At 33.6% G+C, this 141,871-nt stretch overlaps 17 protein-coding genes and 1 long non-coding RNA gene across 29 annotated transcripts; 10 read left to right on the top strand and 8 right to left on the bottom strand.

Moving 5' to 3' along the window:
• The first annotated feature begins 1,740 nt into the window (after positions 1-1,740).
• On the top strand, positions 1,741-2,426 carry LOC144572539 (uncharacterized). Its single transcript, XM_078322145.1, has one exon. The coding sequence runs from the start codon at positions 1,749-1,751 to the stop codon at positions 2,358-2,360; it is 612 nt and encodes a 203-aa protein (XP_078178271.1). The 5' UTR covers positions 1,741-1,748; the 3' UTR covers positions 2,361-2,426.
• Positions 2,427-5,768: 3,342 nt separating this feature from the next.
• On the bottom strand, positions 5,769-6,619 carry LOC144572713 (putative calcium-binding protein CML27). The gene has a single exon (XM_078322383.1). It carries the CDS (start codon positions 6,575-6,577, stop codon positions 6,029-6,031), a length of 549 nt encoding a protein of 182 aa, XP_078178509.1. The 5' UTR covers positions 6,578-6,619; the 3' UTR covers positions 5,769-6,028.
• A 17,201-nt stretch (positions 6,620-23,820) lies between these two features.
• Positions 23,821-28,640, top strand: LOC144572307 (acetolactate synthase small subunit 1, chloroplastic-like). Its single transcript, XM_078321828.1, has 12 exons — positions 23,821-24,115; positions 24,744-24,957; positions 25,665-25,748; positions 26,012-26,080; positions 26,168-26,251; positions 26,355-26,507; positions 26,614-26,700; positions 26,963-27,067; positions 27,212-27,334; positions 27,423-27,575; positions 27,665-27,730; positions 28,375-28,640. The coding sequence occupies exons 1-12, from the start codon at positions 23,877-23,879 to the stop codon at positions 28,456-28,458; spliced, it is 1,461 nt and encodes a 486-aa protein (XP_078177954.1). The 5' UTR covers positions 23,821-23,876; the 3' UTR covers positions 28,459-28,640.
• A 1,430-nt stretch (positions 28,641-30,070) lies between these two features.
• Positions 30,071-33,219, top strand: LOC144572451 (GroES-like zinc-binding alcohol dehydrogenase family protein). Its single transcript, XM_078322042.1, has 6 exons — positions 30,071-30,480; positions 30,945-31,053; positions 31,185-31,276; positions 31,524-31,782; positions 32,190-32,333; positions 33,009-33,219. Exons 1-6 carry the CDS (start codon positions 30,131-30,133, stop codon positions 33,096-33,098), a joined length of 1,044 nt encoding a protein of 347 aa, XP_078178168.1. The 5' UTR covers positions 30,071-30,130; the 3' UTR covers positions 33,099-33,219.
• Positions 33,220-34,701: 1,482 nt separating this feature from the next.
• LOC144572251 (uncharacterized) lies at positions 34,702-38,446 on the top strand. The gene is made up of 6 exons (XM_078321732.1): positions 34,702-35,111; positions 35,573-35,746; positions 36,015-36,131; positions 36,328-36,519; positions 37,445-37,609; positions 37,879-38,446. The coding sequence occupies exons 1-6, from the start codon at positions 34,860-34,862 to the stop codon at positions 38,173-38,175; spliced, it is 1,197 nt and encodes a 398-aa protein (XP_078177858.1). The 5' UTR covers positions 34,702-34,859; the 3' UTR covers positions 38,176-38,446.
• Positions 38,447-39,020: 574 nt separating this feature from the next.
• LOC144572250 (uncharacterized) lies at positions 39,021-43,247 on the bottom strand. The gene is made up of 8 exons (XM_078321731.1): positions 42,411-43,247; positions 41,908-41,984; positions 41,600-41,768; positions 41,382-41,470; positions 41,112-41,276; positions 40,421-40,498; positions 40,201-40,304; positions 39,021-39,500 (listed from the first exon to the last, which is right to left on the bottom strand). Exons 1-8 carry the CDS (start codon positions 42,955-42,957, stop codon positions 39,395-39,397), a joined length of 1,335 nt encoding a protein of 444 aa, XP_078177857.1. The 5' UTR covers positions 42,958-43,247; the 3' UTR covers positions 39,021-39,394.
• Positions 43,248-45,542: 2,295 nt separating this feature from the next.
• LOC144572249 (ZIP metal ion transporter family) lies at positions 45,543-50,548 on the bottom strand. 2 transcript variants are annotated; one of them, XM_078321729.1, is made up of 7 exons: positions 50,366-50,548; positions 50,142-50,259; positions 49,336-49,959; positions 48,539-48,823; positions 47,725-47,853; positions 47,188-47,285; positions 45,543-46,688 (listed from the first exon to the last, which is right to left on the bottom strand). In XM_078321729.1, exons 3-7 carry the CDS (start codon positions 49,783-49,785, stop codon positions 45,872-45,874), a joined length of 1,779 nt encoding a protein of 592 aa, XP_078177855.1. In that variant the 5' UTR covers positions 49,786-49,959; positions 50,142-50,259; positions 50,366-50,548; the 3' UTR covers positions 45,543-45,871. The 2 variants fall into 2 exon arrangements, with proteins under 2 accessions (XP_078177855.1, XP_078177856.1); XM_078321730.1 differs by having other exon boundaries at positions 50,142-50,254; positions 50,366-50,491.
• Positions 50,549-56,466: 5,918 nt separating this feature from the next.
• LOC144572896 (uncharacterized) lies at positions 56,467-59,443 on the top strand. 3 transcript variants are annotated; one of them, XM_078322580.1, is made up of 5 exons: positions 56,467-56,940; positions 57,190-57,277; positions 57,390-57,516; positions 58,048-58,845; positions 58,959-59,443. In XM_078322580.1, exons 1-5 carry the CDS (start codon positions 56,766-56,768, stop codon positions 59,289-59,291), a joined length of 1,521 nt encoding a protein of 506 aa, XP_078178706.1. In that variant the 5' UTR covers positions 56,467-56,765; the 3' UTR covers positions 59,292-59,443. The 3 variants fall into 3 exon arrangements, with proteins under 3 accessions (XP_078178706.1, XP_078178705.1, XP_078178707.1); XM_078322579.1 differs by having other exon boundaries at positions 57,184-57,277; XM_078322581.1 differs by having other exon boundaries at positions 56,478-56,940; positions 57,195-57,277.
• A 793-nt stretch (positions 59,444-60,236) lies between these two features.
• On the bottom strand, positions 60,237-66,014 carry MKP1 (mitogen-activated protein kinase phosphatase 1). 5 transcript variants are annotated; one of them, XM_078321711.1, is made up of 6 exons: positions 65,380-66,014; positions 65,152-65,195; positions 64,963-65,044; positions 62,730-64,863; positions 62,479-62,626; positions 60,237-60,574 (listed from the first exon to the last, which is right to left on the bottom strand). In XM_078321711.1, exons 4-5 carry the CDS (start codon positions 64,794-64,796, stop codon positions 62,567-62,569), a joined length of 2,127 nt encoding a protein of 708 aa, XP_078177837.1. In that variant the 5' UTR covers positions 64,797-64,863; positions 64,963-65,044; positions 65,152-65,195; positions 65,380-66,014; the 3' UTR covers positions 60,237-60,574; positions 62,479-62,566. The 5 variants fall into 5 exon arrangements, with proteins under 5 accessions (XP_078177837.1, XP_078177840.1, XP_078177838.1 ...); XM_078321714.1 differs by having other exon boundaries at positions 62,459-62,626; positions 65,380-65,515; XM_078321712.1 differs by having other exon boundaries at positions 62,730-64,807; positions 65,380-65,515.
• Positions 66,015-73,299: 7,285 nt separating this feature from the next.
• Positions 73,300-80,183, bottom strand: HEXO1 (beta-hexosaminidase 1). Its single transcript, XM_078321716.1, has 15 exons — positions 79,784-80,183; positions 79,550-79,633; positions 79,151-79,186; positions 78,939-79,050; positions 78,505-78,575; positions 78,298-78,428; positions 78,167-78,183; positions 77,915-77,963; positions 77,395-77,495; positions 77,218-77,277; positions 76,755-76,788; positions 76,530-76,628; positions 76,371-76,430; positions 74,716-74,966; positions 73,300-73,639 (listed from the first exon to the last, which is right to left on the bottom strand). The coding sequence occupies exons 1-15, from the start codon at positions 80,138-80,140 to the stop codon at positions 73,464-73,466; spliced, it is 1,638 nt and encodes a 545-aa protein (XP_078177842.1). The 5' UTR covers positions 80,141-80,183; the 3' UTR covers positions 73,300-73,463.
• A 3,657-nt stretch (positions 80,184-83,840) lies between these two features.
• Positions 83,841-90,575, top strand: LOC144572847 (uncharacterized). Of its 4 annotated transcripts, none has more exons than XM_078322522.1 (10): positions 83,841-83,945; positions 84,767-84,899; positions 85,066-85,329; positions 85,422-85,556; positions 85,656-85,790; positions 85,886-85,932; positions 88,313-88,449; positions 88,749-88,861; positions 88,941-89,109; positions 90,076-90,575. In XM_078322522.1, the coding sequence occupies exons 2-9, from the start codon at positions 84,806-84,808 to the stop codon at positions 89,075-89,077; spliced, it is 1,062 nt and encodes a 353-aa protein (XP_078178648.1). In that variant the 5' UTR covers positions 83,841-83,945; positions 84,767-84,805; the 3' UTR covers positions 89,078-89,109; positions 90,076-90,575. The 4 variants fall into 4 exon arrangements, with proteins under 4 accessions (XP_078178648.1, XP_078178649.1, XP_078178650.1 ...); XM_078322523.1 differs by lacking the exon at positions 83,841-83,945 and adding an exon at positions 83,956-84,048; XM_078322524.1 differs by lacking the exon at positions 83,841-83,945 and having other exon boundaries at positions 85,078-85,329.
• A 5,441-nt stretch (positions 90,576-96,016) lies between these two features.
• Positions 96,017-99,853, bottom strand: LOC144572791 (putative glutathione S-transferase DHAR1, cytosolic). Its single transcript, XM_078322463.1, has 6 exons — positions 99,705-99,853; positions 99,508-99,598; positions 98,053-98,199; positions 97,556-97,673; positions 97,210-97,350; positions 96,017-96,312 (listed from the first exon to the last, which is right to left on the bottom strand). Exons 1-6 carry the CDS (start codon positions 99,760-99,762, stop codon positions 96,226-96,228), a joined length of 642 nt encoding a protein of 213 aa, XP_078178589.1. The 5' UTR covers positions 99,763-99,853; the 3' UTR covers positions 96,017-96,225.
• An 8,708-nt stretch (positions 99,854-108,561) lies between these two features.
• LOC144572247 (uncharacterized) lies at positions 108,562-110,099 on the top strand. The gene is made up of 3 exons (XM_078321726.1): positions 108,562-109,067; positions 109,156-109,231; positions 109,632-110,099. The coding sequence occupies exons 1-3, from the start codon at positions 108,639-108,641 to the stop codon at positions 109,778-109,780; spliced, it is 654 nt and encodes a 217-aa protein (XP_078177852.1). The 5' UTR covers positions 108,562-108,638; the 3' UTR covers positions 109,781-110,099.
• Positions 110,100-114,983: 4,884 nt separating this feature from the next.
• Positions 114,984-131,009, bottom strand: LOC144572498 (F-box/LRR-repeat protein At4g14096-like). 2 transcript variants are annotated; one of them, XM_078322093.1, is made up of 4 exons: positions 130,138-131,009; positions 129,699-129,863; positions 128,587-128,913; positions 114,984-115,047 (listed from the first exon to the last, which is right to left on the bottom strand). In XM_078322093.1, the coding sequence occupies exons 1-2, from the start codon at positions 130,993-130,995 to the stop codon at positions 129,750-129,752; spliced, it is 972 nt and encodes a 323-aa protein (XP_078178219.1). In that variant the 5' UTR covers positions 130,996-131,009; the 3' UTR covers positions 114,984-115,047; positions 128,587-128,913; positions 129,699-129,749. The 2 variants fall into 2 exon arrangements, with proteins under 2 accessions (XP_078178219.1, XP_078178218.1); XM_078322092.1 differs by lacking the exon at positions 114,984-115,047 and having other exon boundaries at positions 128,478-128,913.
• LOC144572809 (uncharacterized) lies at positions 115,746-118,702 on the top strand. The gene is made up of 3 exons (XR_013517810.1): positions 115,746-115,911; positions 117,238-117,328; positions 118,460-118,702. It is a non-coding gene; the product is annotated as an uncharacterized LOC144572809 (long non-coding RNA).
• Positions 118,734-120,495, top strand: LOC144572808 (uncharacterized). The gene is made up of 2 exons (XM_078322482.1): positions 118,734-119,418; positions 119,922-120,495. Exons 1-2 carry the CDS (start codon positions 118,756-118,758, stop codon positions 120,291-120,293), a joined length of 1,035 nt encoding a protein of 344 aa, XP_078178608.1. The 5' UTR covers positions 118,734-118,755; the 3' UTR covers positions 120,294-120,495.
• Positions 123,306-124,398, top strand: LOC144572515 (uncharacterized). The gene has a single exon (XM_078322109.1). The coding sequence runs from the start codon at positions 123,871-123,873 to the stop codon at positions 124,384-124,386; it is 516 nt and encodes a 171-aa protein (XP_078178235.1). The 5' UTR covers positions 123,306-123,870; the 3' UTR covers positions 124,387-124,398.
• A 640-nt stretch (positions 131,010-131,649) lies between the features above and the next one.
• LOC144572761 (serine/threonine-protein phosphatase 7 long form homolog) lies at positions 131,650-138,202 on the bottom strand. The gene is made up of 6 exons (XM_078322435.1): positions 138,128-138,202; positions 137,840-138,041; positions 137,483-137,738; positions 136,908-137,397; positions 136,807-136,825; positions 131,650-131,741 (listed from the first exon to the last, which is right to left on the bottom strand). The coding sequence occupies exons 1-6, from the start codon at positions 138,200-138,202 to the stop codon at positions 131,650-131,652; spliced, it is 1,134 nt and encodes a 377-aa protein (XP_078178561.1).
• Positions 138,203-141,871: the final 3,669 nt, after the last annotated feature.

Genomic DNA, 141,871 nt, shown 5'->3' with positions numbered 1-141,871 from the left:
TTTTCCCTAATAGGAATATATAATTTGATGAAATTTTACTTTTTACGAGTGCTAACTGTAAAGAATTGAAATTAAATTTTACATTTTTTAGAATTTACAACTAATTTTTAAAATAGTTAGAAAATTACAACTTTCGGTTTAGAATTTTTAGATCAAGTGATTTTTTTTTATCTATTAAAAATAACAAAAAAATTTAAAAATGTAAAATATATCTTCAAGTACATTTAATAATAACACTAAGTTTAGACGTTCAAATCAACTATTTAAATTATTAAAATGAAAATATGTACATAAATATTACCGTAGCCTTATACTCCGGAGAAGTGGAGAAGTTTACGCTAACACACAATATATAGTTAAGTTTTCATCTTTAATTGTTCTTCGTCAATGAATTATTTTCATCATATGTTATATTCTGATAAAAATATTCAATTTTAATTCAACTATATTCTATTTATTCTATTAAATTGTAAATGACTAATATAAATCTCCATTCCAATCAGTGGGCTAATATCAAACATTTTATAAATTGAATTAACTTGTACAACTATTTGCCAGTGCTTGACTCGCATACATTCAATACTAAGATTTTAAAAAATAAAAAAAATACTCACTAACCCGGGCAAAGAATAATCACTAATTTGGATTAGCACTATTTCGAATTACAATTTTCCGTTTGAGTCTTTAAAGCATTAATTCGAATTGTTTGAATGTATATTAGATTAAATTCCATATTGTCTTGCTTTATATCGTTTCAAGTTATAACCGAACTAGTTTAATTTTTTATATAAAAGAAGTAGCTTTTGACACAGTGACAAAAATATATGTTATCTAACGTATATAAAAAAAATGTCATGGGTTCACGGCCCGATGAAAAAATATGTTGTTGCAATAACATGAGTATGTAATATGAAGACTTGATTTTCATCTTTTTTTTAAATAATAATAATTAAAAAATTGAACTCTGATTAAATTTAAATTTGAGTCGAATTAGTCAGACAGATTTTTCATATTAAATCCGATTTTACCAACATTTTTTTTTTTAAAAAAGGGCTATAATAAGCCGTTTCATATATGAAACTGTTAAGTTACTAGTAGGTTCAGTAAGTAAGTCCATCGTAACAGATGGTACCCTAATATATATCTTGTTGCTTAGCAACAGAGACTAACTAGCTTTGGTTGGAGCAAGATCAAAGATTTTACCATTTTTATTTATATCCGTATACTCCCAGGTACCTCACTTAACACAATTGAAAAGAACGATGGCTGAGGGCGCAGTATGCTTTGAGATTCGTGCCAAGTTAAAAAGAATAATTTTGGACCATCCAATTCAATTGTATTCAGTCCGGTAACCTGAGAGGATCTGAGGATGTGAATTGGAAAGACATTCTCTGCGTCGGATACCAACTTCCCTTTCTTTTTCTCTGTCCTGAGAGGAGGAGGGCAAGTACGTAAGGAAGCAATGCAGCTCAACAAACTTCCAACGGATACAGAGCGACTTCTGATTTCCTGACAACGACCCTACTAGACTGTTCCTCCCGGTACTACGACCGTTTATCCTACTCCTGCAACTGGCAACTGACAAGTGGCAAATGCAGAACATAGCAAACACACCTAAAATGTTCCGCATGGACAACTCACAGCAGAACCCTCCAATCATCCCTTCCGAGTTTTCTTCCTTCCCCAGTTCACTTCTTCTTTGCTTGTCCCTGATTCACAGTTCACACCAACTTCCCCTTCCAAAACACATGGATCCCACATGCAAACCCTACTCCCATTGCCACTCCGTCGCATCTCCGCTCCGGCGATGCCTCCTTGTCTCCCTCTCCCTCCTCCTCCTCCTCGCTCTACTCCTCGTCATCCTCGGCTTCACCGTCCTTCGTCCCCGCCATGCCTCTACTATCGTCAACTCAGTTCGTCTCTCCAGCCTTGACGCTTCCATTGAATCCCCCTCCCTCTCTCTGTCCCTCAACCTCACCCTCACCCTCGACATCACCGCAAACAACCCCAACCACGCCAGCTTTCGCTACGGCCAAGGCAGTGCTCAGATGTACTACCAAGGCAACCTCGTCGGCCTGGCCGTGATACCGCCTGGGGAAGTCGAAGCAGAGGGGTCGGTGAATTGTGTCGTGGATTTGACTGTGATGGCCGGGAGATTGGCCAGTAAGTACTCTGCGGCGTATGCGGATGTGGTTGCTGGGTCAATGGATTTCACGACTGAGACGGAGATACCGGGCCGGGTTACGGTGCTCGGGGTTTTCAAGCACCATATGGTTTCTTACACCAGCTGTGAGGTGGTCATCGGAGTGAAAAGTCGAACTCTGGAGAGCTCCGACTGTCGGTATAGAACCAAATTTTGAGGGGTTTTAGAGCGATTTAGAAATTAGAAGAGGGCTTTTTTGACTTAATTTTTGCTGGGATTGCTTTTGCATGCTTATATTCAAAATGTATTATCCTTACTGATATATTATGTTTATATTGTTATCTTGGTTTTAAAAATTGTTTAATCGGTTTAATCAGAAGTTTAATTGCGTTTTTTTTTCAAAAAAAAACTACAAAAAAGAATGTAAGACAAAATAACTTTTTGTTGCCCCTTAGAAACATTTGTTATTTAAGAGAAAATTTTGGTAATTTACAGATAACCAAATTAAAACATCGTTATCAAATATCAGATGATTAGCAAAAATTATAAGCATTCATCTAGTTCTTTTGAACGAATTCCACCGTCTGATCGGCAAAAGTTTTGATATCATTATAAAAATTGCAATCATTATTGTATTCATAATAATTATGATTAATTATCTACAAATAAACACTCATGAAAACGGTCATTGTATGAAATTTGTTCCTCAAAATTAGAATATTTCATTTTCTTAGTTTAATAATGTTCATATTAATTAAAAAATATTACAATAATGAATAAGTTTTTATCAGAACAATCAAAATTAGGGTAGCAATATTGGCTATATATTTTATTTTCTGTTTTGATTTTATATAATTTGTGTCATAATTTTTTTTAAAATGGTCAATCTTCGTTTCTTCTTTTCACAAAAGCCTTCAGAAGGTTCGCGAAAACTTTGGCAGAAAATTGAGATTTAGATTATTAGATTTCTATATGATATTCTTACATATTCTCCCTTCTTTTTGTAATTCAAACAATAACAAAAAAAAATCCTTACTCATAACATAATAAAAGCTATAACTACAGCCCCTTGAATGCAAAACTGCATGCTACTGAGTATCCTTCAAAAATTTTGAAATGTACATATTTTTGGCATCTCTTCGTTATGAGAGATCCAAGGACTATTACATCTTTATTTTATTTTTTGGAACATGTACAGATAAGAAATATAAATTTCGCAATTAAACTTGTTGAAAAATATTAAAGAAATTCGAAATTTAGGAGGGGTGAAATTTTCATACACATTTTAATTTAGAATTTTATTTAAAAAAAAAAAAAATCAAGAGCCGTTATTCAAAATTATAACCCATGCAAGTGGCCCAATTAAAAATTCAAAACCCGGCCTGTTAAGGAAGGCTATTTTAAATTCCGGCCCCTTCCTTTTCAGCGCGGATAAGGGAATGCCATGTATTGATATTTGCATCTAGATTTGTGTTTCTAGCCCTAAAAAAAGTAACAATTAGTGTCAGAGCACGTTGTAAATTTTATAACAGCATGAAGCATCACGATATACCAGTCAAGTCAACCAAAATCATGCGTGCTTACCAGAATCAAAGAACCAATAAATCATGTGATATTTTAGCATAGAAAATTTGTTTTTTCCAAGTTACTGGCTCATTTAAAATCTTTACAATAAATGCTTGTTGGTTCTCTCATTAAATTAAAATGGCTCTTCACCTAGGGGTGTCAATGGTACCTTTTTAGCCGTTTACCCGACCCGTATCGTATTCGATAAGGCGGGTATGGGTAAGATTTTTTTTTCGTTAGCTTATTGGGTATGGGTATGGGTAAGAATTTTTTTTCGTTAAATATATGGGTAAAGGTATGGGTAATGACTATTTCGTACCCGTTACCCTATAGGGTAATTATAAAATCCAAATATATATTCAATTCAATTTCCAACCCACTGAAATGTATATTCATGTTTTTGAATTTTTATTCTTTATAAAAATTAATTTAGTTGGAATTGATTGCACATCTATTTTATTTTTTATTAGAAATGCACTTATATATGTGTTAAAATGAATGAGTTTTTGATGTTTAATTTGTAAAATATAATAAAACTAATTATTATACTAGTATTATCCGTTATTCACCCGCTACCGTTTCGTTACCCGATAATATTAACGGGTAAGGGTAGGGTAGGGTAAGATCAATTTTTAATGGGTATGGGTAGGGTATGGGTAAGGTCAGTTTTAATGGGTATGGGTATGAAAATGTCTCCACCCGACCCGTACCGTACCCATTGACACCCCTATCTTCACCAACTAGTTGACCTTCCAATTCAAATTTTCTAGCTTCGTGGTTGTATGTGTTGGTGTTAAATAAGAAGACTGCGAATCTGCTGCGATTCTAAAGGATCGCAGGTCCTGCGATTCCAACAGTAACAATTGATATGTTTTGAAATTGGCGAACAAAAACTAATTTCTTTTGAGATTCGTGCATTTCAATAAATAAACAATTGAGATTAGAATCGCAGGAACCTGCCATCCTTTATAATCGCAGCAGATTCGCACTCTTCTTATTTAACACCAACACATACAACCACGAAGCTAGAAAATTTGAATTGGAAGGTGAACTAGTTGGTGCAGAGCCATTTTAATTTAATGAAAGAACCAACAAGCATTTATTGTAAAGATTTTAAATGAGCCAGAGGAAAACAATTTTTCTATGCTAAAATATCACATGATTTATTGGTTCTTTGATTCTGGTAAGCACGCATGATTTATTTCCAAATAAGAAAGGTCGTCATATACATCTTGACCTACACTAAAATCCATCGCTGAATGAAAAATTAATTACCACTAGCATATTTTGATATTTATCTGACCTTTTTTAAATATAAGATATTGTCAATAACTATTAATAAAAATCTCCATTTGAATTCTGAATTTACAATATTCTATACTGAAAAATATCACCCAAATGCATCCTATCATTTTTCTCTGTTTTCAAAGTTCGAATAGTCAATCTGAACTGTTAGATGCGAACTACATATTAAGATGTGCTTGGAGACCATATTTTACATTCTTTGGAATTTTTTTACTATTTATTAAGCCACTTTGAAAACCGCTGATCCAATGGTTCGGAAAATGTAAAATCAGCGATTTTCAAAGTGGCTTAATAAATAGTAAAAAAATTTCAAAAAATGTAAAATTTGGTCTCCAAGTACATCTTAATATATAGATCGCATCTAACGGTTCGGATTGACTATTCGGACTTTGAAAACGGAAAAAAAAAATTGAAAGATAGGGTGCATTTGGGTGCACAAAAATTTGGGTGCATTTGAACCCTCTAATATATATTACTTTCACTATGCACATGTAAAAGATATAACATTTCAATTTTATTTTAATTAGTATCAAGAGCTTGCAAAGTTACACAGACACAAATAATTTACGGAAGTTTGATGTTTTAACTTATTATTTCATAAAAATAATATAAATCATATCTATGGCATTTTTATTTTGACATATAATTAAGTTTTATAATTTTGTATTAAAAATAAATAAAAATTAGGCATAACGAAGAAAAAGGTTGAAAGCAAGGACCTTCTTTATTTTCATTTTTTTTTAGAAAAGTATGCTAAAAAGAAAAAGAAAAGCAATTACATTATAACAGCGGTGAGCTAATAATTTTACAACCAGTCAAGAAAAAAGTTGGCAAAGAAAGAAAAAAAATTCCCCTCCTAAATTAAGAAATCAAAGTATCAAACACATACCTAGCTATAACCCAACCACAGATGCTCTGTGGCATCATCCCTGCTGCAATCCATGTCATGATCAACAAAAGACGAACAAACTTCACAAATATACAAATTGAAGTCTAATTACTTAACATTTCATTTTACATTTGAACAGCAATGCCCTGCATCATGACTTTGAACTCACTAAAATCAACCCGGCCGTCGGCATTCTGGTCGACCGAGGAGATCATCTCCTTTATCCGGGCCATGCTCTTCGCCTCGGCAATCCCCAATTTGGAAAGCACCGACTGCAACTCGGCCGCTGAAATGAAGCCATCGCCATCTTCATCAAACACCTTGAACGCCTCCTTCATATCCTCCTGATCGGTTTCTTCACTGGATGCCTCCACATCTGCACCTCCGAAAAGAGAATCGCCGAAAGAGCGGTGGAGCCGTTCAAAATCCTCGAACAGGAGACCAGTACGGCCCTCTGGAACAAAGGATGAAACAGCCGACACAATTTCAGATTGCTCGCCACCGAGGCCGAGGCGATCGAGTGCTGAGGCGATCTCTTCAGCTGTCAGCTCACCATCGCCATTGCGGTCAAAGAGGTCGAAGACACGTCTCAGGCGCACTGCGTTCAGGCTGTCGTTTCGGAGGCGGAAGGAGGAGGATGGCTTGGCACTTAGGTTTATCTCGTCAGACACCATTTTTGTAACTATACCGTTGGAATAGAAATGGATTGTGTGTTTAATAAATTGGGAGGAGCTTGGGATGGTTTTTATAGGAAATGGGAGAGAGGAGGGAAGGCGTTGGAGTGCGTATCCTCTGAGATGCGTGACCGACGTGTCCGGTGTCTATTCGGGGATAGTGCAGGGGCCAGTATTATTTTAGCTTTGAGATTCGTGTATAACGTGTTTCAACGGTTGATATTTTCCAAAAAGTCACGCAAAATATAAGATATGTCAGTGGATGAGAATTCAAGGCGTTGAATGGACTTTTCTAATGGAATTTGGTTTCATCCAAAGGTTTTGTACAAATTTTATCCATAATCATAATATAACGGTTCCATTTGCATTACGATTAGTGCGGAGGGGGGCTTCGTGAAAATCTAAAAGCCTTGGCATGAATTTTGTTACTGATCGGATGGTTTAGATTCTACTTTTGATAAAACTTCGTCCAAAACTATTTGGACAAAAAAAAATCCTTTCTAGAATGATATAAGAGATGAACACGGGGACAAGTTTCTCTAGAAAGTAGAATAGTCATTTGTTGTAAAAGTAGACTTCAGCATTCAGGTCACTGTAATTAATTTGTAATTATTTACAGCGAATAGGTAGGCCATCGCAATGAAACCCTTCCAACTCCGCGTAAATCGAACCAGATACACCACATGCATCCTACGGTGTTGCAATAATTGCAAATAATTACGATTTGTTCCTTTTTATTTATAATTAAAGTCGGCTTACTTGTAAAAATTACAATTTGGTTGCGTGCACCCATGTGAAAAAACGTGAAATAAAGTGAAAGAAGGCAAAAACAGCGTTGAAAGAAGAAATACAAAGGAAATTAAGCCAAAGCATAAATTAAAGATTTTTGTCAATTTGATATTTTTAGTGTGCATAGACAATTTCATTTAAGCTTCATTTTATCATGTTGAGCACATAAAGTGATAGTAAAAGTTCCAAAAAATTAATTTCATCTTCTTATTATAACAAGTTGATATATGACCTGAGCTCGATCAAGTTTGAACTCTCTAATGATGAATTGATATCAGAATTGACCAATCCAATTACAAGTATTTCGGGATGATTTCAAACGAACTATACTAGCTACGAATTTCTTTGCTAGCCCTATCAATAACAAACTAAATCATGTTTTCATTGCTAAAACGGCGCAATTGTTTGAAGCATTATATTGATTTGACTAACAGAATATTTATTTGGTTGCAATTCCTTACAGAAATGAAAAGCAGAGCATTCTTTGTTTACTTTGATAATTTGCCAATCAAACTTTACCTAACAGTCCTAGATTCCAGCAAACATTTGCGGATTAATTCATTTGAGAACGGTCAACATTCTTTCCGACTTTCAGGAATTAAAGAGAATCGATCCTAAAATCAACATAAAAGCGAGGTTTTAAAACTTAGCTTTGAAATAAGTGGCAGCTAGCTGCATGCGGAAGTGGCTCCTGGGAATTAAAGTTCAGCATTGACTGCATTGTTTGTTTCTAGAATTAGTACCGTAATATTTTTTTTTTGTTCTTGTAAAAAAATTGAGGAAGAGTACGTTGCATTTTTATTTTGATAATATAAAGCAATGAAAATCTCGATCATTTTTCTTCTTAATCTACAACTTTTTAGAAATAGAAAAGTTGATGCATAAATAAATTCAATACATAACAGCCCTTATTCATATTTATAGGGATAAATTAAAAATGTTTCGAAAATATTATGAAGGAGGTTACAAATATTTTTCTATTGTATTGTTTTGTTTGTAAAGGTTAGTGGTACCTTTGAATAAAAAAAATTAAATTGGAAATTTCTTTTCAAAAATAAGAACATTCGAAGGTCCTCCAAGCAAAATGAAATAACAAGTGAAAAGCGAACAAGAGCTGTGTTCAAAATTTAATTTTCAAGGGGACTATCGAATTATTTCTATCTTTTTTCAATTCAATGCCAATGCAGCAACTGTGCGCACATTCGTGAAACAAAAGTGAATAACTGTTATACCTATTAATATCATATCAACTATCAAGCAATCCATAGTTCCATACTCCACCCAATGCACACTAGCCATTAGAGTCGTTACCACAGAAAATCCAGTGAAGAACATCATCAGTGAGGATCAGTGTAAACAACGGCATGTAGTCGTCGGACGAACAGGGTACCGCCAAGCGATTAATTGAAAATAATCGGAAATAATCGGACGATTAGTCGGGAAAATTCATGACGGTTTGGTCACCGCCAACGACTAATCGGCCTAAACGGACGTTTTTTACAACACTGGTAAGGATTAAGGACCTAAAGACACCGGATGCCCCTAACACCTTGTTTGGATGGAGAGTAGAGGGAGGGAGGGAATGGAAAGGAACAAAAAATTTCCGTTGAATCGTATTTGGCTGATAAAATTATGTCAGAGGCCAAGAGTACAAGAGGTGAAAGGTAGAATCAGTTTTCCTTTCAAATTTAAGTGTAACTGATGAAAATAAATGTTATTACAAATATTTTTTTTTAAAATGACACAAATGCTTAACCCTATATCTTACATATATAATTCTCATACAATATTTTTTTCTCAAACCTACAACAGTCACCGAATTTCTCATTAACTCCTAAATTTTAATCAACTAAGCAAGAAATAAAACAAAAATAAAAGTTAAATTTATTTTCTCTTATTAATTATCCAAACACGAACAGATTAAATATGTTAATCTTACTTTCTATTATATTTCATTCCCTTCTATTATATACCTTTTATTCCTTTCCTTACTCTCCATCCAAACAGGATGTAAAATGTCCAAATTAATACATAATGGGACAGCAACAAATTGAACAAATTAACAGTTAGTGGTCAACATCAAAGCAATTTCCAAACAATTCTCCATTTGTAGTTAAGTTCCATACACAATCTAGAAGTTAATAATAAAGAACACATTCGTAATTTATTTATTTTAATTTTGGCAAATCATGATGTCATGTTTTTGAGTAAAGCTAATATACACTTAAGTGTACTGTACTCTTAAGTTTAGGCCGTTCGATTTCTTTAAAAGTCGTGCTTTCACGACTTTTAAAGAATCTGCACGACTTTTAAAGAAATTGAATGGCCTAAACTTAAGAGTACAGTACACTTAAGTGACTCCATGTTTTTACTGCAACTATAAAAATTGATATGTGACATACTATATTGTGTTATATGCAGTGACAGCATCATTAGATTGCAAACCAGATCACCTGTCCTATGTGGATAGGAAATTTCTGTCTCTAAAGTCACTGACATGTAGATCCAAAGTGAGTTATGTCTTACGATCCACTTTGAATCCACATGTTAGTGACTTTAGAAACAAGAATTTAGATTTCATTTCATTAAATTGTGGATTTCTTCACAAATATATTAAATTATTTTGAGGTATAAATCAGATCTAATAACCTTTATAATTTCTACAATTGATTTTCAAACTCCGCTTTAATATTTTGAATTTATCAAAAGCTTCATTTTATAACATAAGAAGATAAAAGCAGCAATATTTCCTATAATCGTCAATAATTGTTACAAGGCAATCGCTATTTTATAACAATTAAATGTCAAAGCAGATTAGTCCGGGAAAGAAAAATTCCATTCATGTAAAAAAAAAAAAACAAAAACAAAAAAATTCATGGCATATGATGGACGGAAGCACATGGTTTGGTTCCAAAGTCCAAACCAAACTCAATCAAAGAAAGCGAATTAAATTTTTCTTAACCATAGAAAGACAACAATTGACTTTTTTACTCTATTTTACTTCTAGACAGGTCAATGGTGAGCGACAGCTGCTGGTACATCTGTCCAGCCGCGGAGTAGACGCGGGATAGAAAAAACTTCTTAATATTGACTATACGAGAAAAATGTAACGATACTGTAAGATGGGTCCAGTCCCAGTTGCTGGAAGCTGCTTCGAGGTGGAGGTAACTATGTCATAGACTCGTTATACGCTTTTAAGACAGTATCTGCCACAGAAGATTTTGTTTCCATGACTTATTGACACGCGAATAGAATCGGACACGGGACAATTAGTATTGTCCGTGTGGAGTACGATGTACGATATATACTGTCCAATCCAGTTCAATGAAAGAAATGGACCCCACGACGTTTCATAGACAGAGAAATTCGCAAAAAGGAAACAATATATTTTTTTTGGGGCTCTTGGCTCTTACATAGTCCGCCTACTTATTTTATTCATGCCAAGTCAGCATTATCCATCTTCTATTATCTTTTTCATTTATATTCAGCAGATAATTGGATGGAAGTTTTCATATTTGTATCCATTTAAAATTTCTAATATATATATTTTATTCTCATTTATTAAGAACTTAGATTATTTTTACTCTTAAGATTAGTGTCTTAACAATACCGAGTAATTTATTAATTAAATAGTAAAATATATGATCTAGTCCAAATTAATAAAAATAATGAAATTTACTACTTTGAGCACAACATATACATAATTTTGTAAAATAAAATAAAAATATTCATTGGTCTCATTATTTACAAAATATAAATTACTAATTGAACAAAATCATATCATGTCTTATTGATCAATATCACTATAATTATAAACATCATGATATTAAATAATTGATATAAAATTATCGTATGATATTGTGCTTATCAACTGCTATATCTATTATATTACGTGGAAGGATTATCCAATTACATCGATTACTACTATTATCTCACTAAAATAATCGATTAATTAATTAATTAATGTGATGAATGAACAAACAACTTTTTTACTTATAGAAATTCAAAAAAAGTAATATACAGACATAGATAAATTGTCTAGAAGTTTTTCTTCCATAGAAGAAATCAAATTATTTATTTTTATTTATTTAAAATAAAATAAGAGCACAATGGAATGGGCATCCACAACATCCACTTGTGTGGCGCAATAAAATTGACATAAGTTTTTGTTGAAGTTACAATACTAACTTTGAAGGTAGATTCCAATTACTATTCGGACAGCCCAACCTCAAATCATCATCTAGATTATTAGCCTATAAAAGTCAAAAGTATATGAATGTACTAGAAATGTATAGAGATGTGTATCATGTATAATCTAGAGTACAATCTAGAAGAAGCAAAAACTGACTTTAGCAAAGTCGGTTGAAATAAACTTGTAAGATCTAGAAAACTCTATAACCGACTTTAATTAGACTTATATAAATACATAGACAGGGGCGGACCTACTATAGCGCAAGGTGGGACAGTTGCTCTACCCTGAAAATCCAAAACTAATTTACAATGATTGAATTTTGGGCATTTGCCCTACCTTGAAAATTGATACTGCCCTACCTTGAATAGCTCAATTAACATAGTTGGTCCGTTGTATATTAAATTTTGAAAATTATATAAGAATGGTCCAATTAAAATCCAATTTGCATCCTCTGAGATATCTTATATCTTGTGTAGTTTTTTGGAAAAACTCAACCGACTAGCCCATTGATTGATTAAAAAACGCTCAATAAAAAAAGGAAAAATGTGATACATCTGTAGCTCTCTCTCCGTCTCTATTTGTCGAACGAAATGCCAAAAAATAAAAAAATACCAATTCTCCGCGCACCAAAACTTGCCCCTTTGTCTCTGGCTCGAGACAAAAAAAAACACACAGATAAAAGAAAAAAAAACACAAAAATCTCCTGACTACTCTTGCTCTGCTGACCAGAAAGAATAATCAAATACCTTGCCTCTCTTTTTATGTGGTAATTTAAACTTCTCTTTTTTCTTTAGATTTTTGAATCCTATGAAATTGCAAATTAGGATTTTAACTTTTAGATTAAATTTAGGTCTTTAAATTCTAATTGATTGATAGATTTAATTATCTAATGGGTTTAGATCCGATTATCTATTTAAATCTGATTCAATAATTTATTGTCCTACTATGGTCGAAATCCTGCATCCTCTCATGTACATAGTAGAAGCTACTAGGTTGCAATTATTGAATTGAAAACCCAATACAGATCCATGCACGTACTCCACCTACTCATGCAAAGCTATATACGTACAACAAACCCTAGAAATTCAAACTATCACATTATACTCATATACAAACTGCAGTACTATTTTTTTCATCCGTTGCAGAAACATAATCACAAGTCACAAATTGTTTTTTTTTTTTGTCAACATCGCAGTATTAAGTATTGTCCCTTATTTATCTCCTTTATGCTTTATTATCAGAAAAAAAAAATATATGAGAACTGAAGCGATACATTAAATTAATAATTTAGTTATTTGTCTAAAGAAACATCAATGATCAAATTCTTTCTATGACATTGAAATATCGCTACTATCTATCCATTTTTCTATATTTTTGAATTGATTTCTATAAATAAAAAGCCTTATCAAGAGACGTTGGTACCGCGTAATAGAAGGAACAGCAAACCGCGTGCCACGATTGGAACAAAGAGAGATGTCGATGTATAAAAGAATAAAAAATAAAAATCTAAACTACGCGGTTTTCTGTAATGGAGACCCACCAGGCCACCAGCAAACATATCAAAGTCATCAACCATGAACTACCATGAGGTTATCTGTGGCAGAATACATGTAAATACCGTATCAAAATCAGTGTAAATCTTTTATGAAGGAACATTCACGGTATCAATGCAATCAAAACAAAGAGCAAATTCAAGTATGACATCTCTAATGGAGAATAAGGTAAAAGCTGTTTTACAACAAATCTGAACATACAACATTTCAAATTTACATTATAAAAAAGGAGCATTTGGTACGTGTAAATATGTTTGATATTTTTGACATTTTTCACATTTATTGCCAATTTTTCAAATTAAGAGATATTTAAACTAGTTCAAATTTGATATCACATTATATTTAAATAACAGAACTCATGTTTATACTTTAAAAATGTAAGTTTTAATGATTGATGTTGCCAAACGCATCAAGTGAATATATATCACAAGTTCTACGCATAAATCCATCCTTGATATACACATAATGCTGATGTGCATGATTCATACTATAATCATTATTGCCTTTTTAAAAATTATGTATTCTTATTAATGCTCTATCGATTGCACATTAACAATAAATTTGGTATTATTGAATTTGTAGAAAATAACATCTAAGAAGAGCGAATAAATTATGTTAGATGGTATTTTTGAAATTTATTATTAATAAATACACAACATGAAGTGATAGGGTTAACAGCCACAGAAAATCAAGATTCTTTTATCACGATTCCATTTGGCCAAGTAGCTAGTGATGGAATCTTCCAGCTTATGGATTTAATCTCCTGAGTCCTGATAATATACTTTTCCGTTTTGATGAAAATTTTGGGCAAGATTTCTCCAATCAAATTCAACTTTTACAGGGGAAGATTTCGCCAATCAAATAAAACTTTTATATTCCACATCGACGAATATCTTTAGAGAATGCAAATAATTCAGGGATAATGATTTTTGGTGGGCCATACTGTCGTTTATCTACCGAAGAGGTCACATCTCTCATCCTTATTAAGGAACTTAATGAATTTTTCAAATTATGAGCTTCAACACTTAAGTATGCATTGGTCGCGCCGCATATGATTCCAGTGCCCGTAGACCGCACGCCGCACCCGTGGAACGCGCCTCTGAACCACGCACGGCACCTGCGGACCGAGCCTGTGCACCGCACGTCCTTTTTTTTTTCTACTGAAGACGGGATTCGAACCCAATTGAGTTCTGTTGATGCCAAAATTCTTACCACTACACTAGAGTTCACATGTGTTATCTTGTAGATAAATATAGTATTTAACTATTTTTCTCTACAAATTTGATTTAAATTATTTCTCCTCTTTATTAAGGAACTTAATGTTTTCTACTAAATAATTTACTCCTGTTGCTGTGTACGGGCACGATTACTAGTATAAGTATATAACCGAATAATAAACATCAGCACATATAGAGCAACTTTCTTTTGCGTATAATAAATAATTTGCTTTGTGAAATATCAAATATGTATTACAAAGTGAAGCCACGGTGGTCTTATGCATAGCGCACGATCCGTACTCTTTTTATATTTTTATTTTTGGAGTTGAAATAGTTGATTTGAACGGTTTAATATGATATTTATATGAAATTGTATTTGAATGTCAACTTTTGTATTTTTTTTTACTATTTTTTTAGTTAGATGGAAAATCGCTTGATGTAAAGATTCTGGACTAACTTTTTTATCTATTATAAAAAATAAGAAGAAAAAGATTGTAAAAGATAAAATAATATAAAAATAGATTTCTAACTTCTAAGTATTTTTTTTCATATAAAGATAGTTGGATCTACTATTTGAACCCACAATACTTTTTTTGTGATTTCTATCGAATTATACATTTAAGGGAATGTACCAAGTAAAGAGAAGGGACATCTGACAGCCCATCGTCAAGTCAGAGCTTATTAAAAATATAATACAAAACTATAGATATATTTGATATTTATCAAGGTTATAAATAGCGTTTATCGCGTTATAGCGGGGAGCTTCCAAAAAAAGCTACAGCGAAAGCTATGTCACATAGCGTTTTTTTTTTATATTTATAAAAATTATATTATATATTTGTACTGAATATCAACATTATTTAGTCCCATAGAACAATAAATAATACCAAATTGATTAAAAAATTATAATATTCATATTGAATCAATACAAAGTCCAAATTGAGACTCAAAAGATCCATAGTAATACTAATATCATAAACTATCGATCTTTTTCTATTCAAAATATCTTCAACATCATAATATAATTTATCTTTTTTCTATTTAAATTTCAAAATAACCTATAAATTGAAAAGAAAAAAAATTTATACTTCTAGTAAAATAAACAGATGATCCTTGAAGAAATTCTTGTTAGTCCCTAAAATTTCCATAATTTAGCAATTATTTATTTGATTTATCATCAGTTAAAAAAAAACCAAGAGCAAAATGAAAAAATTATTATAGCGGACCTGAATTTGATATAATGTAATATTCATCAAAATTAAACAATATCTTCACCATTTATTTATTTTAAAGCCCATATAAATTGAAAAAAAAAAACAGCTCATGTTGCATAGTGCGCGCCATTTGCGCTATACGCTATGCGCTATAGCGGACCGCTATTACCGCTATAGCGTCCGTAGCTCAAATAGCGTGTGTTAATGCTATAGCTTAGCGTTTAGAGTCCAAAAACGCTATAGCGTGCTATTTAGAACACTGATATTTATAAAGATTCAACAGCTTGATGCATGGCAAATTGAATTTCAAATTTTCTAAACCATAGTATTTACTATTTACAATTATTTTCTTTAAAATAAGATTTGTGGCGATCTTCACGTGTTTTATTATAACCTATTTTGTAATTTTTTTTTAAAAAGAAAGAAAGAAAGAATGTGTATTGTACTATTGTGTACATTAGGCACATTACTGTATACTTTTCCAAATCATTTAACACTAATTAGTTAATTCTACAATTTAATTCTCATTATATGAAATGCAATTATGTTTAATGTTATGCCGTGCAAAATTACTTAATCATGAATTCATTACTTAAATTTGATGACACCAAAAATTTCATCCTATTGTAGAAATCAATGATCACAATAACTTAATTATGATTTGTTAACTAAAAGGAGCAATTTCTCTGATGTATTTAAGTAATTCAGTAATGAAATAGGATACATGCCTTGGTTCTTAAAACAAAGTAAAAGGAGCAAATTGAACTAACTAATACCAAAACTTCAAAAGAGGCATAATTGAAAACATATATTATTTTAGAGACTTTATTATTCGTTGACAGATTGATCCAAGTCATATTTCTTCAACATAATGATGCATCCAATGTGACCCTTTAACAATTTAATGCTTGGCTTCATAATGAGGTGCAAAATCTGTGAGCATGCAACATTACAACCTGGTTTCATGCGACTTGGCTTCAAAATGACTCAACAAAAATGAAAAAAAAAGATTTAAATATTTAGTGTTTCAAAATTGAAAATAGGAGTCCCATAATAAAGATGATAACAAATTATTTTATAATGGAATGTTAAAAATTGCAGATGTAACCGAAAAAAAAAATAGGAGGGATCCACTCACAACATTTGAAAGTTACAACATCTTACAACAATTTGATTTTGTGATTTTTGAAGTCCAAATAGTTGATCCAAACAGTTAGCGTGATCTCTATATTAAAATGTGCTTTGAAATCAAATTTACATATTTTTTAAATATATTTTTACTATTTATTAAGTATTTTACAAAACTGCTATTTTTAGATTATTTTGGACTACTGCAAAACAACAATTTTGTAAAATACTTAATAAATAGTAAAAATATATTTAAAAAATATGTAAATTTGATCTCAAAGCACATTTTAATATAGAGATCACGCTAACTGTTTGGATCAACTATTTGGACTTCAAAAATCACAAAATCAAATTGTTGTAAGATGTTGTAACTGAATCCTTCCTCAAAAGAAAATATCATCATTTACAACTATAGATATGTAGACATTCTAATAAAGTAACAATTCTCTGCGTGACGAGTTATCTGAACATGCTAATTATTTATTTTGTGTTAAATCTTTGATATGTTATCAATGTATGGGTAACGTGCCAACATAACTTCAGCATGCAATAATCAATAAATAAGAGAAAGTATCCATCAGATTGCCCTATGAGCGAGCAATTCATCAGAAAGAAAGAAAGAAAAAAAAAAATTTACATTTCTTGCAAATGAAATGCGGAACTGGGGGATTAGACAAAAACTTATGTGAACTTTCAATATAGCAGCCCATAAAAGGAATTTACATCTTTTTTGGGAAGAACATCTGTTACAGGTTCAAGTGCCATAACATTAAATTCAGTCTGATTTCAGATCAGATTCATTTGGTTGCATCAAGATTAGTGCATATAACTTTACAATCGGTGAGGTTCAAGTGCGTACGAATCTTGATATGAGTCAGACCGTTTCGATCGGGCATCAGTCTAATGTCATGTTGAAGTCGTTTGATCCACATCAAGATTAACGCCTACAACTTCAATATTGGTGAGGATTAAGTGCACACGAATTAGAAAGCCAGAGTCGTCCAACCCCATTAAAATTTGTGCATACAAATTAAGAATTAGTGATGATAAAATGTGCACGGCTCTTGATGCAGATTTGCATCGGACCGCCCCACTCCGGCATCTTAATATAGAAACTTTTGAAGCTTGTCAGCATGTGGTACACAACAGATATTGTACCCGGATCTGTATCCTCCCAGGTATTTGACTCAACACAATTGAAATGGACGGCCCAGATTTAATTTCAGCCGGTGCCTACTGGCTACTTGGGATGGCGTAGGGGGCAGACGGGCAGTATTATTTTTGCTTTGAAATTCGTGCAAATTTAAACGTTCCAATTTCACACCGTCCGATTTAATTTTACTCAGTCAGGTAACATGAGGGGATGTGAATTCTATTGTACCCCTCGTGTAAATAAATTATTTTATATTAGGAAATCCAAGAGGTCAATAAATTATGGCCCAATAATCCTAAGAAAATATTTGAACGATGGGATTAATTCCTACTTCACGCGGTTCCGGATTTGCATTGTAGAAATCGGGCCTAAATGGATTTGCATTCTGTCAATTGGGCCTAAATGGAGCTATGAATTGGATCCATGGGCAATATGGGTTGGTTCTCATTTGTCTGTTAAATCTGTCTTTGTTTATTGGGAAAAAGAAAGTTTTGATTGCTGAATTCTCAGTATCTGTTCATCAAAAGTTACAATATGGAGTTCAATTATTACAAAATTAGAAGTCGAAGACATTAAATGACACGGCTGAAGATATTTGGAGTTGTTTTTCTTTACTTGTTGTCTTCGTTTGTTTGCGCTGGAGGGAGGAGGATCGGCTAAGAACAATATAACAGGGAACTAACACATGCAGAGGTTTTTTAATTAGGTGGTCAACTAAACAACAAAGTTATACGTGGCATCAACCAACTTATTCAACACCTGGATACTTAATTTTGAGATTGATTATTCCTAGAACCTAGTTCCACAATGGCAAATGTGGCATTCCCAGAAAGATTTTTGGAAGTAATGTTAACATATTAACATGATGGATTGATGAATCATAAGAGCTATGAGCACTGAAATAACCAAGCGAGACTAATAAGTTTTACATCACTTTGGCATTGATTGTTTATGAATAACAGTGATACTACTGATCCTGGAATTTAAATCCTCTGGTGTATCTTAAAGTTTTGAGTTTGAATCTTGACCGTCGGATAAGAATATGAACATATATCAAATAAAGGACCTCATGAATTCTATCTGAAATCAAATTGATCTGAATTCTAATCGGACGGTCTGAATCCAAACTCAAATTTTGAGTTACTTTATGGGATCTAGAGAATTCACATCCTCTCCATTACCTGAAAACAGAAATCTCAAAGTCCAATGATACTGTCCTGCGCTAGCTCGAATTCCAAATCAGTTGGGATTTAATCTCAAACCGTAAAGTAAGAAAAATCGTCTACGGGTATATGAGAGAATACGAATCCAGATCTGAACCCCCTAATCATGTAGGAGCATAGTGGTCTGATATCCATATGATCAATTTTGGAGATACCTGTAGTACTAGTATCTCGAACCCCAGATCCAACCAAATTCATATCACACAAGGTACCTCGGACAGTGAATTTGAATTTTTTTTTGTTCGTCATGTATTATAAATCTCATGCATTATAGATTTGGACCTGATTGGTCCCAAATTCTAACTGGACGGTCCATATTTGATCTTAATGAAGAGAATAAGAATAAAATATTTAAAAACTTATGGACTAATATAATTTATCCATATATCCGAAACTTACAATATTTACACTGAATTTTTTTATTAATACTCTAAAAAATAAAAGATATCAAATCTACCCTCTGAATTCTTCTTCTTTTTTTAAATGTTTTGACTGCTCTAAAGTGAGGCGGTCAGTTTTTTCTACCAAACTCCCCCGCGTTGGGGCGTTCAACCTCCCTTTCCTTTTTATTTTTTATCAAACTGCCCAGGAGTGGGGTGGTCAGCTACAGTAATATATATATATAGGGATGGGCTACGGTGAGCCATGGAGTAAAACGTATTTGTACTCCACGCCGTATTTTCATTTTGAAAATCCAAATGACCGATCCGAACCGTTAGATGTGATCTTTATATTGAAATGTGCTTGGAGACTAAATTTTACATTTTTTGGAATTTTTTTACTATTTATTAAGCATTTTTGAAAATTGTTGTTTTGTTGTGAACAGTAAAATTTTCTGGACCATCAGATCAGCAATTTTAAAAAATGCTTAATAAATAGTAAACAAATTCCAAACAATGTAAAATTTGGTCTCCACTCTCCAAGCACATTTCAATATGGAGATCATGTTGAGCGGTTCGGATCGGTTGTTTAGATTTTCAAAATAAAAATATAGTGCCATGGAGCACAAACGCGTTTTACTCCATGGCTCACTGTAGCCCATCCCTATATATATATATATATATATATATATATATATAACACACACACACACACACACATATATAGAGATCTTAATATTTTCATCTAAATAATTTTATGGAGTTTAAGTTTTCTTGTTTATGGTGTATGTCAAAAAAATAAGGCAACCTAATTATCTTTTTGACATACACCATAAACAAGAAAACTAAAAAAAAAAATTCAGAGGACAGATTTGATATTTTCTATATTTTTTAGGGCATTAATAAAAAAATTGGAAATATATAGCTCGTATATTTCAACTGTTATAATTACATATGTCGTGATGAAAAAAAGATAATTTCTTTCTTATATTCATTTTGTATATTGTCAATGTTTGAATTTCTTCATTCGGTCTTAATTTTACCAAAAAGAAATATATATCCGAGTTTGTACCATGTTAGTTGCTTTAATTTTTAATTTAAATTTTAACTGTTTATAACTATCAAGTCATTGAGGAAACTAGATGAAATCTCACAAAAATTAATCAAGTTGTTGTGTAAAGCTGTATTGGAAGTAAATTAATTAAGTGATGATCTTTGAGTGGTAAAGTTACGGCCATAATAATCATATTTTAGGTCGTAGTAGAATATTCAAAATAAATGAAATTTATGTATGTTTAATTTGTTTACCCTACTTTGAGTAGCTATCTTTTAATCATCTTATTTGAAATATAATAAATCTTAATTTTGTGCATTAATATTTTGTAGACTGTATATATAGGTTTCATGCAACGTTCTTTAAATTAAATACTTTGATATTTAATTTTACATAATTAGGAAGGTACTTGTGATATTTCTGTATAAGAGCTCATTTGGCAATCATTGGGATAGCAAAAAAAAAATGAAATAGCGAGTTATTTGAACTGAAAATGTTTGTCAAATGTAAATTAGATGGTAAACAAATTATCAATCAATCCAAATATTTCTTAAATGACACTTAAAAATGGAAAGAAATTAGGACCAATAAAAAAAACTTAGTATTTGACAATCAAATCAAGGGGTTTAGAAAAGTTTGCCAATGTTAACAATCTTTTTGACATACACTATAAATAAGAAAACTAAAACTCCACATGTTACTTTTTCTTTTTTCTTTTGTTGTGTAAACTCTTTTTGGTTGTAGGGTTTGTTTTCTCTTTCTTCCCTTTTCTTTTTGTTGTGTGAACTCTGTATGGCAGTGCGGAAAAACTAATGGGAATTTACTCGATTCCATATCTTATTGTTTGCTTGCTAAAAGTTATCACCATAGTTTATTCTCTTTAATCATGGAGGCCTTACTGATGACTATACAACAGAGAAAAGAGGCCTCTGCTTATGTTCATCTCCTTTATATTGTATACCTCATTACTTAAAAACTGAATAATGTTGAATGAACCATGAGATGAATACAATACAAACCTTTACACCATATTTTTTTGACCCAAAATTATGTTGTCCAATTTCACTACAGAACATCAGGATTCCAAATAAGAGAGATAAGAACTTGAGCACCATGGAATAAAATAATATGACTTGATTGTTTTTTTAAAGCTTCATCGCCATGCAAAAGCAACAAAACATCTAATTTTTTGCAAAAAAAATATGGGTCATGACTCATGACCAAATTTCATTAATACTTGCGGTTACAGAGATTGTTCCCACAGGATTGAAAAAGTTAAATAAGAAAAAGGTGCTCAAACAGTTGAGCTATAAAGTAAATAAGAAAAACCAAAACAATAAAAATAAAGACAAAATAAAACAATTTATTTTGCAGAAAATAAATTAAAGCTGAATTAAGTCTATTGTTGCCAGAAGTGGGTGATTTGCGATTTTACTGCCAAATAGCCACTACTTCCTGTCTCGTCTCTTGTTTGTACCAGTATGGTACCAGACTACCCTTTCTTGTGTAAATACCGATCGGACCCATTTTTTTTTACCAGTGAAGTTATTTTCTTGTCTGACCTCCCTTTCATGTGTAAATAACGATTGGACTCCAATTATTTTTTTACCAGTATAGTTATTTTCTTGTCTGAAAAATGCTTATCGGGTTCGCGGATTACTCCTGGTTCGGATGTTGCTCCATTTTCTCGTAGAATTGCAGTTGCCACTTAATTTCTTGCAAGAGATTTTCGGCAGTTTTAGCAGACTCTGTGAAGCAACGTGCATATCGTTCTCTCCATATTGTGAATTGCATAATTAACAGTGCTGTTTTCTGATCTCGGCTCATGCTGTTTGCTGTTTCCTAAACTTGTTAATCTGACCAGACAAAAGCCAATCGCTTGAAATGGCACAAATTTCTAATTTTAAGCCACCAACTAACAATCATTATAATTTAAACATAGCATTTTTAATAAAAAAAAGAGAGAATTAAAGCTAAAATAGTAAGATGCAAAAGGTGTAGCACAGAAGTCACCACGCTATGGGTTTGAAATGAGAATATGAGATGAATATGAACCATAAATGGAATTCTTCAACCCAGAAGCATGGCACCATGACCTAAACAAAATTACTGGAATAAAAAGAAATTAGAGCCACAATAGACTAAACACACTGTAGCACCAGAACAGATGTACTATAGACTTGAAATAACATGAACATAGTTCCTAATTGAAGAAGAATAGTCAAAGATTATTATACTAAATGGGCCTCGAAGAAAAAAAAAGCTACTCATTTTGTCACAGGAGCTGCAGGGCGAGATACCTGGTGTGATTCCAGGATCCATATCCGCTGCTTTTCTTGTTAGAAAAGCAGGTTTTTGCTATTCTTTACTCTCTATCTCTCTCTTCAAAGAAGAGTAGAGAGAGAAAGGGAATCACGTGGGAGAGAGATAGAGAGAATAACAGAGATTTGAAGAGCACCGAATCTCATTCCGTGATTCCACATCATTTGTGTCGACCTTGCTTGCATTTTTTACTTCTATTGCTGGTTTGTGTGGCCATCCTCGGCACAGTCTATTTGCAGTCAGAATGTTGTACAACTGAAGTGTGAAGGGGCATTCCTGGAACAAATGATGTGTTGTTTCCAAGCTTGATCTACACATAATACACATGCTCGCGATCATCCATCCTCGCTTCTGAAGATTCTCATGTGTCAGGATTTTGTTTTTAATTGCCAACCAACTAAAATTATAATCCTTGGTGGGGCTCTGATTTTCCACACCTTCTATAAAAATAGAAATGCTCTAACAAAATTGCTAAAATAGCAAGTATTTTACATCCTTACAATTGAATTTCAATTGACACAAGTATTTACAATTCTTTTGCAGGTATGATGAAGATGCTCTTACAAAATCCATATACGAGAAGTTAACAGAAAATTAACGATGAGAGGAAGAGAGAACGGAAAATGAGAGGAAGAGTTAACAGAAAATTAACAATGAGAGGAAGAGATAACGGAAAATGAGAGGAAGAGAGAACATAAAATTTGCGGTATATGAGAGGAAGAGATAACAGAAAATTAACGATGAGAAGTTAATAGAAAATCATCTCCTCTCTTCTATTTTTGGGATGAGATCGAGGAAGAGATTAACGGTGTTGTGGAAAAGAGATAACGGAGACGGAAAAAAAAGACAGTTTTACCCTAAACAACTTAAAAAGTTGGAAACAGAGACTAAAGGTCAGATTTCAATTAAAACTAATTACTGTATTATAGCCAAACTAATTTTCCTGTACTATAGACAAAACCCTACGCACAAAACCCTCTACTGCGTGCGATTACTTGAATCCTCTCCAGTAATTAATTTCTCGTACCACAAAACCCTACGCACTGACCCCTACCTCGACCTTCTTCTCGAGCCATGGTTACCACTCCTGCCACCACTATTTCATCAACCTTCTTCTCTCGTCCAAACCTTTTCTCCAGTTCTCAAATTCCGGCTCTCTCCAGCACTGTATGCCTTCCTAGAACCGTTTCGTCTGCCTCATGGCCCCGCCGTGGCGGAGCCGTCGCCGGTTGGATAGTGTGTAAAGCTTCAGATGAGTCCGCCGGTGCGGCCGCTTCGGTGACAGTCGCTTCTCCTTCCCAAACCAGAGATCCGTACTGAATTTCCTTTATTTCCTGTCTCTGTGTTTTTTTTTTTTTTTTTTAATTCCCTTTTTCTTTTCGAAATGCCAGAACAATGCTTAGCTTTATGAACATCTACATTTTGTATTTCTCTTTCGATATAGGTTTTATCTACCTTTTTCTAGCAAAGTTTTGTTGGCCCCAACAGTTCTTTGCAGTAAATGATGTTTCTATGTTAGTTTTGCAAATTTGAGTCCGGGATTCTGTTTCAATGTAATACACATATCCTTGTTCAATAACTATTTTGGAACCAATGCTATCTATATTCATGCAGTCGAGAATTGGATTTCCTAATTAATTGGCGAAGCAAGCAAGGCGACGGATGCATACAATTAGGGGTTTTAGAATTTTGTTTGGTTTTAATGGGATGAAGTGTGCTCGTATCTGTTTTATTTTTTGTTGGATTTTCTTCCTCCAATTTTTCCTGTAGACATTTTTAATTTGATTTAACAAAATTTTAGTTTGCCTACTACTTTTAAAAAAAAAAAATCCACTACAACTTCAATAAATCTTTCTTAAGGGAAATTTTGATAAATCACAGTGTGGTTGTTGACAATTTGACATTGCTTATTTCCTTTTCGTTTTTAAATTGGTCATGTAGTATAAGGAGGCACACAATTTCAGTATTTGTTGGAGACGAGAGTGGCATGATAAACCGAATTGCAGGGGTATTTGCAAGGAGAGGATACAATATAGAATCACTTGCTGTTGGTTTGAACAAAGACAAGGCACTCTTCACCATTGTTGTTTCCGGTACTGCCCGAGTGCTTAAACAAGTCATTGAACAACTTCATAAGCTTGTGAATGTCATCAAGGTTGTTTCTTTAATTTTTATTATGAATATTGAACTGTAAACTGGCTTTTTGTGCACCCCAACATTTCATTGTGATTGAAACTAACAGCCGACACTTTGAAGTTATTTGCAAATTACACCGATGGTGAAAACCAATGTCTAGTCAAGCAAAAAACACTAACTCCCTTAGCTTTCTGCATCAAATCAACAAAGTCTATTTAACAAGATCATGGTATCTTTTAACCCAAAATTTAAATGCATTTCGCTCAATGGTTTGCCAACTTGCATTTGGAATAAGAACGTGTCAGAGGTAATCTCCTCAAAGTTTAATGGAATATACGAATAGCACTGGACTCATGGATGGTACTGGTCATATAGCAGCTGATCTATATGAGCTCCTTAAAACATGTGAAGTTTTAGGTGTTTTTGCTAATTTGATAGCATATTGGCCTGTGGTGGAGCCACATGCAGACCAAGAGAAGGACACTTGCCCCCCCCCCCCCCACACACACACACACAACCCCGATGAAAGTTTTTTTGCAAAATACGCTCTGGAAACTATACTTCTCAACACAAAAAAAAATCAAAAGTATGCTTGAACTTGAAAATAAATATTGTATTATGCCCCAACCTATTCTGCATTCAGGCTGCACCCCTGATATTTCCTGTTTTTGTGCCCAAGAGCTCTGCAAATAAAGAAGAACTAAAATAAAACTTGTTTGATGATAGGTTGAGGATTTATCAAGAGAGCCTCAGGTGGAAAGGGAGCTAATGCTCATTAAGCTTAATGTAAATCCCGATATGCGTGCTGAGGTAAGTTCAAGTCATAAGTAATCTCTTTTGTACAAAATGGCATGGTCCCAACATAAAAAAAAAGTTAAAGATTTATAAAATGTACTCTGAAGCAAAACCGAATGAGAATAATTAAATGCAGTAAGGTAAGATTTCTAACAAGAATGAAATGAAGTAAGGTATCATTTTTATCTTCAGGGATATGTCCATTATTTTTCTCTTTTATTTCAGACAATTAATATTTATGTGACCTGTTTTCCAACATTTCTTTTTATTCATTTTAGGTTATGGTTCTCATTGACATTTTCAGAGCAAAAGTAGTTGACACCTCAGAGCAAACACTAACCGTAGAGGTAATAATTGAATGAATTCCTTTTTTTCATTTCTATTTTCTGTTTCCTGTTTTCTACTGAATGTGTCTGATGACTGTCATTTTACAGGTAACAGGAGATCCTGGGAAAATTGAAGCACTGCACAGGAATTTGAGCAAATTTGGAATTAAAGAGGTTGCCAGAACTGGCAAGGTAATTAGTTAACTTTTTTTTTTTTCTTTTACTTATTGATCTTTCATGCAATTAATATGATTTGTCAACTATTTTCTGTTTATCTATCTTTGTTTGCATTAAGATTGCTCTGAGACGGGAGAGAATAGGTGAAAGTGCACCCTTTTGGAGGTTTTCTGCAGCCTCTTACCCGGATCTTGGGACACCTAACCTGGAAAAGCCAATTCTTGGTTCTGTTGATAATACATTCAATGGAACCATTGAATCGTCATCTGGAGTAAGTGCTTATGGTCTCAATTTTGAACAGCGGAACTGAAAATACCAGAAAGGTTTTGAAGTAAGCTTATAATATTATTAATTTGCTTGTCTGCTTAATTTTTAAGGGAGATGTATATCCAGTCGAGCCATATGAAAGCTTCTCCATGAACCAAGTGCTCGATGCTAACTGGGGTGTTCTTAATGACGAAGATGTGAGTTTAATAATTTTCTCAAAGAGTGATGGCATTCACTGGCCCACCAAAGAGCTACTCAAAATCATTCCTACCAACTTAATACATAATGCTACCATTTTCATATGGAATTACTGCCATTTTGCCTATGACAATGCGATTTATTGTATAATGTGGACTTTCTTTATTTAGTATATTGTTTTGCAAAAGTTGATGCTACCTTTTCAAATGAATGCAAGGTGCATTCTTTTGATGATTAAGTTCTATTGGTTGGTTTTTGTAGCCAACTGGCCTATGCTCGCACACTCTGTCAATCCTTGTCAACGACTCACCAGGTGTGCTGAACATTGTTACTGGTGTATTTTCTCGTAGGGGGTACAACATTCAGGTTTCTTTTCTAAAGCTTGATGTTTCATATTTGCTCTTGTGATGAACGTCCTTATTTCATCACCTCTTTAATTTTGTTTGAGGCTCTTCACGAGCTTAGTATGTATCCTATGAAAGGCAACATCTTACTTGTTAATCCTGTCAGAGTCTTGCTGTTGGCCCTGCCGAGAAAGAAGGAATATCTCGTATAACTACAGTTGTACCAGGAACTGAGGAATCAGTGGGGAAGTTGGTGCAACAGCTTTACAAACTTGTTGATGTTTACGAGGTATGCTACATGTTTGTCACTTGTGATCCAGCACCACGGCTTAATAATGTTGAATTGAAGTTAATTACTTTACATGCCTGGTCATCAGGTTCAGGACCTAACACACTTGCCATTTGCTGAGCGAGAACTAATGCTAATAAAGGTGGCAGTAAACACGTCTGCAAGGAGAGATATCTTAGACATTGCTGACATTTTTCGAGCCAAGGCAATCGATGTCTCTGACCACACTGTCACTCTTCAGGTTCCCCACTCCCAGACTGAAAAAAGAGAGCCCTCTCTTTACCTGGTATTTTGAAGTATGCAAATTGTAATATTTTTTATTGTATGCAGCTTACTGGTGATTTTGATAAGATGGTAGCATTACAGAGGTTATTGGAGCCATATGGTATCTGTGAGGTTAGTTTTCTGGATTTATATTCTTGGCTGTTAGGGGTGTTCAAACGGTCGGTTCGGTTGAAACCGAACTAAAATAATCAAACCAAACTTTTCTTCGGTTTTCAAAAATAGAACCGAACCAAACCGATTAAGAACCGAACCGAACAAACCGAAGTAAATTTCAGTTTGTTCGATTCAAACCAAAGTAAACCTATTGGTGTCATTATTAATGAAAATTACACATGTTCATACGCAAATTGTTCAATTCCATACAAAATATGTAGATGTTCTAAAATATTTAAACTAAAATGAAAGAAAGGAAGCAATGATTGAACCAAACAAAATATAATCCATACTTGAACCAATATAATTTGGCCGGTTGGGTTTAGTTGGTTTTGAAAAGTCTAAACCGAACCGATTTATTTAAACCGAAATAATTCAAAAGGTCAACCGAACCGACCCATTAAAACCGAAAAACCAAACCATTTAAACCGAAATTTTTCGGTTCGGTTGAAAACCAAATAAACCAAACTGTTTGAACACCCCTATTGGCTGTCCTCCAAAGGAAAATTATGTCCTTTGTTGCTCTTTAAAACTTATGCAGTTTAATTATTATTATTATTATTTTTTTTAAGTCTTGAATGTGATATGTTTTATTTTTGCAGGTGGCAAGAACGGGTCGGGTTGCTCTTGTTCGCGAGTCTGGTGTTGACTCTAGGTATCTTAGGGGTTATTCGCTCCCGTTGTAGTGTTGTTTGCACCAGATAATTTAGGTTTACTTGTAGCATTTTTATTTAATTAATACTTTGTTGGACATCCCAGCCGGTTTCTTCTCTCGTTCTTTTTGTGCTTTCTTTGTTGACTTGATAAATAAATAAGTACTGTAAACTGCCTAGCACTCAAATTTACCTAAACCTCTGTTTTCTGAACAATTCTTGTGCATTTTTGGAGTATAGCATTTCGTTGCTCATGATCTGGATATTCCAGTGAAGTTTTTAAATTATCGGACTGAAGGAAATAATATACGGATTGTGTTACTTGGTAAAAATATAGATGGATTCTAAGAACAGCTTGTGAAAGGCTTACAGAACTGAGGTCTAGATTAGATTGTGATTTTTCGAGCTCTTACAGCATTTTATTTTCAACTCTTTGTGAAGAAAACCAGGTGCCCCTGGATTCTTGTAAATAGTTTGCTTTTTTAATACAATTGTTAGATGCCAATTTGCCACTAGCCTTATAAAAAAGAAGAACAGCTTGTGCTGGTCTACAAAGCTCAGCAGACCTCATAAGTATGAGACTACATAAACTCGCAAAAAATTACAAATTACATCAAGGTGAATATTATTAATTAGAATTTGTATTTTAAAGTTCGTATAACTCAATTATCCATCTAATATTCGTTTCGTATTTGTATTTGAATCTGTATTCATGGATTATCCGCTTCATATTCGTATCCGTTTAAGATGAATTTAATTTTGAATTTTAACATCCGTTTATTATCCGTATTTGTACCCGCTTATTGAAAGGTGGATATGAACTAGGTGCTTCATGTTGCGGTTACGCCGCAACCGTTATGGAGCTGCTGTGCGTGGATGTTAGCTTGATGTTGAAAGTGGCTGTCAAATTATGTCGCACAGAAAATCACGAAATAAAATTGTTCATATTTTGTTTTGAAAGATTTGACAGTGACTGTCGAATTACATTACATCTACAGTTCTGCCTTCACTCAGCACCAGACAAACATCAAAACCACAACAAACGTTCCATTAAAAATTAAGGTATTATAATTGAGTATGACTAATATAACATCATAACATCAGTGTCATTTCAGTCTATATAACACCAACTGCAAAACCTATCGAATCGACTTCAAACAGTAAATTCAAATCGTTCAAACCGATCTACTTTATTAGTTGTGCGTTTACATGTAAAATTTATAATTTTTTGAATTTATTTGATATCAAGTCAAGCGGTCAAATGTGTGAGTTTTTAAGTTAATTTTAATACATTTATTTTTCAATTTTTTTACCTCTTGATTTGATATTAAAATAACTCGAAAATATAAAAAGTTTGCATGTAAGCGGTCAAATGTGTGAGTCAAACGGTTTGGATTAGTTGTTTGAAGTCTATTAAATCAATTTTGAAGTTAGTGTTATGTGACGCCGATGTCATACTAATCGGACTCATTATAATTACATTATATGATATAATAATTTAAAATTAATTAATAAATAATTGTTAAAGTTATTGACGTCAAGAATATTTTATGCAATTATATTTTGCAATTGCATGAACAGTTAAACAGTAAAACAGTAAAACTGTAAAAGTAAATCAGAACAGTTGGCCCTGTTCATTGTCCTTCTTCTTTATTCAATCCTTTGCACTCGTAGATCCCAATCCTTGGTATCTTCGCCTGTATCTATGACTATGGAGGCAGTTGTATGCACGAAGCTAGGCGATCCGACTCTTCCCTTGACTCATGAAGACGCGCCAATCATCGTCTCTTCTTCCCACCCCATCCCGCCTCTGACCTCCGCTACCTCAGTTAGGGTTCGCGTTGTTGCGACTAGCCTAAATTTCGCGAATTACTTGCAAATTCTAGGGAAATACCAAGAGAAGGTACCTCTTCCATTTGTTCCAGGCTCGGATTACTCGGGTATAGTTGATGCTGTTGGGGATTCAGTGAATTCTTTTCAGGTTGGGGACAGAGTTTGCTCTCTTGCAGATGTCGGTTCGTTTGCTGAATTTGTTGTTACTGATCAGAAGAACCTGTGAGCATTTCCCCACTTTTTTTTTTCATTTTATTTTTCTATTCCCAAAACAATTTCCCATGTTTAGTTTCAATACATGTTCCTATTTTGTTCAAACATGAAATCAAAATATCGTATAAGTAAGCATATCTTTGGCTTTGCTAAAAATTACGATGCTTACAATAAAATTGTAATTGGTGCAATTCATGAAGTAAATCCTATTACTGTAGTAATTTAATCTTTCTTCAAGTTGCCCCTTGAACTTAACAATAGCACTTTTCTGTAGTAGATGAAAATATAAATTGTCAATAAGATTCATTTTTTTAATCAAGGATAGCATTTAAAAAACATTTCATCAAGAATTCTTAGCATGATATCCTCGAATACCAATTTCAAGAAGAAATAAAAAAACTTGCATGCTGACACCTCCCTAATAAGCCCTAATAAAAATGGCTGTTTAATTTTTTTTTTTTTTCTTGAACAAGGTTTTTGGTGCCTGACGGCTGTGATCTAGTTGCTGCTGGAGCCTTACCAGTGGCATTTGGCACTTCACATGTGGCTCTGGTTCATAGAGCCCAGCTCAAGGCTGGTCAAGTGCGTCACCTCTCCATTCTCCGCTGCCATTTTTAATTAATTTTAAACATCTCGATTTTGCAACATCATGGCTTGATTAAATTGGACCCTGGTTGCTTCAATTGATTTATATTTAAAAACCATATATGCAGGTTTTACTAGTTCTTGGTGCAGCTGGTGGTGTTGGTCTCTCGGCCATACAAATTGGAAAAGTATGTGGAGCTGTGGTTATTGCTGTTGCAAGGTAATGCACTTAAGTTTGAAATTTTTCTGATTTGCGAGGCAGTAGCTGTACCAGGTCAGGTAAATATTTTTACCAGACAAGAAAAGCCAAAGGTAAGCAATAGAAAGCGCAATTGCTATGAAATTATGTATGTAATGGGTTTTGCTCCGGCCAGTACTTTTCAAAAACTCTGACTTCATTAATTTTTATTTCTATTTTTATAAAAATGGAGTAAGGCTGTGAAATTTAATTATATTTTACCATCTAGGGGAACGGAAAAGCTACAATTTCTCAAGTCAATGGGGGTTGACCATATTGTTGACTCAAGCAAAGAGAGTGTTATAGATAGTGTAAAGAGCTTTCTTAAAACAAGAAAACTTGCGGGGGTTGATGTATTGTACGATCCTGTCGGAGGCAAGTTGACCAAGGAAAGCATGAAGGTCTTAAATTGGGGTGCTCATATACTAATCATTGGATTTGCTAGTGGTGAAGTGCCTGTTATACCAGCAAATATTGCTCTTGTCAAGGTACTGTTTAAATAATTCAAAGCTTTTATGCGTTGTTTCAGAAAGAAAAACACAATCTCAATGGTCTAGTAGTACCAATAAGCAGTTTAGCATCCTTTATACTTTTATAATATATGCCAGTAATGGCTAAAATATCCTTGTTGAATTAGAATATTCATTAAAAGCAATTAATGTTTCTAATCATATACTGAATTAATAAATAATGAGGTGAACAGAAACTTCAAATGAATAAAAATGTAATGTCAGGGTAGCATTGCTTACAAAAAGTAGATAGATGGTTTTGAAGTGGTATGAGCGGATTATTAATCAATGCCATCATTACCAACTTTTGGTAGTTGAGGGATGTGTGATGTTGCCTCTTTTATTAATTTAGCATTCATCATATGTTCTTGTTTTATGCACCGTAGAACTGGACGGTCCATGGGCTTTATTGGGGTAGCCATAGAATTCATCAGCCTCATGTTCTTATTGACTCACTCAATGAACTGCTTCAATGGCTGTCAAAGGGAGTGATTTCTGTTAATATTTCTCACTCCTATCCTTTATCCAAGGTAAACTTCAAATTCTTTTCATTAAATGTAATTGTAGTCAAATGCAGTTTACCAATAAATTTAGTGTTGTTCAAACATGATCGGAATATTTTTCAAGTCATTGCATATTCTATTAAAACAGATACACTCCATTTGCTTTATTATAGAAAAAAGATCAAATGCCTCCTTAATTAGTGCTGCCATCATGCGTTTATATCAATTGTATATCAAAAATTGACTATGTGAAATGTGTATGTCTCTTGTTTCTTTTGACCTTACATTACCACTTAAAAAAAAAGAGAGAGTCAAAGAACTATTTTTTTTGGGTCAAGCGCATGTAATGGCTGTTTATGTAAGTTGAGCTTATATTTTTTTTAATTAGGTGTGAGAAATGTGAGTTGTCAGTCTTGAAAGAAATACAATGCGTTCCCATTCTCTTTTTTAAACACTACTCTTTTATTTATTTATTTATTTTGATCATAAAGAATTATAGACCTATGATTACCTTGCAATTTTACGAATAAAGTTTGGATTTGCACAAAACCTTATTTTGTTTGATTTACATGTTAATGGCAAGCTAATATGTATATTAGTATGATAAGTAACATCTCTGAATTTAAACTGCTATATTTTTCTTTTCTTTTTGCCAATAGCTACTAAATGCTGACATGTATATTACCTTCGTTTTTTGTGTAGGCAAATCTTGCTTTTGCTACATTGAAAGATAGGAAGGTGCTAGGAAAGGTCATGCTTGTCATGGGTACACCCCCAAAAGCGAAACTTTAGGTTCAATTAATTTTACCTGGCAACTGCGTTAATCTAATAAGACACTGAGTTGTCCTAGGTGCCAGTAAAATGTGCTAAAAAAAAAAAATACTATTATTATATAAATAACAGATTTTAAGCACTGATACTGGTTTATTGGTTGAATAAGTCATTTATGTGTTGTACTTGTAGGACTTTTTTTTTTGTAGAGTGAGGCAATGGAGCTATGCATAGTGTACGTTGGTCCATGAGAAATTGATTCAGAGAGTCAATCTGAACCGTTGCAGACTAAATTTTATTTTTTTAAAAATATTTGTACAGTTTTTTAGATAGATAGAAAATTATTATTTTTGAATGACATACAAGCTTTAGACCAAGTGATTTTCATCTAAGAATTCCAAAAAAATATAAAATTTGGTCTGCAAGTACATTTTCATATGGAGATCATGTTGAACAGTTCAGATTGACTGTTTGTATGTAATATGTTTGCTTGTTTAGGATCTTTCAAATATCCAGATATGATAATGTATGTCCAATAAACGTGAAGTTAATTGGTCATACAAATGTTAAGCAACACGCAAGTACTGCACACTGATTAACTAATAGCCTATTGTTTTGTGGTGAGGTCATGACTCATGACGGATTATAAATTCCATATAAAAGTGTGAGTTTAGGTCTTCTCCATTTCATGTAAACAAACGAAGGTACTCTTACCCATTTCTCTTGTTCCAAATACTTGGTAAAATAAAATTATAGAAGGGTCGGAGGGGTTAAATCGCAATTAAGAAACTTGCAAAGACTGCGAACTTCCTGACTTCGGCTAATTTCCTTAAAATAAAACTTGTTTTCCTCATTTCGGGCCATGTTCGCCGAGTTATAACATTTTCTGCGGCGCTGTATGTGTGGTAGATGTTGTGGCATGTTGAGCAGTCAAAATAACATAGTCATAGAAAAATTATAATATACGAAAGTGATGATAGTCATATTGATAATTTCTATCATATTTTTATATTAGATAACAAAATTATCTAGCTTTAAGCAATTGCAAATAATAATTATTCCGATTTTCATTAGCATTGAAGGTATATATATCATCATTGTATTGCTGCTCTTATAGTTTCAATAATATAATAAGAACATGGTTTTTAACAAGTTCTGATATTTTACTTTTACAACTGCGAGTTAGCTCAGCCTTGGCTCTACTTTAGAGATTTGTAAATTATGTTATTTATTCATTTGACTAGAGGTTCATAAATACTAAATACAGATATTATTTCGTATCTTTCTCTCAAAACAGAAAACGGATAAACTAACTGTATAGCCACTGAGCAGTTAGATGGTTTGGCGCCACAAAGGACCAGACTGGATTGTTACTCGCAATATAAACAGTTTGTGCAATAAGACCCCGCCGGCCGCCGTTCCTCGAGTTCGTTCCTCTGAAGTAACTCAAATTTTCAATTTTAATATGGACCGTTCAATCAGAATTTAGGACAATCCGACCCTAGATGAAATGCATGAAATCCTTCAATATTCGTGCCTAAAAAGATCGGACGGTTAATATCTACACTCAAAATTTGAGTTAACTAAGGGGATTTAAATTCCCGTTCCTCTCTCCTTTCCAAGTCTGAATTTAACCCCATTCCCAGATCGTTTCTCCACTCTGTCGACCAACTCCGCTGATACATTTCACATTTCGCAAGCAATTATTTGCAAACAAAAGCACCTCACCAGATCAGACCAAACTCTTGTGCAGCCGTTGAGGCGCCAATCCGCGCGTGCCACATGGCATATCGGAGGAAACAGGTCCCGACGACCGGACCTTCTTCCTTCGAGTCTCCTTTTTCCTTAGCCTCACCTCCTCCTCCGGCGGTGGGGACGGCGCCGGAGGAGGGTGAAGCACCGTCTCTGGCAGCTCAGGCGATCCGAGCCTCCGCTGCGCACCGCGATTCCTCTCTCTCCTCCGCATATGGCGACTCCGTCGTTTTTCACCATGATTCTGGTCGCGCCACTGTCTCTTCCTCTCGTCGCTCTCGGGTTAGTTGCTTTTATCTGTTTTAACCTGTTTCTTATTTTCTGTGGAATCGGTGAGATTTGATACCGGGTGGGGGCTTGTGGGGGAGGAGGGGGATCTGAGAGTCGAAGAGTTTGTTTGTTTGTTCTTTTTTTCTTTGGGTTGAGTTAATTTTTGTTGGATCCAAGGTTGAACTATTGTGAAAAATAGATCTTCACTTGTTGGTAGAATTTATCCTTAGTTGTCCTAAATCTCAGTTTATGAAATTGGAGGTGATTTCAGGCATTTCATAGCAAAGTTAAGTGTAATTTGCCATTTCAAAGCAGACTATATACAAATTAAGGCACTTAAACTTTGGAGAGAAGACCAGTTAATATGAAGGGAGAGAGGAACAGAGTCAGTAAACTGGGTCAATAATAATCCTTTATTTATCATAAGAACTTATAAATACAAACATGAATATTTTTCAATTTTTGAACTGTAGGAGTTAAATAATTCTCATGAGTATACATCAATGAAGAACCTTAATGAGTCAAAATACGGGTTCTTTGGAAATCTGGCTAGAAAAGCAAAGGCTTTTCTTGATGAAGAAAATTTACCGAAGCCATTTGAACCGATAGATTCACGCACTGAAAGCACTTCGACCGGCAATAACAAGGTGAGATTATATTGAGTTATCAAATGAACAGATTTTCATATAAATCATGTCCAAACCCACATCACAGTGAGAAACAAGGTTCTGTAGGACATTCAATGCATGTGGTGTTCCATATGTTTTGTATCTTATACATGATATTCTTTTAGAAAGGATGCATATGAGATATTTACATTTTTCAGCGTACTTATTACTTTATAATGTAACAAAGTTAGATCAATTTCCAAGTAGCTTTGTCTCTTGATATTATTTCTTGTTTCTGAAAATGTAGTTCAATCATACATATCAACTACCAAAAAGTGAGACACCACCAGTTCAGAAGAAGAGCACAGAAGCAATTGCTTCATCCCTCAGTTACATCGGTGGCACATTGAAGAATGCTTTTGAGGTATAGATTTCTTTCATCGATCCTAACATTTTTTTTGTAACAATTTGTAACATTTAACTTCCAGGTGCCTTCCAAAACTGATGGGATCCTAAAATTATACTGTACATGCTACCAAATTTGTGAATATTTGCAGAGGAATTCTTTTCCATATCATTGTTGCAAGCATTATGCAAATTATAATGATTTATTTGTACAGGAGGGAAAAACAATTGTGGGGAGCACAACACAAGATATTATCCAAGAAACAAGGAAGTTGAATATTAGGAGAAAAGGAAGCGGGTCAAATTCAAATTCAAATCAGCAAAATGAGGCCACAGGAAAATGGGGCCAACCATATATTCCCCGCACCCAAACCGACTATGAGACTCAACTCAAGGCATCTCGCGACGTAAGGTGCCCTCTTAGCATGTCCTTTCTTTCTTTTGAGTTACCAAAACACCGAACAGTTTTGTGTTTCTGTGTGATTAAGAGCATCTTTGTTCCACCTGCAAAGCAATATGAAATGCTGATGTGGCAATTACAATTTCAATTGCAGAAATGTGGAGCGATTGCTAATTTAGAAATATTGCTAAAAGTGTTGTTACATCATCTTGCAATTAGTTTCAAGAGTGAAGCTATGTAACTATGCATAGTGCAGATTGGTCTGTACTACGGATCAATATTTTTGTTTTTAAAGTCCAAATAGTTGATCAAAACCGTTCAACATGATTTCCATACAAAAATATACTTGTAGACTTATTTTCATATTTTTTAGAATCTGTTTACTATTTTTTTACATAGGTAAAAAAATCAATACTTTTGAATGGCCTAGAATTTTCAGATCAAGTGATTTTCTACCTATCTAAAAAAATAGTAAAAACAATCTGAAAAATGTAAAATTTGTTCTACAAGTACATTTTCATACGGAGATAATGTTGGACAGTTCAGATTGATTTCTTGGACTTTAAAAATGGAGATATTAATCCATAGTACCATAGCCTCACTCTAAGTTTCAATTAACATTTGCAGGAATGTACAACTTAAAATTGCATAATTACTAACACAGAGATATTAGAACTAATTGCATGAATGGAGATAACATGAAATTTGTTGAGCAATGCTAAAATTGCTGATGTGGCAAAAAGGTTATTTTTACAATTTGAAAGATGTAGATACTCCCAAGGGGAAAAAAAATGTAGCTCTTTTGCAAGGGCCTTCCATTAATTTTATCTGTCAAGTTAGTACAGTTCTTCAGGTCTATTTGTTGAAGCAACTGCAGCTCATATTGTTTTTCAATTCTGTTAGATAATCATGCGTGATTGTGAAAACACTAGGTTGCTAATGCAATGGCTGCCAAAGCAAAGCTTCTGTTGAGGGAGCTCAAGACGGTGAAGGCCGACTTGGCATTTGCGAAGGAAAGGTGTGCTCAACTTGAAGACGAAAATAAAATATTGCGTGAATCACATGACAAAGGAGGTGGTCCTGAAGATGATGATCTGGTAAATAATACCTTAAAACCTCATGCATACCCTGCAAGCTGATAAATAATTCATATTCCTTGACAAAGTTCAGAAATTCAGCTATGCTCCTTTCGATATGCTCTTGGTAGTTAAGCTATACTTATGGAGAGATACAATGAAAGCTAGATGATAGTTCTAAATAATGACCTATGGCGCATTGAGATATTGTGGGTGCACCGTCAGATTGTGTTTGTTTTTTGTTATTAAATTTTACTTTCAGATTTAGTAAAAAGTTCATCTCATTGCAGATACGGCTTCAACTGGAGACTTTACTAGCCGAAAAATCGAGACTTGCTCACGAAAACTCGGTATATGCACGAGAGAACCGATTCCTTAGAGAAATAGTGGAATACCACCAACTCACGATGCAAGATGTTATCTATGTTGATGAAGGTATAGAAGAGGTCACTGAGGTTTATCCCACTCAAGTGTTACCCCCTGTTACCCCAAATGCATCTAAAAGGGGTCAAAAGGGCCAACCCACACCCTTGGTTGTATCAGATGATTGCCCCGTTGTACCTACCTCACCGAAAGATGCATTGTAGTTTGTGTTTGGGAAATCTGAATGTCATGTATAATGTGCTTGTGCATCTCTCATGCTACAGTATATCCTGTAATTTGTAAGAATGCATGTCATCGCCGTGCTTATTGTTGTTGTATTGTTACTTGGTGGTTTAATTATCATAGCTTTCCGGGGACGAGAGCTATTTTGTTTGTTTATCGTCTGCTGACTGCCCCCCATATGTAGTTGTAGACAACAACTGCAGCTCAACTTTTATCAAGGAGAAATAAAAATAGTTTGAAATGTTTTTCTTTAGTATCATAATTTCTTTATGCTATATAATTAGTGCAAATACATTGTTTTTTCAAATGATTCATGCCTAGTAGTATAAACATAGGCATTATGTACGTGTGTATCGGTGTGTGTTGCAGGGGTGACCGGCGATTGGGCTTCTCTGCTGAGCTGTCATTCCTCTTTTTGTTCAAGGAGGGTGATGGAGAATAGAGGGAACAGGAGGAGAGATCTGTTTATTCTGAGTATAGGAGGATGGAATAGTGGGTTTAAATCTGGAATAGAGAGGAACAGACCTGGAATGGAGAGTTTTATTCGGGAATAAAAAAAGGTTTGGGTAATAACTAATAAGAAAATAATAGATGTTGATTTCTGAAATAGAGAATTTTTTTTTTCATTTTTTAACAAGTTGGAATAGAATGGGATTGGAGGCATAATTCTTAGAATAGGCATGTCTTATTTCAGTATTATTCCTGTTCTGACACATCTTTGCTGGCGCCTCTTCGTTTGATTTAAAGTTACGGAATTCGAGTAATTATTAAACTTGGTTTTTTAGAGCAAAATAAAAAAAAGGGTCCTGAGTTAAAGCTGTTTTCATTTTACAGTATCTTCATTCATGAATTGCAAAAGCTTTCTACAACAGAAGCTCAAGACTGTATTTTCACATCTGTACAAATTCGGGCAAATCCTCTTTTAAAAAACTAACTATATATTGCTGGACCTATTAAATTATGGTCCTCATATAGTGCAAGTAACAGATTCTGTATAAACAATTCCAAACTTGTACCAATTTCTTTTCAACTGATGGATCCTGCGTGCGCACAAGTAGCACCAATTCATTTGCTCCAGGGAAGATAGAAGAGAAGAGAAAAATGATCCGTAATGCATTTCCTAATTGATTGAAGGCAATATGTTAACCAACGCATTTAACCTTGGCTAAATCTAACAAGCTTTTTTTTCTCTTGTATATTCTAAAATAGCTGGAAGAATACACTAGTTGAGCCATCACCAAATGATCGAATATCTGCTGGTTTTACAAGAGCTCGGCACAATGGACACGTCCGCTCTCTTTCAAACCTGTAATACAAACACGTACCTTGATAAACACGATAAATTCAATATAAAAGGCCAAATCTGATGTGTGGTCCCTGACTAAAGGCAAGGCACTGAAAACCTGACCTATCCCTTGCTACATATATATTGTTATTTCAGAATCACAATACTCATGGACAAAGATGGTAGAAATTCTATTCTTACCTTTTCAGAATTTATAAAAGGGTTGGGATTCACTACATATTAACTTGACAACCTTGGCAACATTCTCACATCAAACCAAAATTATTTTAATAAATAGAAAAAAAAAAGTGTAGACATTATAAATTTGCATCAATTTGACTGTCATTTGATATTTCATCAAAAGCTGTTAGATATGTACTGATGGGCTTCATGAAAACAATATAATTTTTTTTATGGCTGTCAAGATTGTCAAAATAACCATTGTTTAAATCAATAGGAAGTTACAGTAAATAAATTCTATTAAAGTCAATGGAAATGGAGTATCCATAGATTCCACACAGACTTGACTGAACCCAACCTAGTAACGATCTGAACTAAAGGTGTGTGGTTTATGGTGGGTCTCAGCATGAAAACCCTATCTTGACCCATTGACATCTCTAGTTTGTGAATAAAAAAAATTCAGCAATGCCTAACTTAGCTCATTGATCTGCATAACCCACAAAATAAAGGGAACCATAAGAGTGGGTTGGGGAGGGGTTACCATTCGGAGACGCAATCTTCACAGAATATGTGTTTACACCGAAGAAGAACGGGTGTGTGCATCTTTTCCTGACATATCGCACACATATCTCCAACCGATAGTACCTGCAAAATTCACAAAATAATGTCAAAATAATATGCTGGAAAATTGAAAGTAAATGGGACAAAATGAATTGTATGCATGACTTCTGAAATTGGTACACTTCCAGTAAGTTACATACCTGCTCTGCTGTTGCATAAGAGCCATAATGCACTTCTTTACGTGACAATGCCTTAAACGCGGCTAAAAATGACTGGACCTGAATGTCACCACAAAAGTTCAATCAAGATTAGGATACTATATATATACTAGTTATTTCAGCATTTCATCCAACCACTCAGAACAAAGCAATTTTCACTGATAGAGTAAACAATATATTTGTAGAAGAGTGAGGCAACGGTACTTTGCAAAGCGCGGATCGTGCTATGGATCAATATCTCCGTTTTAAAAGTTCAAACATTCCATCTGAACCATTCAAATGATCTTCGTATAAAAATGTACTTGAAGACCAAATTTAACATTTTTGGAACTTCTTTTACTATTTTGTTAGATACATAAAAAATCACCTGATCTAAAGATTTTGAATCATCCGAAAGTAGTGGTTTTCAACCTATTTAAAAAAATAGTAAAATAATTCTAAAAAATGTATGATTTGGTCTCCAAGTACATATTGATATGGAAATCACGTTGAGCAGTTCGTATCGACCGATATGGAGACATGAAGATATGGATTCATAGCATGGACTGATCCGCACTGTGCAAAGTACCATAGCCTCACTTTTTAGAGATATTCCTAACATTTTGACTTCGATTTGTACATACAACTAACTGTCCTTTAGTTAACTTGTAGTGTGTCTTTTTAATGAATGTACCTTTTCTACAACTGACGTCAACTTGAAAGTAAGGTACAGCCCAGTAGTGAGAGAAGAAAAGAGGCTTCCGTATTCTTTGTTGAGAAAGAAGCGATACCAAACCGGCGCTGGCAACAGAGCCCGGTAAAGAAGTAAAAGATACTCTATTAGAGTTAACATTTGACCCTATCAAGACATAAAGAGAATTAACAATTTATTCGTAGTGGTAACAATTTACAATCCCTTGAATAAATCAGACTAAAAATCATTTAAAAAAAAAAAACAATATACCTGCCTACGGTAGTTACGGCCACGGCTATTTTTGTAGTATATTAGGAGGAGGCACTTAGCAGCCATAGCTGCTTGCCGCACCATAATATCTGCAAGGCATTACTAATAAAATTAGAAATATCATCAAAAGAAAAATAAATTTGAAAATTTTGGGTAATGTATCTTCAACAGAAATTTTAAAATGAATGTTTTAAGAGAAAAAAAAAAAAGGTTATTACCGTTGACCATAATAATAAAAATTGCATGCCAGAAGGGGGGTATTTGTTCGGGAGGTATCATGATCAACGGTTTACTAAGGTCTTCCTTTCGGTACCACCAATATATACCAAAAACATGCAATGTGAATAGAATTGTAATGCCCGTTAGCACCGAGACTTTTCTTTCACCCTGCAGTCACCAAAAAACAAAAAGTAAAAACTAGCATTAAATATTCTCTTCATTTGCTTTTTATTTGACTACAAAGAAAAAGCACTTGTAAAAATTGCATGTATTAGTTCTACATAAAAGGAGAAGATAAATATGGCACCTTCAGAGCAGTTTGCTTCTTTAAAATATCATTGGACTTGAACATAATAGCTGCAACCCATATAGTGACGAAAAAACCTATATCAAAGTATCATTACATGTTGTAATTTGTTAAGAATAACAATAATGCATTAGGGTATTCTACAAATTTTGTATTTTGGCTCATGTTTAAACAGTCGATTCAAATTGCTCAATGCATTCTGCACTTCAAAATCTTGTAGAGTACCAAAATTTTACTATTTCTAGCAATAGTAATAATACCAACAACACAAATTGAGCAAAGCAGATCATCCGACTTAATAGTTTTAGTTCAAGAATAAATATAATTTCAAAAGAAACAATAATTAAATATTATTACAGCTTAGGTTCAAGACACACCAAAATTACCTAAAAATAATAGTAAACCATGATCCACAATCCTAAGTGATCTACATTTCACAAAACAGGCACAATAATCACAAGATTAAAGGCTGAAAGAATTGCTAAACAGCACCAGTACTATACCTTGCAAGTGCTGGCGGATAAAGACCACCAAAAGTAGCAACGAAAAAGGCAATATCTGTTCGATCCACCTGGCGACATGGTGTATATCGTACCGCTGGTACGTCCTGTCACCGGTAGCATTGGCCGTTCCACTCCCCTCCACATCCGACCCGATAGATGAGGAACCTGACGAACCCACAGGGGAATTCAAACCTGGCGAACTCAAACCCGTTAAGGCCTCCCCGCCCGCTTCGCTGACTTCTCCTCCTCCATGTCTCGTATCAGTAACCTCTATTGAATCTCCACTGGCATGATCTCTCAAAAGGGCATCCTGATCGCCGCTTCCCACAATTCTGATCGAAACCTCCGGACTAGACGAATCGCTTCCGATCCGAACCGGGTTGTTGGATTGTGGGTCGGGTTCCTGGCGCTGGATCGGACGAACCCGTAAGATCCCGGAGTATTCCAACAAGGCGACGAGTGGCGCTTGAATGATATTCGAGGCGGAGAAGGGAAACCCATAACGCCTATTGGTACCGCCTGCACCGGACCGATCCAAAGGTTCCATCTTTAGGAGAAAGCTTCTCCGATGGGGTAGGGAAGAGGAAGGGAAACCCTAATTGAGGCCTTGAGGATCCAGCGCAGTAGGTTTGAAAGAAATGGGAGAGGCAAATCAGCAAATGTGGGGAACTGGAACTGGAAATTTTGGCTTTGTTTTTAAGATTAAATCTTGATTCTGGTTTAAATTATCTTTTGGTGGTTAATGGAGGTAATTAAACGAACGGGGGAGGTTGAGGAATGAGGAGAAAGGGTAGCTATTGCCTATTGCTATTTGCTATCTCTTTGCAATTTATTTTTGTCATGGACTCGTTGTATACAGAGTAGTTTTAGTTTTATGCAGCGCCAAAACCATATGAAGCGTTGCTTTAGTTTTATAGTTCGTGCGCTGTATGAAGCCAAATTTGATCTGTTAAAATATTTGCCCGTATAATGGTGCACTGGTGTCTGGTGCATAGACTGATTCAGAAAAACTGAAATAGACAGAGAAATAATTGACTACACTGCATAGACCTAATCTACGCGACTTTGTAATAATTAAAGGAATATTTTTTAAAATTTTATTTTTTTATCAAAATAAAATAAATCATCAACGTCTAATCTTTTAGAGTAATTATTTGGAAAGGATGTCTTAAAAGTAACAATCTCATGTATTTTAAATAAAGGGGAAATTCTGTTTGCTGAGCAAGATGTATTCTTACTGGTGTCGTTAAAATTTAGATACAGCGAAATCGAGATTGCTTTTGCTTAATCGGCACCCCATTTTTTCCACAACTACAGCAAGCGTATAACATAAAACAAACCTCAACTATAGCAAGTGTACTTGAATACATACTAGTTGATGTTCTCTACTTGTGAAATTTTGTTGCAATTGTATTATGATGTCTGCCAAATGGAATCGGGGACAGCCTGATGGGTATCGGTCTATCGGACCAAATTCGGTTCGATGTCTGGTAGCAACCGTCTAATCTACACTAAGATTCGTGCATACAACTTTAAGGTTTGTTCGGATCAAATGCATACAGATCTTGATGCTGATCGTATGAATCCGACACAACATTAATTTAGCAAAACAAATAACTTTTTTTTTTTTTTTTTGCAAACTTTCATGCCCGTAGGCCTTTATTACTTTACTCAAAATCACTTACATCAGGTTACAAACAAATAACTACAGCAACAGTGTAAAACCATTGCACGCAATGAATAATGAACATGTGAAATCATTGCTGTTACAAGTGCACGACATGAACATGCTCTAGTTCTTACAAGTGCATGTCAGCAACAGTATACCGTTTTTGTTTATGTGGAGTTGATAATTTTATATATATCAATGCTTTTGTACGCACTGGAGTATTTTAATATTTGACGGAGTTTTTTTTTTTTGGTATCTATTTGACGGAGTTAAATTGCTAAAAGCAAGAGAAGAACGGAAGAGTAAAATTTGTCAGTTTTTATTTATTACGTGATTTATGTTATTATTGTACATCAATTTTAATTATACAATTAATAAAAAAATATCTGAATTTTTTATGAAAAAATTTAGATTGCTATATATATAAAATATACGGGTTCCAAAGGTTGCCTCAGAGCTACTAAATATTTCTTCTCTTATTCGGACGCACACGTCTTGAAAAACTTCGTGCACTAATTTTACTAAAAGAGTTCTAAAAGAAAAACACCTAAAGTTTTCATCATCACGTCAGAAAAAAAAAATTGATAATCAGTATTTACACTTCCACCTAACGATGTCGTTATTTCAGAACTATAAGATTTAAATTTGTTTGTTATTTTAATATTTTATTTTGAAATTACGAATTATGGATTGTTTGTGTTCTAATTGCAAAAAAAGTTATGATTTTATTATATCTATCAAAATTATCTTATAAATTGTTTGCCTTTTTCATTTTATTAATTTCTTGTGTTTCTTTATTGAACAACGTAAATCAAATTGAATCTCAAGGACGATGTCCTAATAATAAATTAATTGTCAAATTAAATACGGAGACTATATCATGATTTGCATTATTTATAACCAATGTGGACAGCATCCAAATTTTAGAAGAAACAAATTATTAATTATTGATGCACACTGTTCTCAGCGCTGACTTACAAGGCAAGTGATAACGACATTCTCATGTTTAGATGATGGTCTTCTTTCCATCAGGTCCTTCAAACTTGGGAATATTACAATTATGATAGCTTCTTGATGGTACGAACTTAAAAATTGAATTTTATAAGGAAAATTTAAAACAATACCGAGCATTTTCAACGAATGTTACTAGAAAGTAGAAAAGCAACAGCATTTAAACGCATCATAAGAAATCTCTTGTTACCTCTTTCAAGTATATTCCCCTACTAAAAGCTGTCAATAATTTAAACACGCACAATTCCAAAAGTACACACAAGGTCCCACAACTATAACCGGAAAACGCTGCGTTTTCTTTTTTCTTCTTCCAAGATTAAGAAAATTGGAAGAAAAAGAGAGCGATATAACCAAGATCATGACCCCCTTCTCGAGTTGTTATCATCATTACCATTTAATCAATCATTTTCTGGGGTTGTTGAACGTCAAATGCTGCGTGCCACGCCCATAAATAAAGCATGAATTCATGGATTTAGCTGATGCAACGTTAATGATCGAATGCATTAACTATAAATGCAATTGAATGTCATCGAACATTAAATTAAAAAGAATTGACCTGACACATCTTGACATCTATGATCTAAATTAATCAAACCTGATAGTTCTGTTTTGAAAAAACATACCTACATACACGATTTGTATATTATAATATGTAATAGCATATTAAAAAGGCTAAACATGCTTTCTTATTTCATCATGCCCCCCTATTCCTTTGCAAATACGCATGTATTAGTGGTACAACAAATAAACCAACCGACACCTTTGAAATTTTTCTTCTTTTTTATGTCACGGCCTCAGGTGCCGAATTGCAGTAAGAAGTATGCAAGCAAACCAGCCGGGTTGACATTAAGCAAACTGAAGCAAACCCGAAACCCATCAACAAACCATAAATACCCTTCTTCATATCCAATCTCAGTGCCCGCCTAAACACCCGGACAAAACCTGGCAGCAACAACCCACACGCAAAAACCATCCAATAATCCAACCCATTGTACCCAATTCCCGTAAAAATTGCCCCAATTGCTGCCATGGGACCCGCAAACCCGGTAAGAGTTGCAGCAGCAAGGGCCCACCGCCAGCTGTCAGTTGCACCCAGTACACAACTTGCTACAGCTGCACCACGTGGCAGTCCGTGGAGTGACACGGGAAGCACCATGTGACGGCCGAGGCCGTAGGCTTTTGGGGCTGCAACCCCTAGTGCAAGGCCTTCGGCAAAGCCGTGTAAAAACACTCCTCCACAGGCCAAGAAAGACTGGAGAGTCAAGTTGCTTACAGAGAGAGTAGATGGTGAGCTGAGGTGGCTATGGGCGGATCCCCTTTTGCGCTGAACCAGGTTTAGGAAGCTGGTGATGATGACATGGTAGGTTGCTGAGCCAAGAAGAAGGATGAATAAAAGGGGAAATAGACCGATTTTGGAGGAAATGAGTAGTTGGGTAGGCCGCCATACGGCGAGTTTCAAAGCAATGCCAGATGCTATTCCTGTTAGAAGAGGTTGCGGCAAGGAGAAGGTGGTGTAAAAGAGAACTAAGATGGAACCACCGAGAAGTGGGCCCAGGCCGAATAAGAGAGAGACCACAAACCCTGATGCGCCCTCTGAGCTGTACATTCATGGAATATTTAAAAATTACTTCATTTTTTGTCTTTTTAAGAACTGGTATAATGAGGATGAGATGATGGGCTAATGTACATTGCGAATTAAAGCAGTTGTTTTAGTTCACGCCCATATTTTGCCATTTCTAGGTCCAAACATCTGATCTGAACCACTCATCGTGCTCTCCATATTAAATTGTGATTGGAGACCAAATTTTACATTATTTAGAAATTTTTTACTATTTTTTTAGATAGGTACAAAATCACTACTTTTTATGGTTAAATTTTCTAAAAAAAATAGTAAAAAGTTTCCAAAAAATGTAAAATTTAGTCTCTAAACACATTTCAAAATGAAGATCATGTTGAACGGTTCGGATCAATTGTTTGAACATTGAAATCAGAATTATTAACGCAAAGTAAAACATGGGCTTTAATTCGCGATGTACATTAGCCCATCTCTAATGAGGATAGATTAAAAAAAAGTCAATATAAGAATTTGGAGTTTACGTGAATCCGTTACTAAATCCGAGAAGTACAGTACTCAACAATTCCATGAATGCAACCGCAATCGTACCAGCAGAAGCAACTTGAGATGGATTTGCTTCCTGTAAATTAACAAGCACAACAAAAATTTGAATGAACTCTTGAGACATTATACAGGACGATGGCATCAAAATATAAAAATGCAGGGAGGCTATGGTACTATGCAAAGCACATATTGGTCCATACTACGGATAGGTATCTCCCTTTTCAAAGTTGAAACAAACAACCCTGAATCGTTAAACATGATCTCCATATGAAAATGCACTTGTAGATCAAATTTTACATTTTTTAGAATTTTTTTACTATCTTTTTGGGTGGGTAGAAAATAGAAAAAAAATTCTAAAAAATATACAATTTAATCTGCAAGTACATTTTAATCTGAAATCATGTTGAAATGTTCAGATCAATTATTTGGCCTTTGAAAACAAAAATATTGATCCATAGTACAGACCAATCTGCGCTATGCATAGTACCATAGCCTCACTCAAATAAAGTAGTTACCTTGAAGGCATCAGGAAGAACCTCAGCAATAACCATCCAAATCATACATCCAGCAGCAAAGCCAGTACAAAAGGGAAGTACCTTATTGAATGCATCCGCACAGAGAAAAGCTGGAACAGCCACAATTGGCTACATTTCACAAAGGACCAAATTCACCATTATATATTTAAATAAATAAGAGTATGCATGTCCTTGAAGTTGGAATTATCATACCTACCCAAATAAAAAAAAAAAATTCAAACATCCGTCCTCTCAGAACTTCAGATATAATCCCTCTTTAGCAGTGTTTCCTCATTATTTGTTGAAGCCATAACAGGAAAAATGGAGGGGCAATTCAGAATATTTTTAAAAGTAAAAGAGGACAGTATCCATACCAAGGACACTTTTTATGCTCTTTAATCAGTTATGAGAGATATTTTCCCGATTTTTTTATTGGTAGCATAAAAAAATAATTAAATTAAACTCATACCATCAATCCAACAAATTTCGTTTACTACCAGGCCTGCTGAATAATTTAGCAGTTGAAATCTTAGTTATGGAGAGCTGGTTTTTTCGAAAATGATAGCACAATTTTCAACCGCTGATTATTCAGCAAATCAGCGGCCCTGGTATTAAACGACATTTGCTGAATAAGATGTTATGGGTTTAATTTTCTTTTTCTTTTATGCCACCGATAAAAAAATTGGGATATTTTCCCTTGTCCCTATTGGTACCCATGATGTTTTACTGCCATTTGCAACATTGCAGGGAAAACATGGTAATAACTTAGAAGTACCATGTGGGAAGTAAAACAAGAGATAAAGTGTGGAGATACCTGGGGCAGAGATGTAATAAAACTCCAAAGCATGGCGTTTTGTGGTGAAACCCCTCTAGATGCGAGAACCATGCTAACAGCCAGACCTTCCGGTATGTTGTGCACGGCAATTGCAAGGGTGATTAAAATACCTTGCGATAGCCCCTTTGTGCCAGCAAATGACACTCCTACCCCTGACCCCTCTCCAAAGGAATGAAGTGTCATTATGCCCACAACAAGTATTGCTTTACTGGCTTCAGCGCCTTTTATGTCCAGCATGCTCATTTCCCCGTATTGCTCAAGAAACTACAAGTGAAGACTATTAATTAGAATCTGCAGAAGATTATTATTTCGATAATAAATACTTACAGTACTGTTCAATTATTCTATGGATATGAAAGCATCCCTAGGAAAAGCTGTCTCTAGTCTGTTGCAAATTTGAACTGTATCAGGGTAATTTGCTTATTTTACTGAATTGATTACAAACCAACTATACAAAAATGTAAAAGAAGCAACGGGCAATAAATGTCTACAATATTTTATTTACCCTGATAAGCTCTCTCTTTTCTAAGCTAAACTTGCACTAAAGTCAACACAAGTTGAATAAGCCAACAAACTCCGACTTTGGATAATTTGTAAAATAAAATTAACCTTGTGGTTCAGTATTAATTGCAATTAAACACTGGTATTGGTATTTTGCTTGCAATTTTGTGTTAACTTTCATACATTACGTGCAAGTACTACAAGTACATTGAATGCAATTCCCAGACAAAAAATAATGAAACAGTAAAATGACGCAAGATTCCAGCAATAGGTACCTTCTTACACAGCAAGATGAAAATCCCGCCACATAAAATCCCAATCACAACCCAACTGCCACTGCCATGCTCCTGCCCCTCTTGTATCAGATCAAAACTTGCGGCCAACATAACACCGGACGCAAGTCCATTACAAACCCCAGCCCACTGGGCCTCCAATTCTACAAAAAAGAAAGGAATTGCACCAAGTCCAGTTGCGGCCGCCATTGCAAGTGTAAGCCATGCAACTGTAATTACGGACACCCTGCCGGTGGTCCCACCTACTCCTATAGTATCAGCATAATCTTTGAGCTCGGTTGTAACAGTGCCATCCCTAATTCTGTTTTCTAGGTCTCTGTGAGGGGCAGTTTGGGTAATTTGTGGGTTTTTGATGTCTGACTTTGAAAGAGCAGTGTCAGTTAGTAATAGTAGGTATGTGCAAAGAAGAATTGATCCGATTCTTAGAGCCATTTATCTCTGTGTGATCTCATTAGTTGTGTGATCTCAGCATTATCTTAGCATATAGAAGAAAAATTCACGTATTTTTCTGATTATGGTCTAAGACCTCGGATTGGTTGCAGTGTCAGAGCACAGGATCAGGCGCATAACAAGATCTCAGCAATTGTACTTCTTCCAGTTAAAGAGCTGAAAGATAAGGTACTAGAGCATTAGCGACTCATCGTGTATTTATCATTTATTGAATCTTACAAAAAATTAGCGCAAGATTGAAAGCAGAACTTAAAAAAAAAGAGGCTAATTCGCACAATTTCAAGTCATATTCTCAAATCAAATCACGAAATAAAAGAAAACGCGTCATAAATAATTACCCGAATCTCAGCTCCCAAACGCTCAGCACCCGAAATTGAATCGAATAACAGCAGCTTCCCCCTATCAAAATCCTTCGAAAGGAGACAAATCGAGAGATTCGATGGAATAAACCCTACCCTGATTTTAATTATCCAATATTAATTAAATGCGGTCCCTGTATTAATTAAATGCGTCAGGAAAATAAAATGCGACAGAGAGAGAAAGAGAGAGATATTTAGCTCACAGAAGAGAAGGGGAACGCGGTATTTTGGCGCCTGTAGTTAGGCGGAGGCCACGCACGCCTCCGTCAGAAGAGCCCCTGGTTTTTCTTTTTCTTTTCTTTTCGTTTCTGCTTTCTTTGCATTATTTTTTTTCCTCGTAATTAAGAGGAACCTGGTTTTGAGAAACCGCTTTCAAGCAGCGACGAGCCGACGAGTCGACGACCAGCTAGTTCGAGTCTTTAAAGAGTAAACACCGGGTTTGGTCGGATGAATCAACGCACAAACGAGTAGTACAAATGGGAAGTACGATTTTGGGGGTAAAAGATATTGGTAGAATTTATTTGAGTTTATACAAGTATACAACAAATCAGCAATATAATTAAAATAAGAGTGAGCTTATGACTAATGATACTATGCACAATGCATATTGGCTTGCATTATGGATTTAAATTTTCAGTTTAAAAGTTGTTACTATTAATTTGAACCGTTCAAAATGATCTCTATATAAATATATATTTATAAAAAAAAAAAAATTCAGAATTTCTTTTACTATTTTTTTTAAATTGGTAGAAAACCACTTGAACTGAAAATTCAGGATCATCCAAAACCATTGAATTTCTATTCATTTAAAGAGTTTCTAAAAAAATGTAAATTTTAGTTTACTATTATATATTCATATGAATATTATATAAAACGGTTCAAATCGACAATTAGAATTTTGAAAAAAATAAACAATTATAGTATAGACCAATCCATACTATGCACACAGTACTATAGCCTCACTCCTAAGATAACTAAATACATAAGTGATATGTTGTGTGAAGTCAAATTGAATCCGTTAATATTTTTACTTGATATCAAGAGAGGGCTCCAATAAGAAATCTAACATGCATGTCTTGCTTAGAAGTTTTCTTTTCTTTTTCCTTATTTTATTGTGTCATATAACATTAAAAAAGTTTAAATATACTGTTTAGTTAGTAATAGGTCGGAAAAGATTCATTTGTTTAACAGTATAATTTTGACCTAAAAAAAACAGTATAATTTATATAAAATTGAGTATAATTATATAAATTATTATGATAAGTGTAAAATTTACAGAAACTATAATTATTGTTGGAACTTCGTCTCCAAATAAAATAAAATATATATTGGAAATAATTAAATTTAGACAAGTATTGTCAAATAAAACACAACGTCAAAAAATATATAAACATTTTGATAGATGATTACATAATAAAGTAATTAATTTCATACATTGGATATTTGGTATATTCTATGTGCTGGTGAATATTTGTTAGTAGAAAGTTAAATATTATACGATTAAATTTGACGATAATTAATGATTGATCCAATAATCGGAAATACTTATGATTTGACATATCGGGGGTTTTAAAGCTCAACCATTTTCACGGATATCAATTGATGAATAATTATGAGCAAATAAAATAGATAATTCTCAACTACTCGATTTTTTTTTTTTAACGAATTGATATGCCTTACAAGTAGGGACGGGTCTACTGTAGTGCAGGGTAGAGCTCTACTCTACTATCGAAATTCAAAACTAATTTACAAAGACTGAATTTTGGATTTTTACTCTATCCTAGAAATTGATATTGTCATATTCTGAATAACCCAAATTTGTTTGAACAACCCAATTAGAAGAGATAGCTCATTGTATATCAAAATTTGTATATTATATAACAGATAACCCAATTAAAATCCAATTCGCATCCTGTGTGATATCTCATAGTTGTGTGACTTTTTGAAAAATCTCAATTGTTATAGACTTTTGGCTCATTAATTGATTAAAGAACGCAAAAAAAAGTAGGAGAAATATACTGTCGACATCTGACAACTTGTAGCTCTTTCTCTCTCTTTAGACAGTCTAATCTAGTATCCGATTATCTAATAGCTTTAGCCTCAATTATCTATTGAAACCTGATTAAAACACTTTTCGACCTAATACACACTGGAATCGCTTATTTCTAGCCAGCAAGGAAAAAATTCCCCGGACGAACCCAATCATTTATTGTGTTAATATACGGACCATTTATTATAAGAGGTCAAGTAATTAATTTCATGCATTGAATATTTGGTATATTCTATGTGCTGGTGAATATTTGCTAGTAGAAAGTTAAATATTATGCTGTTAAATTTGACGATAATTAATGGTTGATCCAATCATTTATTGTGTTAATATACGGACCATTTATTATAAGAGGTCAAGTAATTAATTTCATGCATTGAATATTTGGTATATTCTATGTGCTGGTGAATATTTGCTAGTAGAAAGTTAAATATTATGCTGTTAAATTTGACGATAATTAATGGTTGATCCAATCATTTATTGTGTTAATATACGGACCATTTATTATAAGAGGTCAAATTTCCCTAATTAAATGTCTCAAAAACAACATGATGAAAAACATGTACATAGTCATTGCATGACTATTGACTATTCATCAATTTTAAATTAATTTGGAGGAACAAGCAATTTGACAAGTTCCTTATTATTATTTGAGGAGGGTTCAAATGCACCCAAATTTTTGTGCACCCAAATGTACTCTATTTTTTTCTCTGTTTTCAAAGTCCGAATAGTCAATCCGAACCGTTAGATGCAATCTATATATTAAGATGTGTTTGGAGACCAAATTTTATATTTTTTGGAATTTTTTTACTATTTATTAAGCCACTTTGAAAATTGCTGATCCAATGGTCCAGAAAATGCAAAATCAGCGATTTTCAAAGTGGCTTAATAAATAGTAAAAAAATTTCAAAAAATATAAAATTTGCCCTCCAAGCACATCTTAATATATAGATCGCATCTAACGGTTCGGATTGACTATTCGGACTTTGAAAACGGAAAAAAATGATTTGAAAAATAGAGTGCATTTGGATGCACAATAATTTATTTCAATCTTTGCCATTTCTTTATCTCCTTTCTCTTTCTCTAATTGAAAAAGGCTAGTCGGAAGAAAAATGCTAGTACATAGTTTCTCCATCTTTTTTTTTTTCATTTTGATTTGTTTAATCCATGTAAAATTATGGAATCTCATTTCAGCATGTAAAATTCAATACGAACGAACGTTCCAGTTATTGACTAATCTCAACTAGGATGCAAAACGAATCGGATATGAATTGAATATTAAACGAATACGGATATGAATATTCACTTTTTATTATAGTGAATAACATAATTTTTTTCATAATATATATTAAACTATATAGTATATCAGGTGATATTTTGAAAAAGTGTTTACAAGTTGATTATTAGATGTAATACGGGGTAAGACGAAGAGTTCATCGAACGAGAAAGTTCAAAACAGATGATCTACTTTCTCCAGAGGCTGGAAAGAATGAGTTCAATTGATAACTGATTCCTTTGATTTTTAGTTTCAAGTTTCAATTTTTGCAATTATTATGTTGTTTATAGTTAGCAAATTAGCTATATTGATTAAAATGTTTTTACAATTTTATATGATTTATAAAATATGGCAAAAAATAGCTTAAAAATAAAAGAAAATTATCAATATTTTAGGTCATTTTTTGTCATATTTCATAAATCATAGAATATAGTAAAATGTTCAAAAAATAGTAAAAAATAGTATTCTATAAGTTCATTATATAACCAATTTAATGAGCTACTTAGATCGAAATTTAAAGTTTATACGATAGATTTTTAAGACAATAGCATGGAAAGCCTTATGCTATCCATAGCAGCTAACATAGTGACAAACGAAAAGTTCGGGTTCCGTTCGGCGAGTTCAAAAATGTGTGATTCAAGTATAATTCGGGAATGATTCAGTACAATAAGTAAGCAAAAAAAAAACCCAATGAAACTCCAGCAAAAAAAAATTGACATTTTTTTCACGTTTTTCTCGCGAATAATACGTGACTCGCGTTTTATACGTGTATAAAACGTATTATATGTTTTTTTTGCATTTATTCGGAGTTCGATTCGAAAACGTCAAAAAAACGAATGAAACGCAAATAAATCACGAGTCTTGTTACTATGACAGCTAAGCCTTACTCGTTTATAATATACACTTATGGCCACGAAAAATCTGATGGGCCCCACAAAAAGTCATAGCAAGTCTGGAACATTTTCCCTTCCAAAGGAATAGGTGCATCAGTGCATGTTTTTTCTTTTTTCTTTTTCTTTTTTCGATTCAAATTTGTAGGTGTATTTCATTGAAATTACAAAGTCACATTACAGCATAGAAATTGAAAACAAGTACTCTTACCCTACTACACCTTAAGCGATATCAGCAACAAGTGATTACCCACATATTTCAGTCATTACAAATCTTAAAAACCGAAGATATATAGCGTTTTCAAGAAAATAAATAAATTTCGGCCCATGAAATAAATCGTTTTAGCGGTTTCGATGATCGTCCAAAATTTCACAGACTAAGAAAAGAGGAAAATGAGAAGGAAACTAATTGAGGCCGGAATTTTGATTATTTCTACTCTCCTTTTAAGCTTCCTTTAATAGGCCCATAATTCTAAAGAAAATGGGCCGTGATTTTTAGGCCCAGGATGAATCAAAGGTAAGATCCTATTGGGTTACTATCATGTAGCAAGAATTAAATTTGTTACATGGGCCCCACTACTTACCAACATTTTTAATTTGACAATTTCCAATTTTTAACCTCCTTTTCCTCTGGTGTATTTTGGGTAAAGATATTGGTAGACCTGGTTTGACTTTGTACAGTACATCAATCATATATTTGTTTCATTTTGACTCTATTGTTAGTGCCTGTAAAAATCAAAACTAGTTCTGTCAGTATCTGAAATTAAAGGAGAATTTAGTAATAATTTAAGAATAGCCAAATGGAAAGACAAGTCTATGAGATATTTTTAATTACATCATTTTCATAACTAAGGGAAATAATCAAATAATCGTACCTTGCGAAGGTCATGGTTGCCACGTCGAAAATTCTATTGCACTTGTCTTTTGTTTTGCGGGCCTGAATGTTTTACTTTTTATATATTTAATTAGTATTTTTTTGGCATATCCAAATTTAAAAGGCGATGTAATCTGAATTTTTTTTCCTTTTTGAAAGGAAATGGGATTCAGTCTCTGCACGTTACATTTAATATTCGTACGAGCTTATTCCTCTAATGCAAAAGCATGGCTAAGAAGAAAAGAGCAAAAAGGGGGAATTTTTTTTAATGAAGGTAATATTTACAAAATTACCCCTGTTCAATGTCATAAATTTCTGGCAAATATTTTACATCCCTCTTTAATTTTGTAAATTCCTAGCAAATTTTACATTTGTATGACCATGTTGTTTTATGTCCTAGTCAATACAATATTGAAGATATTTCTTAAGAGTTAGGATAAAAATAGTGACAACGCACTTTTGATTTCATGCAGCGCACATACAATAGAGTTGAAAACATTGTAACTTGTGTGCTACATAAAATAAAAATTGGATTGTCAATATGTGATTTGTACAAAATAAGGCAGGAATTTACAACATTGAAGACTGATGCTTCAGTGCCTTAAATAATATATATATATATATATATATATATATATATATAGAGTACGGCTAACGCGCTTCTTCTAGCATATGGGCCGAAATACTTCCGGTGGAAATTTGAAATTTCAAAATCTAAAAAGTCGATCTGAACCGTTCATCTCCTTCTCCATATTAATATCTGCTTGGAGACCAAATTTTACATTTTTCTGAAATTTTTTACTATTTATTAAGCCACTTTGAAAATCGCTGATCCAACAGTGGCTTAACAAAACAGTAAAACCATTGGATCAGCGATTTTCAAAGTGGCTTAATAAATAGTAAAAAATTTCAGAAAAATGTAAAATTTGGTCTCCAATCAGATATTAATATGGAGAAGAAGATGAACGGTTCAGATCGACTTTTTGGATTTTGAAATTTCAAATTTCCACCGGAAGCATTTCGGCCCATATGCTAGAGGAAGCGCATTAGCCGTACTCTATATATATATATATATATATATATATATATATATATATATTTATTTTAAATAATCAGATTCGGTCCTCATGTTATAAGTGGATGTTGTGGATTGGGTAAGGACAGACTTGTGCATTGTCAAAGAGTTGCAGCGGATCCGGATATAAATGGAACAGTAGAAATTAAAAAGAGAGATATAAAAAGAGAAAGAAAACATGAAGCCTGAAGGTATCATAAATTTAACTGTGAAAGCAGAGAGGCAGTAACGGTTGAAGTCTTCTTTTCTTTTCAACTCATACCATTGTTTCATTTAATACATCTCTTTTTCTCTCTCTCTTTCTCTATCTTTTTATCTATCTCATCCCAAAGGAAGACCCTCAATTCTTGTTCTCCAACGCCAACATAGTCAAGATCAAAATAAGACATTTTCAATTATAACAAAGAGGATATATAATTTCTGTTGATATATTCAGAAGAAATGAGTCGAAATCGGGGTTCGAGACAATCACCGATGCGTGAAAGAAAGCCGTCATTTGCTTCTCGGATTCTACAAGGAAAAGGAATTAATGATGAGAGCTTGGATCTCTTCTCTTGGCTCCGAAAAAGTCCCAACCCGGTACAACCCTCAAATGACAATGTAACAAGTCAAAAAGGTGAGATATAAAATTTTGCATCTCTTTTTCATTTTATAGATTATCTTGTGTTTGATTGCAATATAGTTTTTGCAATTTAACGACAGTTTTTGAGTTTGTGTAAGTTGATTAACGTGATTAATGAGGCACAAGTCACGCAAGAAAATTGCACTTGCATGTCGAACTTTCTGGTACCAATCATGACGAGAAACGGTACAAAAATCAGGTGATGTTTTGAGAAAGTGCTTACAAGTTGGTTATTAGGTGTAGTACAGGGTAAGACGAAGCGTGCATCGAATGGAAAGTTCGAAACAGATGATCTACTTTCTCCAGAGGTTGGAAAGAATGAGTTCAATTGGTAACTGATTCCTTTGATTTTTTTAGTTTCAAGTTTCAATTTTTTTCAAATATTATGTTGTCTATAGTTTGCAAATTAGCTACATTTGGTTAAAATTTTGAAATTGGAGCAGGCTAATGACACCACCAGCATCTCCTCTCCATCCAATTTACCAACTACCTTCTTCAACTGTTAAGAAAGAAAAAGAAAGTACTACGAAAATCAAACCTCGATCCGTCTCTGCTTCTAGACCATCACGAGTATGTTAATGTCACATTTTCAAATTTGATACTTTAATTATACAGCTGAGTATTATTATCATTACCTATTCATAATTAGTACGATTGAAACATTGCACCATACGCATTAATTACCTGATTATTGATTGGTGGTAAAGATTTTAACAGAGCGATTTGAGCTTCATGCAGCGCATAAACCATATGCATAGCTGTTTTGATTATATAGTCCAAGCACTGCATGTAGCCAAAAATACTCTGTTAAATTCTTTACCCATGATTTGCATTTAACTCTAAAACATGAAAGCAAATTAACAATTGCCTGGTATACTGGTAAAGCATATATAGGCCAGTATTCCAATTGACCAAACTGGTCTATTAATCTCATAAATACTGATTATAACTGCTATTTTTTATGGACATGGTCTTAATTTATATTATCTCAATGTATATTAAGTTCACTATAAACCTCAGCCCTCAATTAGTGGCTGTTAGGTTGTACCTTTCAACAAACAACCATATATTCTCTGGTACTCCTGACTAAAATTCTCACAGCTATCTCAAGAAACCAGCAACTCAACTGGTACCACAAAAATGTCAAGAAGCAGCTCGGTTACTCGCTCTGCAGTATCCACCAATTCAATGTTGAACAATGTAAGGCGCTCCTCGCTACCCAACACCATCATGATTCGCTCGTCCAGCTCAGGTACACTCTCCACCAACCGATCTTCTCTAAATGCCGCAAAGTCCTCTCTTACTTCCAGCTCAACTGCATCCAATTCCAAGCTTCCGTCTCGACCCGGGGCTTCCCGCCTCCCTAGTCCAGCAAAAACTAGAAACCCAAGAACCAACCAGACCCCATTTCCGGAAAGACCGAATTCATCATCAAATGCTACTACTGTCCCCACACCAAGGACCACAAGTAGCCCCAGGCCACTGACGCCGCCACGTCGTGCCATGTCATCAGCAGCTAAACAGCCTCCTATACATCGTTCCAGCTCTCTTAACCGGCTTCCATCACACGAAACAAAAAGTACGAAAACTACTAAACCACCTGAAAGGCCAGTGTCAACCGCCAAGCAACGGCTAGTGGGTGCAAGACCAAGTGCGAGCATGAATCAAAGACCGGCTACTTCACCAGTGACAACTCCAAGAAAAAATATGGCTAAAAGTCAATTCGGTGAGAATTTGGGAAAGAGCCGGCTTGGCGGTACGTCTCAGGGCAGGAAAACAGGTTTACCGACAGATAATAGAACACTAAAGCCATCCATGAAACATGTACCGGCGATTGATCAGAGAGCCATCAGTAAGACAAGGTCAAATAAATCACTTGAAGCCAATACAAAACAAACAGTAAGTTTTTTTTTTTTTTTTTTCTCAAAAGAAATACAACTTGAATAAAATTCAGGTGAATATATGATTTAGCTGATTTTGTGTGCTCAGAAAAAGATGTCTCACTATTACAGGATACTCAACAAGGAGGTGGGGACCATCGAAGAACAACAATATATCCTCGAAGCAACAGCAGTCGGTTGCCAGCAACAAGAAACCGAACCGAAATCACATCTCGGTCTAGTGGAAAAATAGTTCCTACTGACGACAGTACATCGTCAGAGCGAGCCATTTCAGAGGAAGGATCAGTGAGGCCTCTTTCAGATATTTTCGAGAGCACTCGCTATGATTTCTTGATGAAAGAAGATGCAAGAAATTTGAGCTGGTTACGTGGTGATGATGAAATGTCACTGCGATGTCCTTCGTTTCATCGGTTTGATCTGCCGCCGGAACCCTTTGGAGAATGAACTATTTTTGTGATCACAACTACTATTGTAGGTTGTTCGTTCATAAACAAAGAAATTCCTTTTGCATACTTTTATGAGTGCGACTAGTTTGATGTAAATTTATTTGCTAAAGAATACAATCCACAATTGTCAAAAGCATGCCAGTTTGTTGAGAATTGTTTTTAAATTCCAAAAGCATCGACTTGCCTGTCCCTTTTTGTTATCCAGCCCTGCTTTCGTTCATTTGATCTTATTTTTTGAGATTTACTACTGAGTGCGCTAGCTATTGAGTTCAGATCTAGTGCTGTACCCTACCGTGTAAAATGAGATCTACACTGTCAGTTTTATCCTTGCTCGAATCTCAAAGCAGACTCCTATAATTCAAATAGACACTGAAATTATATAGACGGGGCTGAAAGTTATTCACTTATTTTACACGGATACTCACCCCTAGCTATTTATATATAACGATTTTTTTACCGAACTATTTTTCTAAATACATATTACGATGTCAGCATAATGAACATTTGTTTGACCTAAAAAATAAATTTGTATTAAACTGCAAAAAATGTAGCCTATTTTCTCTCTCAGAAATAGCACCGTATATACAAGTGCCAACAATTCAATGGCATCAACCTAGGTCAAAAATCAAAACTATCCAATTCACATCAAGATGCGCACAACCAACTTTAAGATTTGTACCGATCAATTACAAGCAAATTTTGATACAAACCAGAGCTTGACCGTCATCTGTCTCTGTTTTCTGACGACCTACAAAAGAATCAACATGCTGGTTCCATTTTAATTTTGTGTGTGTGTTACATTAACTACATTTATACTTCAACGTGAAAAAAATAGAAGAAACAATAGACCGTTATACACCCTTTATAATTGCAAGTCACCACTTGTACGTTACATAAACTACATTTGTATTTTAACCTATAAAAATAATAGACCAGTGTATACCCTTTATAATTGCAAGAATCAGCTAGGCACACGTACAGCACAAACATGTAGTACGAAGCACTTAATAATAAACCCTCAGAAATATACTGAAACCAGAACTACAAACAAATTTCCCATAAACCCCACTTATCTAGCATAACTAAATATCGTCTAAATCAGTTTCTGATCATTTACAAAGGGTTTAATGGAAAAAGAAAAGAAAAAACACCAAGAAACATAAAATTTCTACTTGTCCAATAAGATGCCATAAACAGGGGAGCAGATAAGATGTCTTATATCCTATCCAGCCGTTCCTAAGACTATCGGTTCATCAACAATCAAATGTTTCCGGCAATCTCCTAAAAAAATAAAACAAAAAATGAGTAATTATAAGAATAATTTCATGCATGCAAACATCAGAATATATGCAAAAGAACCTCTACATTTATATGCTAAAAGCATGCACTATTTTACAGAAAATTGCAAAAAGATTCATATTTCCTTCAGGAGATTCAAAGGATAGGTCTATTAATCCTTCAACAGAGATTAATCTACTTGTTCTTGAAAAGGATAAGTGATGCTATTATAAATCCTTCAACAGATATTAATCTACTTATTCTTGAAAGGGATAAGCCCTGTCTGTTCTTATCAGTACCCCTTCCGTCACCCTCAAATTCCCACCTAACTCTTTTAACTTATCCACTATATGTTCTACTCTCTTCCCCCTTTTTTGCCTCGTTTACCAACCACACCCACCCCTCCCCCACCATCCCCATCTGGACCCCACTAGAGAAGAACCCTCTCCAGTCACCTCTTCGATTTGCTGGGCCCACCACCACAAACTAGATCAGTCTGATTGGGTAAGCACAATTCCTACATCACCATACTGTGGAGTGAATATCCCCTCCTGTGGTACCGCAGAGGATAGAATACTCAACATTCTGGCGAAAATCAATTCGGAGTCCAATTAGAATAAAGGGGTCCGTTTTGAGATTCGTGCCAGATTAAAATGTACATTTCAGATCTCATTCTACACAGTCAGGTTATTGCACTGGATCTGAATTCCATGCTGTGCCCATAGGGACTTGAACTCAAGACCGCTAGAAAGTCATCCTATAGCTTACCACTTCAACAGTTCAACTACTAGCTGGGTTTTGATTGAAATGTAAACTCTATACACAGTTTTAACTTTTAACAGCTGTTAGTATATCGGCTTAAAGGAGACGAGTGCTAATCTGAATTCGTACTACAATTTTACTCTTTATGTCATATCAGTGACTTATCAAACTCTGTTGAAGGACGGAGAAGGGTGGGACTATCTTGAATTTTTTAGAAAAAAATCATTGGCTTCTTCCTTTAATGAAGCCTCTATAATTAAACAGATGACAAGGTTTTTTTTTGCAAACTCCTCAAACAACAATATCCAACTCGTTGACATAGGGAATGAAAAATTAAAAGTTTCTGAGTATAATAGAACGGGACTCCAGAGGCATTTTTTTTACATGCATGAATTATATTTCTCAATTTAATGCGGCTACCTAATATTGTGGGAGATGCTTCAACTGAATAAATGTAGTAAAATAAAATGGAAATGAAAATATCAACAAACATAAATTTCAATATTGCCCTGAAAATTTGGTGAACAGCTACAAAATGTGGGAGATGCTTCATCTTTGGTGCCTTATTCATGTCTCAACTTCCGAAAAAGTAAATTGTAATTTAAAAGTATACAACTCAGAAGTAACAAAATAGAACTCCTAGATATGATCTATACCACTTTATGTGCATGCAAAAAGTTGTATATTGGCTTAATTTGATGAGCAACAGTAGCATGAAAAACAATGCATAGAAACCAACCACATCAGTTGATTTCTACAAACCTCTTCATACCCATCAAGACAGCCAAAATACCATTGTCTTTTAATCACATGCAGATAAAATGACATTAGGTCAGATCTAATAGTTTAATATGTTACTTTTCAGTTTTATAATTTTATTCTCAAGTTCTATTAAATAAAAACGAAGGCTTAATGAAAGCACACAAAATGAAGGCACTTGAACCCTACTCAAGAAAGAAATATTATTTTTCCCCGTGTTTAAATAAAATTACACTTGAGTTTGGCTGTAAACAGGAATTAGGTTGATTATGTCATCTCTCTGCAAAGGTATGTGTGATATTTACACGGGATATGCATTACCTCATTACAAGATAAAAATAATATAAGGAAAACAATAAAATATACATTGGGTTTGATGGTCATACCTCACTGATTCCAACTGAGTTAGAACACTAGCTGATTTTATATCCTTGCTTCAAAACAAAAAATTAGATAGACACAACAATGGTACCACTATAAAACTTTAGCATTCAAAATTTCAAGAAGATTTGGCATCTCCACATCCTTCACAACCTGTTACAAACATTCAAAAGGAAACATACACAAAAGCATTAGAATATAAATTCAAATGCCCCAAAAGGAAAAAAAAAATATGCAAGAGACTTTTACTATGTACCTCGATTTGAAGGTCAGAAGAGAGACCTTTAGAATCAAGAAAATCACGAGCAATCTTATACCAGTCAAAAACACCTGCTGAGTCAGTCTCCTTTCTAGTACGTGCAAACTCTCTTCCTATACACAAATATACTTTCCTCTCAACCACATCTCCTTTACTACCATTACTAACTAAAATTATATAAACTGATTTCAGGTCAAGATCATCCCTTGAATGTTCCACTACTTCCTCCATATCAGGCCACCGGTAGATTACAGTTTCTACATTATTATTCACTGAGCCATTAGTGTTTATTCCGGATTGACTAGAATTGACCGAAATACCCTTGGTAGATTCTTTACCCAGTGCTGCCAATTTCATCAGTGAAAAGCCACCTCTCCTCTCAGCAATTGAACTAGAAGATAAGATCTTCAAAGGAGAAAAACTGCCCTCTTTGCAACTACTAGATTTTTGCAAAGGGGATCTAGAGGAAGGTACCACCAGTAATGGGTCTAGTACTGAACCCAGAACAGGTGACGGTATTAATGAAGGAGGCGAACTGGTACAAGGCGAGTCAGTTGGTGAGTCAGAACTGTACTTTGAACTAGCGCTGGAATCAGAAGAGATAGAACTAGGAGATAAAAAGGGAGGGGAGATTGCTATTGGTTGTCTGCGTTTGCATATGTCTGTTCTAAGCGCAGACTCAGAATAAGCCCAGAGTAACGAATCGGGTATGAACTTGCGGCGTAGAGCACTCCATTCACTCTCTCTGGTAGGTAACCGAGTCTCATTCTGACCTGTGGAATCTGATGAACAGAATGGTGGGACCACACCACCAGAAACTGCCTTGTAAAAAACTTCAAAATCAGAGTTGTATGCGTCCACTATCCTTTTACCGACAGCATCAGGGTTAATGGGTTCTGGGCTGGAAAAGGCCTCCCAAAACTCCCCTGGCTCCTCCCCTTCTATCATCACAACAAACGGTCCCTGTACCTTTTCATACCGCACCACTTGAATTGCTGCAGTCTTGGCATCATTAGCCATAGTCGGGTTACAGTTTCTTCCAATCCAGACGTAAATAGAAGAGAGAAAGTGCACAATAAAAGCGCCCCTTGAATCCAGAGCTTCTGCTAGAGGCTCGTTCAGCATTTTTGGCACAAGATGTAGTGGGTTGTATGGAGAGTGTGGCGCCATCCGATACATCCTCAACACCGAGTTGGGGCTAAGTGGGATTGCATGAACCCGCTTCTGACACTGGAGGAGTTGGCAAGCGAAACCCATATTAGGGTTTGCAATGCCTCTCGCAGCCTTGACATACTCGAATGCATCATCAAAGCTCTGTGCTTTTCTCCACATCAAATATGCAATAACCAATGAAGTGGACCTGGATACCCCTTGGCAACAATGCACGAAAACCCTACCTCCTTGTTCCCTCACATCCTCAAAATAATCAAAAACATCATACAGAATACTCGTTATATCTTCACTTGGGCTATCTTGCAACCAAAGGGTTCTGTAAACAAAGTCAGATTTGAAATACTCAGAACACACAAAACCTACACAATTTAAGATATGAGTGATGCCATTTTGTTTGAGAACTTCTCGGTTTTTGGCAACCCAGTCACCACCCAAGTATATGTGGTCAGCCACTTTGGAACACTCTTTGTCGAAGAATGCAATTTGCTCCTTTTTGCCCCCATGAGAGGGGCGGGGAATAGAGGACAGATCAAGTTTCAGGCCATCACCTCCACGTGGAGCACCACCATTGGTCGCACTGGGTGTTGGTGGGTTGGGCCACTCACCAAGGTCATCAGAACCAGCTCTTGGCCATTCATCAAGGCTACGGGGAGCAATTGAGAGCGGTTGTAAAGGGGGCAGGGGCCTTACTTTGGCACTAAGAGAACGGGGCGTCAGAGGCGGGCCGGGACATCGACGCGAGTTGCCAGGTCCAACAGGTAGACACCTGTTGTCCTCTGACTGGTTGTGTGGATCAGAGGTGCGGGATGAAGACCATGATGCTGATCTCCAGTAGGTTTTACGGGAACTAACAGGGGGAGTCGCAGAAGCGCTGTTCTCTTCACCCACCATTAGTTACAGAACTATTAGATTTAGCAAGGAAATTCAAGGATCGTCAATTCATTTCTCAGATGTTTACCTATATAGCAAAGTGGCACAAAGAGATGACAGATGAACTTAAGGTGCTTCAAAATAATAAATAGATCAATGAAAAAATACCGTGCTAAGAGGACAATACCGTGCTAAGCTCACTGGAGAGGATCAATGAAAAAATAGATCACAACAAATTATCTGCTTTGGGAGCGAGGTATGAGTAGAACCTAACAAATCAACAAAAAGTTTAACATAAAAAGAAAATGAAATTTAGCTACTCCTAAAGAAGATTAAGTAACAGAACTGGAATAAGCAGCAAAACAAGTAATCCTACCTCGAGTGCTCACTCGATCAAACCCTAGATCGGACAACCTAAACCTGCATCGAAGCAACAAAAATCCAATGAAGTAAAGCACAACAGTAAGCAAGGCTAAAAGAAGCAATCTTAGGTCGTTACTAAAGCAGAAAAAAAAAACCTTATTTCATTAAGTAAAAAGGCTATAAAACACAAAAAATATAAAAATATAAAAGGCCGCAAAGGGGAAAGGAATCGAATTCTCACCTTTTACTATGAGCACGTCGAATTTAATTCCCCTCTTGTTGGCATAAAGAAAGCTGAAAAATAAGAGGCTAGCTAAGAGTAAGGTTAGACTTGCGCAGATCAGAGAGAGAGAGAGGGAGAGTTTATTGACGAAGATAAAGAGCGGAGATTTCATTTTATCTTATTTCTTTAACTGTGGTTCGGTGGGTTACACGAATTCGTCACACCGAAAGTAACTTAAATTTTGAGTTTAGTTCGAAACCGTCAGATCTATTTTGGCAAGAATATTAAAGGGCCCGGTACATTCCACCTCGGTCCGGATTGGTCCAGATTCTTATCGGACGGTCCTGATCTAAATTCAAAATTTGAGTTACTTTAGGAAATCCAGAGTCATACTCACACACCGTAACTCCAACTGTATGAGAATCTCATGAGGTCAAATCGTAACCGTCCGTAATGAATCCCTACTTCACAGTGGGTTGAAAAGGCGTGATCTGACGGTTAATCGTGGGGAAAAAGATTGGATGGCTGAGACAGCTAAAGAAGGGGAGAGGAGCGGGCAACTTGCTTTGACTGGTAAGTGGGTCCCTTCTTTGACCGGAACCGGATGTTGACTGGTCTTCGTTTTGGACGGGAAGAGCGGTACTGTGGTCCCCAGTAGAGGATTGGCATAGTGAAGTGAACTAGTAAATGCACTGGGTGTACTAACCAACCCTGCACCTTCACTCACTCCTCGTGTGTTTAGTTTAGGGAACAGAAATCTTTTTCAAGTGACTTTTATAACTAAAAGAAAAAGGCTGTAATATAAAGGATTAATTTTTATTAAGTCCAGTAAACATAACACAATTAATTTTTAAATTTAACGTTTAATGTAATTTATAATTTTCGAATTTATATTTAATATGAAATTAAACGGTAAAAAAAAAATTAGTTAATTTTAAAGTGTTCATTTTTTTTATTTTTTAAACACTTGAGGTAAAGAATAGTACTAATCCAAAATAGCGATTATTCCAAACTACTATTTTTTAATCGCTTGATATGTTTAAATTAGCAGAAATTGACTATTATTTGTTTATCTTTTGTGAGTTAGTATGCTATTTTACTCGCTATCTCAAATTTGAATTAGCTCACTATTCTCACTAATTTAAGCCTTCATTCAAACGCACATGAATTTGAAAATTTATAATTTTTTCATGTAAACACATTACTTGTGAAATGGATTGATTTGAATAGTTTAGAATTGTTGTTTGGAGCATGTCTCATATGTTTTGAAAGTAATGGTATTTAGACTAAAATCAGAGTTCTAAATAGCACGCTACAACACTATTATTGTGCTGATATAGCGCACTATAATGTACTATGGCACATCATATCAATGCAATATGGATATATCATCGTTCTTTTAACCGTTCTGCTAAATTACAACCCGACTCTTATATTCATAACAATTTTTATTCGATACTTTTACCGCTTTGAACAAACTTTTTTTTTTTTTATTTGCATTTTCGAATATTGGAAGCAACGTGTCAAGAGCAAAACTAGAGGTAAAATCAGAATTCTAGTCTAATACACATAATGATGATTTTTTAAGAAAAAGACAAAAAGTAAATGTTTAATTTCCGTAAATTTTACAGAAACATATTTTAAAATAGAGTTGGTTCAAATGCATTTATTTTTTAGTGTGTCCATCATATTTTATTTTTAAAAACTTTAATAACTCAAAATTTAAAATTTAAAAGTCAAAATAAAATCGTTAGATGTGATCTATGCTATTTTATCTATATACGTATAAAAAAAATTTGACATTTCAACTTTATTTTGGTTGTCATCAAGAGTTTGTAAAAACGTACTAATGTGGATAATTTCTAAATATTGATTTTTAACTTATTGATTCACATAAAAAGAAAATTGAAATGTGATAATTTTCTTTAAGCGCATAGATCAAATCTAATGGTTTTATTTTGACTATTAAATTTTAAATTTTGAGTTATTAAATTTTTTTAAAATAGAGATACAACGAAGGCACCAAAAATGAAGGTATTTGAACCCTCCTCTGTATAATAAGAAGAAAATAACTACGAGCCATCAATAAATAATATAGGTGTCATTTATTTATAAATACTGTGATTCCATCGCCTACTTTAAGAAAAAAGTTGGGATTTCAGATCATTATCTCAAATCTAAAAAATATTCTTATCATCTCAATCTAAGATGCAAAATATAAGTCATTTCAAAAATAACATACAACTAATTTCAGGATCTATATATCGAGAAAAAAAAGTAGCTTTTAAACATTTTTTTTTTTCGTTTCCTTGGATCAGTATTGAAGATCAAATATAAAAAAAAAATCGTTTAAAATCTGCAAATTTATAAAATAGAAAAAACACATGATATTTTCGTTACTATTTTAGGATCTGCAAGCTAGAATAAAGCATTTTTTTTCAAGTACATATAATCAACATTAAATTGCAAGCAAATTTTTTTTTTTTTAGAATTAAACGAGTACAAATTTTAAAACTAGACTTAATTATATTTTTATTTTATTTTATTTTATTGTTTTAGTTATTCATTATTCCAACATCTCTACAAAAGGATATCTAAAAATTGTGCATCTCTATTGACTAATAATTTCTTCGAGTTGAATACGTACCATTATTAAAACACAACCACAATGAATAACATGCATCTCTATCTACTTATCTAGAAATAAAATTTACCCTTCTAATTTACGGAAATTTTTATTAATACCATTTAAAAAAATCAAAATACCTCTAAAATTGGGGAATTCAAAAAATACCAAGACCTACAATACAATATGCGGCTCCATTCTTAGGGGGCCACGGATTAAATTGGAGGCCCCCTAAAAACCTATATCAGTATATTATAGTGGATTTTTTGGATTTTTTGGAGGCTTTTAATTCAATCTGCGACCCCAAGAATGGAATCGTAGATTGAATTGGCAACCCTGATATTTTTGAAATTATCCAGAAAACGTAGTTTTTTTCTTTTTTTAGTATGGTACAAAAAAAAAATTCGGTCTAATTTATGTTGTCAAGAGAAAAATAGTTAACCCACTCTGCTAGTTATTTTTACCTCCAATTTTTTTTATAAAAGAAATACATGGAGAAAAACTTATAATCTCCTCCCCTTTCCTTTTATTCATAACAGAGCACACAATTAATTGGGTTTCTAAAGAAACTCGCAATCCATGAAATACCAATTCCAAGCCTTTCTCCATCTCCAGCGAGGAAAATTGCGTTGGAATTTTCAATAATTTCTTATGTTTGTTTTTTTCGGACTGCTTGTATTAGAAGAGTCAAGTAAATTGATTAGATTGGATTTTTAACAAAGTTGCAATGTTAGACCGAGACAGTGACAAAGACAGCGAGGACAAAACAAACCCTGTTATTATTAAAAGGGATAATGCATCTACACCCACAAAAAATTCTGAATTGCAATTCATGATGTCCTTATCATTGATAATTCCAAGGTGAAAACTGAAAACAGATCGGATATTATATGTCTGTATTTAAATTTTTACGAATTATGATATTTAGATACAGATAATTAACGAATATGGATACAGATCAGGATTCTAAATAGCTAGCTATAGCTTTTCCGGACCATAAATGCTAAGCTATGAGATAAAATTGCGCTAACTCAGCTACGACCGCTATAGCTATAATAGCTAACCGCTATTACCGCTATATGAGACCCGCTATAGCTACCGTTATGCTACATGGTTTTTTTGTTTGCAATTTATATGGACTTCTGTACTTCTATTCTTATTTCTAATGCTACATGGTCTTCTACGATAAGTAACTAAACCAAACTATATGCTTCTATTTTTATTTGTAATTTATTCTATCATTCTATATCGAGAAATATTCAAATACTAATTCTTCATTTTGATTACTCTTTTTATAGTATTCATTTGTAAAATTATTATCGTTCGTTCGTTTCAATTGAAAGCTGATTTTGATTATTATTATAATTATAAAATATTTAAATATGTATATTGACTTCATTTACCTTATAAAATTAATTGCTCTTTGTCTATTACAATATGTAATACCATGAAGTATAAACTATTAAATAATGTTACTTTTTAGATTTTTTTCCTTCTTATTTGCATAATTGATAAAAAGTATAGACTTAGATTAGTTGTCATTTAGTTGTTACATCAATTCTCTAATATTGATTATGTTGATAATTAGTAGAAATATAGAATATAAAGTTTGAAAAGGGAAAATCGCTATATGTGATAGCTTCTGCTATAGCTAGGCTATTCGCAATAGCTTTTTTTTTGGTCTCCCCGCTATGCCGCTATAATCGCTATTTAGAACCTTGATACAGATAATTATCTATATCTGTATTATTTTATATCCGTTGATACAGATATAATTTTATCACTATTCAATATGTATTTAAATTGTTTGCATCCATAATCACTCTACTTAATATTGTAGGCTTTTTTTTGTTTCTAGTAATATATGCATGAAATGCAGCACTTGAATGTTTCTTATATTATTATTTATAGCAGATATGGTGCCTTTTATTAGGATGCAATTTAGTGTTTCACAACAGAAATTTTAACCAATCAAATTTATTATTCTCCTATTAAATTGATAATGAAAAACATAAGTTATTAAAGTTTATGAGAATTTTTAAAACAATTAACATTATAAGAGGCATTATGGTGATTTATAATTTCAATACCGGTGATTTTTAAGAATCAGCCTTTATGTAGTGGTAAAGAACAACACTCTCTGTGTGGAATTCGAATGGAGGGTGTTTTATAAACATTAAATAAAAATTAAATAAAAATTGTTAGACGAGATCTCCACCTTTTTATATAAAAAAATACTTATGATTTTCAAGTACAAAGGTTAAGAGGGATAATTTTTTCAAACGTGGAAGTAATTGTCAAATTTTAAGCGAGGAAAATAATTTGTCAGAATTGAATATTTTGATAGTTGGAAGGAACCGGCCTTCATTAGATTTTAAAAAATAAATAAACATTGTACTTGTTCATGTTTCTCTATTATTTCCATATCCCAACTGTAGGAATTTAAAAAATAATAACTGTACTTGTTCATGTTTTCCTATTATTTCTTATAAAAAATGTAGGAATTAAATTTTTTGAGCAGTTTAGATATACTGCCCCAAAATACAATTCTTTGTGCTTGTTTATACCTCTGCATTAGTTTCCGTACCAAAATTTGTGTGCATGTTTCATCAGTTCAGCATAATCTCGAGAGGTTTTTTTTTATTGCAAAATATTTAAACAAATTAACATGTTTTTTAAATTTGTTCCGAAATGGAAGAGTGAATTCAGATTCAGTGAGATATTGCACCTTATAAATGAGATTTGAATCGTTTTTTGAAAAAAAAAGGAGGGAGGGGGTGAAGACAACGAGTTCATCTTATCTAGATCTCAAATTGGAATTACAAAATTGTTAAAGTTGTATTTAAATTTTACGCAACGCTCGCTTTTTTTCTCCTTCTTTTCCCTCATGTCTTCTCCGAAATGTATATATTTGTAACACATAATTGATTTTAACAATTTGATCTCTCATTTTAACCTGTAATATTATAATTACGTAAAGACATTGACAATGTTATTTTGACTTTATACAATGCACGACTCATATATTTTTTTATTTTGAATTTATTACTTGTATATTGTATAAAATCAAAACAACACTGTCAATATTTTTACTACTCATAATTTTCAACTTTTGAAGATTTCAATGTCTATCTAAAACTACTGGCTCGATAACTTCAAAGCCGTGCAATTTGTGATTTTCAAATCCACAAAACCTATTTAGGGACAATTTTTGTAATTTATCTTTTTTTTTTGCCGTAAAAATTAAGAATTAAATTCCAGCGAAAACTAGATTGAATTTTAATTTTAAAGATCGTGTGCCAACAGACTTCCGTCTAGAACAACTTTTGCATTTCACCTTAAATAGTTTTTAATTTCATAAAAACTTAATTCTTTTTTCTAGATACATTATCCTAATAAAAATGCTACAAGTTTGTCATTATTTACAAACAGAGATAAACTAATAAAAAAAATTAGTCTTTTTAGCATCTTACTGGATTTTTTTTATTTTATAAATTCATAAACTTAAGAAACTTTTTATTTGTTTTGCAAGTCCCAAACTCAAATAAGGTAATTCAAAATTTTGAGTTTGATCCGGACTGTCCAATCTACTTTGGCATGAATATTAAAAGAATCATATGCATATCATCTCGTATCAAATTGATCTGGATTTTGATCGGTCAGATCCAAACTCAAATTTTGAGTTACCTCAAACTCTCAATTTTTTTTTTAATCTAAATAACGAATTATATTCTATTCAAATGATATTAATATTATATTCAAATTACGAATTTTAAACCTGATTAAAATTCTTATAGAATTAGGAGTTTATGCTAAAGCTTGGGTACCACAAGAACAACCAAATCTACCAAAATAAATAAATAAATAAATAAAGAAAGAAAGACTTGGGTTACAAAACGATGCACGTCTTATGAAGTACCGATTTTAGACCAAACCCATTGACTGCGTGCTTTCTTTTGTTGTATATCACGTCATATTCAACCTTACTACATCAGCCGTAGGAGTTGGTACAACTGCCCCGTGAGAATAAAACTACTGTACCGATATAGCATATTCCCATAACAACCGCAGTTACCAAATCAAGGAGATACCCTAGCCTATGGGCTATATGCCTATATGTAAATCAAGCAAATTAATTTGAAAATGCTCCTTTGCTCGAATTTTTTTTTATAAACCATATTAAAAAAAAAATTATGAAACCAAAAAAAAATTATGAAACCAACATGATTAATTTTTTTTTTATAAAAACCATAATAACTGAAATGCCATTTCGGTTTGAATTTTTTTTTTCCGGGGACTGAAATGACAATTCGGTCCAAGATATTTTCATAATTTTTCAGCGTATTTTTTTCTCGAAATCTGTGAAAAAGGCTAGGACTGAAATGACAATTCGGTCAAAAAAAAAAATGAGAGACATAAATGACATCTCTGTTCTTATGGTTTTTGTAAAAAAAAAAAAAAATCAAGTTGGTTTGGTTAAAATCTATTTTTTTTATTTATGATTTCTAAAAAAAAACTTTCCCTTTGCTCCGCTCAAATTTTCATCTAACGTTTTTGTCGAAATGCCTCCAGTTTGAATTTTCCTTTTCCCCTTGTCACTTTCTTGGAAAGCCTTTACCAGCATTTAAAAAATATGACCCAAATCTGAAGTCACCACAGCCTGATCTAGTTAGATTCAGCAATTTGCCACCTGTACAGCTCAAGATTTGTTCCGTGCATCTGCCGAAGTTGATGCCACTTGATGGTGCTTCATCTAATGTTGTTTGCACAGAACAATAAATTGGCTTCATCAGCCTGTCCTCGCACTATACTGGCACTACGTACTAGCATAGTAACAAGTTTGTGATTCGAAAATTTATTCGGCAAAGTAAAATTTGTAATTTGGGTATACTGAGTGTAATAAAAAAGTAACTTGATGTTTTATAAAGAAAATAACTTATTCTTTGAAACCTTATTAGTACAAGTGACAAAAAATAAAAACTTTTGAAAAATAATGAACTAACTCAAGTCAAACAGGGGAGCAACCAGCATGGTATCAACACTGGAGTGAAGGGTGGTCCGATGCACGTGGGATCCATCCGATCTGCATCAAGATTTGTGTGCATTTCATCCACACAAATCTTGATGCGGATCGGACGGATCCCACGTGCTCCAACCTGGCATTGGACCACCTCCAATTCCTCAGCTGGTGCAAACTGCTGCTGACCTGGCACTAGACCTAAGCAATGATACCCAATCAGTTGCCTACCTTCACAACTAGAACAGTAATTACTAATTAGAGCAAGGCATCACTTAAAAAGGACAAGTATAAATTAGAGCAAAGCACTATATAAATTATAAATAACAGACCATTTATTGTTTCAATTAATTACATGGAACTTACTAATGGGAATTGCAATTGCTTTGAAATGGAACAAACTGAAAAAACCTCTCATCTCAGACCTCATGAAAACCAAATTTTGACAAACACTTGGCACTACTGCTCGAAACATGAACCAGGCCCAATTGGTGGCCTCCTTGCATAGAAGTTGGTGACAGGTGCTGCAGCAATGCCGCGATTGTTGAGGAGACATCTGAAATACTGAAACCTTGGCAATACGGTTTGGTTCAGGTCATATACTGCAGTGGCCTCCAATGGACTCCATAATTTCTCTACAAAAACAGTAAATAATAAATAAGGTTCTCAGATTCTTCTTCTTCAAAGAAAAAGGGTCCCCAGTAAATGTACAATGGCCTTTTCATTTGATTGTACTTGTGTGTGACTGTGTGCGCTTATTTGGAACCAATGGATGGATTGGACACTGATTAAGCAAGGAACTAGCACTGTAGTAAATTCATAACAAACTGCAAAGGATTGCCCTAGTGAAATAATTATGATGTGAGCCTTAGTAACGGATAGCCCAAAGACGATTTGAGTTGGTCTAAAAACAGACTGGATATAGTGAAACTTGTCATTCAAAAGCAAAATTCATTAATGCTCTTCCAAAGGGGTCGGCTGAAAAACAAATTAAATATAATGAAACTTCTTGATCAAAAGAAATTTTCACTAATGCCCTTGGTAAGGTTTACCACTTGTATGCGCCCTTCATAAAATTGTCCTTTTACCTCCGTTACTTCTCTCTAGTAGAATGTGGGAGAAGTGAGGGGCAGTCTCAAACCTCTGGGAATTTATTAAAAACTAGGATGGATATAGTTGTAATTATTATGTTACTGACTGACTCTTTTTTTCTCGTCTTTCAAGGGTCTAGTGTCATTCTTGAGGTTTTCTAACAGTATACAAGAAACTTTTTTGCCATTAATAACAGGAGGATATGGTACTATGCGTAGCGCATATGGTGCCTAGTACATATCGATATTTTTGTTTTCAAAGTCCAAGTAGTCAATCTAAAATCTAAGAACCGTTCAGCATGATTTTCATATGAAATGTACACTAAATATTACATTTTTTAGTTTTTTCTTTAGTTTTTTTTTTACATAGGTAGAAAATCACTACTTTTGAATAGTCAAGAATCTTTAAATAAAGTGATTTTCTACCTTTAAAAAAAATTCTAAAAAATATAAAATTTGACTGACCTACAAGTATTTTCCTAAAAAGATCATGTTGAATTGTTCACATTGATTGTTTGAACTTTGAAAACGAAAATATCGACCCATGGTACGGACCAATCCGCACTATGCAAAGTACCGTAGTTTCACTCAAATAATAGAATTAAAATGTGTGACCATACCAGCAGCGGCAGCAGCACGAGGCCAAATAGTTTGTTGAACATCAGAGGTATCAGCTGTTTCACTCCACATGCAAACCTCCCCACCGAGCACCAGTTTGTGATGTTCTGTGTTGTTTATTCCTTCTAATGGTTCACTCGTGTAGAACTTTTCCCATGGTATGTCGAGATGGTCGAGGTACCACACGCCTTGGTTACTCACAATGCACTTAAATCCTTTCTCTACTGCTTTTGGACAGACTCCGGGACCCAACCTGTAATTTACCGGCATGACAAACATATAACTATTTGTTGGGTTATTTATTTGCTTAACTATATGCATACTTCCATAGAGTAAGCATTTCGATAAGGGAGCAGGGGCGGATCTACACTATGCCAAGGGGGTGCTAAGCCACTTCATGATTTTGAAAATTTTAATCACGTATGTTGAAATTTAATTGATTTTTTATTCCTTTTAAGTTTTTATGTAGTTTAGCCCCCCTCATAAAATGTTAGATGTGTATTTGTAGTCTAGTGGTTAAGACTCTATTTTGTTTTTGGGAGGTCTTGGGTTCAACACTAACCACAAATTAATATTTATGCATTTTAAGTTTCAACCCCCCTAACTAAATTTTCTATTTCCACCCCTGTAAGGAAGTCCAGCTACTATGCCATCTGTGGAATTTCAGCCTAAGTGTCACAGAACTCCAAAAATCTATCAAATAGGTTTCGAACTACGAATCCAAACTGTTATACTTCACGATTGATGCATTTACATGCAAAATTTATACATTTTGATGGTATTTAGTAGCAAGTCAAGCAATAAAAAACAATGAAAAATGAGTGCATTAAAATTAACTCATAAACCACCTTTTTCTCTTTGACCGCTTGACTTGATACTAAATGAATTCAAAAATTTATAAATTTCGCATGTAAACATATAACTTGTTAAGGAGATCGGTTTGAACGATTTAGATTTGTCATTTGAACCCTATCCGATAGATTTTGGAGCCGGTGGCACCTAGGCTTAAATGCTGCCGATAACATAGTAGCCGGACTCTTCACTAAGGTATATGATACTTGACACTCATATTTTTATAGGTCTGGAGTTTTGGTAGAACTAACTCATGCATGTACAAGACTATACCAAAGGGGTAAGAGATGAGATCCCAAGGAAAAGTGCAAGTACAGGATTGAGAACAAAATATTTTTATAGGTCTGGAGTTTTGATACAGATTGAGAACTAGTTGAATGTGCAAGTACAGGACCTGGACAGCACAGCAGCAAGATTCCGTAAAGCATTTCTCAGGTTAAATCTGAGTAGTGGGTATAGAAAAATGCACTTATGCCATTAATTAGTATAACAGTAAAATATTTTGTTTATTCTATAAGCTATTTTGTGCTCATTTGGAACTATCTTCTGAACTAGTTAGTTTTTTTTATTTCTCTTCATTCTCTTCTATATGATACTTTCCCTAGATTTTATATTTAATTTTATGGTCGGTGTGTCTTAAATGATTTTCTTTTGAACGGTTCGTTTAACATTCAAGGATCTCTTCTTTGTTGCAAAAAGGTAAGAAAAGTAAATCAATGGTTCACCAAAACATCAGTAGAAGTCTCAATTTTACATAAATGAGTCATGTACTACAATTAGTTGCTCATTTCCATAGAAAACATACCAGTTATGTACCACTGTTTGAGGATTGAGGTTCTCTCCAAAGTTGTCAAAGGTTTCTTCCCTGCAATGCCAGAGATGAATAAACATTAAGTCTCTCAAATGTATTTAATCAACTTTTAATTCGGCCGCCATTGGTAAAGATAACAGTATAATACTTTACCAATTGACAGGGGTCCAGTTAAGGTCGATAGCAATTTGTTGAGCCTTCAGCACAAAGTACTGATAAGCACCTTCTGTAGTCAGGTCATGTTCAGTAAGCCTGTTTCAAGAAAAGAAAAAAAAGTCATTAGCTTATGTCTGATATTAAATATTCATTCTAACAAAATATGTGAATTGATTTTACAATAGTTTCATAATAATTATGATTAGAAAAAAGAAAGCATACCACTCCTTCACATGTGCTGTATTCTGCCAGCAATCTAAAAGGCGTTCCCAAAAAAAAAAAAAACTATAAATTGATGGACATATGAATGTAAACAGACAAATGGCACTTCTTAATATGGGAAAATTGCACACATTAAACAAGCCTGATTTAAGTTCTTTAATTATGGTTCAGGTGTACTCTACAACTGTCAGGTTGCTCAAATTACCCTTTTGCACTAAACTGCTATTGTTTTCCTCTTCATTATATATCATTTAGGTCGCTCAAATTTCCCTTTTGCACTTCCTTTTGATTAAAAATGCTTATCAAAGGCTTTATCAAGGCTCAAGTTTAACCAAATTGAGGCTTAAACCTCAAGATACAGTCTTCTATAACAAAGCAAATATTCAAGCCCAATAACACACGATAATCCTACGATGACCACAAGTGCATTACATAAGTAGAGGAAAAGAAGATATAATCTGACCTGTGTTGACTTCGTCACCACCCAAGTGAAACATCTCAAAAGGGAATATTTTTCTCATATCTGAAATTTCACAAGGATATTCACATTACGTTAAACAGTCTAAGAAAAATGTGCATGAAATTTGTTTTGTGCATGTGTGTGTGTGAGAGAGAGAGAGAGAGAGAGATAGAGAGAGACCAGAAAGAATGGAAGAGATAACTTCAAAAGTGAAGTCTTTCGAAACATCTAGCGGCATTGTGCAATTCTCAGAAGTCCATAGATCAGGGTATCCAACTCCCCTGTGAAAATAATACAGAAAGCTTTATTTCAATCATCTCAGTAATTGTAAGGTTTTCTAACTCCCAGTATCTTAGTTTTCATTCTTTCTTTTACTATTTCTGACAAAGAGTGGTCACATTTTGTAATTAACATCCTCAGCCACTAGTGATATAATTGGACCAGGTGTATATTACTTGATATTTTACAGTTTTCTCTTTTATTTCTGAATGAGAAATTCTGGTAATGTTGTAGTAAGCCCGGATTTAACACAATCAAGCAAATAGTTGATTTGGTCATAAGCTTTTTAATTTTATTGCATTTCAACTGTTGGGTTTCTAGAGATCAAGACATTAAGCTGATAATTGCAAGAGAGAGATTGCTTCTCATTGCAACACAAGTATAATATAAGGTGTAATTGGTAGATAAATAATTTATATACCATGACTCTGCATGACCAGGCACATCAGTCTCCGCCATAACGTGTATACCTATACAACCAAAAAGGCAACATGATTATATATGCACCTGATAAATGGGCACAAAGTATGGTTACAGAACTTATGGATATGAGATTCGTGAGCTTCTCCATTAATCATATAATGGAAGTGATATATAAAATATGTCAGTGCTTGTACAACAACATAATTTAAAAATTAATAACAAGAAATATGACAATAGTTGACAAGTGTACCTCGTTTCTTGGCAAAGCTTTTCACCATAAGAATTCAATGCAATAAAACACCAGTTAGAGAAAACAAAGCGTTAATGCATGACAAAAAGATTTGGCAAAAGAAAGAATTTTTTTTTAATAAATGCACTTACTCAACAATGTCGTATGCATCCTCTACTGCATATCTCTCCTGCTTAGTGTATGAGGCTTTCCACAATTTGGGATATGATGGCACTTCCAAAGGGAATGACTGTTCGTCTATTATATGCCAGTGAAGAACATTCTACTGGACACACGTCACCATATCAGATTCAAGACCAAAATCTGAAAATCAATACTTGGTATAAACAGTTTTTTACCAGTTTGGTGTACGACATGGCTTCGATCACTTCCTTAATCACATGTATTGGAAGATAGTGCCGTGAGGTATCTGAAAATGAAATCAATATATTGCAAACTGCTATGTCATGTTCTGATAAGAGTTTCTTATAAAAGTGAGTGGTTCATTTTTAAGTACACTGCTACAAAATTTGGAATTATCACGTATAATTTGAAAAGTGAGAAACATCATGCACACCAAGAAGCACAAATATGATGTTAAACTTCGTGGGTAACATTAAAATTATGTTGCATTAGAAAGCATAACGGGTGAAGATTGTATATCTACTACTCTACATAAACCAGGATAGGGCAAATGAGATTATTTTTTTTTTGTAAGGGATGTACATTGTATTTCTATGTTTGTAAGTGCATAATTAAAATTATTCAAAAGAAAAGTTGAAACCTCACATACCAAGCATTAATCCACGAAAAGCAAAGCGTGGTTCATCTTGTATGTACCATGGAGCATTATATACTTCGACAGCTTTAGTGTCATAATTAAAAACACACAATTGACTGAATGTCTGGTACGATTAAATTATAAAATTAGACCAAAAAATGAAAACATATAGGATAAATGAAAGAACAACGACAAGTTTAACAAATAGAGGGTCACATGCATACCTCCAGTCCCCGAAGTGCTCCATAAACAGTATTTGCCTGAAAATTACAGAAATATAAGAATTCAAGTACGAAAATAAAAGCTACAAAAGTTTACTATATTGAATAATTCTTTAGAAACTGCGTGAAGAAGAGCAATATTGTTTAAAATTGGAAAAAAAGTAGAATAAAGTATTTTTTTCTTCTTATTATTTTTTTGTGAAGAGAAGTTGTATTTTGTTAAAAACAACAAAAAAAGTTTTTACAAAGAACATAACATAAGATTATTAATGCAACATACTGTGACCGAGATAAGAAACCCAGAAAAAAATTAATTGACAAATTCCAGGTACTATAATTTTAAATGATCTTTTAAGAGAGGCAATAAATAGAAAAATAAGCAGAAGCAACAGAGAATAATACCTCAATTGTAGCTCCATCAACAATAGATCCACTCTGCTTTCTACCCAAATAAAGTGTATAGCTCTCATCCACTCCCAATTGTAGCTAATAAAAGTAAATTCAAGTAAGAAGCAAGTTGAAGTATCAGAAAACAAGACATACTGATTTGATTTCAATTTTCAAATCCAATAGCCTAGACAATTGCCAATGCAAAATTCTCCAAAATCGAACTAGCACATTGGCCATTGCACATACCGTCTCATTATCGGAAGAAACGAGCACATTCAACGTGCTGACGTCATAGTCTGAAGTGGACCCCGCATGGGCCCAGGACTTGAAGATTAGATCTCGATATCTCTCAAATGCCTCTTGTACTATACTGGAATTATGGGCTACTCCCTGTAAGTTGAGAGTGAGATCAGGGGAAACTGAAAGGGTCTGCTCACCGTGGGTGAAATGCTTGGGCAGCGGCCAGAGGTACACAGCACTTGAGGTGTTACTGTTAGAGCGCGTAACTGAGATTCGGCGACCATGCGAGGTGGACGCGAGGAGGCAGAGCAGGAAGAGGAAGAGGAGGGCATGGATGGAAATTGGCAATTTGTGCGGGGGCATATTTGGGAAGGTCGAAGGAGAAGAGAGGAAGAGGGAGACAGGAGCAGACAGCAGTGGCTTCTAAATTATAACGGCCAGTTATATAAACAAACAATTATCACCTGCCTGCATCTACATCATGATGCCAGATCCAACGGTTACGGGCACAGGACCGAACTTGGTTCCTATCCCCAGCATTCGTATCCTCTGAGATATCTCAAAATTTGCGTGACTCTATGGAAAATTCCAACCGTTTAAATACGTTCTGCACGAATCTCAAAGCACACATAATACTGACCCTACATCACCCCCGAATAGGCACCGGACACGTCGGTCACGCAAATGTTGAGATATCTCAGAGGATACGCACTCCTATCCCCATCGGAGCGCTCCCTCCTGGGAATCCCCCACATTCCACTCATTGACACGTCGTTGCTCACGGTGTATCGTGGACCGCCTCTTCCAAAGATCTGAGCATTGATCCGATTGCTACAGATTTTGTTACTGTAGAGATCATTATAGTATCAGAATTAGCATCAATGAAAATTCTAAATTCTAAAATGCATAAAAAAATTCAAAATTAATTTTAAACCTGAGATGTATTATATCATTACTCATAAGCATGCCTGGATCATTTCAACAAAAAATAACTAATTTCAATAATATATTGAAAAATCACATGCATACAATTGTTTTGTAATATCAATAACAAGTTTTAACCCTTTACATCTTAAATTATTTTATTCTAAAAATAATAGAAACAATCGTAAAAAAAAAAATGTATTAACTAAATAGTTGGATTATTTATTGCAAGTGAATCAAAGCAATCATTTTTTTAATTCTTTAAAGTTACAGATGATCCATTTGCCAATTCATAACTCTATCACGCATTCAATTTTTTATCCTTTATAAAATATTTTAAAATATATAATCTATATTAAATTTTTTTCACATAAGTATAAAAAATTATAATATTTCGATTTAATACAATGGGAACCATTAATTTAAATAATTAATAAGTTCACATCGATGTATTCTTTAGAGCTCTTGTTGCTAAATTAAACAGAAGTTTTGACATAATTATGTATGCGTCAGTGTTGTAAAAAACTGTCGTTTAGATCGATTAATCGGCCAATTAGTCATTGGCGGCAACTAAACTATTAAAAAAAATTCCGACTAATTGACCGATTATTTCTCATTATGGCCGATTATTTCCGATTAATCGCTTAGCGGTACCTTATCCGTCCGACGAGCGCATACCGTTATTTACAACACTTGTATGCATACGTAAAAACAAAATGTGGATAATATTTGTATGCAAATTTGAGAGTTTCTAATTCTGATACACTAATGCTCACTTTCGTGTTACAATACCCTAATCATCAAGACTGGTAAGAAAATGATACTCAAATTTTATCTTAACCAATTACAAGGAGTAAATATAATTGGCGCAATTACTAAAACTATAAGGCCATGTTTGGTTGTGGAGCAAGAGGTGGAGTAAACCCCTTACTCCACGCTTAAGGAGTTAAACGAGGGGTAACATAGGCGGTTTAAGATGGAGTAAGATTTGAGCTAAACCGGATTAACTTACACCACCTAGAGAGGTGATTTAGCTTACTCCACCAAACATGATTAACTTACTCCGGTTTAGCTTGGAATAAGAAATTTAATCCGGTTTAACTTTACTCTACAACCAAACATGACCTTAAGGTTATAAGTTCACAGTTACGTACTTTCTTTTTACTCCCATATTTGGGATAATTAAAGTGTCTCTATTAGTAAAGCATGAGAATATTCATTACTCCTAAGTTTTCAAAATTTGTTTCAACAAAGAGTTTCTTCCCTTCAGCCTATCAACTCTAGGTCTAGATTCATGTATCCTAACCCTAATTTGGTCAACCCTAAATGTCTAAGTACATGGTGTGACTACCACCAACGTGGACAAGGTTAGAACACTCCAAATTAAACAATAATACAAAGTAAAATACAGAAAAAAAAACAAATTAAGCACAAAAGATAATATAAAAAGTGTTTTTGACTAATTAAACTATAATAAGAATTCTGGTTTACAAGCCATAATTCTGAGGACGAGTTGTTTAGTTTTTCACAAGTAAATTAATAGTGAAAACGAATAAAAAAGACAATACAACTTAATAGAAGATACAAAGATGGAAGGAATACACCTAGAGAGTCTGTCTTGATCTTCAATGAGTTTTTTGTGTCTTTTGCAGATATCTACCCCCAAATTGCTCTTAAATTAATCCTAATTTTGTTAAATTAAAAGATATATAGAAACCCTTTATCTAAGATATATTTATAGACTTCTTAGGCGCAATAGAAATTAGTGATAAAATTTGAAGGAATCACTTTTATGCAAATATCTTAAACAATATGTTATTGAATATATATGTCATTATCCAGAATAGTTTCCAAATTTTCTGTTGACCCCATCATTTAATAAGACAAGAACAGTGGTTGTGTAATACATCTATAGTATTAATTAGTATATAAAAAGAGTAAGTATATTAATAGAAAAGTTTGACAAAGGAGTGTGTTATTAGAAAACAGAAAGATGGATAGTTGGTGACTGTTCTACAGCTGTCCAATCTACTTGGATTAGTAATCTAAACACATATGTCAAAAGTATGCATAATACCTTTTGTTGTTATAGAAAGCAAATCTGATAACAACATGATGAAAATATATATGTTGCATATGTAGAATTATTGCACATCAAAATTGAAGACTAAAAATAGCAAATCTTGAAATGGTGAAATTTACTTGATTTGTATGTTGTCTACTAGTTGGATTCTTTATTGCAAGTGAATCGTGCATTTTATGTTTAGTTCTTATAAAATATTTTAAAATTCACATAATAAAAGAGAAATTAGATGTAATCTATATTATTTGAGGAGGGTTCCAATGCCTCATTTTTTTCATACCTCATCATACCTCATATTTCATATTTTCGTTTTCAAAGTCCAAATTGTCGATCCAAACCGTTCAATAAAATATTTATACTAAAATATGCATAGATATGAAATTTTTTTTTCTATTTTTTAAGATAGGTACAAAATCACTGTTTTTGAACCGTTAAAAAAACAGTGATTTTCTACCCATCTTAGAAAATAGTAAATTTTTTCCAAAAATTATAAAATTTCATCCCTAACCATATTTTAGTATGAATATCATGTTGAACGGCACATAAAGAAATATATTAATTTTTCTTACAGCCGTGAAAAATCCGATCTGAAAAATATTGATCCGGGTTATTTGTTGCGGTCTTTCTAATAAATCAAATTATATTATATTTCATCTATTTTTAAAGAAATATATTCAATATTTATAATATTTTAATATAAAAAATAAAAAAATTTAAAAAATTTTTGTTTTAAAAAAAAAAATGGTAAGACCGTATGGTCTAAAAAAAAAAAATACAATTTTGGAGATCGTATGGACCATACGGTCCTTATGGTTTTTGAAAAAAAAAACCAATCATATTGGTTCCGTAAAATTCGTTTTATTAATTATGGTTTATGAAAAAATTCAGCTTTTTGTCGAGTGTATATACTCTGAGGTAATAGAATATTTCCTTTTATATATAAACCATGTGATTCGTGCAGAACGTATTTGAACGATTGAGATTTTCCATTAAGTCACGCAAAATATGAGATATCTCAGAGGATATCTTTTCCACCCACGGAAGCCACATCAGATGAAGAATAAAAGAAAGAATCTTCGTCAGAGACGAGAGAAAAACCCATTCGACTCAGACAGAATCGCGTCGCCCGCTCTCGCGTAGAAACGCACCAGATAAGCAGAGGTGAAATTTCTAACATGCCCTTTATTAGACGATAAAGGTAAAATTGAGAAATGTAGAAAGGGGCAGGGGCGATGCCCTCTAGAAATTGAGAATAAAAACAAAGGTGAAATTGAGAAATTACAGTATCAGGCTGATGCTTTTTATTAATCATGACATGTAGAAATCCATTGACTTCTCAATTTCACACCTTTCTTGCACAGCCCATGCATGCAGAACATCCATTATTCTTGAACTGTGAATTGTTCGCTTAGTTCGAAATGTCGCTTAAGTTGGTTGTTCGCTTAGTTTGAATTGCTTGATTTGTTTGAGGGGTTGCTTGAATTGCTTATTAACTGATTGCTTGTTATCTTATAAAAATATGGGTTGCTCTTGATGTTTTACGTGATTAGTAGCTTTAGCAATTATAAATCTTCAAGAAAGATGAGATGCATATACATTAATATACTGCCTATCTGTGAACTGAAATCTTAGGCTTAACAATGTCACATCTGAGTTGGTTGATGTTATAATAATTTTGGGAGGGGATGTAAAGTAGCAAGCGTTCTTATTGTTACAATTTGTTTAGTTTAACTTACAATTTCGTATATGTGCCTTCAAGACTTGAATCTAAAAAGCAGTAGTAAGGCAGCAAGCGGTCTTATTTTTTTGTAAAACAAGAACTGTACAATGCCTAAAATCAGTACTGGTACTGTCTGTTTAGTCTTGCGTTGTAAGTTGAACTAGTACCGGTACTGTCCGTTTAGTCTTGTTAGCATTTTGTACTCTTGACTCATGAGATTCTATAGTAAGAAAATCAATTATTTTGAACTCTTTGTTACCAGTTTGTGCCTACCCCAGAGCAAATACAAACTTCCGAAACCATGTTAAATCTAGGTGAAAATGCAAAGCTGAATGTAAAACAGACCGAGGATGCGATGCTGCGGCTTGGCTTAGATCCAAAGCTGTCTGAACAAGGTACTGCATGAACTCCAGAGTCTCTTTTACAATTATAGCAATGAACACTATTAGCTTTGTCTGTTATTGTCGACTTTGTCAAGTAGTTCAAAATACACAGAAATGGTACATTGTTCGGTCCTTTTGATTAAGTACTATTACCTCTGTTGGTAATTTCAAGAATTAGCTTTTATTGCAGAGAGGACACCAGTGGACAAGCGCACAAAGCGTTTGACTAGAAAAACTCAAAAGGCACTGGAGGCTGCCGAGGTCGAGCAACTTTTGTCACCCGTGAAGAAGTCTAAGAAGAGGAAGGCGCTCCCTCTCCCTCTTTCTGTCAAGCCGACTCATTTAATTGTGAGGATCCCTCTCCTTGAAAAGCACGGGGCTGAGATGGCCACAGACGGTGTTGATGGGAAAGAAAACAATGCACCGGCCAATTGCAAAAAAGGTGAGCACTTAACTTTCCACTTTCCAAATTTCTTATTTACTATTTGATTTTACTGATGCACCGAGTTCTTTTGAAATGAGTGAAATGTGCAGAATCTTGGATGGCTCTGAGAAAAGAGGCGAGGGAAAGGGAGGAGAGAGGAAAAGAGGGAGAGGAAATGAAGAGATCCAAATTAACTGTGCGAATGCCTCTCCTTGAAAACAAGGAACCGGACAATTCCCAACAAGGTGAGACCTGAACTCTCCACTTTCCACTTTCCAAATTTCTTATTTACTATTTGATTTTATTGATGCACCGAGTTCTTTTGAAATGGGTGAAATGTGCAGAATCTTGGATGGCTGTGAGAAAAGAGGTCAGGGAAAGGGAGGAGAGAGGAAAAGAGGGAGAGAAAATGAAGAGATCCAAGTTAATTGTGAGAATTCCTTTCCTTCAAAACAAGGAACCGGACAATTCCCAACAAGGTGAGCCCTGAACTCTCCACTTTCCACTTTCCAAATTTTTTTATGTATTCTTTGATTTTATTGATGTACTGAGTTTTTGAAATGGGCGAAACCAGTGCATGATGCTTATCTCACGCCTAGTTACTGCACTCTGCCTGTCGAGGTCAGTTATTGTATCTAATCTCTCCAGTTTTATGATTACTGTTGTGTGAATGATTGCTCTTAGATAAGTATTACTTATCTCAATTTCATGATTGTGGGGAAAGTGAATGCTGGGATTTTACCAGTAATACAATTATAATTGGGTTTATTACTATTTAATAATATTGGGTTTCATGATTATCAACTACATGTGTTACTAAAAGTCATATAAGAAAAGTACTGATTACACTCGAATTGATGCAATTTGAAATGTGACATATGTTTGGTCTAGTCAAGTCTATCAGTTTAAATTTGGTCGGTAGGATGTTTCTTATCTGGATGTGATTATGTTTCAATTCAGGCAAGTTTAAGTCTTACGGGTACACTTCTTGTGTACTATGGCATTGAAAAGAACAGGTACACTTGTTGATTTGGATCGCTAGTTGTTAATATACTGATGAACTCTTGAGTATATTGTTTCCAAAAGAACAGGTACACTTCTTGTGTGCCATGCTATAAAAAATTTTGTGCGTTGTGTGTACTGCCACTGGAGGTGAAAAGCTCTAATCTGACCTTGAAGGACGACTCGACCATTGACACCTGACTTGTGTGTCTTACCTGACCTGAATCAGATGTACCAATGTACACTTCTCGTGTACTCATGACATATATAGTGACGGCAGATTTTGACCTGAATCAGATGTACTGATGTACACTTCTCGTGTACTCATGACATATATAGTGACGGCAGATTTTGAGACAACTGTCTCCAATAGAATAGGTACACTTCTCGTGTACTCATGACATATATAGTGACGGCAGATTCATAAACTCTTACCCATGAACTGGACCCTACCTACACTATATATAGTGACGGCAGATTTTGAGACAACTGTTTCCAATAGAATAGGTACACTTCTCGTATACTCATGACATATATAGTGACGGCAGATTCATAAACTCTTATCCATGAACTGGACCCTACCTACACTAAACCAGATCAATCCGCAACTTTAATCCAACCATGAGCCTGCCTTTTCCCAGCAGTGCATGATTTTGAGACAACTGTCTCCAAAAGAACTGGTACACTTCTGGTGTACTCATGACATATATAGTGATGGCAGATTCATAAACTCTTACCCAACTGCAGTTCTCAAACTCTTACCCAACCTTGATGGATCACCCGACCCATACACTTTCTTGAACTCAATCAGAACTGATCTACCTACATCCTGAACACATTACCCAACCTGGAATCCTGGATCATCCGAACTGACCTATTTTTAACTAGACCTTGACCTGTACACATTACACAACCTGGATAGAGCAGGACGAATGAGACCCAACCATACCTGCGTGAAGACCTCACCTAGCCAGTTCCCAATAGTCCAGAACCATATATCACATGACCTTGCTGACATGGCAGTTCGATCCACTACTCCAAAATAAACTTGAGAGACCGATAACCCAAATCTTCCACCTGATTGATTTGATATGAATCCCAATCATGCACCACGTGAAACTATAATGACTTGATGCCCTTACCAAATTTATTGGTTTCCTTTTCTTTTTTTTTGGTGCTTTTAATGTGCTTATTTTTTGTATTAGATCTGCTGCAGCAGGGGTGAAAACGGGTCGGATATTATCCGACGAATTCGGATTCGTATTCGAATTTTTCGGATTCGGATAGTCGGATACGGATAATTTGCGGATATGAATACGGAATACGGATATGATTTATCCGGATACGAATTATCCGGATATGAATTCGGTTTAATTTCGGAAGCGAATACGGATACGGATTCGGATAATTATCCGAATCCGGATACGTTGATTTTTCGAATATCCGAATTTTTCATTTTTCGGATATATTTTTCGGATAATCGGATAATTTTTCGGATATCTGGATTTTTGAATTTTTCGGATATATTTTTATTAAATAACACATTAGTTAATTAGTTTTGTTCTGATTTCAAATGTGGATACTTGTTGTTTTACAATTAAAAATTTTAATTCACTCCACTGATGTTACAATCTTGTTGTAATATATATATATCCGAATTAGAAATTCGATTTATATCCGTATTCGTATTTGTATTCGACTAATATTCGATTCGTATTCGTATCCGATTAATATCCGATCCGTATTCGTATCCGATTAATATCCGATTCGTATCCGTATCCGGAAAATAAAAACGGATACGAATATGGTTTTATCATTATCTGATCCGTATTCTATCCGTTTTCACCCCTACTGCTGCTACACTTGTATGAATGGGCTCCTCAGTGCACTTAATTATTACATGTAGAACAACAAATAGTAAACTGTCTCCACAGAAATTAAGTGTATCTGTATGCTAATATATTTTTACATTGACTTTTATTTTTTTTGTAAAATTAAGGAGCCTCCTTCAACAAACCGAACTGACCTGGAACGGTCTGTGTTAAATGACAAAGTTAGGTTGGTACGCCGACCTATTACTTACCACAGAAAACTCAGTAACCACGAAAAAGATCTCCTCCACAATGAAGACATGAGGTAGGCCCTTTTATTTTGCTCTCATTTTGGGGCTGATGTAAGTTATGTGAATGGGCATCAATTGACCCCCATTTTTTTTGGATTTTTTTGTATTTATGTATAATTTTCTATATAATTTAGAGTAAAATATCATGGTACTGTAAATTGACCCCCATTCTTAGCATGAAAATTTTATATGATTGCCCCCCATTATGTGTTTGACCCCTATAGTTAGGAAGCTTGGCTCTGCCCCTGCTTTCATATCATCCACACTTCCATATTTTACCTAAATTAATGTGTAATTTCTTTCCCTGAAATAGGTTTGAACTTGACATGTATTTAGAGATTGTCCGAGCCACGATAAAGAAGGTGGAGGTATGGATAAACGACATGAACTGTGGCTCGGGCAAGCTTATGGAGAACTATTTTTCAGGCATGTTTATCACTTTATATTTGTTACAAATTTTGTCGACTTTTTGACTAATTAATATTTTTTGCCTCTTCTTAAATAGCGCAAAACAGAAGGTGCATTGAAATTCTTTATGGCGAGCAGGGCCTAGAGATGGTGGAGATGCTCCAAAAAAAGCCTGATGTAGCATTACCCATCATTCTCGCAAGACTCTGTCAGAAGTTGGAAGAGGTCGACTAACTTTAATCAGGCTTCAAAGTTTAAACAATCAGGTACGGCTGTTGTCTGTTAGGGTTTTGGAGAACTACAATTCTAATGTCAAACTATAGAAATACACAAAATTTCTTCGATTTAACGGTTGCACCCTATCTAAAATAGGCCTTAACATAAGTAAAAGTTATATAATACACTGCTTTTGTAAATTTCAAAATCAAAACAAATAATTTTTCTAACATGAAATAAATAACATTCATTTCATTTCATGTGTATTTTTCATTTTTGGACATGAAAGTTTTAACTAGACAATTCAAAAGCATATATATACACTTTTTTTTTTTGTTGGATTTTAGATATACAAATCTGAAGCTGTTTATCAAACTCACATTGGAAATTATTACTATAAAGGCCTTAAAAAAGTACTAAACATTAAAAAAAAACTAATTAAGTGTTATAAATATAATATTTTTTTATTAAAGTAACTACTTTAGTATTAAAAATGTACAGTCATAACGACTATATATTTTAACTATCTTAAAGTTAAAAATAAAACTAGTATTTCTTTATAGATAAAATATATTAATAAAAAATAACTAATAGATTAAAACATTTTAGAAACAAAAAGTCCAAAATAGAGTTGACACTAGGTTAAACAATGCACGAGACACTAAGAGACCATATTATGATAATGGGTTTCATAGTTGGTTTGGTCTTCACTGTTCTTCGAGAAATCTGAAGATTTTCCAGGTAACTTGGTAAAATAAGATTCTAGCTTAATCAAAGATTACAGGTGAAGAACTATATATATTAAATTTTGTTTTAAGGCAATCTACGAACCAGCCTTGTTTTGACTGTCATAAACTTGTAATCCGGGTTTTGTTACTTGCTAATGGTTAGTAGTGATCTGGCATGATCCCGACCATGCAAGGTGTTTGATGAAAGTGTAGGAACTATGTTGCATTTATTAAAATTCTCTCTTAATTATTTGTGGTATGATGTTTTTTCTTCCCTTGAACTGGCAGATTGAATGCGACATGAAAGAACACGAAGAAAGAAGCAACTCGATCAAGAAGCAAGATGAAATTGAGGTTGAGTTAAAAGTGCATAAATTTCAGAACAAAGCAATTGGTGAATACACTGGTGGAGAAGAGTCTAGCTGAGCTAAAGACAACACATCTTATATTATCCTTCCACTGTGTTTCATTAATTCTGTCTTTCCATGGTTCAAAAAAAACATATCCTCTCCTTACTTGGTGGCAACAAATTTATTGTTTGGTCCAGTTGAGTTACTTGAATAGTCTATTAATGTCAGGTTAGTTAGGTGTTATTGTATGAATTTTTTATCTCTGATTTTCTTTAGTAATTTGTGGGCTTATTTTATGCTGCTTGCATCTTTTGCTTTGCAGTAGAACCATTTTATGACTCATTTTCGTGACTTGCTCTGCTACTAAATTTATTGGATGTTTCATGATAAAGCTATTTTTTCAAATTTTATCAGTGATTTAATTGGTAGCTATGGACATCATATGGTGTTGAATAATCTCTTTATTTCGAACCATATTCTTGAATTGTTTCTTCAAGTTTTATCAATGTTTGATATCAATCAGTTGGTGATTTACACTAGTACGGTTATGGGATAAATGTTTGATATCAATGAGTTGCTGGGATGTAGATGCTCTAACACAAGTATAAGATTTTTTTTATTCGATCAATATATGGATAAGGTAGTACTCAAAATAAAATTATACTATATCAAACTCTGGTTTTTATATCCCGGTGACTATAACAGGTTTATATACTTTCGATTTTGATGTTTATATCTCAATTTCTGGTGTCTATAGTACACTACAAATGCTAGAATGAAACCTCATCTCCAATGAAGTTAGTGTAACAGAGATTTATATTTTCAACTTAATTTCTAGTGTTTATAGTATCAGTCAGGATCGGGAATTAATGGTAATAACCTACCAGCAAAATATAAACACTCCTTCTCCTGGTCTTCTTGATATTAACCAACCAACAAAATATAAACAATATATAATTAATCAATGACTTTAATGACTAGATCAATCATAGATCAAGAAAACATATCAGAGAAAGAATAATTAAGAGTTTACACAAATCGATCAATAAATAAAGAAGTAATTAATAATAATAACTTACCAGTAAGCACAGAAAATATACTATAATTATAAGAATATAAATATTTAATAGAAGAGGTAAATCCATGTTATTTATACTAATTTATGATAAGATCCAGCACATATTTAGAATTATTAGAATTAAAGATGGAATATTTTATTAATCGATCATACATTCTTACAAGGGCTTATCAGCCTACATATAGTGATACGAGCAAAGCAAGGTGTGATGTGCTTACCAACAAGGTTTGGTGAGCATAACTCCAAAACTATATCGGATTGTCTTCATACGGCGAATCCAAACAGTTGAAGTTTGTGTACTTCATGAGTGATGCATGTACATGCAAAATTTTGAAAGTTTCGAATCAATTTGATACAATGTCAAGCGGTCAAAAAATGATGAAAAATGAATATATAAAACAACTCATAAAATAATTTATAAAAAAAATCATTTCTTTGACCGCTTGACCTTGTAGCAAATGAATTCCAAACTTTCAAAATTTTACATGTACATGCATCACTTATGAAGTACATAGATTTCAACGGTTTAGATTTGTTGTTTGAAGTCAATCCGATATACTTTTGGAGTTGTGCTCACCAAACTCTCTTGATGAGCATCACGCTCTAGTTTTACTCATAGTGATACAGAGGTTTATAGTCGTTAGAGAGGAAATAAAAATATAAAGTATAGTGTACAGTAGTATTGTTGGAAAAATATTCATAAATGATAAATTCGGTAAAAATAGAAAAAAAGTTAGAAGGTATTTTGTAAAATTTCACCTTTAAATTTTATTTGGTTTATCTAAGATATTATCTCTAATTTTTGTAATTTTTGTATTTTGTTTGTTAATCTTCAACAATAATACATATTAGAGAAAGTACAATGTTATGCTTACGAAATACAAGTACAAATCAAATTAATTTCTATAATAAAGCTAAACAGAGATCGATCAACGCCTTGCTAGTAAGCATATGACAAAAAACTAAGAAAAAAAATGTAAATGCTAGATCAGAAAATAAATATCAAACATAAGAGGAATTAATGAAGCTGATTTAGAACACCATGAATCAGTGTTGTAAAAAATGTCTGTTTAGACCGATTAGTCGTTGGCAATAATTAAAATGTTACGGATTTTCCAATTAATTGACCAATTATTTCTGATTACGGCCAATTATTTCCGATTAATCACTTGACGATATCTTGTCTGTCCGATAACCACATACCATTATTTACAACATTGCATTGCTACGAAGATCAAAAGAGCTCGCTGGGTTCTGACTTATTTAGACTTGAACAAGCTTACCTCAAGTCAATTCGAGCTGGCTCAGTCCATTCCTCATTGCAAGAATAATATTAAGCACTTTTTTTTTTTTAATCTTTTTACTATCCATTTTCGTGGTCATTATGAGATGATGAAACTTGTAGCAAAAAAGAAAGATAAAATTTGTTCCCAGTTCATTTTCGAGGGAAGAACGAGATTTATCTATTAAATATTATAACAGATATTAATATCCATATATCCTGCGTATTTATCTATTAAATATTCTTATATATCCATTAAGATTTAACGGATAACGTTCAAATGATGTGTAGTTATCGAATAAATTGACGACTTATATAGTTAGCCTAAAATATATAACAAACAAATAAATATATATATTAAATACATCATAAAACATAAAATTTAATCATTGATCTCATTATTTTGAAAAATATAAGTTATAATTAAATAAACGATATAAAATTTTATATAAATCAATTTTGTCATAAATTTTCAATTTAAAAACTATATACTAATAAATGATATAAAACTTTCCTAAATAAAAAATGAAATATTATATAAATCAATTTAATCATAATAATAAACATTGTATAGTTATACGTACGGACAAAAATGTTGATATATATATATAATTTATATTTATCAATTACTCTATAAAATAACAGATACAAAATCAATTTAATTACCTTTACATTTATCAATTACTCAAAATACTTTACATACTAAATTAAATGATTTCTTTTTTTATTCATACCCTTATATGTTAGGTTAATGAAGAAAGAAATATTTTTCATATTTATCTTATCGGATACGATACAAGTAGAATAAACGAGTAAAAAGATTTTGTTAACAGTACTCCTAGAACGAAAATTCCGGGGACAATAAAATTTCCTCTTTTGAATAATTATGGTTATTTGACAGTTAAATGATTTCCGAAAACAAATGGAAATAGTTATGGATAACTATCAGTATTTACACGCACAAAAAAAATGACGGTTAATTAATTTGAAATGGATCATATTTTGGAATTTTTTTTTTAAAATGAACGTTCAAGGATACACAATTGGACCAAATCTATTCAAGATATATCTAAATTTTAAATGTATAAAATTTCACTCAAAAAAAATCTTTTCAAAAGATAACAACAAAGATTGTATTATCAATGAACGCAATATTAATAATTTTGCATGTAACATATCTTGATAATTAACAAAAAATTCTCTGACAGCTCATCTTTTGTTTAGCACCCTTCCCTTTCCTATAAATAAGCGTTTGCTTGCGAATACTCTGTATAATCTTCCCTTTAAAAAAAAAAATAGAGCTAAAATACCCAAAAAAAAAAAAATCTCCTTTGAAGAAAAGAAACAAAAAATGGCGTTACTGGTTTCTCTCAATAATTGTAATTTTTTTTGTGGTGATTGCAATATTACTGATGTTGTGTTCTCTTTCTGTCTCGGCACGGCGAAACATACTTACCGCAAAGCCTACCACTTCTTTTGTCACTGGTCATGATAGTGAACCGACATTTGTGCATGAGAAAGAACATGTTAGATTCCCCATGCTGTCAAGAGGCCGCGTTCCACCATCAGGTCCGTCTAACCCATCGAAATTAACACTGCATGAGACATAATATGTTAGATTTCCCATGTTGTCAAGAGGTGCTCGTGTACCACCATCAGGCCCGTCTAACCCACTGGAATCAGCATTGTATGAGAAAGAACATGTTAGATTCCCCATGCTGCCAAGAGGTCACGTTCCACCATCAGGTCCGTCTAACCCACCGAAATTAACACTGCATGAGACAGAACATGTTAAATTTCCCATGTTGCCAAGAGGTGCTCGTGTACCACCATCAGGCCCGTCTAACCCACCGAAATCAGCACTGTATGAGAAAGAACATGTTAGATTCTCTATGTTGCCAAAAGGTGATCGTGTTCCACCATCAGGTCCGTCTAACCCATCAAAATCAACGCTGCATGAGAAAGAACATGTTAGATTTCCCATGTTGCCAAGAGATCGCGTTCCACCATCGGGTCCATCTAATCCACTAAAATCAACACTGCATGAGAAAGAACATATTAGATTTCCCATGCTACCAAGAGGTCGTGTTCCACCACCGGGACCGTCGACACCACCACAGAAATCAACCCTGCATTAAAAATTGAAGCATACCTCAATTATTTTGCTTCTTATAACTAATAAAAAATGCCCTTTAATAGTTGATGATTGGGAGTATGAGGAACTTTGATTGATGGAATTAAACTAGGCTTCTGAACTTCTGGCATGGTCAGATTTATGTAAACAAATAAAAAATATTGGTGCAAAATTGATAAGAAATTTGTGTTATATATAAATTTGAGTAGGTGTTTTGTGTCATATTGTTTGCCTTTTCATCAACTGTTGTCTTGTCATAATTTGTGTTTTCTTACCAGAATCTTGAATGCCAGCTATTGAGATATCAAACGAGCTAATTAAAAAAGACAAAAAGATAATTCGTAAAGGTGGAAAAAAAAAGATGAAACAGAATAAAAATTGACATTGGCTGAAAATAGTACCAAATATAACGTATTTATATTCTGGAATATTATCGATTTATGAACTGCATTTAACTGAATTAAGGTTATTATACACTGAAGCAAACAACATTTAACAATTATTAAAATTTTCTAACCATCTCCAATTATCTTGCACCAAATTAAGGTTTTGTATTATATTTTCTTCCGGTTATATTAAGTGAATCTCGTGACGCCATGAGCATATCTACACTATATGAATATATATATGGTAACATTCATTTTTTCAAACTTGAAGAACTAATTTATGTTATAATTAAATTTACTTACCGTGACCCTCATATTTCTAAATTTAAGAGACCTATACAATTAATCTACGGGTATATATATATTCTGTTTATCTTAAAATTTTCTGCCTCCACTATAAATTGAAATTTTTATTTTTTTTCTTTAAAATTGGTTTTTACAAAATATATTAATATTAACCTTCCTTATAAAATAAAATTACATGACACATATTTATCCAAATTATAATTTTAATTTTCTGATTTCACGCTTGCCAGTATGGCGCCCCTTTCATGTACCATACAAAATTCAATTAAGCTTATTTGGCCAATGAGAATGGTTCTAATGCCTCGTGTCTTTCATATCTCATATTTTATATCTTCGTTTTCAAAGTTCAAATTGTCGATCCGAGCCGTTCAACATGATATATATATACTAAAATATGGTTTGAGATGAAATTTTATAATTTTTGAAATTTTTTTACTAATTTTTAAGATGGGTAGAAAATCATTGTTTTTTGAATGGTTCAAAAAAGTGATTTTGTACCCATCTTAAAAAATAGTAAAAAAAATTCCAAAAAATATATTCATATTCATGCATATTTTAGTATAAATATTATGTTGAACGGTTCGGATCGACAATTTAAACTTTGAAAACGGAGATATAAAATATGAGGTATGAAAAAAATGAGGCATTGGAACCCAGGCCAATATTGCAATATAAGTGAAAGAGATGAAGCAATTTATCACAAGCACTTCATGTATTAGAAATTTAGTGACAATAACGGTACATCATGATTGAAAAACCACACTAATTCATGTTGATATTATTACATACACACAAAAGAAAATGCAGATATATAATGTATTCATGACAAATTGGAACGATAATAACAATGGAGAAGAGCTAATTATTTCCATATACCATCAATTGAATAATTGATATTATAATCAAGAACTTAGCTTTGTAGCCCATCCGGCGATCATATACTCCTCAGCTGCCTTTGTCTTTGTGAAAGATTCTCTACTGAAAATAAGCTGAAATTACAATATAAATACTATCAGCATGAAACAAAAAGCAACACTTCATATGTATATAGATAAAAAAATACACATCATATTGTTATATAGAGTATGGCTAGTATAATATCAGTGTCATTTCAGCCTATATAACACCAACTCCAAAACCTATCGAATCGACTTCAAATGGTGAATCTAAACCGATCTACTTTATTAGTTGTACGTTTACATCAAAATTTATAATTTTTTGAATTTATTTAGCATCAAGTCAAGCGGTCAAATGTGTGAGTTTTTAAGTTAATTTTAATACATTCATTTTCCAACATTTTTACCGCTTGATTTGATACTAAAATAACTCGAAAATATAAAAAAAATTGTATGTAAACGCATCACTCATAAAGTAAATTGGTTTGAACGGTTTGGATTAGTCGTTTGAAGTCTATTTAATTGATTTTGAAGTTAGTGTCATATGACACCGATGTTATACTAGCCGGACTCTGTTATATAAAGAGAATACTTCTATATATAAAGAGGCTACAGCGTGCTATGCACAGCCAGATCGGTTCACACTTCATACTATGAATCTATATTTTCATTTTTGAAGTTCAAACGGTCCATCTAAACTGCTCAATATGATCGAAAATGTATTTAGAGCTCAAATTTTATTAAAATTTAGAATTTCTTACTATTTTATTAGATAGGTAGAAAATCACAACCTTTTATGGTCAGTATCTATTTAAAATATAAAATTTGATCTCTAAATACATTTCATATGAAGATCATGTAGAGCAATTCATATCGACTGTTTAACTTTGAGAAAAGATACGAGTCAATAATACGGATCGATACTCTGTAGTGTATACAGTACACTAGCCTGAATTTCTATTTATATACATGTCAGATAAGGTATAATACCTTTGTATAGGTATGATAATTTGCAAAGCTCTCTGGTACCTTCCAGCCTTTGAAATGGCCCAATGCAACCTCCATATGGTAAAGCTTTGGTGCAATGTTTAGGTCTACTGCAGAAATCTTGTCCCCATTTACATATGGCCCCTGGAAAAGTGTAATAATTTCAATAACCTGTAAGAATTTCTTTTGTGCCTCATAATTTAATTTGTGGTTTGGAATTGAAACAGGAAAAATGATTAAACCTCTCTTCCTTTCAAAAGAAAAATAACCTTGAATTAGAAAGGGAAAAAAAAAAATCTTAAATTACAGTAAAATAAATTAGGATGGAAGAAAAAATATAAATGTGCACATGTTCTTTCAGATGTTCATCAAACGAGCGCAACTCATCCAGTAATGCCTGCTCTGATCCATCAGTAGAATCCTTGCTTTTAAAGAAATTGATGAAGCCAGAAAATATCTTTGAGCCCCTGATACCAAATAAAGTTCAATTTTTTAAATTTGCTCATTGAATTCCCTTTTATGTGCTCATTTAAAGAAATAAATAACTTATAATTGAAACAAAGGAGAATTAATATACAATCATCAATGTATGATATGATATCTACCAAAACAAATAAACTGATTTAATGAGGAAAAAGTATGTTGTCTGGCCTTCAACACATATCATGCCTCACATTGCTAATACACATATATAGTCATATTATTGAAACTCTAAAATCACTCAGAACACCTAATATAATACCAATTATTGTTGTCGGAAAAGAAAAAAATGATTTTTACTTCTTTTGAAATCCCAAAAAAAAATATTATTACAATTGAAAAAAAAAGGAAAAGGGAGCATCATACACAGTGGAGTACTCAGGAGAAGTAACAAGGGACGGCTCGGGGTATTTTTCTTCAATTATTTGTGCAATCACGTCTGAATCTGGGACCCACTTTCCATTGGCATCCTTGTACATTGGCACTTTTCCCTCCGGGTTTATCTCCAGAAACCTGAGTTTTCATTAGATACTTTTCCATAATGATTATGACAAAAAATAGAAATGAAGATAGCCAAGGGCCAAATTACTTGAAGGCTATTTAAATAAACTTGCAATATTCTCAAATGAGAGCAGAAATTAGCATACTGTTGAAATACACAAATTGGAGATGCTATCTTAGGCAGAGGCAGAACCAGACTTTCGAACTATGGGGTCAATCATATAAATTTTTTCTATAGAGAACGGGTGTTAATTTTACAATATCATACTACTTTACTCTAAATTATATAGAAATTTTAAAAAATGAGTATCAGATCAATTAGGATTTGTGTAATTAGGAAAGCCTACAACGGCTAGTAGCAGGGGTGGACCCAGGATTTTTGTCGGGAGTATCGAATCGGATTTAAACCCATTAACTAATTAGGTACTCGATAAAAAACAATGGTTTAACTTATATTTTTCAATACTCTGATTTGTAATTGAGGAGGGATCAAGTTACAACACTTGAAAGTTACAACAAAGTTACAACATCATTTTTTTTTATTTTCAAAGTCCAAATCGTCGATCCAAACCGTTATATATTCAATCTATATTAAAATGTGCTTACAGACCAAATTTTACATTTTTTGAAATTTTTTTGCTATTTATTAAGATGGGTACAAAATTGCTGTTTTTAATGGTGCAGAATTTTAATAAAAACAGCGATTTTGTACCCATCTTAATAAATAGCAAAAAAATTTCAAAAAATGTAAAATTTGGTCTGCAAGCACATTTTAATATAGATTGAATATCTAACGGTTTGGATCGACGATTTGGACTTTGAAAATGAAAAAAAATGATGTTGTAACTTTGTTGTAACTTGATCCCTCCTCTTTGTAATTTATGATTCTCTAACTATAATTCTAATTACCAATCATAATCTAAGAAATTTATTTTTATATTAACCCTAAATTTAACCAGAATTACAAATTAAACATCCAGAAGGGGGCAAAAAAATTTCAGGAGGACAAAGTCAATCGAAACGTCCCGATCTCCACTAAAACTCGCCCCCCCCCCCCCCCCCACCCCCCCCCCCCCCCCCCCCCCCCCCCAAACCCCCCCCCCCCCCCCCCCCCCCCCGAAACCACATGGGTCCGCCCCTGGCTAGTAGCAAATTAAACAAACATAATATATAGCTAATTAGCATATAAAAATCCTTCCTATCAATGAAATATTTCCTCTTCAAATTCCATCTCAAATTGTATTTCATATTCTAACACATACTTGTCTTTATAAAAAAAATAGTCTTTAAACATTGCTAATTGAAACAATTATATCGTACCAGTCAGGCTTGTCGCTGAGATTTACCAGTTTCATCTGGTACGGCACATTCTTCTCCTCAAGCATCAAAAGAATTTTGTGACAAAATGGACCTAGACCATATTTTACAAATAAATTCATAATTTAAAAAATATGACTAGCAAAAAAATTGATCAATAATCAAAGAAATGATATAAAGCAGTAAAGAAGAGAGCATACAGTCCCCGAGTTTGTCAGGAGCGCCATGAGCTGCCTTAACCAAAACTTCCACCACCATTGTTGTTTCCTTTGAGAAGATGAAGGACTGTTTCGTAATTTTTTTTACGTTGTGTTTAATTAATTTTGAGAGGTTTAAAGCAGTAACGGGGGAGAATAGAATAGTTGTGTATTTATAGCTTTGGTTTGGGTGAATCAACTTGCATCTGGAGCATCATTTAATTTTGTAAACTCTGGAAAGTGAGTCTTCAATTTCTCAGCTTGTGCGAAAATTTGACACGGCTCGTTTATTAAATAATGAACCTAGATCATGTATTTGCTGAAGGGTCTGTTTCGGAAAGGGAATCAGAAGACCTTTTCTAAGGTCTCTAGGAAATCGGAAGAGTTGAGTAGATCCGGTCTTGTAAACCATTGAAATTTTAATCCCACTGTCAGGGAATCATTGTTGTATGGACAATGTGTAAATATTATATTTTGTTAGTTCCGGACTACCGGTCAGTAAAGTGAATCGTGACTCCAGATCTATTACGGCTCTATTCTTTGTCGCCTATTCTGGATCTATTAAATTATGAAATAAGAACCGAAATATGGATACAAATTTTCTCTTTCTTTAGGAGGGAGAAGTTATAAATTCAAATTTTAATATAGTAGTTTGTTAGTTAATGATATAAAATAAAATCATTATCTTCCAGTACCCGATATTTCTCTTTCCTTTTAAGTTCTCCATAAATATTTGTATTTGTGCATCAAAAATCAAATTAGAGAAAGAAGTAGTGAATTACATTTTTTCTCCAGATTACTCGTCAACAAATTCAGTTGACTAGAAATTTTAATCAAATGCCTTATCATTAGGGGTGAAAACGGAGCGGATAGTGGTAAAATCATATTTATATCATTTTTTATTTTCTGGATACAGATAATGAGTGAATATGAGACATATCAGACCGATATAGATAGGGATCCAGATCGGATCGGATATTTATTAAAATAATATTAAATAATATAAAAAAATATTAAAATTCATAATATTTTTCTAATTATAATGGTGAATAACATAAAATTTTTCATAATATATATTAAAATATATGGTATATATTTACTATTCAGATATAGATAATTGAAACGTAAATCATATCAGTATCCTTATTCACACGGATATTCGGATATCAGATATCCACCTCTAAGTTTTTTTAATACGAATCGGATACAAATCGGATATTATCCATACTGTTTTCACCCCTACTTACCACTTTACCAGCTCATAACTTCAGCAACGCAATTGGCACCATAGGATAGTTTCGCACAAGAACATGGAATTGTGATCATCCGTGACGCACAAATCCAGCATTTAATTGCACGCATTACCCATTTAATGGGTCAGTTAAGATCATGGCTCAGCATTAAAACAGGGGCTAATAATTATTGATTAAGCCTGCATTTTTTATTTTAATTGACTATTTTATTTTTTAAAACTAAAGGAAGAACTCCTTGAATAATTAATTCACTATTTTATTCTGTTTCTTCATAAATTTTTTATTGTTTGATTGAGACTTCCCATTCAATAAATATCAATTGGCCCAATAAAAACAATATAGAGCCCAATATTTCTGCCCACTTGATTATTACGAAGGGATCGATTTTTTTTTTAAAATAGAATTACTCTAAAATAATTAAACAGAACCAGCCTTGTAGAACTTGATTTTCGAAAAATAGCCTCCACCGATCCTTAGGATCGGTGTAGAAAAAAAAAATCCATTCTACACCGGTCCTAGGGACCAATGGAGCATCTTTTTACCTTTTTTGCACCCGGTAGAATATTGCCGCAGAAAATCTGAATTTTTTCTACACCGATCCTACGGATCGGTGGAGGGTTGTTTTGCAAAAATGGTACCGACAGGGTCCTTCCTTCTCCTTCCTCTTCTTCCTCTTCTTCCTTCTCCTCCGTAGGATTTGAAGTAATTGATCAGATAAAATCTGCAGTTGAGAAGGCGTGCCCTGGTGTCGTTTCATGTGCTGATATTCTGGCAATTACCGCAAGAGATAGTGTTGTCACTAAGTTTAATCTACAAATTAAGCTCCGTCAACAATTCCAAAATTAATTTTATGATTATGTGATAAAAAAAAATGACTGGTCATCATTTCCATCTAAAGAAAAATGTAGGAGAGAATGTTATAATAGTTTTGCTGATTATTATTAATTTGTAGTAAAAAACTGAAATTACAAAATTATAGCAGGGCCTCAATAATAATTCAAATTCAAATTTTGATTTAATTTCTTTCAATTTTGTAGTTGGGAGGTCCAAATTGGAATGTGAAACTAGGAAGGAGAGACACGAAAACCGCAAGCCTTACGAAGGCAAACAATGACATTCGTCCTCCAACATCTAGCCTCAGCAATCTCATCTCTAAATTTGCTGCTCAAGGCCTCTCTTTCAAAGACATGGTTGCTCTTTTTGGTAATTACTTCAATATCTGTTGTATTACTTCAAAGAATATATTGAGAGGATAAAAAAAAAAAAAGAGTTCAAATGGTGCTGGAAGGAAGAAGAGGAAGAGGAAGGAGAAGGAAGGACCCCGTCGGTCCCATTTTTGCAAAACAATCCTCCACTGATCCTACGGATCGGTGTAGAAAAAATTCAGATTCTTTGTAGTAATGTTCTACCGGTTGAAAAAAAAGGTAAAAAGATGCTCCACTGGTTCCTAAGACCGGTGTAGAATGGATTTTTTTTTTCTACACCGATCCTACGGATCGGTGGAGGCTATTTTCCGAAAATCAAGTTCTACGAGGCTGGTTCTGTTTAATTATTTTAGAGTAATTCTATTTAAAAAAAAATCGAAGGGATCTGTTGTCAAAAGGGACAAAAGAAACAAATAGAGAGGGTATGTAAATTCGTGTCGTTCCATTTTGTGTCGTGTTTTGTCGTTATTTGAGTCATATTTGTATTTTTTTCATGATTAAAATTATGAGAATGAACGTGTAACGTGTTAGTCATGTTATAATTAAACGTGGCGTGATAAAAATAAAACATAAAATGAAAATAAGGAATTGTAATAATCATTATAAGCTAAGGAGGAAACAATGTTGTAAAATAACTATGCATAAAATAAATATATTATTCAGAATTTGAAGTGTTATTTCGGATAAATAATGACATAAATTTAAGTTATTTTGATCACGTGTAGTCACGCTTACTCATATTTTGTGTCGTGTCTTATGTTGTGTTATATCATGACCTTACTAGTTTGTGTATCATGATGTGCAGGGGCGGACCCACATAGTCCGGACGCGGGGTGGGGGTGGGACAGTTGCCTCTCTGAATTTTGAATTTTAGTAGAAGTTGGGACGTTTCGATCGACTTTGCCCTTTTTAAATTTTTTTTGCCCCTCCTCTGAATGTTTGATTTGTAATTCGGGTTAAATTTAGGATTAAAATTAAAATTATTTTTTTAATTATGATTGGTAATTAAAATTATAGATTAGAGAGTTAGAAATTACAAGTAAGAGTATTGAAAAGTATAAATTAAATTATTATTTTTTATTGAGTGTCTAATTAGTTAATGATTTAAATTTAATCAGCTATTTAAACTCAATTCAATATCTTTTTTTTCCTCTAGACGAAAATTCTAAATTCTATTCTGATGATATACTATTTATTTTTAAAAATAATCGCAACACAGTGACATAAGAATCATGTCACATGATTCATGCCATCCAATATCAGAACCATAATGCGTTAGATCACAAGATAACTTCTTACATCACTAGGTTGACCCAGCTAGTCAAAGAAACGGGGCTAAAATCTGAAAGAAGCATCTAATTCTAATCGTGAACTGAAAGATTTAACCTTTAAAAGAGTGTGAATCTAGAAATTAAAATTGGCAACCTTCTTTAACTATGGTTCTCTTTCCATTATGTGAAAGAATCTGAAGAATATAAAGTAATTTACACAGCCATCATTCATTGCTTGTAGCCCCCTTCAAGTCTTTCATACAATCAAGTCGTTGAAAAGAAGGATTTTGTTATAGGAAAGTTCATGGAAATATTCTTTGTTAGCCTTTGATGAAACATGATAAAGGTCTTAAAAGAAGTTTAGTGTTTTTTTTTAAAATGCCCTGGCCGTCAGAAATTCCTACGGTACTATTTTTTTCTGAACCGCCAGAATTTTGGAAGGTTCTACTTTTTTTTTTTTTTTTTTTTAAAATCTCAAAATGAAAACACTAAACTAAATTTTTGATAAAACGCTCATCTAAATCTCAAAATAATTTTTTTTATAACATATCCTAAATCTAAATATCAAAAATAATAAACTAAATTTCAAATGAAATTATTTACATGAATAACATTTGAACTAAAAAAATTGAAAATCTAACAAAAAAAACTCTAGATTTGAGACTTCATACATTTACATAAACAATGTCTAAGAAAAAAATATCACATATTATTAGTTACATGAATAACATTATAACTAAAAATGAAAATACAACAAAAAAAAAACTCCTAGATCTGAAACTTTATACATTTCTATGAACAACGCTTGAGAAAAAAAAGTAGTACAAAATAAATAACTTCATAAAGTAGTACAAAATTGAAAATTAGAAAAACCTTAATCGAAAACTTCAGCTCAAGTTTTGAATCTCTTTCCTTTATTTGTTGGGGCCGAAGAAAATTAGTTAATGTAAGCTTGGCAGAAGAAAATTGCATATTTATACATTGAAAAACTTACAAAACAAGCTGCACCGTATGATAATTAAAGGGCCCCAATATTTATTTTCATACTTTTTAAGTGAAACATATATTAGTGGGCAGTTCAATCTAGTACAGTGAATTAAATCAACTATGTTAATTTACTTATTTTAGTTTGTTTTAGAGTCTCTAATATAGCCAATACCAGACCTAGAGGTTGCTATCAATTTTTTTTAAAAAGAAAAGTGGCCTTTGAAGAGAGGCTGGAAGTTGCAATCAGATTTGAGACAAATCAACTAAAGTGCCTCTTGGCTGTTGTGGGTATCATGTGAGGTGATTGTTTTACTAGTAGAAATCAAGTATAATAAAAGATAAAACAAAACCACTAACTGCTCCAACTTTATTTCCTCGTTGACCACACACACACACACACACATATAGTTCACGTGCTAATGATGCATCAGTTCTTTTGGAACGATTTGTGCCGAAATTTTTATTTATACCATATTTCAATACAAAAAAAAAATAAAAACCCATGTTTTTTTTTGGAGAATTCTAAAAATACATGATGTGCTGCTAATTCAATATGCGGCTTCATTCTTAAAATGCCACAGATTGAATTGGAGGCTTCCCTAAACCCAAAAATGCATTATAATATAATGAAATTTAGGTTTTTGATGGGCCTCCAATTCAATCTACCCCCCGCCCCCCCCCCCCCCCCCCCCCCCCAATAAAAATGGGACCACATATTGTATTGGCGGCCCGAATATTTTTGAAATTTTCCAATTTCAGAGTGTTTTGGTTTATTTTTTATTTTTTTTAAATGGTATTAATAAAAATTTCGACGATTTGTGATTGGCTCAAGGGAAAAAAAATCTAACGAATTTTTGTTTTTGGCGATTAAATTATTTCTTTTTAATTGTTATCAAGTTTAATTTTCATATTGAATTGACGCTAAACTATATTAACAAAATCATCCGTACCGCAAATTTCATGTCAAAATTAAATAAATAATCAATTAATTGTCTAATTGACGTAATTATGTGTCTCCAGTTTTTGTCTTACTGGAGAGGTGTTTGAACGCTTTCCTGTACAAAAATGGGAAACTAGAGGAAGCCGTCAAAAAAAAAAAAAAAGTAGAAAGAAACAACTAAAAAGCTCTTTGGCTTAATTAATTTGATCAAGGCTTAAAGCAGGGGCCGAACAGTTAATATAAAATTACAATCACATAAACCAAATTTGATCGTCTTTCACCTTTTTTTTTATATAAGTTTGATCAGTTATTTTATTTTATCTTTATTAATTATGTATTGCATTGCATGAAGCTAAAATATTTCTGTTAAGTTTTTTATTCAATAATTTCAAAATACGGAATAATAACTTTAAAATCCTCAATATAACATTTCATTTCTACTTATGTACTAAAAAAATTATGGTTTTGTTTCTGACCATTTCAGTACATTCTATTTTAATATTATTTTTAAGGAATCAAAATGAGTAGAACACGAAGATAGAAATACATAATTTTTAGATTAATTTTATTGTGATTATAGAACCCTAATACATATAATGGAAGCTTAATTCATTTTCTTATGAGGCCAACAAAAAAATGAACAATATTAAAAAAAAATCAATCAAATTCATAAATTGATAATTAAGTTAGCAAAAGGCTAAGCTCTAATGATGATATGGGGTAAGATTAAAGACCTTGATCCAAAGTTACATTGAAAAATGGCACAGAATGCCGAAAGTTTCCAGAGCTGCTCTTTTGCTGGGGTCAAAAAATAGTTGAATTTTTTTTTTTAATTTCTTTTCCATGAATTTCATGAACTGTGGGACCTATATTGTTCTTTATTTTTTCAAATCCGTTACTGGGACCTATATGGAATTAAAATTAATCAAACTTGTCTATAAAAGGTGATTTTAAAGAAGTATGAACTGATATAGAGATTATAAAAAATTTGAAAATAAGTAATTCTTCTGATATGTTGAAATCGGACAAGCAAATCAGGCAGGGATAATTTGAAAATCATATCTAACATAATGGTCAAGATATTATTTTTTTTAAGGAAAAATTGTACGTTTGAACTTAGGATAATTTGAAAGCTTTCCCGTCTTATCACTTTTGATTTTTGGGGGAATTTCATGTATACCCCTCAAAACTTCAAAATTACATATTCCCTCCTCTAAACTTTAAAATTACGTATTTCCACCTCTAAACTTCAAAAATTTATCCATTTATTATTTTTATATTAAAACTCATTTCAAATTTATAAAATACCCATTTTTTCCTCTATTAAAAGCATAAAAAATTTGTAGTCTGTTTAAGAAAAATGTTTGTCTTATATTTGATCGATTTTTTAGAGCAAATGGTTTATTTTTATTTTTTTTACTTCTGACTAGGGGTGCACAAAAAAAAATTCATAACTCATAACTCGTTCGGAATCAATTCGGATTCAACTCGCTAACAACTCGAGTTGAAACTGACTTGAGTTCATTAACTCGGTTGTCTCATGAGTTGAATCCAAGTTGCCCCCAACTCAGTTGACTCATTGACTTGGTAAACTATGTGATGCTTTATTATATTTTGTAATATTTAGTAATTTGGTAAACTTTGTACTATTTAATGATGTATTTGTCACTATTTCATTATATATAGTTTTAAATTGTGGACTATTTTAATAAACTATGTACTATTTATTTTGTTAGACTTTGTTTTGGTATTTTTTATTTGATAAGCTATGTACTATCTATGAGTCACGAGTCAACTTGAGTTGTTTGGGAGTTGAATTCAAGTTGGGTTTCTGATTCAAAACTGGATTAGCAACTCGGACTCAACTCGGCTCATGAGCAGCTCTACTTCTGACGAATACACGGTGACATTTAGGTATAGGAACAGGTTGCGTCCGATGCTTATTAGACTCAAATCTGAGTCTGATGGGTTCCTCTACCGTCTGATCTGCTTTAAGATTTGTGTGTGCCGTTTTAATATATGTGCATGTTTACTTGAAGATTTGTGATGATATAGAGCGCACATATCTTAAAACGGGTCGGATGGTAGAGGAACCTATCAAACTCAAATTTGAGTATGATGGATTTTTATGCTTTTAATAAAAGACAAAATGGGTATTTTATAAATTTTAAATGAGTTTTAATATAAAAAAATAATAAAATGGGTAAATTTGTAAGTTTTTGAAGTTTAGAGGGGGAATACGTAATTTCGAAGTTTAGAGGGAAAATACATAATTTCAAAGTTTAGAGAGAGAAATATGTAAATTTGAAGTTTTTGAGGGGTATACATGAAATTCCTCCTTCAATTTTGCCCAAGGCAACGGTTTGTACTTTGTAGGCAACAATGAAAAATGTTTTAAGTACATGATCGACGTCAAAAGCGAATTTTTAGTTAAGTCAAAATGTACTTAGTCATCTGCATAATTAAAAAAAAAGAGTTAATCATACATATTAAAATTTAATTTAATTATTTTCCAAGTTTTTATAGGGTGTATATCCTTGGGAGGAAGCTTCAAATGCCTCCATTTTTTGTGCCTCCATCATGTCTCCATTTTTTAAAACTTTAATAACTCAAAATTTAAAACTTAAAAGTCAAAAGAAAACCCGTTAGATATGATCTATATTATTTTCTCAACGTGCTCATAAAAAATTATCACATTTCAATTTTGTTTTTATGTGAATTAATAAGTTCAAAAATCAACGTCTAGAAATTATCCACATTAGTGCGTTTGTGTGCAGAAATTAATTAAATTGATGAATTAATTAAATTTGTGTGCAGGAATTTTCTGGCCACATGAAGACAGGTGATTTGATTCCTTGATTTAAATCTTATGTGTTACACACACATTATGTATTTCACATTTCAAACTCTAATTCTAAATTTTTAGTTTCGCCCAGATTAATGCAACATGTGCCACACTGACATGAAGCTTCTATAGTGTTATTCTAACATGACAAACTTCTTAACTATCACTTATTCGCAGACCGCATGCATTTAAAATTGTGGGATTATCCTTAGAAAGGAGCCTAGATTTTTATATATCCATAATTGGATAGATTAATTAAAGAACAGTTTGATTCCTATTGGTAATTAGACCCCACTATCTCTCTATCGTTCAAGTATAAAAAGAGCACCAATTGTTGATACCTCTTAGTAAAGCTCTTTCTCCTCTCTCTCTCTCTCTCTCTCTCTCTCTTTCGCCAGCATTCTCTTTTCAAACTGAACTACTAAAGAAAAAGAAAATGGTGCTTGTTCTCCTTAGAGACATGAAAAGAGTTAGCTTCTCTTGTTCTTCCTCTGCCTCGGCCGCCATTTCTGACAGCATCGTTCGCCATGCGACTCATTTAAGAAACCCCAAAAGAAAAAAATCTGATAACTCAAACAAAAAAAACAAAAGCCCGCCACAAAATTTGACAAGTATTAGCAAAAAGTTGATCAGTCCTGTGAACTCTTCTAGATATCTTTTGAAATCATCTCGGCTACAATTCGATGAATCGGCGCCTTCTTTTATTGATGTATCTCCAGAGCCCCGAGCAGTGAATCTAGCGGTGCCAGCACCGATACCAGTGTCTGATTTGGTACCGGCACCGAGTTCTTGTACCAAGGTTCAGTCAGAAATGGGAAATAAGCCAGTTATGTTAAGGTCATGTTCTACTAGAACGCAGGATCAGGTAAAGTTCAATTAAAATGCATTACATTTTATTTTATTTTTCTCTAAACAAATCTTTAACTGATATTTGAGTTGGCTATTTTATATAGATAGTAGAATTAAGGGTCTCTTTACATTGCAAGGGCTGTGCTGATAAGGTTAAGAAGCACATTGCCAAGATGGAAGGTATATATATATATGCAAATTATTCTATTTTAAATTTTGTTTCCATGTTTCTACAATGCCCCAAATACAATTCTATTTTAAATTTTGCTTTTTGGGTTTTTTCTGTACCATGCATTAATGGTAAAGATTTTAACAGAGCAGTTTGTGCTTAATGCAGCACACGGATAATAGAGTCAATACAGCACTGCATGAAGCAAAAACTGCTGTGTCAAAATATTTCCCCTTACAATACTGGTTTGTTTCTCCACAAGTACTGATCACATGACACCTACTATTTCACTTTGTTTAATAGGGTTTTAGAACAAAAAAAAAAAATACTGTTTTAGAATATAATTCTGCTTTTTTGTATCTTAATTCTTTTTGACAGTACATAATTTGTTAATTGTTGTACATTAAACAGGGGTGACATCATTTAATATCGATTTGGCTTCAAAAAAGGTGACTGTAATAGGAGATGTGACACCTTTAGGTGTGCTTAGCAGTATTTCCAAGGTTAAAAGTTCTCAGTTTTGGGATTCATCTCCAGCTCGTGCCTCTGTGTCATTTTAATCATATTCATTTTAACATACAAATGTACTACTACTAGTACTATGGTGATGTTGTTTGAAGGTTCAAGTTCCAAAAAAAAAAAATGAAAAAGATGCACTAAGCAAAGTTAGTAAAAGCTGATGAGCATGAGCATCAATGATGCATTGTCAGAAAGGGTAAGATTGAGAAATGTGAATTGGGCTGGAGCAAGTGGTTTATTTAGGAGATTTACATATGGAGAAATTAATTTAAAGTTTGGTACTGTCATTTGGAATAGAGAAATTGAATATGATCATATGTACTTTTTTAATGAACTGTGAAATTAATGTTCTTCTTTTCAGTTCCTCTTTGGTTCTATTCAAGTACAAAGTACCTTTTTAGTCTGTTCTGGGTTGAGGGAAAAGAACCCACTAAATAATATTTTTATTTAAATAATAAATAAAAAGTTGGGAATCATTAGCATCCATTCATTAAGAAAACATATTCATACAAAATATGATAATAAAATAAAAAAATATCCGGTACCACCAAACCCTGTCCCCTCTCAACTCAGGGCCTGTTCGGCCGACAAATGGGAATGGGCGCGGGCATGGGATTTGAACTGAAAAACACTGTTTTTGTGAGAGAAAAAAAATTCAGTTGAACTGAATTTTTTTTTTCCCACGTGAATAGTGATTCGGCCGAACAGACCCTCAGAGTGCATTTCCTCTGGGCCTCTCCAAAATCAACAAACTCTAATTTAGCATTTAAATTAGTACAACTTAGGGTGCAGTGTGCTCTTTAATCTCATTAAGTTCTTTGTAAATTTAACTTGAAAATTTATTGAAATGATTTCAAACATCAAATTTAAAACGTTGAAACTGGTATATTTTTCACGAGTGATGCGTTTATAAATCAAATTTATAAATTTTCAAGTTAATTTTAATATAAAGAAATAATGAAAAATGAATGCATTAAAAATTAACTTATAAATATTATTTTTTTAACCGCTTGATATTATACTAAAATAAGTTGAAAATTTTAAAAATTGACATGTAAATGCATTTTTCGTGAAGTAGACCGACTTTAACCGTTTAGATTCAAACATAATTTCAATAGGTTTTGAAATTTAGTTCACCAAATAACTTGGTGAGGTAAAGAGCACCCCTAAGAATGTGTAAACTGTAAAGGTACTGAACTACTGATACCAAGCTAGAAATGTTTTAAAGTAACATTTTTATTGGAATGATATTGGCTCACACATTGAGACTAAAACACTGATAACAAGCTAGGAATAACAGACAGAGTACACCTTTTAATTCAAATATTGAATGCAAAAGTTGCATTATTTCTTGAAAATGCGCATTCAAACTTTTCAAAAGTAAAATTTAATTTAGCCCATATAAAGTCATGAGGAACAGGAACTAAGTAACATATAACGAAACACGAGACAAAAATAATACCAATGCAAGACCAGACACAAAACCAAATAATATGTATAATAAAACAAGTGTGTGGTAAACAAGAATAAGAAAACAAAATTAGTGGAAACAGTAACTTAGGTATTCTCTTTGTCTCGTGTTTCGTTATGTGTTACTGAGCTCCTGTTGTTCTTGTTTCACAGAAAATGTTTTTTAGGGTAACATAAAAGTAAGATGTATGCTATAATTATCCCACTGAGTAACCATTAAAAAATTTAAATAAATAATTAATTAAATTTTTAATTGACTCAAATTTGAGACATATCTTATATAATATAAAATTGAAAATACATTACATTTTTTATTATTTAACTAATATTGTTTACAACTATATGTACCATAAGAGTTGAAATATAACATAAAAATTAGATATACACTATAATTATCTGAGTATAGCCAGGGGCAGAGCCAGACCTTTAGACTATGGATAGTCAAATATGAATAGAGGTCAAGCATAGAAAATTTTTATACTGCGAATGGGGATCAGTTTGACAATTCCATAGCATTTTCTGCTAAAATATATAGAAATTTACCAATAAAAAAAATGGGGGTCAATTGACCCCATTTACAATGTGTGCCTCCGCATCTGAGTATAACAATAATGTTTTGAATTGAACCAACGTACCACAACAAAGCTAGCTTTTGTTATGTTCACTAAGAGAGCTTGATGAGTGCAACTCTAAAATTTATCAGCTTAGTCTCAAATAACAAATTCAAATCATTGAAACCGATTTATTGCACAAGTAATGCATATACATGCAACATTTTACAATTTTCGAATTCAATTAATACAAAGTCAAGCAGTAAAAAAATGATGAAAACTAAATGCAATAAAATAACTTATAATACACCATTTGTTTTACTATTTGACTTTTGAAATCAATTTTACTATTTGACTTTATACTAAATAAATTCGAAAATCTCAAAATTGTACACACACCACTCGCCAAGTAGACCGGTTTCAATAGTTTGAATACATCGTTTAAAATCAAGGTTCTAAATAGCGATTATAGCGGCATAGCGGGGAGACAAAAAAAAAAAAAAGCTATTGCAAATAGCGTAGTTATAGCAGAAGTTATCATACATAGCGATTTTCCCTTTTCAAATTTTATATTCTATATTTTTACTAATTATCAACATAATTAATATTAGAGAATTGATATAACAACTAAATGACAACTAAGTCTATACTTTTTATCAATTACGCAAATAAGAAGGAAAAAAAATCTAAAAAGTAACATTATTTAATAGTTCATACTTCATAGTATTATATATTATAATAGACAAAAAACGATTAATTTTATAAGGTAAATGAAGTCAATATACATATTTAAACATTTTATATATTATAATAATAATCAAAATCAGTTTTCAATTGAAATGAACGATAATAATTTTACAAATGAACACTATGCAAAGAGCAATCAAAATGAAGAATTAATATTTGAATATTTCTCAATATAGAATGACAGAATAAATCACAAATAAACAGAAACACATAGTTTGGTTTAGCATACTTATTATAGAAGACCGTGTAGCATTAGAAATAAGAATAGAAGTACAGAAGCCCGTATAAATTGCAAAAAAAAGCCCATGTAACATAGCGGTAGCTATAGCGGGTTGCATATAGCGGTAATAGCGGTCAGCTATTATAGCTATAGCGGTCGTAGCTGAGTTAGCACACTTTTATCTCATAGCTTAGCGTTTATAGTCTGGAAAAGCTATAGCGTAGCTATAGCTAGCTATTTAGAACACTGTTTAAAATCAATTCGATAGATTTTTAAACTATGTCCACCAAACAAATCTCTTAATAAACATAGCACACACTAGCTTTACTCAACATACTAATCAAGTTTCTGACCCCCAAAATTATTCAAGATTAATTGATTTCAAACATGTCAACTACCTCCAATGTAAATGGGCCTTAATGTTAATTGAAATTCGGTGCAAAGAAATATTTTTCGGCCGAAGCAGAAAGTAACCTTATTATATTATTTTTTCTTAAGATGCGAACTCTGAATTATGGAACCTAATTAATTAGGAGCTTATATATAAGCTTATACAGGCCAGACAATTTCTACAATCTTTCGTGAAATGGCCTTCTTTTCCAGACATAAAATTAGACAAACCCCCTTTACTTTTGTCGCCTTTTTGAAGAACAACATATCATCACATCGGGAAAGGTGTAGGTCTGATGCCCATTGGACCTAGTTTGGTTCCGATGGACAGATTTATCGTCTAATTTTCTTTAAAATTAGTGCGCACGAATATTAAAGCAGACGCGAAAGTTCTGACGAGAATCCTAAAGCCAATCCGACGGTGAATAAACCCGTTGAAACCAAAGTAGGTCCGATGCCCATCGGACCTACTCTGTTTCCCATCACATCATCTCCAAATGATCTAACCAGCTTGGGCATTTTTATCTCTTTCCTCTGTATGGACTACAAAACTCATACAGCTAACCAATGCCATGGAGATATAATGCCACAAAACAAACCTATTCGAGAATTTTCCTCTACTAAGGAAAAATTTCTGGAAAAGAGATGAACATTGTCACTGAAGACATTACTTACTTAATTGATCAAAAAATACATTTTTTCAAGAAAATGGGAACTCAATTTATTGGATTTCGGAATGTAAAATATGTTTTTCTATTTAAATGATTGAATTCAGATCCTCCAAGGAACCTGATCCGGATTGTTGGTTGTCTCAACACGAATTTTAAACTGTCTCGTGAATTTAAACATGTTCGAATTTTTTATCGGTTCAGCTGGGATTAATTACACCGGATGCACTAGAGAATATAAAATCTAGTACTACGTCGACAATACATTCTTTAGTCTCCTTTAGCTTTCTTAGTCACTTAATATTTTTATACACCAGTCAATATCACCTTCGTTAGCCTGCTTTTGGTCAACATGTTAATCCCTGTCAGGTCTTAATATATATCTCCACTTTGAATTAAATCTTCTTATCTTCTATTTGCGGGTTAAGTCTTCTCAAGACAATCAAACATGATCACCTTAGCATAGATTAAGTCTCCCTAGATGATTCGGGATTTTACTCACCAGTCCAGATTATATTGGGATTAAACGACTGTCACAGACAAATGTTTATTTCACAACATCTTAAGCTTTTAGACGAGTTTACTCCACACTTGAAGTTGTCAAACGAGAAAACAGTTTAATCCTTCATAAATATTTAGAGTAGCAATCAAATATGTCCATAGAAATTTGACAATTTCTATGCCGCTAACAAGTACTTGATTAAAATATAAGCATATTTAATTTTGTGAAGTGCTTGTAGCTAAACTAGTATATTCTTTTTCTTCGCTAACTAAACACAAAGTAAATCCTGAACAAATAAGATGAGAGAAAAAAAATGCTCTCCAAATTCAAGTGTTTTTTGGGCTTTGTTTTTTATCCTCTCCAAATTCAAGTTTGATCAAAGGCCCACAAACGTACAAAACTTTTCCCGGGCTATTAATAAGATAAGATTGAATGCCTCTTTTTATAACCACCTTTTTCAGTTGGTTAACGTAAAAATATATTCATGTATTAAATGGAACACAATATTTCTAATTTGAATTTTTTATCCATCACAGGTTACGATATGGTGTTTCCTCGTAAAAATTAAGTAATCTCATATTTATATTATTTTAACAAAATAAAGAGATTATTCAACACCACATGATGTACATAGCTACTAGTTAAACCACTGATAAAACTTGAAAAAATAGCTCAAGGTGTTGTTCTTTTACAAAAAACATGCAATAAATCTAGTAGCAGAGCAAGTCACAAAAACAACAGGAGTCATAAAATGATTCTACTCCAGAGCAAAAGATAAAAGCAGCATAAGCCCACGAGTATGCAATTAAAAAGTTGCTAAAGAAAATAAGACACAAAATTTAGACATTAACACATAATTAAGCTAACATTAATGAATTACTCACTTGGACCAAACAATAAATTTGTTGCCCCATGAAATAAGGTGAGGACATGTTTTCCTTGAACCATGAAAAGACATAACTGATGAAGCTCGGTTCGAAAGGGGCTAGTAGAACTCGTGCACTGGAAGGATAATATAAGATGTGTTGTCTTTAGCTCAGCTAGACTCCCCACCAATGTATTCACCAATTGCTTTGTTCCCACATTTATGCACTTCAACTCAACCTCAATTTCATCTAGGTTCTTGCACTAGAATAATGCACTCTTGATAAAGAACGGGATGGTTTGTTCCGTCTAGAAAAAAAAAAAAACCGACACTGGACAGAATAGTTCATTCTGTCTAGAATTTCAATTTTTTTGCATGTCCAATTCTGTTCTTTTATGATAAATTGTTCAAATGAAATAAAAAAAAAATTGAACAGTCCTGAACGGAATGCACTATCTCGTGCAGAATAAAATTAGTTAGAGTTTATCCTAATATATTTTTAGATTTTATCAAATCCTACTTGTCTTTGATATTTTATTTATTTATTATTATTTCTATAAATAAAAAAACCGGCCCTCTCTCCGATTGGAAAATAAAATCTTCACCTTTCTCTCGCCATCTATCTCCGCTCTCTGCTTCTTTTATCCGTCGCTTTCTGAACCGGCGCTCTCCCTCTCGCTCGTTCTCGAGACAGCTTCACCAACGCTTGCTCCGGTGTCAATCTCTGTTTCTCCCCCGTGGAAGGAACCCTAAGTACACGTAAGTTTCTCTCTCTCGCTTTGCCCGATAAAGATTAGCAATGACAAAAAACAGAAAATAAATCCTTTTGTGGAAGGAACCCTTAGTACACGTAAGTTTCTCTCTATCGTTTTGCCCGATACAGATTAACAATGAGAAATGACAGTAAAGAAATCCTTTTGTGTCGCTTTTCCTCTCTCTAATTGCAATATCGACAAAGAACAAATTAGTTAGGGTTTTAGCAATTCAGTAAATTGTTGTCTTTCTTTCAAAATTGGCACAAATTATTTGGTTTTTCTGTAAATTTTAAAGTTAGGTGTTCAGTAATTTATTCCTCTTTTCAACAAGATAAAAAGTTTTTGAAGTTTTTATTTTAGAACTGTAAAAACTTTCCGTATTAAAGAAAACTCAGCTATAGTTACTAGACAGTATACATTTGACGCTGTGATCAATAAAGATTTATAAACACTGCATGTATGTTTAGGATTAGAACTTGAAAATTGTGGTTGTAATAGTTAGATACACTGTGTTGGTACTGTATCCCAATATGACAATTCATATGTATCCAAAAACTGATACAAAGTACTATCCCATATTTTACTCTACTATCCAACAGACCAACACTATTAACTTATTATTTACAGCAAATATCTGTCCCAACAGCAAACATATTATTATTTACAACACTATTAACTTATTATTTCCAACACATATTTTGCTTGTAGGTATGGATTTATGTATTAACGACTTTGATCTTCTTTTACTTTTTCTTTGTTGCAAGGATTGTTTTCTGAAACTTCAATTAGCATTGATTCATATGTAGAGATTACTCTTTGACATCAAACCAGTACATTTGTAAAGACCCCCCAGCTCATTCATATGTAGAGATTACAGAATTTACTCTGACTTCTTTGTTCTTAATTTTGTTTTCTTTGACATCAAACCAGTACATTCCAGATTGATAGTAAGCTCAACGATATATCATATATTATTTTTCCCTCGAGAACTAATTTAGAAATGGAAATGGTATTATGCTAGTTAATTATTGAGAACCGACAACAAACATATTATTATTTTCAAAACCACAAGATGCTACTTTGCATGAGTTGGTTGCTTGGTTGGGGCCTTTAGGGTGTTTTTTTTTGCAGTGTAATGAATGGTCCTAATATTTTGGTACCCATATGTTTTAGGGCCCTTTCTTTTTTGTAATTGAACGCATTTTTATGTTCCCCGGGCATTATACCACTTGAAAGAGAAATTCTTTTCTTTCTATATTCCTTATTTTGCATAAATAATGGTACACACTATAATTTCTTCTTTTATTCACCTTTATTTCTTTTGGTGTAGGGGACCATTCAAACATTGACAGCTAAAGACCTAGACATATACATGGCACATGCATTTCTCACTCCTCCTTGTCAACCTTACACTCGACAAGGTTTCTCTCTCTCTCTCTCTCTCTCTCTCTCTCTCTCTCTCTCCAGAAATCACTATAGCTTACACATGTCATGAATAGGCAATGAACTTTGATTTGTCTGTTGGTTGACTCTCATATTCCTTAGCGACGTCACTCCATCCCTTTTTTGTCTGAAAAAATGAATGATTAATTCTAAACATTTATTCTATCCTTCCTCTTCACTTCTTCACTGTACTCCTACTATTCATTTTCCTCATCTATTGGTTGAAGGAGAAGAGAAAAGAAAAACGTAGAGTGAGCCGAGTAGAAAGGAAAATGTTCATTCTGTTTGCTTCTTTGACTGACGAGAGAATGTTATCTGACCGGGACAAAATGAAGTTCAGTGCTTTATGGGAGGAAAAAAAAAGTTAAGCAATCTATTTGTGATGCAAGCCATGTTGTGCTTGAAATAAATGTGCATGGATCTCAACCCTATTAATTAGGTTTTGTTCGATTTTTTTCTTTTCTTCCTCTTCAAACAATAGATATTTTTCTCTCTCTGATCTCTTCCCTCCTCCTTTGGACCTGCTCTGCTTGTCCAACATCCTCTAGTACTCTTTCAATTTTCAAGGTAATCCATCTCGGAACTCCTATGTTAGTGATGTGTATCTTGCACTTTTTATAGCATTAATTTATCTCATTATTTGAATAAGTTGTGTGGATGCCTGATGGTAATATAAAACCAAGTAACACACATAAGGTTAATGACTTTTACTGTAATTATCAATTGAAAGAGATGGCGTTTGTGCACAGACTATGGATCTAAGAAGTAAGAACGACATCTCATGTTTTGGAAAATTGTTACATGTTGCTTTCATATATGGGTTATGTCATGGCGTCATATATGGGTTATGGCATGGCGCCTCTGTTGCGAAAGCCAGTCGTGTGTTTCAGATCTATTAAATTCCCAATCTTCTATTATTTATGGGTATTGTTTAATTTAAGTGATATTTTCTTTTTGAATTAGATAATCTCAATTGAAAATGACTTCGTATGCATAATGACAATAGCAAAGGGGATATAAAAATCATCCTTAGAAGTTGTTTTCTTAAGTGATTTTGTCCTGGTATTATAGCTGATTTTTCTTCTTCTTTTACATTGTTCTGTTCATAGGTGTTAACTTCAAGGCATGAACAATGAATAACACCAACAAGTGTATATGCATGCCGAATGACAAGTATGACAGGATAAGTAGTTTGCCAGATGAAGTGCTCCAACATATTTTGTCCTTCTTAGGGATACGACAGGCAGTTCAGACGAGCGTAGTATCAAAGAGATGGGTGAACCTTTGGACCTCCTTGTCTCATCTCAATTTTGATCCACATGAATTTGTTTTAGAGGATGAATATCGTCTCAGTACCAAGGACAAGCAAATAGGACTTGATGCAAAGTTTAAGGAATTTGTTGAGATGTTCTTATCCCGTCATGAGACATCCTTCTTGGACACTTTCCAGATTAAAATCTTAGACCAATATGGTTGCTTTGACCTTGTTCGCACATGTGTCAGCTATACCATGAATGTTAATCCTCGAGTTTTTTCTGTGGAGGCTCCATTCTTCCACACAGATATATCTGGACCCATTTTCTCTTGTGAATCAATAGAGGAACTCTTCTTGAGAAAAAGTAGTAATTATCCTCATAGAATACCAGACTTTGTAAATCTTCCTCGCATAAGAAGGTTACAGCTTACAAGAACTAGACTTGATAATGGATGCATCACCAGGCTTTTCTCAGGGTGTCCTGTTCTTGAAGACGTGTCATTGGAACATTGCTCTGGTGAATTTTCATGCATTTTCAGCCAGAAGCTAAAGTACTTATCTCTCCGTCATTGTGTTTTTCTGCATGGTTTTAAATTAATGTCTGTAGACTCTTGCCTCCTTGGGGATGCAGTCAACTCAGTGATTATCGGTTATCCTTTTCATGTAGAGTTCATGTGGAAAAGTCTAGGTACAATTGCAGTGGGTAACACTTTTTCTTTCATGCAGAATGTTTTCCGTTATTTTGATTTCGATGACAATATAGGTGGCTTTTCAGATGTGGTAGTTCTCAAGTTACATATCAAAGACACGAAGGTAGGTATGCAATTTTAATATAAACTGTTGTCATTTTGTAACTTTGTACTCTTGGTCTTGACATCATAAAACTTTAGTATGAAAAACACATTTTTATTATCAAAACACTAGTGTATCACACAACTAACACTCAAACATTATAAAATTACTCAAACAACATACCTCATCTTTCTATACACATGGAAAGAATCACCTCACACACTCATTTGTGCATTCTTACTTGAGAGGTTAAGTCTCAATTTTTGAATGACACCTCTATTTGTAGGTGGTTATAGAGGTGAAGTGAATTCTCTAGAATATTAGATAGATCATGATTTAAAAAATAAATTAAACTTTTGATGATATTTTAAATTAGGAAAAATATTTAGCAATTTAGAAAATATCTATGCTTCAAGAACATGGGCCAATGATATTGATCTCTGACCTGTGTATTATAAATGTCGGAGATGAATCTCGACATGTACCTTGAATCTTCTGAACATATTCTCCTCTGTTCTGTGCAGCATATCTCAGGAGCAGCCATACCAAATCTCGGAGAGTTCCATAACCTAATAGATTTGTGTCTTGGTAGTTGGTGCATGACTTGTAATTTAAGTCCAGTTGCATTGTTCCTTCAGCAAACACCTAATCTACAAAAGATCACTTTATACATGTGTGCAAGACATTGTCGTGTGGAAGTAACTGGCATCCACAAAAAAATGGATCATTTAATGTGGAGGTACTTACTTCGATACTTATATGGATGCAAGAATCTGAAGCATGTTGAAATCAAACTTTCGAAAGATTATATTAGAGCCCATGAAATCAACAAGGCTGTGCTTCCAAGGAGTACACAAATAAGGGGTATAGAGATTATTGCATCAGAGCACATTTAATTTTTCTTCTTTTTATGTTTTCTGTGATAAATCGAGCTTGGCTAGTCTTTTAGTTGTTATGACATTAGTAGCATATGCCGTTGTCAATTTAATTCAGCTAGAACTGAACTATTTCTAATGACACGGTTTTTTTTACTGATATGTGCTCAGTTTTTGGTTTTGTATCATGATATTTAAATGGCGGTGCTATCTGATTGGCAGTCGTAAGGAGCTCTAAACATGCAGAATTATACGACTGATAACGCAAAATAATTTTCAAACTGAGTGATGAATCAGTCCAGTTGTAGACTAGCTATATGTAGTGAAGGTCATCAATTTAGTAAAAAAATAATAATAATAAAAAAATGAGGTAAAATACTGATGGAGAAAATAGATGGAAATCACTCTTCTCCTGGGACACATTCAAAGAGTCCTAACATGGTGTGCTGCCTGGTTCGTAGTTATTAGAGGATTATGTAATTCTTTATCCGACTTTGTAAAATAAAAAAAGTGTGACAAACAGGAAGGATAAATAGCTTCATTTGGTGATTTTGTAATTTGTTGTCTAATTACTAAAATAAAAAAGTGCAACGAACAGGAAGTATAAGATATTAGCACTACGAATTGCTTAAATAACAGTCCTACAGATGTAACAAAGATTTTGCTCAGAAATCAATACAGGATCTGGCTTTGCAACTTTACAAATGTTAAATAGTGAAATTGTAAAAATTTATTTGTGGCCTAACAGCATAAATGCATGAAAATTCACAAGATTGAAGAGACAGTTTCAGGCCCAATGAAGCCCAAATTTAGTCGTAATTGAAGAACGGACTCTGATTGGGAATATGAACACAGGATTGATAGATCCAAATATGACTTCCTACATAAAATAAAATATAATATCGAGATAATCGCTAGCCCAATTCTTTCAAATGCAAATCATGGACTGTTGGCTGCTAGTCAGCGACAAAGCATGCACCCAGTGCCTTGAGTGTGATAGATCATGGATTCATAAATCGGACCAGATATTGATCTGAAAGCTTCGGATTCATATTTCACTGGTAAAATCATCGGCTTAAATGTAGTTATATAAATTAACACAAACATTTATTATGATTTGCATGTGTACTTTTTATAATTCTCTATAAAAGTTATTATTAGACTAACGTAGTTCTCTAGAAAATATATTTATATCAATTAACACAAAATTTATTGTGATTTGTATATTAAGACTAATATCTTTTTTTCTATTTAAGAGAATGAGCAAGTTTCAAGCTGACTATACGTTTATTCTTTAGTTGGTAATAAAACCCAAAATGCATAAATTCTCTTTGTTCACTAAAAAGAAAAGAAAGACTCTCCTTCCAATAATCTTCGAGCAATTTTTCAGCTATCAAATATTTTGACAACATAAGCATGCACACGATAGTTCAAATAACATACATGTCTACGAAATAGAAAATATGAACTAACATATTAATTAATTATCCTCGCTTAATATGATCATTGAACTTGAACTAACATATTCATCCTATTTTTAATAAATAAATAAAAAAAAATCTGAGGATTAAATTAAAAAGTCCAGTTCTTTCTTTCTCTCTATTTTTTTTTTTTTGGAAATCTTGCTCGTGAGCTCTGCATTACCATCAGGTGGAAATAGAGAGCATTATACATACTAGTAAGGAAGCAATTTGGTCCCATGCTTATCGAACTCAATTATATATTAAAAAGTTCTCTCTGTTGATGAATAAACTTAATTTGTCATTAAATTCGTGACTGCACAGTGGACAAATTTAAGGCTGTTTTTAAATGATAATTTGAAAGGGCAATTCTAGATCATTCTGGGCAAATGAGAAGTCTATTTGACGTGTCTTGGAGTCTAGTTTCTGATGGTTCAAGTCTCAAGTCGTTTGGAGTTCCCTATAATAAGTTATGACAGTTTTAGTACCGAAAGGTCAGAATTTACTGTGCTACACTGTTTTCTGTTTTGAGTTGTTTTGAATTCTGTTTTGTTTTAATTACTGCACGAATTTTAAGAGTCATGTCTAAGGTTATAAATAGACTTGTATTCTCTTGTAAGAATGTAAGAGAGAAAATACAAAAAGATAGTTTGAATAATAAAAGAGTTGTTGTGAGAATTGTGTCTCTCTTCCCTCCACCAAAATATATATCAAATACTAACAAATTGGTATCAGGGCCAATGGCAAATTATGGGAAATTGTCGGGTATGCCACTACCACGACTGACGAAAGCCAACTACAACAACTGGAGCATTCAAATGCAAGCACTATTCGGGGCCCAATATGCATGGGAAGTAGTCGAGAACGGTTTCACCGAACCAGAGAATACCGAAGATATGACAGTAAATGAAATCAAGACATTGAAAAATACACGAATGAAGGAAAAGACAGCGCTATACATGCTGTTTCAAGTGGTTGACGAGTCGGACTTTGAAAAGATAGCAAGCGCGACAACTGGCAAGGAAGCATGGGATACGTTGCAAAAAGTATTCAAGGGGGCTGACCGAGTAAAGCAAGTAAGACTCCAAATTCTACGCGGCGAGTTGGAGGGTATGAAGATGGAGTCGGAAGGTGTATCCTACTATATCACGCGTGTGCAAACCGTGGTAAATCAGCTCAAGTGCAACGGTGAAACTCTAAAGGACTCGAGGGTTGTGGAGAAAATTTTGCGGTCATTAACTGATAATTTCGAGAATGTCATATGCGCTATTGAAGAGTCGAAGGACCTGGAGGAGCTAACTATCAACGATCTCGCTGGGTCGCTAGAGGCACATGAGCAACGCAAGAAGAAAAAGAAGAACGAGTCGCTTGAGGAAGCACTGCAAGCCAAGGTGTCTATCAAAGACGAAAAAATACTCTATACTCAAAACTTTCGAGGTAGAGGGGGCGGTCGTGGAGGTCGCAGCAATGGTCGTGGTGGTGAAGGTCGTGGACATGGAAACAATTATGAAGAAAAGAGGCAGTCAAGCCAACAAAATTGGCGAGGTAGAGGACGTGGTCATGGAAGAGGCGGCCGGTCAAATTATTCAAATATCGAGTGCTACAACTGCGGCAAGCATGGACACTATGCAAAAGAGTGCAAATCGAATGTCGAGTGCTATAATTGTGGTAAGTATGGGCACTATGCAAATGAGTGCTATTCCGAGAAAAAGGTAGAAGAAAACGCGAATCTAGTCGCAGAAGAGGAGACAAGAGAAGATGGTGTTCTCATGATGGCCTATAAAAATACCGTTCCTGACAGTGACACGGTTTGGTATCTCGACACCGGCGCTAGCAACCACATGTGCGGGCACAAGCACCTATTCAAGGAGATGCGAGAGGTTGAAGATGGACACGTGTCATTTGGAGACGCATCGGAGGTTCAAGTAAAGGGCCAAGGTAAAATATGTTTTTCTCTAAAAAATGGTAAAGAAGGGTTGATTGAGGATGTTTATTATGTTCCTGATTTGAAGAGTAATATCATTAGCATGGGACAATTATTGGAGAAGGGATATTCGGTTTTCATGAAAGACCGGATGTTGAACTTGAAGGACAAAAAAGGCCGGTTGCTTGCACATGTAGAGATGGCCAAGAATTGAATGTTCAAACTGAACTTAAGAAATGTGCGAGAAAAGTGTTTGCAAGTCAACATGGAGAAGGCTGAGCAGCTTTCCAGTTTGGTGGATGAATGGAGGGGAAAAGCAAAGGAACTGGAGATCCGACTTGAGGAGGTGCACGAATCAGAGAAGTGCAAGACAAAATCCCTTGCCTCAACCATTCAACAACTACAGGAGAAGGAGACACTGTTGCATGAGAGAGAAATTGAAATTTATACCTTGAAAGAGAAAATGAAGATTCAAGCTGCGAAGGAGGAGGAGCAGCTGCTGGAGAAGTTGCATCAAGTAGAGTTGCAAGTAAATGTGGCAAATAAGGCAATTGAAGAGGCAAGAACAGAGAGCTTGCAATTGAAGGAGAGGTTGTTGGATAAGGAAAACGAGTTTCAGAGTATAACACAAAAGAATGAAGTGCTACGGGCTCGTCAGTCAAAGGCTAAAGAAAGGATAGATGAGTTGAGTTCTCAGCTCAAGAAGGTGGTGATTGTAGAGAAAGCCTGAGAAATGCCTGAGGAAGCAAATCCCATGTTAGATGTAGAAATTGAGAAACCAAAAATGGAGGAAGAAGAGTCTTTTCATAGGTGCAAAGAGGAAGAATCAGATGATAATGTCAAACAAGAAGGGGAGAATGGAGATGCAAAGGAAGAAGAGGAGGAGAGTAAAATGGCAAAGAGTGAGCCTCCACATGAGAAAAATGGTGCAGAGGATGAGAAGGTGGATTTCAAATATGGTAATGGTAATCAGGTTGATAATGGATCAGGTTTGAATGACACGGGTAAAAAGGAGATAGAACTGGTGCATGTGAAAAGTGAAGACCAAGCAGCTGACATCTTTACAAAGCCACTGTCCACAAGACTATTTGAGAAAATGAGAAATCTACTCGGCATGAAGGACAGAAGAGAATTAAGTTTAAGGAGGGGTGTTGATGAATAAACTTAATTTGTCATTAAATTCGTGACTGCATAGTGGACAGATTTAAGGATGTTTTTAAATGATAATTTGAAAGGGCAATTCTAGATCATTCTGGGCAAATGAGAAGTCTATTTGACGTGTCTTGGAGTCTAGTTTCTAATGGTTCAAGTCTCAAGTCGTTTGGAGTTCCCTATAATAAGTTATGACAGTTTTAGTACTAAAGTGTCGGAATTTACTGTGCTGCACTGTTTTCTGTTTTGAGTTGTTTTGAATTCTGTTTTGTTTTAATTACTGCACGAATTTTAAGAGTCATGTCTAAGGCTATAAATAGACTTGTATTCTCTTGTAAGAATGTAAGAGAGAAAATACAAAAAGATAGTTTGAATAATAAAAGAGTTGTTGTGAGAATTGTGTCTCTCTTCCCTCCACCGAAATATATATCAAATACTAACACACTCTCTCTCTCTTTAAGTAATCATGCTCGTGGGCTTTGCATTACCATCAGGTGGAAATATTACAATATGAAATGTCGTGTATGAATATAGAGGCACATGAGAGGATTAGTAGGGAAACAATTTGGTTCCCAAGGTCATAGAACTCAAATTATATATTTATTTTTAATTGATAATAGAAAATTAATAAAGAAACATAATTAAGGAAATATATATTTGATAATTTATTTTTAACATGAGGAGGGATCCAATTACACATTTTTTTATGACACCGAATTACATTCTCGATTTTAAAAGTTATCAAAGTTCAAATAGTCGATCCAAACCGTTCAACATAATAGATATATTAAAATGTGCTTGCAGATCAAATTTTACATTTTTTGAAATTTTTTTACTATTTATTATAAGTATTTAACAAAATCGCTATATTTAGACCGTTGAATTTTTGTACCTATCTTAATAAATAGTACAAAAATTCAAAAAAATATAAAATTTGATCTGCAAGCACATTTTAACATATTCATCATGTTGAACGGTTTGGATCGATTGTTTGAACTTTGAAAATATAGAGTATAATTTGGTGTCATCAAAAAAGATGTAATTGGATTCCTCCTCTTTTAACATATGAACATTTGTAATTTCTATTTGTCCTTTATTACATTTTTTTTTTGAAAATTGGAATAAATGCCCTTCCATTAAATAAAAAGAACCATACAATTAAAGACCAAAGTAAATATATATATATATATATATTAAAAACTACTCAAGGAAAACCCAGAGCCTGTATCAGTCTCAGTAGGTGTCCTTTATTACATGTTTCTTGTATAAATAATACTTTGCAGTTTGTACCTATATTGCATGATTCCAAATCAAAGGCTCTTGCCCTCCTGCTTTCTATTCATTAATAAAAACAATTTCTTCTTTTATATACACTACTAGAAGACAACCTCGCTTTGCTTCGGTAATGATTTGCAAAATGCGGTAGAGATCATGCAAGTAATGGGTTGCATATGGAACAACAAAAACAAAAATAAAATATAGTACATTTATTGTATAGTTGGTACCACCTATGAGAGTTTTAAATTTTGTGTTTGAAAGTGAGATAAACAAACATAGCTATTTTAATACGGTATGTATTGGCTTCTTCAACAACCGCCTCTGTACTCCCTCAATCGTATCCTCTCTTTAGGCTCTCTCTCCCTGTCACACACACTCTCTGTCTCTCAACCCACCAAAATGTTACAGGCTAACTTTTATGTTTGTTGCTCAACCGTAGAACCATCACAATGCTTTTGTGGAGCCTGAAGAAAAACTTTTAATATATTAATAAAAACTTTTAAGATTTCAATATATTAATAAAAACTTCCTTCTAAAAGAGCATTTTTGGAAATTCATACAATTAGATACTTTTAACGAACTAATAAAGTTCAATGGGACAACAATATACTCATTAAGTTTACAGCACTTGCAGTATTGGCAGCTGATTGGATAATTATTGAGTTAATGCTTGCTAACCAAAGAAAAATGACCACGGCTTGAATTTGTGAATTCGAGATGAAGCATTAATGCTTCATATGATTGGGTCTTACATAAAAACCAAGTTCCATGTATCAACCATTAACCACCTGCTGCCAAAAAGAAAGTCGGTATGGATTAATGTATTATCTTAAAGCCTTGAAGGTATAAGTGTGGTTTGTTTGAAAAAAAAAATTCTATTCAAATATATGAAGACTTATACATGGACAAAGCTTGATGTTTATTGTACATTTGATTTGATTTTATCACATTATTAATACAATAATTTTACTGAATGGAGTTTCTTGTAGAGCTACTAACATAAAAAAAAATTGTAACAGAAAGTAAGTCGTGCGTTAAAGGCGCGGACTGGATTGGCTCTGATCTCAGACGGCTGAGATGTATTCAACTCAAAAGATGCTCTTTTTGAGTTAATGCAGAAGATGCGGACTCCTGAATTACTACCCAATTCCCTCAATTTTGTATTTTTCTGTCATTCTATAAATATCGTTTATTACTTAATAGCCTCGAGGTGTCTTCCATGTTTTCAGCTAGTGATAATACTTCCCATGAAATGTAACTATTCTGTCAAAATGGGGTATTTCAGCCGAATAAATTTTTTATTTGATGACGTTGGTGTCTAAAGTTCCATTTTTTAGGAACCAGAAAGCTAACAGAAGAAAAATAGAAAGAACGGAATATTCATATATTTTGGAAAATCGAAAAATTGGAAGGATGTTAAACGGAATTTGAAATTTTAATGTTATCAAATGAAAAAATTCTAATATTCCAAGGTCACAACATTTAAAGAACATCATGATATTCATGCGAGTTATTAGTTATAATTAGATCTTTTTAAAGTATTCTAGGGCCAATAGGTGACCTTTTTGGATTTTATATGAAGGCACATAACATGCACTCATCTTCTGGGAATTATAATTGACAAGAAATAAAAATCAAAACTCTTTATTATAAAATGTGGCATCATTTTGAATCCGCTTGAAATCATTTCCAACACAAGTGCAGCAAAGATTCCCTCTCCAAGTATCCTTTGAGAAAGATAAACAGACTTCTAGACATGAAACCCAAATCGGTATGATGTCTACAAGGGCGGAACCAAGGGTGTACAAGAGGGGGCCAGGCACCCTCCAACAACTTGTGTATGCATGTGGAACCAGGGGGATTTTGTTTATTTGCATGGGGATTTTGTTTATTTGCATGTTTAGTTGTATGTGTATCTATTAATAAACTTGTGTATGCATCCTCCAAAAAAATTTCGGCTCTATTAATAAAACCCGGCAGATGCAACCCCCCCCCCCCCCCGAAAAAAAAAAAAAAAATTTCACTTCCCAATTCAAATCCTAGTTCCGCCCCTGGATGTCTACACGAAACTGTGTGCGTTGTTTTAACATTTGTGCGCTACTTCAAGTGTAATGATAAAACTTCAAAAAAACAAATTCTTTCTAATTCAAGTGTAATTCACCAATTTCTTTGTTCTGACATGACATTAATAAAACTATAAAAAAAATCAACAATAATTGTATTGATATCACTATTATTTTAACAAAATAAAGAGATTATTCAACACCGCATGATGTCCATAGCTACTAGTTAAACCACTGCTAAAACATCAGAAAATAGTTCAAGGTGTTCAGATTAGGGATAAATTTAGCAACAGAGGATGTAATGAAAACAACGGGAGTCATAAAATGATTCTACAGCAAAGCAAAAGATGAAATCAACATAAGCCCACGACTATGCAATTAAAAAATTGCTAAAGAAAATCAGAGACACAAAATTAAGACATTAAAACATAATTAACCTGACATTAATGAATTACTCATTTGGACCAAACAATAAATTTGTTGCCACGAAGTAAGCTGAGTACATGTTTTCCTTGAACCATGGAAAGACAAAATTTATGAAACTTGGCTGAAGAGGGGCTAATATACATGATGCGGTGGAAGGATAGTATAAGATGTGTTGTCTTTAGCTCAGCTAGACTCTCCACCAGTGTATTCACCAATTGCTTTGTTCCGACATTTATGAACTTCAACTCAACCTCTATTTCATCTAGGTTTTTGCACTGGAATAATGCATTCTTGACCGAGTTGCTTCTTCCTTGGTTTGCTTCCATGTCACATTCATGCTGGCAGTTCAAGGGAAGAAGAAAGATAAAACCACAAATAAGAGAGAATTTTAATTAATACAACATAGTTCCCACACTTCATCATAGCCAAACATCATGCATTGTCAGGAATCATGCTAGATCACTACTAACATTAGCAAAGAACATGACCCGGATTACAAAATGACGGTCAAAAGAAGGCTGACATGGCAACATGCCCTTGTTCCTAGATTGCCCTAAACCAAAATTTAATATAGTTCTTCACTTGTAATCTTTGATTATACTAGAATCTTATTTTTCCAAGTTATCCAGGATATCTTCAGATTTCTTGGAAAACAATGAAGGCCACTCATTATTCTAATAAGGTCTCATAATATCTTGTGCATTGTTTAACCTAGTATCAGTTCTATTTTAAAGGTATCATTAAGTAGGCACTACAACAAGTTTGTTGCTGCACAAACCAAGAGAATATACCAAACAAGAAGTTCTGAACACATGTTCATAACAGCTCTGATGCTTAGTTGGATTTATTGAATAGTTGGTATTATACATTCTTAAAGTTCATTCAAGTCTAAAATATTTTGGTCTGTGAGATTCCAATGTTGACACACAAGTTCTCATTGTTCTAAATAGTCCCCAGAGAATTTCAATAAGGGCATTTTTACAGAAATTGACCACAACAACTGACATGTGTGACTTTGATGTACACTTTCCTGGAGAATAAGAAAGTGTTGACACATTGCATCTTATAAATAAACAGTACTTTTGTCAGACCAGAGAAAAAATTATGTAAGAAAACTAAGTACCTTATCATCATTGTTTTTGCATAAAGTTAGCTTCTTCAAATTAGGTGTGTGCTATAAGATGTCACCGACCTCATTAGAATGACAAATCATACAAAAATGGCGAAGTAGCATAGTTGTCAGGTTAAAGAAAGTAGGGCATGTAGGCAATTCTATTTGAAACAAAGCCTGCATTTAAAAGAAATGAGCTTAGCTTTGACAAAAATAATATAAAAGGAAAAATTAAGAGATTTTCTTGAGGAAGTAGTTCTATGACTCTATCAATAAAGCATAATCGATGTACTAAATACCAGATGTCTTGGCTATCATGTTTTGTACAGGTATCATACTAGCAAACATCAGGTGTTACTGAAAAAAATACCAGCCGCCAACAAAACTCATGCCCTATCATTTATCAATAGCACAGAATCTTGGGAATTAATCCCTAATATGAAGCATTTACCTGAATTGTTTTTCCAGATAGATCAAGTTTTTGGACATTGGCAACAGCACGGAGCAGATTACACTTTTTTGCATCAAAGCTGTAGCAACTCCGACTCCATAGAGAAATAGTTGCATTCATTAGTGATGGCATTTTCTCAAAAGAAATTTCTCCATAGGGTTGTGCCAATCCAACTAACACAAGTGATACAAGATTGGGAGCTCTAATGAACTCGACAAACATGTCCTCCTTCCAAGAGCGAATTTTTAGATATTTCAGTTTGGGAAAGGAAACAACACGTATATTCATGATGCAATCACTCAAGTAGAGATCTTCGAGTGCAGGGCAACCTAGAGCGAGCTTATTCAAAATATTACTATCATTTGAACGTACACGAAGTTTTAGTTTTTTTAGTCTAGGAAGATTGATTGCCCTAAACCCAATACCTTTGTCTATGTTATAAATGCACAGATTTAACTCCTCAAGAGATGCAGAATTGAACATGAACGGAGGCAACCTTTTGTAGTCCATAACATCTATCTTTATCTTGATCACTTTAGCATTACACTTGATGGCATAAAGAATCCATGACATGATTGAATCATCATTGTAAGAACATCTTAGATGAAACTTCTGCAGATCTGAGGTATCACGCAGTAATAGCAAGGTGTTGACAAAATATGTGAATCTCTCGCCTTTTAACTCACTTGTGGTCTTAAATTTTGATTGGTCAAGGTGCAAACGTTGCAAAGAAGCCCACAAGTTCTTCCATCTTTTTGACAGCACACATGACTGCACAGCCTTTTGGGAGTCTAAGAAAGACATTATGTGGAGAAGCAAAGAATCAGGTAGGTTGCTTATGCTGTCAATGCTGGCCATTTTAAGCAGGCACTCACCCTGTTTGCAAAAACCCAAAAGCTCATAACTATTAAATTACAGTGAAGAAGCAGTTCATCAACAATTCAATGTTGCAGAATATTAAATTGAATAGAGGAACAAGAAATGGTTTCTTCACTGAATTTCATAACAGGTAGTTTGCTCAATTTGGTGGTCATATCTCAATGCTTTGCTTATGCAAACATCGGTTTCTATTTAATGGAAATATTCTCACCTAAAATAATTTCTTCACTGAATTTTATAACATGTAGTTTACTCAATTTGGTAGATTAGTCATATCTGAATGCTTTGTTTATGCAAACATTTTTTACTAGTTAATTGAAATATTCTAGCCTAAAATAATAAACTTAAGCAATTCATATGCATGACATCTCGAAGGCTTGTTGGACTTTGATTAGTAGTGAAACTTGAGCACAATTAATTGAATTGAAATACCAAATCTTTGCTGTGACGTAGCTCATTTGAGAGATGGTTGTGCTTCATACGAGAAATCTTCTTTTTTCCCAATTAAAAATGTAAGTTATTGTATTACTGTAATACTAAAATTTTCTTAATTTTTGTCTAATTTTTTTTTTCTAAAGTTGAATTCGTAGTGAACAGTAATTAGGATCCAAGCCTTGATAATTTAAAGATAATCTAATCACATGAGAACCCATTTTCACCTTTGACACCTAAATGGGATTGAAGAACCTCTGTGTAACTATGGTTCATTCGCAACCCATCTACACCTGACAACAAACTCAAAAACACTAAATAAACATCTAGAGAGACTAACCTTTAGTAAGAGAAGAGAATGAGATTCGAGAATGTAATATCGCAAAACGACGAATCGTTAGTCGGATTTAGGGTTTTCGACTTTGAAGGTGTCTCACGGGCGGAGGTGTGCGGGTTCGCGCTAAGCCAAACTAGATAGACGGGAGAAAGGGTGACGACAAGAGCGAGAGAGAGAATATGTGATATATCTATTTTTATCAATAAAAACCCGTAGGCCTGATATTGAATGTATCCATATCTGCTTTTCTCAGTAGAAAAGCAGTCGGCTGCTCTCTATTTTCTCTTTATATCTCTCTTTAAAGAAGAGAAGAGAGAGAAAGTGAATCACGGGGCCTCAAAGTAAGAGAGAGATAGAAAGAAGAGCACGGAAATAGCATGGAAAGAAAAACATCAGATCTCATTCCGATATTGAATATACGGGGTTAGGTTTGAATTTTTTTTATAAACCATAATTAGGAAAAAAAAAATCTGAAACCAACATAATTTTTTTTTTTACAAAAATCATAAGGAACGAAACATCATTTCGGTCCTTTTTTTAGACCGAAATGGCATTTCTGTCTCAGCCGTTTTCATAGATTTCGAAAAAAAATATGTTGAAAAATTGTAAAAATATCTGGGACCGAAATGACATTTCGGCTATTATGGTTTTTGTAAAAAAAAATCATCATGTTGATTTTATAAAAATCTTTTTTTCTAATTATGATTTATAAAAAAATTATGTAGGTTTGGTTGAATGGATAATAAGTTATTTCTATAATTATATTATAGGTAAATTTCGCTAGAGGTTATTATGTTGTTTGTCACGAATTTGTCACTTAAGTTTGATTTGTCTTTTTTTAATTATTTAATTTTGTCATTTATTATAATCAAGTCGCTCTATATTTTTTTTTATTCAAAATCTTAATGGAATATTCTCATTCCGTCCAAAATATTAATGAAATATACTCATTCTGTGCAAAAAAACTAACAAATGAGTATATTATGTTAGTATTTTAAATGTAAAAATATAGAGTGACTTGATTGAAACAAATAACAAAGTTGAGTGACTAAAAATGGACAAATCAAACTTCACTGATCAATTCGTAACCAATGACAAAGTTAGTGACCTCTAGTGAAATTTAACCTGACTATTCATAGCTTATTCGATGTTTAATTGAATTAAAATAGTTAGAATAGGAAATTCAAATATTTTATCATATTAGAATAGATTATTTTTAAAAAATTTGAGATTTAAATATTTTAATAAGACAATTAATAGTTATTTTTAATTTGACTATTCTAACTTATTTTTACTATGCAATTAACGATATCTCGGGCTTATAGTTTACAGTTGGATGGATTTAAATAGGACGAGTCTCTTTGATCAATGATCAAATTGTCATCACTAAATTATTTAGTTAGATAGTCGTATGTCATGAAACTAAAATTAATTTCTCTAATTAATTCATTTTTAAGGTATGACTATGAAATCCACATTGTGTTGACAATGAGATCATAACTTCTTTTAATTTCATATGTTATAAAATACACCTAGCGAAATATATTATTAAAACTCAAACAATATAGATAATATGTACCGTACAATCTGATTTTTTTAACATGTTTTAAAAGTAAATAAATCATTCAACCAGTTTGTTCATAAAATCTTAATTATTATCAGGTCCAAAAGTAATACGTATAGAAACAACGGAGAGGTTCCACAGCTATTTCGTACGAGATCAATGATAAAGAATGAAACTATACCATTTCACCCTATCATGAAATGATCAATTATCATATCTTAATCTATAATTTTAGGTAGAATCATGTTATTTTTGTTTTAAACTTGTGATTTTGCATAATTGCAGAATTTAAGTATTTTTAAGAGCAAAAACAGATAAAAATGAAGCATTCTGGTCGAGTAGGATTTTCATGTGGTTTGGTCACGAACCGCATGCAAATAGAGCAAGCAACTGAATAAACTTAGCAGCTGAGGAAATCGCCAAGTCAAGAAATCCATACGGTTCACTGATTCGCCTCTCCCAAACCGCACATCAATCGTCAAGTTCCAGCAGTTATTGAAGTTACTTGATCTCCTAGTCTCACTAACCCGATTTTTTTATTTTTATCCAAAAATATAATTAAATTTGAAAAACTAACCGTTCTGTGCGTAATTCTCGATTTGTACCCAAACCGGTTAACGGTTAACCGGACCTGGTTCGGTTAACCATTTAGCGAACCAATGGTTCGGTTAACCGTTAACCGGACCAAGGGTATGGGTTCGGTTAGCTGCTTACCGGACCAATGGGTTCGGTTATGGATGAACCGGAAAGACTGGTCCGGTTAGTGGTTAAACGGACCCGTTTTTTTGGTTCGGTTCTTGGTATACCGGATAAATTTTATCACAAATTCTATAAATATGAAGCATCAGTCATTTTGAGAGACGAACGGAAGAAAAGAAAGAAGAAGAAAAAACGCTGTTTGAGATACAAACGGAAGAAAAGAAGAGAAAAAAAGGTAAATTTTTTTTATAGTTAATTTGTAAATTATATAAGTTATTTTTTTAACTATTGATTTTTGGAAAAAAAAATTTTGAGAAGAAAAAATTAAAATATGATCTCCAACCAAAATACAACATATTATAACCGTAATATTTGCATATATTACTGTTATTCAATATGTACAGACTTTTTTTTTTTACCAACTTGTTATAAATAAAATAAATTGACAAATTGTTCATTATTGTTATAAAAAATATAAATCAAAAGTAATGGAGAAAGAATGTTACTTATTATTTAGTTTATTGTAAAAGAGTAGTTTATTATTTTTTTATAATCAATTTTATTTAATTCATAAAATAGTCAAAACAGATTAAGAATATTGATTTTTTTATAAATACTCAAAATTAATAACAAATTTCGGATTCTTTTTTTTTGAAAAGTTGGTAGTTGCTACCAAGGTTCCAAAATAGTTTAGAATATGACAAAAAAAATTCTAAAATGATTTAGAATTGTGTTAGGAATCCTTACGGAGCTCTGACTGTCTGATAAATCGGCGCTTCGATTCAGGTATTTTTTATTTTTATTTATTTTAATTGATAATATAATTAATTAGTTCATTTTAAACGGTTGAGAATATTGTCGAAATAATTTAGAATTTTTTAGAACATTCCAAAATGGTGTAGAATAATTTAGAAATATCCAAAATGGTCTAGAATAATTTAGAAAAATATAAAATGATATAGAATAATTTTTAGAGGTCTAGACAAGTTTTAATTACTTACATGTTGTTATTTTTTAAATTGCCAGACCAATCGAAACTAAAAATGACAACCATTTGTGCGAAAATTTTTATCGGAGGAGAAATCAAATACAATGGTGACGGGGTCTTTTACAGTACCCGAGCAAAATACTCAATACCGCTAACCGCGAACCACAATTTTGATTATCTTCAGAATGAGATTTATAAATTTGTTGGGTACAATGCTAGTCAAGCAAATCTGGAAATTCAAGCCAGGTTTAATATGTCCACCGATGGACAACGTGACTATCAATTAGTACCGCTAATGGACCAACCATCGTTCGAATTCATGTTAGGAGTTGTGTCGTCTTTTTCACAAAGGTTACCGATTCTCGAGTTATATGTAGAATTGGAACCGAACTGTACCAGTCAGATTCCTGAACCTCGATCCCGACCCAGTACAAGTCGAAATCCTGTGGATCCCGACCCAGTACCAGTTAGATCCCGACCCAGTACAAGTCGAAATCCTGTGGATCCCGACCCAGTACCAGTTAGATCCCGACCCAGTACCGGTCGGCACTCTGTGGATGTACCAATGAGACACCGACCCAGTATCGGTAGCAACTATGTGGATCAACCAGTTATACCCCGACTCAGTACCAGTCGAAACTCTGTGGATTTACCGGTTAGACCCCGACCCAGTACCAGTCGGGTCCGTAGACAGGTACGTGATTATTCGCATGTACCTGTGGATGCAATTGATTCTGACAGTTTGGAAAGTGGAGATGAGATGCTCTCAGATGAGTCATTGGGTTCCGACGATGATATTGAACCGCTTAGCCAGTCGCAATCAAAGTCTCGTCAAACACAATCCCGTCAATCACAGTACCCGATAACCGGTCGAGAAAATATGACACATCCGGTTGATAGTTTCAATGACATATCCGGTTTTCGGCCTGCGGATGTCGATTTTTTCGGCAGCTCAAAAAAAACATTTGATAATCCGTTGGCTAAAGGTGTTGTTTATGAGTCAAAAACGGCTCTAAGGATAGCAATCAATGAGTTCCATCTCGATAAGAACTGTGAGTGCAAGATTCTTAGAAGCGAACCCAAACGTTACGAGGTGGTGTGCAGAGATGTTTTTTGTAAATTTAAGTTATGCGCCAAGCAAAACGGTCTTTCAGAATCTTGGATTATTACCAAACAAGTGTATCCTCATACGTGCAGAGTATCAGCAACGCGTACTGATCATTGTCAGCTAACAGCAGAGATGGTTGCCCTTGCAATTGATAAGACTATTAGAAGGGATGTGTGCTCTCCTATAAATCATATCCGAGATATCGTAATGCAGAAATATAATAAGGTAACCCCCAAGTACAATAAATTATGGAGAGGCCGTGAACTTGCTATTGCAAATCTGTTTGGGAGTTGGGAGAACTCGTACAACTTGCTTATTCCACTATTAGAAGCCATCAAAAGAAACAATCCCGGAACCAAGTATTGTGTGATCTCGACCCCGATTGATGGAAAAACTGACAGGCTTTTCCACAGAGCGGCATGGGCATTTGGAGCTTGTATTGCAGCGATACCGTTCCTCAGACCAGTGATTAGTATCGATGCATGTTTCATGTCGGGACGGTACCAGGGAAGGCTGCTGATGGCATGTATGTACGATGCCGAAAACCAATTGCGTGTGTCTATTCAGTGGTTCTGGCACCGGAATCTCTTGAAACAATCTGAATTGGCGCATGCAGCGATCCGGATAGGTATGCTCAATGATCCAATAAAATATCAGTGGACCGCGATACAAGTAGTATGGCTGATAAATTTAGCAAGAATGTGAGTTATAATTTATAAATACGGTAACATATAACTAAATAAATAAATAGATTGAAACATACCCTTCCCTGCTGGGTCACTGTCGGAAGCTTGCTGTAGACCCTCCCGTACGGCTCCCAATTCACATGATCCTCAGTCAAACTCTGAAACTGGCCCCGCGGGATACGTGCACCCTGGGTCTTGTAGTGGGAGGATGCCACGTATTTGTGCGCACAACACCATTTGTACGCAAAAGATGCGCATGCATCAAGCGATGGAGCGCCCCAGATAGGTTCCCAATTTTTAGTTTGCGGCTCAGGCCGGAGAACTGGAAAGCGGGTCCATGACCAGTGCTGCAGAAGCATCACCGGACCATACATAGATCCTCTCCCGGGCTCGGTAGCGAGACATAGATGCCGATACAGATATGCAAGAACTGCTCCACCCCAATTGTACTGTACCGGCGTGTCCAAATCCACAATTAGATCGAGATACCACAATGGTATCCCATCCCCGCCACTGTCTGGGTACAAATTGGACGACATCAGGTCTAAGATATATGCACGGACATACCTAGCAAAATTCAAGACAAGGTGAGTACATTATTGATAGGCTAAAGAACGAATAAATTGATATATATATATATATATATACTTACCACTTCAGGATCTGCTCGTCGCGATCTTCCGGTAGCTTCCCAAATCGTTCACGAAACTTAGATTTCAGGAATGTCAACTCCATGCTTCTTTCATTTCTCTCAGACCCCCGTTTTTTGAAAAGTTCACTCTGCTCATGCTCTTTGATTCCTAACAATTCGAAGAGCCTGCCTTTTGCATTCCTCCCGTCTGTACTCCCCGTCACTGGGACTCCCGTAATGGGCAAACCCCATAAACAGCTCACATCCTCCAAAGTAACTGTAATTTATCAAATAAAAAAAATATAAATTTCTTCATTTGAATTGTCAGTAAATTAACACAAAGAACAGATTTATTTGAAATAGTTTCAAAGTTAATACCGGTCATCTCTCCGAAGGGAAGATGAAAGGTGTGTGTCTCAGGACGCCACCGCTCCACAAGTCCATGTATCAGCCCCGCATCGATTTTTCCTCCCGGCATGACTGCGATCTGGTATAAACCCAATCGAATCAAGAATGGCGCGTATGCAGCGTGGTACGCGGTCATGCAACGGTAGTTCTTCACGTTTATAACCTCCTTTTTCTACATTACCGAAAATAAAAATGAGAAATTAAAACAAGATGATATTTCTGAAAAAGTCAGAAAAAAAGAAATAAGTAATTGCTTACCTCCTCAGAAGCCTGACACACCCTGTGACTGCTATGCGGTATCCACAACAGATCACTAAAAGTATCCCGCGCCATAGGTACTTCATCATTGATTTCGTCTGCCATGCTACAAAATTAATTCAAAGTTAATCCATTGTTTTTGAAATTTATAAACTAATCTAAACCGTTTTGAATGTTTCAAATTATTTCCAAACCAATTTAGATTACCTAAATTTGGTAAACTATTTTATACTATTTTAAAATTTTCTAAATTATTCTAGATCATTTTTGAACTTTTCTAAATTATTATCGACTATTTTCGAACAAAAATAATTATTCGGGCACCATTTTAAAATTTTCTAAATTATTCTACACTATTTTAGAACTTCCTAATTTATTTTTCACCATTTTGGTATTTTACAAATTACTAATTACTCTAAACTATTTTGGAACTTTTCTAAATTATTCTACACTATTTTGGAAGTTTTTAAATTATTTTTCACCTTTTTGGAATTTTACAAATTACTCTAAACCATTTTGGAACTTTTCTAAATTATTCTAAACTATTTTGAACTTTCTAAATTATTTTTCACCATTTTGGTATTTTACAAATTACTCTAAACTATTTTCTAACATTTCTAAATTATTCTACACTATTTTGGAAGTTTCTAAACTATTCGGGCACCACTTTAAAATTTTCTAAATTAATCTATACTATTTTGGAGCTTCCTAAATTATTCTATACTATTTTGGAACTTTCTAAATTATTCTACACTATTTTGCAACTTTCTAAATTATTCAGGCTACTATTTTAAAATTTTCTAAACGGAACTAAACCATTTCAAAATAATCAAAACAATATTCCAAATAATATTCCAAACAAATTCTAAACAATCTTTCAATATTCCAAACAATATTTCAAATAATATTCAAAATAAAGATTACAAATAAATTTCAAATAATATTCCAAATAATTATTAGAAAAGTTTTAATTTCACTTTTCGGTACATAGACATGCATTTTTGTTATTTCCAAATAATTATTCTAATAATTTTTCAAATAAGAAATATATTCCAAATAATTTTTCAAACAATATTCCAAATAATTCCAAACAATCTAAACAAATAATTCTAAACAATCTAATCAAAATTCTAAACTATTCTAATTAATATCATAAACTATTTTAATATTTTTTAAATAAAAAAAAACCTGATTGAAAAATCTCCTCTTCTTCCCTTCTCTTCTCTTCTCTTCTCTTCTCTTCTTTCCTTCCCGCAGATGCCCGAGCAAATGGCCAAACTAAACTCAAATTCGGCTGAATTTCAGCACATCAATAATGTTGGTTGCCACGTGTCGACTCCCTGCATGATGACCCCCACGCGTCTAAAAAAAAAAAAAAAAAAAAGGCCTGGTTCGGTTAACCAATAACCGGACCAACGAATTCGTTGCCACGTGTCAACGCCGCCCCAGCATGACCCCCACGCGTATATAAAAAAAAAAAAAAAAATTTCGGTTCGGTTAACCAATAACCGGACCACTCTTTCCGGTGCATAACTAACCGAACCCACTACCCGGTTAACCGTTAACCGGACCCGGACCAAATTTCCGGTTAACTGTTAACCGGACCCATTTAAAAGTATCCGGTTAACGGTTAACCGGAAATTTGGTCCGGTTAACCCTAAACCGGTTTGGGTAGGATTTGAAAAACACGCAAAAACCGGTTAGTTTTTGAAATTTAGTTATATTTTTGGATAAAAATAAAAAAATCGGCTCACTAACACTGCTAGACGAATCATGACTTATCTCTTCATCCCTACAGAAACATGGAAGCCTATAAATATATAAGGTTTAGAGTATTCATTAATCTCTTAATTATTATAGTAAAATACATTAGAGAATAGAATTAGGCTTAAGAAGAAGGCAAAATTTTGCCAAAGGGTAGAGATGGCGCATTGGAGGCCGAGCGAGACTCTCTAGGTGTATTTTTTTCATCTCTCTTTTTTGTTGATATACTATGTCTCTTGTATTTGATTTTATTGTTGATTTGCATTTTAACTTCCACAACTATTGGAATTACCTGGGAACTGTAAAAACTCTAGCATTGATTTTATTTTTTAAAATATTAATACAAATGCAATGAAGTATTTATATCTATGCATGAAAATATTTATACCTAATAGGTGAACAATATTTACGTAAATAATTCTCTCCAACAAAATCTCCCAAACATACTTGCATCATAAATATCCGTAGGGGGTCACTCAAACTATATGGGGGATCATACACATTTTTAGATGTTGATTTTTTTTCTCCGTTCAATCTCGTTCATATTTTTAATTATCTATGAGGAATTTTGTGAATCTAAAACCACAAACCTCTACGCAATTTTCTCTTTAAAATAAGATCCATGATGACGTATTTTGGGGCTCATTGTCACACAAGTATTTATAACTTGTCGTGTAAGTATTTATACTTATACTTGCAAGCATTGTTTACACACAACACTGAATGACGTCTGAAAATATTAGTATCAAGTATTGCAAGTTTTTATACCTATACACTGAAGTATTTATACATGTATGGTCAACTATTTTTGTAGAGGAAGGTTGACGCGGGGACGATTAGAGAGGTTGATGCGATGATAAAAGATCTCCACTACTTCATTAGAAGAAGGTTGATGCGGGGACTATTGGGGGACTGCAAAAAAAAAATATTATAACAATTAAGTTACGTATCGAAATATCAATATCTTATTTTTCAAGTGTTATTATCTCATCTTCTAAATATTTATATCTATGAAAGTTGACATGGGCATAAGTGCGAGGACTGTAAAAGGAGGGACCATAGAGGATGAGTGTTTCATGAAGTTTAGTATAATAATTAGTGGAGATCATATAATATCTTTTTAGAATAATAATCAATGTGGATCATATAATTAGTGAGAATCATAGTACATACTTCTTTAAATGGAATGTGGAGATTTTGAAGTACTAGAGTGAGGGTACTCAAATAATTATTCAAAAATTAATTGCTAAGTTTTTTCGTTCAATAACTATAATTTCTCTTTTCTTTTATGGGATTGGATTTTGTCCCAAGGACTTTGGACAAAGCATCATATAAAGTCAAGTTTAAATATTTGATTTGCATTGAGATTCTTGCAAATATACTTAAAACTTAACAAATTTAAATGACTTCTTAAATCTCTAAATATCTGTACAAATTTTAATACAAAGTAGATGGTTTAAATTCGACTTTGTAACTTTGTCCAAAATTGTTTGAACAAAAACCCCACCCTTCTTTTATACCTTGCTATCTCCAAATACGGAGCACCTGGGCAATTAATGACCCCAATCACGCGACCCGTTATAAGTGTAACACACCACTATTTCAAAATTTATGGAAATAAATCTGCTGTTATTCATTGGTAATTATATAACTCTGCTATTTCGATTCTAACTGTTCAAATTTTTTCATGCGTAAATTTCAACCAGTAAATTTTTCGTACAATAAAAAAAAAAAATCAATGGTTGATGATTCGTGACTTCGTGTTATCCAAAATTTATTGCAGTCGGTGGTAGAAACTTGCACGTTTCCAAACACGCTCGCATTTCATTCAGCTTTAGCCATGTGTTTAGAAAAAAGAAAAATTTCTAGGAAATGACGGTGCAATGTCAGCAAGCTACGACCAAAAAAAGTTATTCAATGAAAATTCTACTGGTATTGGGCACATCAGTCTGTATGATATCTTTACATCGCTTGGACCGA

This window comes from Carex rostrata, chromosome 20 (genome assembly GCF_964058835.1).
Source record: "Carex rostrata chromosome 20, lpCarRost1.2, whole genome shotgun sequence".
NCBI classification, from domain to species: Eukaryota; Viridiplantae; Streptophyta; class Magnoliopsida; order Poales; family Cyperaceae; genus Carex; species Carex rostrata.
The sequence above is the reverse complement of the archived record's forward strand: the minus strand, read 5'-3'. Positions and strand labels throughout refer to the sequence as shown.

Bases quoted from the DNA above. Each gene is read 5' to 3' on its own strand.
- HEXO1 (XM_078321716.1), bottom strand. From the start codon at position 80,140: ATGCCCCCGCACAAATTGCCAATTTCCATCCATGCCCTCCTCTTCCTC. The intron at 78,429-78,504 runs GTAAAAAACTGT...TGTGTCCAGTAG, and splicing joins CCATGTCGTACACCAAACTG to AATGTTCTTCACTGGCATAT. The intron at 74,967-76,370 runs GTATGTTTTCTA...GGTAAATTACAG, and splicing joins CAAACAGTGGTACATAACTG to GTTGGGTCCCGGAGTCTGTC.
- LOC144572250 (XM_078321731.1), bottom strand. From the start codon at position 42,957: ATGGAACCTTTGGATCGGTCCGGTGCAGGCGGTACCAATAGGCGTTAT. The intron at 41,985-42,410 runs GTATAGTACTGG...ACTTTGATATAG, and splicing joins TATCCGCCAGCACTTGCAAG to GTTTTTTCGTCACTATATGG. The intron at 39,501-40,200 runs GTAACCCCTCCC...TTTGTATTACAG, and splicing joins GAAGATTGCGTCTCCGAATG to GTTTGAAAGAGAGCGGACGT.
- LOC144572713 (XM_078322383.1), bottom strand. From the start codon at position 6,577: ATGGTGTCTGACGAGATAAACCTAAGTGCCAAGCCATCCTCCTCCTTC.
- LOC144572251 (XM_078321732.1), top strand. From the start codon at position 34,860: ATGGCATATCGGAGGAAACAGGTCCCGACGACCGGACCTTCTTCCTTC. The intron at 36,132-36,327 runs GTATAGATTTCT...TTATTTGTACAG, and splicing joins CATTGAAGAATGCTTTTGAG to GAGGGAAAAACAATTGTGGG. The intron at 37,610-37,878 runs GTAAATAATACC...ATCTCATTGCAG, and splicing joins GTCCTGAAGATGATGATCTG to ATACGGCTTCAACTGGAGAC.
- LOC144572307 (XM_078321828.1), top strand. From the start codon at position 23,877: ATGGTTACCACTCCTGCCACCACTATTTCATCAACCTTCTTCTCTCGT. The intron at 24,116-24,743 runs GTACTGAATTTC...TTGGTCATGTAG, and splicing joins CCTTCCCAAACCAGAGATCC to TATAAGGAGGCACACAATTT. The intron at 26,508-26,613 runs GTAAGTGCTTAT...TTAATTTTTAAG, and splicing joins CCATTGAATCGTCATCTGGA to GGAGATGTATATCCAGTCGA.
- LOC144572761 (XM_078322435.1), bottom strand. From the start codon at position 138,202: ATGGCGCGGGATACTTTTAGTGATCTGTTGTGGATACCGCATAGCAGT. The intron at 137,739-137,839 runs GTATTAACTTTG...GATAAATTACAG, and splicing joins TCCCTTCGGAGAGATGACCG to TTACTTTGGAGGATGTGAGC. The intron at 137,398-137,482 runs GTAAGTATATAT...GAATTTTGCTAG, and splicing joins GACGAGCAGATCCTGAAGTG to GTATGTCCGTGCATATATCT.
- LOC144572451 (XM_078322042.1), top strand. From the start codon at position 30,131: ATGACTATGGAGGCAGTTGTATGCACGAAGCTAGGCGATCCGACTCTT. The intron at 31,277-31,523 runs GTAATGCACTTA...TTTACCATCTAG, and splicing joins GTGGTTATTGCTGTTGCAAG to GGGAACGGAAAAGCTACAAT. The intron at 32,334-33,008 runs GTAAACTTCAAA...TTTTTTGTGTAG, and splicing joins ACTCCTATCCTTTATCCAAG to GCAAATCTTGCTTTTGCTAC.
- MKP1 (XM_078321711.1), bottom strand. From the start codon at position 64,796: ATGGTGGGTGAAGAGAACAGCGCTTCTGCGACTCCCCCTGTTAGTTCC. The intron at 62,627-62,729 runs GTACATAGTAAA...TGTTTGTAACAG, and splicing joins CTTCTGACCTTCAAATCGAG to GTTGTGAAGGATGTGGAGAT.
- LOC144572515 (XM_078322109.1), top strand. From the start codon at position 123,871: ATGTTCAAACTGAACTTAAGAAATGTGCGAGAAAAGTGTTTGCAAGTC.
- LOC144572498 (XM_078322093.1), bottom strand. From the start codon at position 130,995: ATGGCCAGCATTGACAGCATAAGCAACCTACCTGATTCTTTGCTTCTC. The intron at 129,864-130,137 runs GTAAATGCTTCA...TTTTAAATGCAG, and splicing joins TATCTGGAAAAACAATTCAG to GCTTTGTTTCAAATAGAATT.
- LOC144572896 (XM_078322579.1), top strand. From the start codon at position 56,766: ATGAGTCGAAATCGGGGTTCGAGACAATCACCGATGCGTGAAAGAAAG. The intron at 56,941-57,183 runs GTGAGATATAAA...GTTGGTTATTAG, and splicing joins CAATGTAACAAGTCAAAAAG to GTGTAGTACAGGGTAAGACG. The intron at 57,278-57,389 runs GTAACTGATTCC...AAATTGGAGCAG, and splicing joins GGAAAGAATGAGTTCAATTG to GCTAATGACACCACCAGCAT.
- LOC144572539 (XM_078322145.1), top strand. From the start codon at position 1,749: ATGGATCCCACATGCAAACCCTACTCCCATTGCCACTCCGTCGCATCT.
- LOC144572808 (XM_078322482.1), top strand. From the start codon at position 118,756: ATGTTCTTATCCCGTCATGAGACATCCTTCTTGGACACTTTCCAGATT. The intron at 119,419-119,921 runs GTAGGTATGCAA...TGTTCTGTGCAG, and splicing joins TACATATCAAAGACACGAAG to CATATCTCAGGAGCAGCCAT.
- LOC144572249 (XM_078321729.1), bottom strand. From the start codon at position 49,785: ATGGCTCTAAGAATCGGATCAATTCTTCTTTGCACATACCTACTATTA. The intron at 48,824-49,335 runs GTACCTATTGCT...CTTCACTTGTAG, and splicing joins TCATCTTGCTGTGTAAGAAG to TTTCTTGAGCAATACGGGGA. The intron at 47,286-47,724 runs GTAACTACTTTA...GTTAATTTACAG, and splicing joins TTCTTCCTGATGCCTTCAAG to GAAGCAAATCCATCTCAAGT.
- LOC144572847 (XM_078322522.1), top strand. From the start codon at position 84,806: ATGTTAAATCTAGGTGAAAATGCAAAGCTGAATGTAAAACAGACCGAG. The intron at 85,933-88,312 runs GTCAGTTATTGT...TGTAAAATTAAG, and splicing joins ACTGCACTCTGCCTGTCGAG to GAGCCTCCTTCAACAAACCG. The intron at 88,450-88,748 runs GTAGGCCCTTTT...TCCCTGAAATAG, and splicing joins CTCCACAATGAAGACATGAG to GTTTGAACTTGACATGTATT.
- LOC144572791 (XM_078322463.1), bottom strand. From the start codon at position 99,762: ATGGTGGTGGAAGTTTTGGTTAAGGCAGCTCATGGCGCTCCTGACAAA. The intron at 97,674-98,052 runs GTATGATGCTCC...ATTTGGTATCAG, and splicing joins TCTCCTGAGTACTCCACTGT to GGGCTCAAAGATATTTTCTG. The intron at 96,313-97,209 runs GTATTATACCTT...TTGTAATTTCAG, and splicing joins ATTATCATACCTATACAAAG to CTTATTTTCAGTAGAGAATC.
- LOC144572247 (XM_078321726.1), top strand. From the start codon at position 108,639: ATGGTGCTTGTTCTCCTTAGAGACATGAAAAGAGTTAGCTTCTCTTGT. The intron at 109,068-109,155 runs GTAAAGTTCAAT...TATTTTATATAG, and splicing joins CTACTAGAACGCAGGATCAG to ATAGTAGAATTAAGGGTCTC. The intron at 109,232-109,631 runs GTATATATATAT...TACATTAAACAG, and splicing joins GCACATTGCCAAGATGGAAG to GGGTGACATCATTTAATATC.